The sequence below is a fragment of the Theropithecus gelada genome, chromosome 3 (genome assembly GCF_003255815.1).
Source record: "Theropithecus gelada isolate Dixy chromosome 3, Tgel_1.0, whole genome shotgun sequence".
In the NCBI taxonomy this organism is placed as follows: Eukaryota; Metazoa; Chordata; class Mammalia; order Primates; family Cercopithecidae; genus Theropithecus; species Theropithecus gelada.
In genome coordinates this window covers 43,908,748-44,052,926 of record NC_037670.1, presented here as the reverse complement: position 1 = coordinate 44,052,926, position 144,179 = coordinate 43,908,748, and positions in this window count along the sequence as shown.

The following is a 144,179-nucleotide window of genomic DNA, read 5'->3' as shown; positions in this document are numbered from 1 at the left end:
ATTGACTATGAGTTGCGTTTCCTGTGATTATGTATAAAGATATATACATTTTAGTTACAGCTATATTACATAATTTGACAACACTGCCATTTTGATTGATGCATTGATGGATTTTTTTTATCACAAGTTACAAAATAATTATTTTATTTTAGAAGCACAATTCCAATCTCTCTAGCTTTGTCATATACTAGTTACACAGTTCAAATGTGTGGTTTTGATGTACTTATCTTGTACAGTGTATCACATTCTGTGCATATTCTATTTCACTGGTGTATTTCCATAGGACTCTGTACAGCATTTTGCATAACCATTTAAATAATTCTTTTCTCTGGTTGTTGATCTAATATCTGTAATCCTCAGAATTCTCCAGGTTTCATGCAGGAAACAAGTCTCCTGTTTTATGCTGGATCTAAGCACTCAACATAGAGGCTGGCACACAAGAGAGGTCAATACATTTTAATGAATGAAAGAATGAATAATGAGCCAAAAATTTACTGTTTATATTACTTGTTAATTATATAACCAAAGTCCAATGGCTCTATTATCATTATTGCCTTTAGATTTACAGTGCATAAGCATTGCATTTTGTGTAAAGTCATAGGCAAGTGGGTATACACAGCTAAATAAAAGTATCTATCATGTCCATGACTTGCTACTGTTTATAGATATGACACAATACATAATATATGGGCGAACTGACTGGATGGAAGAAAAAATGTAAACTTATCTTGAAATTAACATTTTTAGCAAAGAAGGGAGAGAACCAATAAACCAAAGTAAGAGACTAATAGAGATCAAAAGTGAACAGCATGTTTTCTTCCAGTTTTCTCCCATGAAGGCTAGAAGTTTTAAGTAGAGTTCATAATCAACTTTGCATCAAGCAATTAGCTGAATAGATATCATAGACAGGTGCTTTGTATGATGCTTAGAGATGATATTAGTCCATTTTCTCACTATTATTAAGATGCTACCTGAGCCTGGGTAAAAAGAAGTTTAATTGACTTACAGTTCCGCATGGCTGGAGAGGCCTCAGGTAACTTACAATCATGGTGGAAGACAAAGGGGAAGCAGGTACCTTCTTCAGAAGGTGACAGGAGAGAGACAGCAAGAGAGAAAGAAAGTGGCACACTTTAAAACCATCATCTCTCCTGAGAACTCACTCACTATTGCAAGAACAGCATGGGAGAAACTGCCACCATGATTCAATCACCTCCCACCAGGTCCCTCCCTTGACACGTGGAGATTACAATTTGAGGTGAGATTTGGGTGGGGACACAGAGCCCAATCATATGAGAGACTATTTATTTATTCAGTATAAAGCATCAACTATGTAGCCAGCATTTTTCCAATTGCTTTGCTTCCAGCAGTAAACAAACAAATAAATTTTCCATTCTCAAGATTACTTTTTAGCGGGATTAAATTCCATGAATCTTAAAACTTTTTAAAGGAAATATACAGAAGAATGAGACTAGTAGAGAAAAAATGGAATGGGAGATATTTTATAAAGGGTCATCAAAAAAGCATCACTGATAAGATACAATTTGAGCAGAGAGCTCAGGAGGTAAAGCATTGAAATAGGCAGACATCTAAGGAAAAAAACCCAGACAGAAAAAATAACAAACGCTGAGGTGAAAGTATGCTTAGCACGTTCAAGAAATAGTGACAGAGTCCTAGAGCCTGTATGACTTGTACAGAGTGAGGCAAGGGGAGAATATTAGAATGTGAGATCACAGATATAATGGTGAATCTAATCATCAAGGCCTTATAGGTCGTGGTTGGAAATTCAGGTTTGACTCTGAGTGAGTGAGATGAAAGCTGTTGGTTGGTTTTGAACAGAGGAGTGATATGTTCTGATAGACAATTTAATAGGATAATTTTGCCTGCTCTCTGGAAAGTAGGCTTTCTGAGGGCAAAGGTGGAAGGGGGACCATCCAACACGCTATTGCAATAATCCAGTGGAGAAATTATTATGTTTGGGCTAGGATGGTAGTAGACCAAAGGTGGAAATGCGTTAGACTCTGGACATATTTTAAAGATAAAATGAAGAGTATTTGCTGATAGATTGGATGTGAGACGTGAGGGAAAAAGTAGAGACAAAAATAAGTCATGGTTCTAGGTCTAAAAAAATGAAAGACGAAGTGTCCATTAACTCATGAGGAAAAAGTAGTAAGTGTGAGGGCCATAACACACAACTTAAATTCGTTTTCATTACTGCTGAATTTGAGATGCTCATATATTTAAGTCAAAATGCCAAAGGAGTATTTTTCCATGTTTTATCAAATAATGAGAGGAACAAGGATAGAAGGGTGGAATTTGGAGTTTGAGTTTGGTTTTGGATATAGGATCCTGAATTCTGGGAAGTAAGGAAATGTTGATTTTTAAAAAGTTAAAACCACAGTGGCAAATAAAAAAGGTAGCCACAGCTATGCCACACTTCTTCACCCAACATAAATTGATGAAGGGCGGTCATAGGATGTAAGTGTTCTGTCATGCAGTCATTTATCCAAGAACTGATTGTGGATTTACAAATCTATCATCCATTGTTTTTACTTTTCTTTCTTTTTTTATGGGGGATGACTGTTAATAATTCATGCATTCAGCATACATTCAGGTCCTAATTGCCTGATCATTACTCAACACTCTGAACCTCTGAATGCAGGTGATTTAACAAGACAGATCTATAAAGATTCTTACAAAACTTATAACTTTCTATTGGAGACTATAGACAAATAGTCATTATAAATGGCTGTACATTTTATGATAGGAAAAATAAAGTATTAGGAAATAATCCATAGCATCCATGTACTCCATCTAGGAAAAAAAATCTTCCAGAACAAGGAGCTCTTAAATTAAAACTTACCCTCTGATTCCCATATGATTTTTAAAACTTCTACTGTCTCTTTTCTTACCCCTTCCAAGCTTATCAAAATTTGAGAATGTAAGAAATCTTATTATCTAAATTAAATTTAAAAGAAATTACAAATGCATCTTTATTACGTTTTTTACTTGCAAACAAAATGTCGACATTGTGTTATCTTGTTCAGTGAGAATTTTCTTACGTTGTTATGGACTGAATGTTTGTGATCTCTTCCGCAATTGCGTATGTTGAAACTCTGCCCTTCAATGTGATGGTAATAGGATGTGGGGCCTACAGGGAGTAAAAAGTAGCTTTATTGTTGATATGGAAAATTAGTTTTAGGTGTCTGGATAGGAGATTAAACCAGCCACAACGTTCCCATAAACTCAAACCTAATCTGGAGCAAGACCCTAACTCTCTTCAATTCTGTGAGTTCCAGAGAGGTGAGAAAGCTTCAGAAGCAAGGTTGGAAGCTAGCAGAGACAGGTTCTTAAATTTTAAGAAAATAATGATTTCTATAACATAAAGTATAAGATGAATTAGCAAATGCTGGTATCGAAGCTCTACAGCAAGTTATCCAGGCAATCTAGCTAAGATCTTTGATGATGGCAACTACACTAAACAACAGATATTTAATGTGGACAAAACAGCCTCTACGGGAAGAAGACGCCATCTGGACTTTCTAGCTGAAGAAGGTAAGTCCATGCCTGGATTTAATGCTTAAAAAAACAAGCTGACTCTTTAGTTAGGGGCTAATGCAGCTAATGCTCATTTACCATTCTGAAAAATCCTAGGGCCCTTAGGAATTATGCTAAAATATACTCTGCCTGTGTTTATTAAATAGAACAAAGCCTGATGGCAGTACATTTGTTTACAACATGATTTACTAATTATTTTAAGCCCATTGTTGAGGCCTACTGCTCAGAAAAAAATTTCCCTTTCAAAATATTACTGCTCACTGACAATGTACCTGGTCACTCAAAAACTCTGATGGAGATGTACAAGGAGATTAATTTTGTTTTCATGCCTACTAATAAAACCTCCATTCTACAGCCCATGGATTAAGAAACAATGTCAGATTTCAAGTCTTTAAGTATAAAACTGTTTACAACTTAATTTTTTAAAATTCTTTTAACTTTTATTTTAAGTTCAGGGATATAAGTACAGATTTGTGACATACGTAAACTTATGTCATAGGAGTTTGCTGTACAGATTATTTCATCACCCAGGTATTAAGCCTAGTACCCATTAGTTATTTTTCCTGATCCTCTTCCACCTCCCAGCTTCCACCCTCTGAAGGACCCCAGTGTGTGTTGTTCCCCTCTATGTGTCCATGTGTTCTCATCATTTAGCTCCCACTTATAAATAAGAACATGCGGTATTTGGTTTTTCATTCCTTTGTTAGTTTGCTAAGGATAATGGTTTCCAGCTCCATCCATGTCCCTGCAAAGGACATGATCTCATTCTTTTTTATGGCTATGTAGTATTCCACGGTGTATATGTCTTATTATTTAAAGAACACATTTTGTAACGCTATAGCTGCCATAGACAGTGATTCTTTTAATGAATGTGAGCAAAGTAAATTTAAAGCCTTCTGGAAAAAATTCACCATTCTAGGTGCTATTAATAACATTCATGATTCATGAAAGGAGGTCCAAATATCAACATTAATAGGAATTTGGAAGAAGTTGATTCCAAACCTCATGAATGACTTTGAAGAGTTCAAGACTTTAGAGGAGGAAACGACTGCAGATGTGGTAAAAATAGCACGAGAACTAGAATTAAACGTAGAAGCTGGGCTGGCACAGTTGCTCATGCCTGTAATCCCAGCACTTTGGGAGATGGAGATGGGCAGATCACTTGAGGTCAGGAGTTCAAGACTAGCCTGGGCAACATAGCAAGACAAAAAATATAAAAATTATCCACACATGGTGGCACACGTAATTCCATCTACTCAGGGGGACTGAGGTGGGAGAATCACTTGAACCCGGGAGGCAGAGGTTGCAGTGACCAGAGATTGCACCATTGCACTCCAGCCTGGGCAAATAAGTTTGGCATGATGTTGAGGCATCTTAAGTAACAGTGAATATTGATCACGTCAATACATTTTAACGTCAATACATTTTAAAAATATTTCCACCAGTAGCAATGTGAAAGATGAACTAAGAATGGAGAAGGAGATGTAATCAGGAGCTGAAAGCCCGGAATGGAGAGATCAATAGGAAGGTCGATATAGTAATTCCAGCAAGAAATCATATAATCTTAACCAAAGCAATGGCATTGGAGAAGGAAAACTAAAAAGATCAGAAATATTTAAAAAGGAGAATACAAAAAAAAAGGGTTACTACAATGAAATAAATATAGGAAATAAGCCAGGAAAAGTAAAAGCCACATGACTTGTCAAGTCATAAAATCAATTTACCAGATTTCAAAGTTGTGTGTAATAATATGAAGTACAATTTGAATGTGTCCCTTTTTTTCCCCTATTTTTTTATCCAGCTAAATCTCATTCACAATTTGGCTCTTAGTGCAAACATTACATCTAAATGGAAGTTTTGTTTAAATGCAATGGCTTATGTTAGGTCCACATTTGTTTGTTTCCATATTACCTTTCTCCAACTATAATCATAGTATTATATATATTTTTCAATTTTATTGTTCTTCACTGGAATATAAGTTCCATGAATAAAGGGTCTTTGTCTATATCAGTTCACTTAGATCCCCTAGTTGCTAACATGGCAATTTAAGCAGTATAATCACGATAAATATTTATAAAAGAAATAACTAATAAACTAAGAAATTAGAAAAAAAAATCCTGAATATTGTAGATGTATAAATACTATAAATTATGCTTTTAAATGTAAGAGGCAAAATCTACATTTCCTGTGACTTAAATCTGAATAATAAATTCCTGCAATTTATACTTTGGGGGCAATCCTAAAAGGACATTTTGGACGGCTATGCCCATGATATATGTGATTTCTTTAATCATGTCTCCCCTGTGAGTTATATTACTTGCCTTAAAGAGTGTGGGGGCAGCCATTTTGCTTCTCAGAGCAGTCAAGTGTTAGTTTTGATATGTAGCTTAGTCCTTAGCTATCTTTAAGATCATTTTTCTTCACATATGCAGCTATAACCTTTGAGAATTTCGAGTGTTTCTAATCTAATATTCCTTGAATTAGAGAGCTGAGAGCTGAATGAGAAGTATTCAAGGAGAAAGATGCTTACCATAATATGATTCTTAGTTGAAAAATTCATTCATCCATAGCTTTAAAAGACCCAAGACACTGACCTTCAGGTCAGGGGAGCAAGTCACATTTTATTGAGAAGGACGATTTGAGCCTATAAAAATGTCCTGTAGTTTATCATTTCTCTTTAAAGAAATAATAGCTTTAAAACGTAGTAACTGTGGACCCAAAGGAAATATTTTTTTTTTTGGATCATTTTACCATAACATTTTTTAAAAGGCCCAGAGAGTAATGGAAAGTAGATAACCCCCTCCTCCCCATATCTGTCTATTGAATAGACAGGCAAAACTGCCTCCTTCTTTATGTAGCAAATCATTATAAGTCTGATCAGCTTTCACTGGTATAATTGCTAAGAAATATGGTCTATTTCTTTCTTTGTAGCTTTGAAGCCACAAAGGAATTTATTTCTTGATCAATTTTAACTATGCTAATAAGACAAAATAAGCAAAGTAACAAGGTTATAAATTTATTTTGAAAGTGTTAAGTAAGATATCCAGATATTTAGATATTTAAAAGCACCTGGATTAAAAACAAACAAAAAACATTACGTGTGTTATTTTCATGGGAATGTACAGAATTTGCATTTGAAAGACATGGCCCTAATCCTGATTTTGTTTGTTCCTGGCTGTTAAGTGGGTAAAATAAAATCAGTCCCACTTTTTTACTTTGTATAATAAGAGAAATTTATTTGTTGTGTCTAGTCAATCAATTTCTTAGTCATAAGAAACGAAACCTATTCTAGTTTGTTAACAAAAAAAGAAAAATATTGAAGGATATTATGTAATATATGTTATCACCATGAAGTCATGAGAATTATAGAGCCTCACTAGCTGGGAGTAATACCCCATTACCACTACAGGAGCATCATTGCTATTGAGAACCAAATGGCACCATTTCTGTCTCTGCCACTGCTGTGTCTGAAAGAGGCGTGTCGGCTGGGCAGTGGTTCATGGCTGTAATCCCAGCACTTTGGGAGGCTAAGGTGAGAGGACGGCTTAAGCCCAGGAGTTCAAGACCAGCCAGGGTAACATAGCGAGATTCTGTCTCTACAAAATAATAATTTTTTAAAACGAAAAAAGAAGGGTCTCTGCCACTTTTACCAGAATGAGCTCCACTGTTGCTTCTGCCTCAAAATCTCACTCACTCACGAGATTAAAGAAGCCAGTTCACACACCTATGAACTACGTAAAGTAATTTTCTGGCCTATGCTTTGGGAAGGCATGGACTCAGGTGGCTATTTCTACAAATATATAAATGGTGTTAGAAAGTTTTGGTGGCTACAAAACGCAAAGTCAAGCTTCACCGTACACCTTTAGTCCTAAAATTATGGGTATCTATTAATACATAAGGGATGTAATTTACATGTAATTAAAATTTTCACTTTGAATGGAGCTGTTTTGACATCATAGAAATGCAATTTTGATCAACTACACTAGCTAGGACTTGGACATATAAAGAGGTTTTTGTGCTACCCAATACATTTTGCTACCTCAAGTTATGACAGTGCCAATGCACTCAATTGAATGGAAAAGCTGTCAACCAGTTCTTCTGTCAAATGCTTCCTCCAGCCAATTTAAGTAAAAGACAAAGGCAGATAGTTATCTATTAAATGATAAAGACAGTAATTTTAATTAGACTTAAAGCTAGGAGTAAAAAATTTTGATAAATATCCAGAACCCCAGAGCTGCATAAAGAATCACAAAATAAAATTCCTTTTTAGATTTTGATAGTTTCTAGTTTGTTTTTTAATTTTTGCACATTTTTGCATGTCAGGTAATCTATAAACATTTTTATGTTTTTTTTAACTAGGATACTTTAATTAGTATAGTGAATAAAATGTAAAATTATGAGATTAATTTGAGTCTAGTTGGTAAAATTAGATTTTTTTCCTATTCTATGGAAATATTTAAAATTGTTCTAAAACTACAAAGTAAATTTTATTTAGAATTTTCCTGTGCATATCAGCTGCATTTTTGCTAGAGTTGTGTGTTGCTCAGTTGGTATCAATTTGGGTCCTTGTGGGTGCCCAGCTGTTCTTCTCTTGTTGTACATCTTGCAGAGTGTATCTGAGCATGGAACTTCTTTGCAGCTAAGGTAAATCTCATGCTAGGACCAGTTCAAAGGTGTGTGTACTTCTTTCCCTCCTCTCTACATCACACCACTCTTATGCCTATACTTTTATTTTATATTAATTTCCAGAAATATTCCTGGCACAAAAATAAAGCCCATTAAGGCCTATATATGTAGTCTTTTAGTCAATTTAAAAATGTATCATTTTAAAGAATATCTAGCTCAAAATTTAATATTACAGATTGAGTTTGCAAATAAACTTTAAAATTATTCATACACACACACATATAAATACATATATATTTCAGATAAAAGAAATAACTACATCATTGGTTATATTCATAATTTAAAAAAAATTTTTTAATGGAGATCAGGGTCTTGCTATGTTGCCCAACCTGGTCTCAAACTTCTGGCCTTAAGCAATCCTCCCACCTCAGCCTCCCAAAGTGCTGGTATTCCAGACATGAGCCACCCACACCTGACCTGTATTCATACTTTGCCATACTCCTTTTATGTATTTATATTGCAGGTAAATGAAATAATTGCATTGTTGGTCATGTTCATACTTTATCATATTACTTTTATATATTTATATTTAAAATAAATTGAATAATTAAATCACTGCTCATATTCAATCTTTGTCTTACTTCTCATTTCAGCAATTATGCTGAATTCAATTGTCATTAAACATGAATCTTGGGTCCCAATTCTGACAGCCCCACCAAGATCATAAGAATAAGGAAGCTTAAGTAATGCTTAACTGACCGGGTGCGGTGACTCACGCCTGTAATCCCAGCACTTTGGGAGACTGAGGCGGGCAGATCATGAGGTCAGGAGATCAAGACCGTCCTGACTAACACAGTGAAATCGCGTCTCTACTAAAAATACAAAAAATTAGCCGGGCGTGGTGGCGGCGCCTGTAGTCCCAGCTACTCGGGAGGCTGAGGCAGGAGAATGGCGGGAACCCGGGAGGCGGAGCTTGCAGTGAGCCGAGATCGCGGCACTGTACTCCAGCCTGGGCAACAGAGCGAGGCTCTGTCTCAAAAAAAAAAAAAAGTAATGCTTAACCAAATAGGCAAACAAACAGAAACAATATCCACTGTGTAATTTCTTTAGATATCCTTTCTTTATTTAATTGTTGCCTTCTTTCTTTTTATTTTTCTTGAACTCCTGACCTCAGGTGATAGCACCTCGGCCTCCTAAAATGCTGGGATAACAGGTGTGAGCCACTGCGCCCGGCTGCCTTCTTTATATCTTTGTAGTAATCAGTGAAAAACCTTTGATTTTTTTTTTTTTTTCAGGACGTGAGAGAGATTGTACCCTAGCAATGTAGTAAATTTTGAAGAGATTGGAGCCCTAAGAAAAGGGACAAAATGAGGTAGGCCTGCAAAGGAGATGAAAACAGGTAGCGTCCTTGGATCTGTAAAGGAAATGGAATGAAAAGAAGTATTACAAGATATCATCCCGAGATACAGGAATGAAACCAGACGAAAACCAGCACACCAAGTTAGCTTTGTAAGAGGCTTAGTCTACTTCCAAATGTTTCCAAGCACGTAAAATTATTATTGTTATGAAATCTCTTCAAAAAGTGCTTGTATACACAATAAAAGGTGGCCAAATATGCCTGCAAAAATATACCGTTTTGGTATAAGAAATATTTTGAACTAAAGACATTTGAAAAACAACAGCTGCAAGAAGGACATTCTAATTTTCCTCATTGCTTCTTGAAAACAGATGAAATCTCCCATGTGGAAGATGCGCTTCCTGTATTAGGAGAACACATTCTTCAAGGGGAAGTCATAGTCAAGAGACTTCGGCACAATAAGACTTTGTTAAAATGATTCCTCTTTTCCTTTATCCTCCCCACATAATTTAGTTACTTTTCAACAGTTACCTCTCTTTACTCCACATAATATAAAAGCTTTTGGGTTTTGCCACTTCTTTGGAACTTCATTTCCTTTTGAGTGATTCCATGTCATGTAAACTTGTATATTAAATGTGGATGTTTTTCTCCTCTTATCTATCTTACATGTCGATTTAATTCTCAGGCCTGGCCAAGAACTTTAAGAGAGTAAGTGTCAGTGTGTTATAGACTCAGTTGATGATTTTCCATTCCTTCCTTTAAGCATGCTAAGTTTAGCCTACACCTGCCTCCTTACATATTTTAAGTCTGGCTTGAAGGTTTCTCTGTACTTAGTGAACTGTAACTTAACTGGATGTATAAACAGATTGTAACTTTCTCTTGGGCCAATCACCATGTTTCAGCTGATCAGAGGCTCAAATTGTCTTCCAACAAGGCAAAGGCTGAGCAGTAAGCAGTCTGGCTGTTTCTGTTTTGTGTATGTCAGTTTTCTTTTTCTATTCATAATTCTTCAACCATGTGGAAACCCTGGAGTCTCTTTGAACCTATTCTGGATAAGGGCCTGCTCAATTCTCCAATCATTTTTTGCTCAGTTAAATACTGTGAAACCTGATTTGTCTAAGGTTTTTCTTTTAAAAAACTTAAATTTAGTTTTCCTGGTTTGAAATTGAGTGTAGAGAAAATATTTTTGGGTGTCTGCACAGTCATGGCTTTTCCAAAACATTTTCCTGAAAAAGTGGAATCCTGGTCTTATAGCAAGACTTGCAAGTTAATTCGCAGCTGTATTCATAGTGAAATAACTCCATGGAAATTTACTTAACTCCAAAGATATTTGTTTATATTTCAAGGACAAATGAGGCCCATTACCTTGGAGACAAATCTGGCTGGAGATACTGGACTTACTAGCCCTTTGGAAAATCTATTTTCTTACCAAGGACTGGAGTAAGGACCTATTCTCTGCACGTTTCCAAGAAGCACTCTCAGCAAATAAGGAGGTAGAATAGTCTTTTTGTCTTCAAAAAGCAAAGAACAATTCATTTTTTATTCTTTGTCCCTTGTGTAAGAAGGATCTGACCACTTGCATAAGAGATTTTTTCATTTGGTTTTCCTCATATCATACTACAGATAAAAATTAAGGCAAAAAGGATCAATAGTTATTAAAATGTAAATAATAATAATCTGTGTCTAGCCCAGAACACTTATGTTGACATTCACTGTAACATTAATATTGATGAATATTAATAACCCAATGTTTTGGGAAGAGGAGTGTCAGAAATGGTTGCTACATTAAAAATTTTCAGCTGTAGGACAGTTCTTATCAATAGAGGATTTAATAAAAGTTGCAATGGAATAAATTGTTTTGGACAGTAAAGCAAAAAAATAAATAAAGGTAGAGGAAGCAAACTATTATCATGTAAATTAAGAATTTATTTCTTTATCGTATTAGAAGTTAATATCCAGAAATGAACAAGGTTTAGAAAGGTTGGGGAAGAAACTAGAGGGTGAATTCAGTCAGATGGAGACAGATCATGTGTGCACTAATAAATGCTTCAAATTTTTAAGATAATAAGGGCTAATATATAATAAAGATAATAATAATAATAAATAGTAAATAATGTTAGTGGCAGGAGGTAATCAAATGCCTAGACAGATAGAGGTGGGTCCCTGGTGAAACTCCACCTTCAAGCCAAAGACAGTTTAAAGTCTGAAAACCAAGCCATGAATCTTGGATGAATCTCTAAACTACATTGGGAACCTCTCTTCCAGTTTGGCATGCTTTCCTCAGTTTGATCCCCATCCTTCACCTATTTTACATATACTACCTGTCTCTAATTGGTTTTTAACACTGTCATGCCCACCTTTGAGTGGTGTCTTTCTTGGATACTCGCAGAACAATTAACACACACTCCCCCATTATGAGTCCATAAAAGCCTCAGACTCAGCCATACTTGGAGGGAGACTAGGTGCCTTTGGTCAAGGGACCACCTGCTTCGAGTCTCTTCTCCACTGTGAGCTGTTCTGTCACTCAATAAAACTCTTCTCTGCCCTTCTCACCTTTCAATTGTCAGTGTAACCTCATTCTTTTTGGACACAGGACAAGAACTCGAGGCCCATCGAGTGCAGGTACAAAAAAGGCTGTAACACTGTGGCTCTCTGTCCTCTGCCAGAACCCAGCAGCCACCCCACATGATGGGAAGCAGCAGTGGTGCCAGGCCAGCCCTGGAGTCATGGGCGAGAGTGGGGCAGTGGGACTGAAAGGGCTGTTAGCATTCTGTAACACCCACTTTGGGGCTTCGAGGTCACTGGCATCCCTGTTCAGTTGCCACTGTGTTCCCCTTGTCTGGATGCCAGAGTCCCCCATGGGAGTTGCTTGTGACATGCCTGATCCAGTCACAAGTCCTGCACAGAGCCCACTCCTATGCCAGAGCTTGGAGTGGCCGGCTGGACCCTGCACTCACATGCTCACACACCCACTCCCACCGCAGGCTGAGCACACAGTCATAGTGGCCACGGGATCCATGCTGGAGTGCAAGGTGGGCACAGTCTGGGGGGCCGAGTCAGCAGGGTACCTCTGTGGCAAGCCACGGCCTGAGCAAGTCCTGAGTGGACACATTGCCAGTCGCACTGGCCTCCAGCTGGCAAAGCAGCACCAAAAAAAATCCTGCATCAATAACAAACATACTAAGGACTTTTTTAAAAAAGTTTTGAGTTAATATTTATGATTCCAATATATGGAACTAATAATAAATAAACACTAACATATTTTTATATCAGTTTTCAAAAAGGTAGTAAAGTGAAAATTCTGCCATTTTTCAGAGAACAAAAATGTTAAATATACAGATTTATTTCCTAATCCATCAACTTCCTTCCCCCGTCTGCTTACAAAACTACTAGTCTAAGTCTGATGTTTGTATTTCCTATGCATTTCACTAACTGTACTAAATATATGGGTCAAAACCAATATAGAGTATAGGTTTTAAATGTAAAATTAGCTGGTGGTATTTTATGGAAAATTTCTTTTGTAATTTGCTTTTCTACTCAAAGTAGACTTTTGGTTTGTTTTGTTTGGTCAAATATGGAAATGATCTAAGTTCCTATTTATTTATTCCATCTTTTTTATTTTATTAATGTGTCTCTGATGAATGTTGGACCAAAGGGAGTAAACAGAACCCAAGACACCTAACAGGATGTTCCCAAGAATTAAGATGAACACCAAAGAGAACAGATAACTTTATGGAAACTCTGTTGGTGGGATCCACTTCCAGCTGTGTGGTAAAAGTAAAATAGAAATCAATTTGTATTTCAACATAAAAATGGAAGTCAATATTGAATAATAACAATTACCTGAGTAGCTGGGGATTTTGCTCTTTTCTATATTCATTTTTATTTAAAAAATTAGGATTATTGTAGAGCTAACATGTAGAAGTTATAAGAAGTTATAAGAAGTAATACTGAGAGAATACCCTTTACCCAATATTCCTCAATGGTAACATCCTGTAAAACTGTAGTAGAGTATCACATCCAGGACATTAGCATTTAATAGTCGAGGTGCATAACAATAGAGTTACATGAAAATACATATAAAGCAAATTATGCTTCCTTTAGACTTATTTTGCTCTTTTTGTTTTCTAGGCACTTGTCATGGTACCTTATATTTTGAATTGGAGACTTTTATTCTAATATATGCATAGATTTTCCTCTCTTTGTTGCTTTAGCTTTATTCAACACATGTTAATGTTTTATTTTCATTTATATTCACTTTAATGTAATTTTCAGAAATTTTATCTAAGATTTTTTTTCTTTAACCCTTGGATTATTTATTTCTAACGCTGTCACAAAGATGAACTCAGAGTATCTTCTCATAGCCTTGTAAGGGTAAAATTGTAGGTGACCCACTTGATTGTTTTTTCAAGGATGGAAGTTGGGCCATAGATATTTTTTGTGTTGTTTACCTGGGTAAAGATGTTATTCTCTAAAAGTTGTCTCTCCTGCTATGCTACCTGTTTCTTGGCCCTTTTGCTTCAAAAAAGGAGGCTTTTTGGGGGGATATTTCTCTGTTTTCATTGATGTTTACAGATTGCTGGTTTCTTCAATTTCAGGATTTTCATATATGATGAAAAAAAAAAACAAATCCAGTGGGCTCATCACTGTGTCATTCCTTTAGATCCAAGTTTCTAGTGGGTCCAGCTTCTCTCCACATTTCAGAGTCATAAGTGTCTTTTAAATTATTATTTATTTATATATAAATTAATTAAATAATTAAAAGACATTTAAGAAGACTTTGAATTTATTTATTATTTTTAAGCTCCAGTGTTTTTAGCTGTACATAACAGAGGGAGTAAGAAAGATTACATCTACTTCATTGTCCCAGAGGGTGAATCATAAAGTTGCTCTTAGTATTGCTTTAAAATTTCAAAGAAACAACTGTCTCTTTTTGTTGTACTTTACCATACACATCTATTATTCTGGTTTTTTTTCTCCCATCTTTACCCAAGGCTTAGAATTACATTTTACTTATGCTTTTCACAATTCAGTGAAGGTAAATTCTAAATCACGCATAGTCATTAAAATGCCTCCTTGCTGTTACATGTTATTTTTCCCTTTTCCAATATGGAACAATATTAGTGTAAATTAGACATTAGTTTATTTCTTCCATAGTAAGATGTTTCTATAATTTTTATTATCTTATTTTGATCATTTATTGAAATATTATTTATGTCTGAGTAGGAAACGGAAAGAAATTTCTGAAACTTCTAATGACCCATACTTTGACTACAAATATTATCTTTAAATATTGCTGTCAATGTTTTATACACACAAACTACACAAGAAAAATATGAAAGACATTGATTTTGGAACCATTAGCAGGGTACCCGGCATATGGATGTTACAATATATTTAAAATACATTGTTACATTATCGCAAATGCAGAGGAAAAAAATGAGAAACTTCTACTTGCTTATTGAGAACTACTTCTAATGTTTATACAATTTGCTCTAAATTTACTACATTTGGTAGTAAATTATTTTGAGGACCCAATGTAAGGAAACTATGTTAACCTATTTTAAATATAAAGTTACAAAATATCCTAATAGTAAGTTTTCTGAACTACACTTTTGAATATAACTCAATGTACTATAAATATAAACTATTACTGGAAAAATTATCCTAAGATTAGATTGAACCTCTTGTGAACATATGTAAGTGTACTAATGGCAAGCGTAGATTTCCATTTATTTCTATGTTTCAGTGGTAGATAGACAAATTTAAGATGTAATACCTGTTTTTATCTTATTATTTCAAGTAATTTTTAGATGCAAAATGTCCTATTTTTAATACTTGTGGTTGAAAATAGTATTCCATCAAAGACACAAATCACAGTTTTCTGTGTCTCAAACTTGAGTAAAGGGTTGTTATAGTAAATCAACCAAATATACTTTTTTTTCTATAAATATATGGAGTGGTCCTAGAAATAAAAGCATCATGGTGCTGGATAATATAGCTGGCCAAGTATATACATTTTAAGGTGTATGTATGTTGGATTTCTATGAAAGATAGATGAATTGATAATAATAGGAAATAGAGGTAAACATTATTTTGAGTAAATTTGCATTTATTCAAAATCATAAAGTTAATTAACAATTATGAAATTCTTTTTCAAAAATATGTATTCAATTCCTGTTTGTAGTGAAGATTGTGACTTCATTTCTAGAATTCCCAAATAATTGTTGGAAAGAACCACAGTAAACATAAACATAAGTCAAATTATGATGAGTTATGAAGGAAAGATACAGATGGCTTTGAAAATATGTTCAAGGAGCATCTGCCATCCATGAGTAGATAATTAAAAAAGGCTTTCTTAAGATAACTAGAAACAGCATAACATAGTGATTAAAACATTAACAAAGCTGGAGTGGCTCATTTGGTACTCTGTGGTTCCTTACCATGGCAGCAGGCTAGGTTTCTTCATGTCACGGCCTAAGGGTTTTAGCGAGCAGGAGGATGACCTGTATTTGAATTCTAATTTTTTTTTTCTTTTTTTCAGTTCGAGACCTTAGGGAGGGTATGAAATCCCTTCGTGCTTCCATTTTTATAATCTCTGAAAATAGAGGCAATAATCCCTGGTTATTAGGATTGCATGGTGTAATATTTGTAAAACATTTAGAAATGTACCTCACACATAGAAAATATCTTTTAAGTTCTGGATTAAAAAATAAAGCTGATCAGGACTTAAATCTAAGACCTGAAACTGTAAAAATTCTAGAAGATAACATTGTTAAAACCCTTCTAGATGTTGGCTTAGGCACGGATTTCATGACCAAGAACCACCCCCCTACCAAGAAAATGCAATTAAAAAAAAGATAAATAGCTGGGACTTAATTAAACTGAAGAGCTTTTACACAGCAAAAGGAACAGTCAGCAGAGTAAAAGACAACCCACAAAGTGGGAGAAAATCTTCACAATCTATACATATGACAAAGGACTAATATCCAGAATCTACAATGAACTCAAACAGATTAGCAAAAAAAAAAAAAAAAAAGAACCCAAAACTTCCATCAAAAAGTGGGCTAACACATGAATAGACAATTCTCAAAAGAAGACGTACAAATGGTCAACAAACATTTGAAAAATTGCTCAATATCACTAATGATCAGGGAAATGTAAACCAAAACTATAAGGCAATACCACTTTACTCCTGCCAGAATGGCCGTAATAAAAAAAAAAAAAATCAAAAAATAATAATGCTGGCATGGGTGTGATGAACAGGGAACACTTTTACACAGCTGGTGGGAATGTAAACTAGTACAACCACTATGGAAAACAGTATGAAGTTCCTTAAAGAACTAAAAGTAGAACTATCATTTGATCCAGCAATCTCACTATTGGGTATCTACACGGAGGAAAAGAAGGCATTATATGTAAAAGATACTTCTTCACACATGTTTATATCAGCACAATTCACAATTGCAAAAACATGGAACCAACTCAAATGCTGATCAATCAATGAGTGGATAAAGAAACTCTCTGTAAAAATTGTAATGAATTGCATTATTTATTACTTTCTAATATGATTGCTTTTTGTCTTACAATGTTATAAATATTTTTCTAAATGAATAATATTAAGAAGATAAACAATATCCAAATCATTTTCTTATTTGTACTTCAATATGTCATTATAATAAATGTAATAAAAACAAAATAACATAAGGTTCTGTTGTAGTAATTTTCTTGCTGCTACAAAAAGGCATATGTTCCCATTCACTGAATAAATACTAATAATAGTACTGGAAGACCTATATTTCATTTCTGGAAAATAACAGTAAATATAGGTACTAAAGTACCTTTTAAAAAGGTCTCATTATTGCAAATTATATGGCATTTTTTAATACATTTTACTTCTAAGATCTGGAAGATGTGGAATGGTAAATAATAGTTAACTGTATCTATGTAATATATCCATTTTTATAATACTTTTTACTATGTTATTTACTTCATCAGCTGGATTTTGCTGTATAATCAACTATCCAAAATGTAGTGGCTTAAAAGACCAGTCATTTTAGATAGATTCTGATACTTTGGGCTGACTGGGCTATGGTCTGTGTTTAATTTCCACTGAGTTCTTTTACGTGTGTGTCTGTGGTCAGCTAGCAGGTCAGTCTGTGGCTGCGTGATCTGCATAAATGTCTTCATATGTCTTGTAGTTGGCAGGTTGTTTGGTCTAGGGACCTCAGCTGGGGTGACTGATTTGCAATCTGTGGTTTCTAACCATGCGTTAAGTTAGGCTTGGTTGTTTCACATCATGGCCAAAGTGTTCCAAGAGCAGCAAGAGAAGTTTGGGTCCAACATAAAAGTTATTTTCAAGTCTGTGCGTATGTGACATGTATTACTGTCCTGTTGGCCAAAACAAGTCTTGTGGCAATGCAGCAGAGCATTGTGGATGAGGACAGTATCCAACAGCAGAAATATAGGGAAGAAGACTGTTACATGCACTTTTTAAAACAATAATCCTCATGGTTATTAACTTTTGCTCTAAAATGTACTACATAAGAAAATATATAATATCAAAACATATCTGCCTGAGCCTTATCTATACTTTTAAATTAAGATCAGAGATGAGGGTGTGGGAAATGTAGCATGGAAAAAGCCACATCAGGAATTATATAGTTGATATGGTCTGGATATTTGTCCCCAAGGATGAAGGTGGGGCCTGGTTGGAGGTGGTTTGGTAATGAGGGCAGACCCCTCACAGCTTGATACTGACCTTGTAATAGTGAGTGAGTTCTCATGAGATCTAGTCATTTAAAAGTGTGTGGCACCTTCCCCCACTCTCTTTCTCTCTTGCTACTTCTTTTGCCACGTGAAGTGCTTCTTCTTGCTTTGCCTTTCTCCATGATTGTGAGCTTCCCAAGGCCTCTCCAGAAACCTAGGAGATGCCAGCACCCACCATGCTTCCTATAAAGCTTGTATAACTGTGGGTCAATTAAACCTCTTTCTTTATCTATTACCCAGTCCCAGGTAGTCCTTTATAGCAATGCAAGAATGGACTAACTGAAAAAATTGGTACAGAAGGCTGGGGCTTTGCTATAAAAATACCTAAAAATATGGAAGCAACTTTCGTACTGGGTAACAGGCAGAGGTAGGAAGAGTTTGGAAAGCTCGGAAGAAGACAGGAAGATGAAAGAAGTTTGAAACTTCCTGGAAACTAGTTGAATGGTTGTGACCAAAATATTGATAGTGATACGGACAGTGAAGTCCATGCTGCTGAAGCCTCAGATGGAAATGAGGAACTTATTGGGAGCTAGAGTGAAGGTTACACATGCCATGCCTTAGCAAAAAGCTTTCTGCTTTCTGCTAATGCCCTAAGGATTTGGGAAGTTTGAACTTGAGAGTGATAATTTAGGGTATGTGGCTGAAGATATTTCTAAGCAGCAAAGCATCAAGAGGTAGCCTGGCTGCTTCTAAGAACCTAAGCTCACATGTGGGAGCAAGAAAATAACTCAAATTAGAAATTTATATTTAAAAGTAAAGCAAAGCATAAAAATTTGGAAAAATTTGCAGCCTTGCAAGTGGCAGAGAAATAAAAAACTTTTTAGCAAAAGGAATTCAAGCAGGGCGTGAAGCAACTATTTGCTAAAGAAATTTGCATGAGTAAAAGGGAGCCAAATGCTGACAGCCAAAACAAGGAAGAAAAGGCTGGGAAGGTATTTGAGAAACCTTCACAGCAACCCCTCCCATCACATTCTCTAAGGCCTAGGAGGGAAGAATAGTTTCCTGGGCTGGACGGAGGGCCCCTCTGGCCTGCACAGCTTTGGAACACTGCTTCCCTTATCCCAGTTGCTTGGGTTCAGCCTGGTCTCAAATGGCCCCAGATGCTGCTTGTGCCACTGCTTTGGAGAGCACGAGCTACCTTAAGCCCTGACGACTTACATTTGGTTTTAAGCCTGTTGGTACACAGAGTGCAAGAATAAATGAGACCAAGCACCCTCTGCCTAGATTTCAGGAGCTATATGGAAAAGCCTTGGTGCCCAGGCATGAACCTGCATCGGGGGAGACCCTTCACAGAGAATCTTACTAGGGCAGTGTGAAGGGAATTTGGGGGGTTGGAGATCCCATGCAGAGCTTCCAATGGAGCACTGTCTAGTGGAACTGTGATAAGGGGACTAATGTGATTTGGCTCTGTGACCCTATGCAAATCTCATCTGGAATTGTACTCCCGTAATTCCTACATGTTGCAGGAGGGACCCCGTGGGAGATAATTGAATCACGGGGTCAGTTTCCTCTGTACTGTTTGCATGGTAATAAATAAGTCCCATGAGATCTGTCGGTTTTATCAGGGGTTTCTGCTTTTGTATCTTCCTCATTTCTCTCTTTGCCTGCTGCCATCCATGTAAGATGGGATGTGCTCCTCCCTTTCTTCCACCATAATTGTGAGGCTTCCCCAGCCCCTTGAAACTGTATTAAACTTCTGACTTTTGTAAATTGCCCACTCTCGGGTATGTCTTTATCAACGGTGTGAAAATGGACTAATTCAGTAAATTGGTACCAGTAGAGTGTGGCGCTGCTGAGAAGATACCCAAAAATGTAGCAGCAAATTTTGAACTGGGTAACAAGTAGAGGGTGGAACAGTTTGGAGAGCTCAGAAGACGGGAAAATGTGGGACAGTTTGGAACTTTCTAGAGACTTGTTGAATGGCTTTAGCTAAAATGCTGATTGCAATATGGACAATAAGGTTCAGACTGAGATGGTCTCAGATGGAGATGAAGAACTTGTTGGAAACTGGAGCAAAAGTGACTCTTGTTATGTTTTAGCAAAGAGACTGACAGCATTTTGCCCCTGCCCTGGAGATTTGTGCAACTTTGAACTTGAGATAGATAATTTAAGGTATCTGGTAGAAGAAATTTCTAAGCAGCAAAACATTCAAGAGGTGACTTGGGTGCTATTAAACGACCTAAGTTTTAAAAGGAAAGCAGAGTATAAAAGTTTGAAAAAGTTGCAACCTGACAATGTGATAGTAAAGAAAACCCCATTTTCTGAGGAGAAATTCAAACAGACTGCACAAATTTGCCTAAGAAACAAGGAGCCAAAGGTCAATCCTCAGACAATGGGTAAAATGTCTCCAGGGCATGTCAGAGGTCCTCAGCCAGCCCCTCCCATCACAGGCTCAGAGGCCTAGGAGAAAAAGTGATCTTGTGGGCTGGGCCCAGGGTCCCTGTGCTAAGTGCAGCCTAGGTGATTGGTGCCCTGCATCCCAGTCACTCCAGCAGTGCGATGAAAGCGGCCAATGTAGAGCTTGGGCTGTGGCTTCAGATGGTGCAAGCCCCAAGTGTTGGCAGCTTCCACGTGGTGTTGAGCCTGTGGGTACACAGAAGTAAAGGATTGAGGTTTGGGAACCTCCACCTAGATTTCAGAAGATGTATAGAAACACCTGGATGCCCAGACAGAAGTTTGCTGCAGGGCTGGAGTTCTCATGGAGAATCTCTGTTCAGGCAGTACAGAAAGGAAATGTGGGGTTGGAGCCCCCATACGGAGTCCCTACTGGGACACTACCTAGTGGAGCTATGAGAAGAGGGCCACCATCCTCCAGACCCAAGAATGGTAGATCCACCAACAGCTTGCACTTTGCACCTGGAAATGCCGCAGACACTCAACACCAGCCCATGAAAGTGACCAGGAGGGAGGCTGTACCTTGCAAAACCACAGGGGCAGAGCTGCCCGAGACCATGGGAACCCATCACTTGCATCAGCGTGACCTGAATGTGAGACATGGAGTCACAGGAGATCATTTTGGAGTTTTAAGATGTGACTTCCTCACTGGATTTCAGACTTGCATGGGTCCTATAGCCTCTCTGTTTCGGCCAATGTCTCCCATGTGAAATGTTGTATTTAACCAATATCTGTACTCCCATTGTATCTAGGAGATAACTAGCTTGCTTTTGATTGTACAGCCTCATAGGCAGAAAAGATTTGCCTTATCTCAGATGAGACTTTGGACTGTAGACTTTTGAGTTGATTCTGAAATGAGTTAAGAGTTTGGGGTACTGTTGGGAAGGCATGATTGGTTTTGAAATGTAAGGACATGAGATTTGGCAGGATCCGGGTGGAATGATATGATTTGACTCTGTGTCCCCATCCGAATCTCATATTGTGGGAATTGTACTCCCACAATCCCACATGTTGTGGCAGGGACCTGGTGGGAGAAAATTGAATCATGGGGGCAGTTTCCTCCATATTGTTCTTATGGTAGTAAATAAGTCTCATGAAATCTGATGGTTTTATCAGGGATTTCTGCTTTTGTGTCTTCCTCATTTCTCTTTGCCTGCTGCCATCCATGTAAGATAGGACATGCTCCTCCTTGCCTCCTGCCATGATTGTGAGGCTTCCCCTGCCACGTGGAACTGTAAGTCCTATTAAATCTCTTTTCTTTTTTTGTAAATTGCCCTGTGTCCAGTATGTCTATCAGCAATATGATAAAACTAATACAGGGACCACCATAATTCAGACTCTAGAATAGGAGATCCACCAGCTGCCTGCACTCTGTACCTGAAAAGCCACAGGCATTCAGGCATTCAACTCCACACATGAGAGCAGGCCTGGGGTTGAACCCTGCAAAGCCACAGGGGTGGAGCTGTTTAAAGCCTTGGGGGCCCACCCTTTGACCAGTGTCCCTGGGATGTGGGACATGGAGTCAAAGGATAAAGCTGCCATTGCAAAATTGTAACTGAGACGGTAAAGGAGATCTCACTTATCCAACTCCATCTTGTTTCTAACCTCCAAGCAGTCCTTGCTCATTCCTAGGCATAGGCCAAACTAACTTTGGAAGAACTTAGTTTACAGTTTAAAGCAAGTAACAACTCTTTCCCAAAACAAACCTCTTTCTTGCCTGGGGACTAAACTACCTTTGTAAAACTAACAAATTAGCCGCCAGATTAGAAATTATAGTATAGGAGTTACTCAGCTGGAGGTGACAAGATTCTGACAGTCCCTAAACCGGTCCTAAGATCAGTGCTTGAGCTATTTTGCAGACCCTGTACTTGATGGATCAGCTGGCACCACCCAGATTAATCAACTGGCTCATCTGATCTTGTGACCCCCACCCAGGAACGATTTAGCACAAGAGGACAGCTTTGATTTCCTATGATTTCATCTCTGACCCAACCAACCAGCACTCCCAACTCACTGGCCTTCCTCCAGCCACCAAATTATTGTTAAAAACTCTAAACCATGAATGCTTTGGAAGGCTGGTTTGCGTAATAATAAAACTCTTGTCTCCTGCACAGCGGGCTCTGTGTGAATTACTCTTTCTCTATTGCAATTCCTCTGTCTTGATAAATCAGCTCTGTCTAGACAGAGGGCAAGGTGAACCCACCGGGCAGTTACAAGGAGATTATTTTGAGGCTTTAAGATTTAATGGCTGCTCTGTTGAGCTTTGAACTTGTATGCAGCTTATAGCCCCATACTTTGACCGATTTCTCCCTTTTGGAATGGGAATGTTTATCTAATGCCTATACACCCGTTGTATCTTGGAAGTAGGTAATTTTTTTTTTTTTAATTTTACGGAGTGATAAGTATAAGGGACTTGTTTTGTCTCAGATAAATCTTTGGACTGTGGAATTTTGAGTTAATGCTGAAATGAGTTAAGACTTTGGGGACTGTTGGGAAGGCATGACTGTATTTTGCAATGTGAGAAAGACATAAGATTTGGGAGGGTCCAGGGGTGGAATTACATAGTTCAGATATTGGTGCCCATCCAAATCTCATGTTGAATTGTAATCTGCTGTGCTGGTGGTGGGGCCTGATGGGAGATGTTTGGGTTATGGAGGCTGTATTATTCTGTTCTCACATTGATATAAAGAAATAAGTGAGACTGGGTAATTTATAAAGAGAAGAGATTTAATTGACTCATGGTTCTGAATGCTGTACAGAAAGCATAGTGACTTCTGCTGTGGGGGAGGCCTCAGGAAGCTTCTCATCATGGCAGAAGGCAAGGGGGAGCAAAGCATCTTTCATGGCAGGAAGAGGAACAAGAAAGAGAGAGAGGGAAGAGGTGCCACACACTTTTAAACAACCATATGTGGTGAGAACTCAGTCATTCATTATCACAAGGACAGTACCAAAGGAATGGTGTTAAACCATTCATGAGAAATATACTCCCATAGTCCAATCACCTCACACCAGACCACACTTCCAACATTGGGGATTACAGTTCAACATAAGATTTGAGTGGTAACACGAATCATATCAGGGTTGGATCCCTCAGGGCTTGGTGCTGACTTCAAAGACAGTGAATGACAAAGGATAAATGCTTGATGAAGTGGATACCCTATTTTCCATGATGTGCTTATATCATATTGCATGCTTGTATCAAAACATTACAGGTACCCCATGAATATATACAGCTACTATTGTACTCACAAAAACTAAACATTAGAAAAAGAAGAAGAAAAAAAAGATAGTGATTTCTCATATAACAGTGTGTGGCACCTCCTGCCCGCAACTTCCTCTCTCTTTCTCCTGCTTCCTTAGTGTGACATGCCTGCTCTTGCTTCACCTTCCAGCATGATAGTAATCTTCCTGGGGACTCCCAAGTAGCTGAACAAATGCCAATACCATTATTCCTGGAAAGCCTACCAAACTGTGAGCCAATTAAATCTTTTTTCTTTGTAAATTAACCAGTATCAGGTATTTATGCAATGCAAGAATAGCCTATTACAATAATTATTTTATAAAATCTTCTTTGTTGTAGGATCTATCAAATAGGCTAATAAAGCCTGTAGATACTTCTGGCCTGGTTGTCATAAATGTTAGCAATGTCATTATCAGTATATTCTTTGTTATCAAATCAACAGGCATATCTCAGGAGATATCAGAATAAAGGTAAGAAACAGAAATGGGCTGAAGTGTTCCTCCCAGGAGAATATTACAATGTGTCAAAATAAACATAATGATATTCTGAAATAAGGGTCCCATTCCAGCTTCAGCTGCAGATGCTAACCTTTCTAGGGACATGTTCTAAACATTCCTACTCCAAATAAAGCAGAGAGATGTGAAGAGAATTTTTTTTTTTTCCAGATAGAAAAAACATACTATCATGTAGCCATTTGTGCTCACCAGCTCCAAATCAGACCTCTCTGACACTGGTAATGAGGGCTCAGATAAAGAGACAGACATGAAGAACTGAGTGATTCATGCTACACTACTGATGGTAGTAAGCCTTGTGGCAAAGAAGCAGTATCCAGAATTTGGGAAATATAAAATTTGGAAAAATAGAATCCATCAGTTCATCCTTTCAAACCACACTGGTTCTGTTTCTGAGTAACTGCTCTAGCAAAGAAGATTTCAGAATTAAATATAATACTGCTGAAATCCTAATTTTATTTATTTTATTTTATTTATTTTTTGATATGGAGTCTTGCCCTGTTGCCCAGGCTGGAGTGCAGTGGCACGGTCTCAGCTCACTGCAACCTCCACCTCCCAGGTTCAAGTGATTCTCCTGCCTCAGCCTCCTGAGTATCTGGGATTACACATGCCTGCCACCACGCCTGGCTAGTTTTTTGTATTTTTAGTAGCGATGGGGTTTCACCATGTTGGCCAGGCTGGTCTCGAACTCCTGACCTCGTAATCTGCTTGCCTCAGCCTCCCAAAGTGCTGGGATTATAGGTGTGAACCACTCACTGTGCCCGGCCAACATCCCAATTTTATTCTGCCTCAACACAAAGTAATTTGCTCCCATATGTTCTTTTCTGTACTATTATTCTCTTGCCAATGTGTAGGTTTTTACTACTGAAGTCACCTTTCTATTCTCCTACTCTTCCCTCCAACTAAAAAACTCCTCAGTTAGTTCAGGCTCGTCTCCTAAAATTTCTTCTCCTGTCTTAATTTAAATTTGATAATAATCTAGTAATAAAGTGTTTCCTGTTAAGTTTTGGCTAAAGGCTGCTTTTCATTCTATTTTATAAGGAATTCAATATTGAAAGACATTTCAGTTTACTTGCTTTAAAATGTCCCCATTACTTCAATAATTAAAACAAAACTATGCACAAACAGTATATCCTTTGAGATTCTTGTGTCCAGCTTCATCTTAATTTGCCCTCACCTCACTTTACCTATCTGCTCACCAAAGTGTCTCAATTGTTTATTATTTTGCCTCCTAACTTATACACTATGATGTTACTCTTGTCATTGTTAGAGATACAGTCACCATTCAACAGAGTCACTGTATTAGTCAGTTTTCTCGCTGTTAACAAAGACATACCCAAGACTGGACAATTTACAAAAGAAAGAGGTTTAATTGGACTTACAGTTCCACATGGCTGGGAAAGCCTCACAATCATAGCAGAAGGCAAGGAGGAGCAAGTCACGTCTTAACATGGATGACAGCAGACAAAGAGAGAGCTTGTGTAGGGGAATTCCTCTTTTTAAAACCATCAGATCTCATGAGACTTACAGTCATGAGAACAGCACGGGAAAGATTTTGCCTTCATGATTTAGCTACCTCCGACTGGGTCCCTCCCACAACACATGAGAATTCAAGATGAAATTTGGGTGGGCCTCTAAAGACTGTTTCCTTCGTAGTTTCTCCTTAATAAATAAAATTTTATATTTTTAAAATACCAGACTAAAACTTTGAAGTCATCTTAGATTCTCCTGTTACTTTCACACTACACATGCAATTTCCCAGCAAATGATGCCGGTTTTGCCTTCAATAATATATCTACAATACAGCCAGTACTTATCTTGAATATGCTAGTTGAAATCACCATGATCTTACACTTAGATTATTGCATTAGGTCCCTTACTGGGGTTTTTTTGTTTTTTGTTTTTTGGTTTTTTTGCTTCCACCCTACAGTTTAGTGTATCTCAAAAGAGGTATCAAAATACTTTCTTTAAAATAAATATCACATTATGTCACTTCTCTGATCAAGACCTACCAAGGACTTCCTATTCATTGAAAGGAAAGTCTAAATTTTGTAAAATACCTACTAGCTTTTACATAATTTACATAAATACATACACACTTTATGATCTGGCCTCAAGGCTGTCATATGCAGAATATAAATTGTACACAATACAAAAGGAACCAGCAGACAGAACCCTTATAACCATGCACGGCAATCCTATATCTCATTATGTTCTTTTCCCTATCTTTTTTTAAAGTTCAGCCATGCATGCCCTCTTGATTCTCCTCAAAATCATCGGAACTTCCTCTTCAAGTGATTTACATTTTGTTCCTTCTGCTAAAAAATGAATGCTCTTACTTAAGTTAACTATATGACTTGCCCATTTGGTTCCTCATATCTTTGCTCAAATGCTACCTTATTACACAATCCTTTCTTGACCACTATGAATAAAATGACAACACTAACTGGCGCACTCGACCCCCTGAATCAATTCTGGAATTGCTTGCATTAGGATTCTCTTTTGTTCTGAAGTTTATGCCTAGAAAGCTGATGCCTGCAGGCTCTGTTTTCCTGATTCCTGGGCTAGCTGGGTTCAGTTGAGTTTGTTTCATGAGAGGGACCAATAGGATTTTTGGAGACCAGAAAAATGAGAGAGGCCAAGTTAATCTTTTTCTCTGCCTTTATCATAGTGAGTCTTTCTAGCAGACAGTGAATTCCCTGTGTGGCTGTCTTAGTCCACTTTGTGTTGCTGTTAAGAAATACCTGATTGCAGAGAGCCAAGATGGCACCACTGCACTCCAGCCTGGGGGAAAGAGCGAGACTTAATCTCAAAAAGAAAAAAAAAAACAAAAAAACAAAAACAAAAAAACACCTGAGGTGGCATAATTTATAGAGAAAAGAGGTTTATTTGGCTCATGGTTCAGTATGCTGTACAGGAAGCATGACACCAGCTTCTGCTTCTGGGGAGGCCCACAGGAAGCTTTCACTCATGGCAGAAAGCAAAAGGGAAAAGGGATCACACGTTGAGAGGAAGGAATCAAAGATGTGGGTAAGAGGTGCCAGGCTCTTTTTAGCTGCCTCTAACAATCAGTTCTTGTGGGAACTAATAGAGCAAGGAGAACTCACTCATTCTCAGGTACAAAGCCATTCATAAGGGATCCACCTCTACAACCCAAACACTATTCACTAAGCTCCACCTCCAACATTAGGAATCAAATTTCACCATAAGATTCGGAAGAAACAAATATCCAAATGATATTAATGGTTTTTAGCCAGATCCAACCATGGGTTTATTTTTCACTGGGTGTAAAGTCTTTTTTTTTTTTTTTCCTGTGTTGAATGTTTATTTTTATTTTATTTTTTATTTTTTTTTTATTTTTTTTATTTTTTTTTAATTAATTTATTATTATTATACTTTAAGTTGTAACGTGCAGGTTTGTTACATATGTATACTTGTGCCATGTTGGTCTACTGCACCCATCAACTCGTCATTTACATCAGGTATAACTCCCAATGCAATCCCTCCCCCCTCCCCCCTCCCCATGATAGGCCCCGGTGTGTGATGTTCCCCTTCCTGAGTAGGCTCCAGGTTATTATTTCGGGTCATTATTAAGACTTTACACACTGGGTGTAAAGAGTCTTACTCTGTTGCCCAAGCTGGAGTTCAGTAGTGCTATCTCAGCTCACTGCAAACCTCCACCTCCCTCCTGCCTCAGCCTCCTGAATAGCTGGGATTACAGGAACATGCCACCATACCTAGCTGATTTTTCTGTGTTTTTAGTAGAGACAGGGTTTCATCACATTGGCCAGGCTGGTTTCAAAGTCCTAACCTCAGGCTACCTGCTGTCTAGGCCTCCCAAAATGTTGGGATTACAGGCATAAGTTACCATCCTTGGTCAACAAATTCGAATGCTATTCAACTTTCAAAAGATGCTAAAATTAGGAGATTCACTATCCGAAAAGCATGCTTGAAAGGAAAATTCAAGGACGTGACCAAACAACTTTTGAATAGTGCTGCACAGTATTAAAAGATCACCATATACATTCACACAGAGGGCTCTTTAGAGATATTAAGAATATGATTGGTGAGTCCTTTCAACTATCTTAGGAGAAACCAGAAATAAAGATGGTATTATCCAGGAAATATCTTGGGAGGACACTCCTGTTTAATGAAATAAATCCACATGACTTACACAGGAGATCCACAAGTTACTTGAGATGTTATGTTGGCAGAGACACTGCCAGTTAGTCCTGAAAAAAATAAAGAAAGGAAAAAAAAAATAAAGAAAGAAAGGCAGGCTGTCAGACTCCCAAATTTCCATAAGCAGGAAAGAGGGATAAAACTTCTCAGCAGTAAACATGTGCACCTTTCAAGGGAAAAGGAGGATAATTCATGAGCAGAGTCTCCAGACCAGAGGGTGGATCCTGGAACCAGAGAATGCAGCTGTGGGTCGAGAATGGAGCCAAAATTCACAGAGGTTTGCTGCCAGGTGTTGAAACCTAATACACTCTACTAAACAGTAGGATTTCAAAATTACTTAGGACTGGAGTCTCCTTTCTTCTTTTAGTTTTCTGTCATTTATAATGGGGATGTCTATAACTATTGTCTTATGCCTGTTTCTCCATTGTATTTTAGGGGCACATTATTTGCTTTCTCGTTTCCCAAGTCTACAAATGGGTAAAGGATTTTGCTCTAGGATAGATGACTTAGATGAGAGCTAGGACGATTGAGGTAATAACATTTACGTAAGGTTTTGGACCTGAATGATAATGTAATAGGTTAAGATATTTGGTGATTTTGGGATGGGGTGAACACATTGTGAATGTGAAATAAACAGTAATATTTGGACACTAAAGGGAAGACTATGGTAGAATGAAAAATGGCTACTCAAAATAATTCAGGTCTTAATTCCTGGAACCTGTAAATGTCAACAATATGGCAGGACTTTGCACATGAAACTAAGGTAATAATCTTGAGACAAAGAGATCATTTGCAATTATTTGGATGGGCCCTAAATCACAAGTGTCCTTGTAGGAGAGAGGCTGAGTGGATATTTTTCCACAGAAGAGGGAAACAATGTCACAACTGAAGCAAGATGCTAGCTGAGGTTTTGAAGGTGGAGGAAGGGATTGCCAGTCAAAAATGTAGCTCTAGAAACTGGAAGAGGCAAGACTATAAACTTTCTCTTAGAACCCCTGGAAGGAGTATGGCACTGCCATACCTTGATTTAGATCTAATGAAACTGATTTGAGACTTATTACTCCAGAATCGTAAAATAATAAATGTTTGTTGAATTAAGCCAGTAAGTTTTCCTTAATTTATTACAGCCAAACGTGTGAACAAATACATTGAGTAAACTTGACCCTTCTGCTGTGATAATTCCCCCTGCTCCTTTTGTCTCTATGGCCTTGCTGCTATAAAAACTCTTAGTGGCGTCTCAGTCTTCTATTTAGACTCTCATCCCTTCCACTAGTTGTGTTATCAATTCCCTACATTAAATTCCCTCTTTTAAAAAATAATTAGATTTTTTTCTTCTAGTTTACATCCTGCATGATATACTTCTTCCCTTACTTTATTATTTTCTATAGCACTTATTTATTCGATATGTCACGAAGTGGAATGAGCTACCTAAATGAATATCGAAATGACTTGGAATGGTCATTAGAGTGAGAGTAAGTCAGAAGATCCTAAAGTGGTCACATCATTTGAGACCACAGACAGGGGTCCAGTATCAGATATAAGTAGAAAGGAAATAGATTGAGAGCATGCATCATTTGTGAGATAATTTAAATACACGTGGTAAAAGAATAAAGTCTTGACATGATAGGGGAGGAAAGGAGAGTACCTAATCTCAGTCGATGACTCCTTCTCCCTAGTACAAAGGAATAGTTTAATGGGCACCTAGAATGTGGTGGAGGGGAACCAGGATAAAAATAGTATAGTCAAAATAAGTAGACTTCATTTAAGGCTGTTATTTGAAGTTCTCTGAAATAGTTGTGAGTGTTGACTTACAATACAAAGAGAGCTTAGCAAGCACTCTGGATAACATTGGCAAGTAGGAAGACAATGAAAATCTCAGTTTGAAAATGTTTTAGGATGTTTTTAAAAATATCTTTTTCAAAGACATAAATTATATGAATGTTGAAAGTTAAAAGCTAATATCTAAGGATGATTTTATTCCAAGCTAAATTATTGTTTCATTTATATCATCTCAATGATTTCATTATGCATTAAGAAGTAAATATTGTTATTATCCCCATATTGCAGTGTGAAAATTGAGGTAAGAGAGTGAGTTAACTTGTCCAGGATGACAGGTTGTAAGTGGAGTGGACTTACCAGTGCAGTCAGATATTTTACATTTTCTTTTTTTCCTTAGAGATAACCTTCACAACCACACTAATGTATTGTCCCCTCACTTGTCCCTTCTATCTATATCCATATAAAGGTTCATAACATCTTGAGGACCTTCATAGGAATTTAATAAATGTTTGTTATTTATGAATGTTTTAGTTCCTTTGATGAAGAGACCACATAAACACATGAAAGTTATTAACAACAAAATATTGATGTAAGCATTATAATACCATCAGAGCCACTCACAAGGAACAAACATAATTATGAGAATTATTTGATATTCCTTCAGAGGTCTAGTGATTCCTTATGCTTATTTATTGTGTTTATTTTACCATAATGTGATTTAAAATGCAACAATAGTGCTGCTATAATGTCTCTGTTCAGCCACGCTTCTAGAAACTCTCCTTGCACTTCTCATCTATTTTATTTGCCAAGCAGTAAGCAGTTTATGTAATGCATGGAGGCACCTGACCTGCAAAACGATTAACATTTACTCTTTGGATGACCAATTCAGGTACAGTAATTAGAAAAGTAACAAGGTCAAAAGGAAATCCATTTATTGTTTCCTTATTTGCACTTTGTAAAATGCTTCAAATGATATATATTACTTGAAGCATATACATAATCACACTAAAATTTATTTTTATAAGCAATGTCTGCACATGAACATGTATGAAATAAAATAATAAGTGTTCTTAATTCTGCAAAAGGAGAGGCCACAGTTAGTGAATAACTTTCTATTACCCAATATCTTCCCAGTCAAGTAGCTCAATTTTAAACAAAAACTTCCGTAATTTTAGATGCCTTCAGAAGACGATTGTATTTTATGTCGCAGAACATACATAAAGACTAGTTAGAATACATATGTAGAGTATTTATGAAACAACTATTTCTCTTTCAATATTTGTTATAAAAGTTAAGCTTCTCATGAATCCATTTTGTATCCAAAATAACTGAAATACCTTAGGGCTAGCAGGAATCCTGAAATAAAGTTTGTTACAACAAACAGCTATCGGGACCATTAACAACAACAAAGTTAATGACAAAATGCACTAAAGTTCTGAGGCTTAATTTAGTTTAAATTTATAATACATTAATTTAAATATACAAGATGCTTCTTGACTTATGATGGAATTACATCTTGATTAATCTATTATAAGTTGAAAATGTTGTAAGTTGAAAATGCACTTAATGTACCTAACCCACTGAACACCAAAGTGTAGCCTAGCTTGTCATAATTGTACTCAGAATGCTTACATTAGCCTACAGCTGGCAAAATCGCCTGGTAACACAGTACACGGTAGAATATTATTGTGAGGCTGACTAGAGCTTTGGCTCACCACCACTGCCCAGCATTGGTAGAGTATCAGATCACTTTATACTGAAGACTTATCACTTTTGCAACCATTATGAAGTTGAAAATTTTTGAGTCAAAGCATTGTAAGTTGAGGACAAAGTATAGGTGACAAAACAATATGATATTTTAAACAACTTCAATGCTAGAAACAATAGCGATAATATCCTATGCAGCTTTAATGTTAGAAGATTTTCTTGCCTCAATATAGGTGTCATGTGAAAATGTGTTTGTCTAAAACAACTTAGTCGAATATGGAATACTTTTACAATAAATTTTAATATGTACATTAAAAACGAGTAAAAGTTAAATATTATGTTTAATGGTTAATTTTATATCAATTTCCTAGATTATTTTACCCAGTTATTTAATCAAACAATAATTTGTGAAAGTATTTTATAGATGCGGTTAACATATACAATCTGTTGACTTTAAGTAAATGAGATTACTCTTGATCATATGAGTGGGACTCATTCAATCATTACAGGATACTACAAGAAAAATTGAGCTTTCCCTGAGAAGAAAAAATATACTGCTTTAACACTGTATCATCAACTATTGCCTGAGTTGATGGAATGCTGGCTTGCTCAGCAACCCAATTTGTCAGCCCCGACAATTGTGTGAGCCAATTTCTTAAAATAAATTTCTTTATATCAATCTATATCCATATTCAAATATAAATCTATACATTTATTTCTAATTGTTTCTGTGGAGCCCCATAACTGATACTGATTTTGGTACCAGGAAGTGGGGTGCTGCTAAAACAGATACCTAATATTATGCAAATGGTCTTGGAATTCACTAATGGGTAAAGGCTGGAGGAGTTTTTAGAAGTATGATTAAGAAGCCTAGGTTGCCTCAAAGAGGCTGATAGAAATTCAAATAAGGTGATTCTAGTAAGGACTTAAAAAAAGAAGTGAATAAAGTTGTAGAGAAAGCTTCTATCATCTTCAAGAATACATATATCATCATGGACAGAATATTGGTAGAAAAATAAATGTTAATGGTGTTTCTGGTGAAGTCTTACATAGAAATGAAGAGAATATTAATAAACACTTGAAGAAAGTGATCCTTGTTAATGAGTAGTGGAAAAATTGACTAGATTGTGTTCCAATATTGGATGTAAGAAATGAGTTTTTATGTTTAGTGGAGGTGATTTCCATGCAAATTATAGAAGGTGTGTCTTAGATTCTGCTTGCTTCTTATATTAAAATGCGAGGTGAAAGAAATAAACTAAGAAGAAAATGCTAAGCAAAAAGTAACCAGAACGTGATCATTTGAAAAATTCTCAGCCTGTATTGTAAAAGGTGTTACAGTGTGCTCTTGAGGAAACACCTACCGATGGTGGAGAAACGTCTACTGGGGAGATTAGGTGTGTGACTTATGTGCAGTGGTTCAGATGTGCTATGTTTGCCCTCAGCAAAACTCATATTGAGATTTGATTTTTAATGTGGTGGTATTGAGAGGTGAAGCCTATTGGGAGGCATTTGGGTTATTGGGGCAGATCCCTAATGAATGCCTTGCTTCTGTTTTTGCAGTAATTAGTTCTCACTCTCACGAGACTAGATTAGTTTTCACAGGCATGGATTTGTTCCCACAAGAGTAAGTTATTATAAAGCCAGGACGTCCTTTAGGTTTTCCTTTGTTAAGTGTTCACTTCCCCTTTGACCTCTTTCATGTGGTGACGCAGTACAGAAACTCTTGGCAGAAGCCAGGTACATGACCTTCAATAGTTTAGCCTGAAGAACTGTGAGCTAAATAAACCTCTTTTCTTTATAAATCACCCAGTGACAGGTATTCTTTTATAGCAACACAACACAAACTAGGACACTCGTGTATTCAATAAGCAATCTCATCAGAAGCTAGGAGTATAGTTGAGGTCATCCAGGAAGGATCTATGGAGAATCTTTGTGTCTGATAACATGGATCCCCTTGACACATAGAGATGGCCCGCAGGGTTTTAAGAATGTTATACCAATTAAAAAAAACTGCCAAATTGGACTAAAGAAGACAGATATTGAATAAAATGAAAGAAAGACTCTCAGACTCTGAGGGTTCTACTGGTAGAAAATGGACTGACAGGGCTACTCGGTTTTGAACATATGTTCCCATTTTAGGGGATGTTGGGGTGGGGTGAAGGTATTTTGCACAAGGGACAGAGACGAATTTTGGAAAAAGCATATTGTACTGGAATGCATAGTGTCCCTCAAATTTAATATGGTCCCCCAAATATCTACCCAAAGCCTCAGAATGTGACCTTATTTAAAAATCAGGTCACTACAGATGTAATTGGTTAAGATGAGGCTATACTGGATTAGAGCAGGCCCTGAATCTACTCAGGCAATCTTATAAGGAAGGGGAGCTTAGGAAACACACAGATGCACAGAGGAAGGCCATGTGAATGTGGAGGCAGAGACTGGAATGATCTACAAGTCAAGGAATTCCAAAGATTGCTGAAAATCACTAGAAGTTAGAAGAGAGGCATGGAACTGATTATCCCTCAGAGTTTCCAGAAGAAACTACCTCTACTGACACCTTGATTTCATAGTTTTGACTTCCTGAACTATGAGAGAGAAAAATCTGTGTTGTTTTAAGTCACCCAGTTGGTGATATTTTATTACAGCAGCCTTAAGAAACTAATAGATCATGATAAAATTATTTTAAATTAGAGCCCATAATCAGTACATTCATCATAAGATGCTTTCTTAGGTAAAAGGAAAATGAAAATAAATGTCTTGTATTTTCTAAATCTTGTGCCTGAGAAAGATTAAAAAGCATGAATAACAAAAATTAAGATTGTTAGTATTTTCACATTCAGTGAAAACAAATATATTAAAATAATAAAATAGTGGTAAATGATCATGTCAATTTATTACATTTTGATAAAAACACCTGTTTACTTTGAATAGAAGTAAGTCAACACGATGTCTTTAAACATTTCCACCTAAGCTGCTTTTTACCTATAATCAATCTTTTAAAATGTAAATATGTTTTGATTTTAGATCTTATCAGTTTGCTTGAGGCACAGATGTCAAAATGAGATATTTTTTAAATGAATGATCATGAGGAATTTTAGCTGTATTTTTCAAAAAGCATAATTTGAGTCTAGCAATAACCTTAATTAGAATAGCTATTATACTAGTGATAGAAATAATTACTGATAGCAGAATGTAATATATTCAATAGGATATAAGGTCCTCTTAGTGTTTTGATAGCTAAAGAAGCATTGAGGCCACATTTTCTATTAAAATAAATGCAACTTATTAAATATATGATTCAAAACATTTTGCATTTGTCTCTTGGTAAGAAAAAGAGGCACATTTCATTATCAAACGTTCTTTTTATCTTTTCCAATTACCCTGCAGCATTAAGAAAACACATTTTCCCACATTTAATTAACGTTACACATGATCGGCTTTAACTGGTAAGCACAAATAAACCTTTGTAACTTCTATGCTATTCAGTTCATCTACAAATATCCAGTCTCTAAAGTATCTTGTTGCTGATAATAGGCTGTTAAAATCAATTACTGCAATCTGTGAGGTGAACTAGACTAATTTTTTCTTAATATATATATGTACTAAATTCAACATGTAATAATTCCACCCAACGTAACAACATTTTACATTTTTTATGCATCACTTTCTAAAATAGAAGAGGCACACTTTGACCTTAAAATTTAATTCTATGTTGTGGAATTTTTAAAATATAAATTGCAGAGCTTACTCTCATATTCACTGTTAAGAAAATACTAACTTATTAACCATTTACTACACCCCACACTCTGTTTTGTGCACATAATTTAAGTAATATAAATCCACACTCAAAAAAACCAGTATAAAAGATAGTCATGCCTGTTACATTACAAATGAGATAAATATATGTATGACATAACGTTTTGAAAGCTGTTAAGAGTTAGAAATGTACCAGATGAGTTAGAAATAATTACATAGAAGAGGGATTGAATTAAAATATTTGACGTCAAAAGAATGGATTCCAGACAATGACTACGGCCTTAACATAAACAAGAGATGAGGACAGCTTGGACCAGTGTAGGTGAGAAAAACAGGTTTGATTCTGGATATACTCTGAAGGTTGAACTAACAGGAAATGCTGGTAGAACACACATGGATTTCTGTAAGAATGTTTTTTATTTTTTTGCTTTAAAATATTTTGACCTCTACTGAAAGTGGTCATGCCTTGGAAGAGATGGGAATGGGGAAATCTTTGTGTACATATTCAATTTTGAATACTTATTCGTCATCCAGGTTGAGACAAAGAATAGACAGTACATTCATGCGTCTGAATTCAAGAAAGACTTAAATATAGGAATCATCAGCTCTTTTTGTTTGTTTGTTTTTGTGACGGAGTCTCCCTCTGTCACCCAGGCTGGAGTGCAGTGGCATGACCTCGGCTCACTGCAAGCTCCGCCTCCCAGGTTCAAGCAATTCTTCTGCCTCGGCCTCCTGAGTAACTGGGATTACAGGCATGCACCTCCAAGCCTGGCTGATTTTTGTATTTTTAGTAAAGATGGGGTTTTGCCATGTTGGCCAGGCTGGTCTTGAACTCCTGACCTCAGGTGATCCGCCTGCCTTGGCATCCCAAAGTACTAGGGTTACAGGTGTGAGCCACCGTGCCCAGGCCATCAGTTTTTAAGTAATATTTAAAGCCATGGAAGTAAAGGAGATCACCAAAAAATGATTCTGGATCATAATTTTGCAATGTTGGCAATGTCGCTATGGAAGGGTGGATAATTCTTGGTTTTAGAAGACTGTCTTTTGCATCGTGTGATGTTGAGCAGCATCCCAGGCCTCTACCCACGATGCTAGCAGTGGTAACCCAAAATGTCACCAGACATTGCCAAATGTCCCATGGGAGCACAGTCATCTCCAGTTGAGACCACTGACTGCTCTAGAATATAAAAAAGAAGCTCCAGGACTAACTTTTAGGATTCTCCAACGTTTAGAAGTTAAGGAAAACAGCTGGGCTTGGTGTCTCACGCCTGTAATCCCAGGGCTTTGGGAGGTGGAGGCGGGCGGGGCACGAGGTCAGGCGATTGCGACCATCCTGGCTAACACGATGAAACCCCCTCTCTACTAAAAATACAAAAAATTAGCCGGGCGTGGTGGCGGCGCCTGTAGTCCCAGCCACTCGGGAGGCTGAGGCAGGAGAATGGCGGGAACCCGGGAGGCGCAGCTTGCAGTGAGCCGAGATCCGGCCACTGCACTCCAGCCTGGGCGGCAGAGCGAGACTCCGTCTCAAAAAAAAAGAAAAAGAAAAAGAAAAATGTTAAGGAGAACTGAAGAACCTAGCACTACCTCTGCAGGGAGGTCAGAGAGGGAAACAAAGAATCAAATAAGCATAGAGCTCTGAAAGCAAAAAGAAGAATTTGTTACCAGAAAAAAGCAGAAATAATCTGTGCCAAAAGTCATGGTTTGGTTAAATAGCAGCTGAGATATGACTTGACCATTGTTTTACTAACATCAAGATGACAGGAAACCTTATCAAGAAACACTTTTGGTGGAGTAGTGTGGGGACCTGGATATTTACACTATGCTAAATTATACCCCACAGATTACATGGAGATTGCAGAATAAACAGTTCAAATTGCAATTTGAATAGCTGACTGTCCCCTCTTGAACCAGCAATTAGTCTTAGAATCTTTTAACATGGAATAAGCAGATAGCATATTCCTCATGATTTGATGAAATGTAAAGTATACAGTGTCAGGTGTAAAGTATTATGTAATATTCTATCTATAATGTTGAACTCAAATATGATCAAGCCTCTACAGGTAACCTGCAATTTACAAATAATGGAATTAAAGAGATAAGTCAAATGACACTACAACCAAACAATGAGAAAAATTTATAAAATGTGACATTCTACAACATCTGACATCAGCAACAATTTCATGACATGAGTATAAAAGACAGAGGAAGATGCAAGAATAAAACAGTCTTACAAAACATTAAAATGCAATTTGTAGACCTTGTGGAACTCTGACTGTTTAACAAATCAAATGTAAAGAAGAAAGAGATAACTGGAAAGATTTGAGTATACACTGACTATTAGATGACATAGAGTTAATGCTGTTGTCTGACAAAAGAGTATGGTTGTATTATGGAATGAAGTATTTAGAATATAGAACAGCCTGACTCTACTTTTTGATGTTTGATTGCTCATGTCTTACAAACTTCACTGTTCCCTTCTCTTCTTAGGCCTCACTATTAAGCAGCTTGACAAGAAAGTCTGAGTATTCCTCTTTCAGNGACTGTTACTCCAAGGCTGCAGAGGAAGTTTAAGTATTATTAAAATGCTGGTGGAGAGGAGTATCAACTACTGCTCTTCTTCAGTTTCTTGACAGACTTTACTGTTACAGCATTCCCTACTTTTCCATTTCTGTTCTCACTACACATACTGGGCAAGCCCAAGCATATACTGCTATGTCCTTGTTACCTTTGAAGTTAGAATACTATACGTTCTAAAAAAAAAAAAATCACAGATGTATTCCAATGCCTAGGTCCTGTAAGTATACCCCTGGCCTAACTGCTATCCTGAGTCATGACCATTCCTGCAGGGTATAATCAAGTTCTACCCTCTAACTTTAAATCCACATACTCTTCTTGTCTCTAACTCTGGTTTCTCAGGTGGCTGTGAAGCACTTTGAAAGGGTTCCCTTCCTGCATTTCCATTCAAGGGGATAGAATCATCCTCCTTTACACTGGAATGCTCACGTTTGCCCACAGGTCTGTGTGTCACTGCCACAGTCACAGAAGATTAAGAGTCATTCAGTTCATTGTTTCCCCTTTCACTGGGCTTTTCCACAGGCTCAAAAAGATCTGTAAGTGCTTTCCCAGCCTTGTAGAATGCTGAGTCTTGTTTTGTGCTTTATGGTACCACTTTGCAATTTGAGTTTGCCAAATGTTGGTTATTGCCTTTCCCAATTCTCAAACCATTACAAAAATGTCTTTCCATTTGGTCCTAGGTTGCAACACAATGAGAATTACTACTGATATGGTTTGGCTGTGTCCCCACCCAAGTCTCACCTTGAATTGTAATAATCCCCGTGTGTCAAGGGTGGGGCTAGGTGGATATAATTGAATCATGGGATTGGTTCCTCCATACTGTTCTAGTGACAGTGAATACATCTCACCAGATCTGATGGTCTTGCCTGCCACCAAGTAAGACATGACTGTGCTTCTCCTTTGCCTTCCACCATAACTGTGAGGCCTCCCCAGCCATGTGAAACTCTGAGTCCATCGAATCTCTTTCCTTTATAAATTACCCAGTCTCAGGTATGTCTTTATTAGCAGCATGAGAACAGACTAATACAACCACAAATTAAAAATACATCTGAAGACCGGCCTCATGACTCACCCATGTAACCCCAACACTTTGGGAGGCCAAGGCAGGTGGATCACATGAGATCAGAAGTTCAAGACCACCCTGGCCAACATGGTGAAACCCTGCCTCTACTGAAAATACTAAAATTAGCCAGGTCTCGTGGCACATGCCTGTAATCCCAGCTAGTTTGGAGGCTGAGGCATGAGAATCGCTTGAACTGGGGAGACGAAGGCTGCAGTGAGCCAAGATTGTGCCACTGCACTCCAGCCTGGGTGACAGAGCAAGGCTCTGTCTCAGACAGAAAAAGGAAACAAAATACAGCTGATCTGATTTCAAATCTATTCTATCGCATGGACTTCTAGGCAATCACATTCTGCAACTACAGTAAAATCCTAGATGTTCACCAAACTTGACATTATTCATGTAAATTAACCAGTAAATAAACTTAACTGTATGTCTAATAGGATAATATTTTATTTTTTTACTCATACATGTATTAATTCATTGATATTATGTAAGAAAATAATTATATATCATTCACTATTTAGGTATCATCAAAAAGTTTTGAAGCTATAAAATAAAATACAACACTTCTTTCTTCCTTCAAAGAGATCACAATTGACAGTGAAAATAGATAATTTTGGATAACTATGAAAATAGACATATCCATATGGCTTTGTGGGAATGCTGAATATTTGTAACTAACCCAGCAGAGAGGAGTTAAATGGATCTTGACCTTGTCTTGAAAGGACTTTGGCCAGTTAGTCTAAATCTGCTCCTGGCTCTCCAGATCATGCATGGTAGGAAAAATTCCACAGGAGAGGACCACAAGGGAATGTGCTCTCAGTTGAGGACCAAGTGCTGGTCAAAGCAAGCAGGTAACAGAAAATTATGGTAAAAAGGAGAAAGTAGTTAAGTTTATTTCCAATGGTACAAGGGTTCCATAAAGCAGAGGAAAGGACTGAAGGGGAATCCATTTAGGAGCTTCCAGGAAATGGAAGTTTTTGTGCTCTAAGAAGATAAGAAAATAAGAGGGCATAACATTTAGACAAGATTGGGAAGAATGGCTTTCAAAGGAATGAAAGGATGAGAGTAATGTTTAGAAATGACTGAATTCAAATATTTTATTTCTGGCAGAAATACTATGGGGACAGAATGAACAAGGGTTGTTCTCAAATAATACTTGGCCTATGAAGCTTGTACAATGGGTGACAGTAGCCATGTCCTTAAATACAGATGCCCTATTCTCATGAAAGCAATTTAGAAACAAATTAGACAGAACTCTTTCTGTGTAAAGAATGTTTCATGGTGTTCAGAAGAGTAGAGAGAGTATGTCTCCAAGTGGCAGACCCTGTTAAAACTTGGGAGAACAGGTAAAATCCTGTCCTAGGATATGGGTTAATGACTTGTTTTGATTAAGAACCATATTCTGAGAATTCTAGTTACTTGAGAAGGTAAATATCATCTACCAGAGATTATAATTTTAAAAATGAATACTAAGACAATTTAAAACATAAATATCTAATGAAAGGTAATAGTGTTCATAAATATAAAATTTCAATATTACATAAATTCAATTTCTATCAGTTTTAATATGTTTTTTTACTGTATATTCATCAGAGTTCTCTGGAGAACAGGACAAATGGGATATTTTTTAATTTACTGATTTACTTTAAGGAATTGGCTTACATGATTATGGAAGTTTGCAAGTATAAAATTCTCAGGATGGGCTGGCAGGCTGGAAACAGGAGAGAAGCTGATACTGAAGTTCAGGTCCAAATGCCATCTGCCGAAGAGTTCCCTTTTGCTGGCAAGAGGTCATTCTTCTGTTCTATTCAGGCCTTCAACTGATTGGAGGAGGCCCACTCACATTATGGAGGGCTATCTGCTTTACTTAAAATCCATCACTTTAAATGCTGATCTCATCCAAAAATATCCTCATAGAAACATCCAGAATAATGTTTGAACATAGGCACCAGCCAAGTGGATACCTAAATTTAATCAGGCTACAGTGGAATTAGCCTACTATCATTGATCATTGTTTAATGTTATAGTTTGCGTGTCTAAGATCTGAAAAATGCCATTTTTTAAACATTTGTGTAGCAATGTATACGTTATCAATTGCTGTAACACAGATAATTCCAGTTTATCCTCAAAACTACGGTCTGAAGGGAAAGAGAACTAAAAATTTATAGGGTCCATTATAAGAATTGCCAGTAGAAATATTACTTTTACAGGTTTGGAGATAATGAGCCCTACGTGGTTTAAACAAATGGGCAAGATAAAACAGCCAGTAAATTAGTGCAAATAAGACTTGAATGTCAGCCTTCTGACTACAAGCCTAAAACTTTTACCACCATAGCTGTGCTTTAAAGAGAAATGTGTCTATAGTTGGAATCAATTTGTAGGATCAGAGCACTGCGTCCCTTTAAATTTAGGCAGAGCATCATTCTTCATTAGAGGGCCAGCATGTGGTAGGAAACTGATTAACTTAAAGCTCTTTTAAAGGTACCCACAGGTATTCATGTCAGCAATGTACTATTTACCAGTCACTAATCTACAGGTGATCTTAATATGGAAGTCCTTAATTTGAAAGTAAGGACGATTTCATATTACATTCCAAAGACCGTAATTGTCTTTAAATTGCCCTTCTTTACTCTGAAGATTTGATCTCTGAAGCCTGAAATGAAACTTTAACATTTTCAATTAAATTCAAGCCTTCAAGGTTTGGTTGAAACTAAGAAAATGATTTGTGAACCTCTTTTTAAACTCCCTCTGAAATCAGCTTCGAGCTAGTAAAGTTCTAATTCTTCACATTTAGTCGAGTTAATAAAAGAGAAGTTCCTCAATGCTAAACTTTAGTCATAAAGTTCAAGCTATGCCAAAAAAAAAAAAAATAAAGTATTTTTTCCAATTAATCATTGGCTTTTATTTCAATATCTAAAACGTTTTTATTTTTTTAAAAAAGAACACAGCTTATTGTTTGCATGCATTGTTTAAGAGGTGAAGGCAGTAAAACAAAGCAAAGTTAAATAAACAAAATTATCTTGCCTTCTATTATGTGGCATCTAAGAGTTACATATCTGGCAATTATAATACACAGTATATATTTTTAAGGTTCTCCCAAATTCTGTGAAATATTTTGGGATGTTTCATTTAAACATCTCAGAAAACTTCACTCCCTTGCATCTTCAATTTACTCTTTCGAAAGTGATAACATGCTTTTGCTCCTTTGAGGAATAAACTGTTATTGTGATGTATTTTTTCAAGATGTTCAGAATGTGAGACTATCATGTAATGACGTTCATAACTTCTGTTATCTGCCCGATTGTAATAGGAAATCGGCCATGAAAAGTGATCATGGAATCCCCCAAGATGTTGCCTTCAGTCTTCATGCTACAATATATTAGCATATTCCTCTCTTAGTTCCTCCCTCTTTGACTTTATCATTCATTAGAAATCCTACTCTCCTATTTTTATAAGACTTTTAGAGAACTGCAGAATACTTCTGAAAGTGCGACACAATTTCGAAGCTCCTCAATTAATTTTTTTCATTTCTCATCTATTGGCTTATTTGTTTTTTTGTTTGTTTTTGTTTGTTTGTTTTGAGACAGAGTCTCACTCTGTCACCCAGGCTGGAGTGCAGTGGCGCGATCTCGGCTCACTGCAAGCTCCGCCTCCCGGGTTCAAGCGATTCTCCTGCCTCAGCCTCCAGAGCAGCTGGGACAACAGGCGCCGCCACCACGCCCGACTAGTTTTTGTATATTTAATAGAGATGGGGTTTCACCATGTTGGTCAGGCTGGTCTCAAACTCCTGACCTGGTGATCTGCCTGCCTCAGCCTCCCAAAGTATTGGCTTATTTAATACCTCTGCAATGATAGATTTTGATTTTTGATCATTCTATAAGATTGCAGAGTGTTGTGTTATAACATAGGTACAAATTCGTGAATTACATGCAACAGATGTTAAAGGAGAATTCAAAGAAGTGTATTTTATCACTATATCCAAATATACCGCTAGGATTTACACCTGGCCTTCCTTGTCAAGTGTTGGACTTTTCATAGGCTGTCTTGCATCTTGAATCTATGTAACATACAGGAATAAGGATGAATATGAAAATATTATAAGACCCAGTGGGTTCATGTTGCAATGAAATCGAAAATGATTTGCCCTCTTAAATACCTTTGTAAAACCAAAAGTGAGCTAGTAAAAGCTTAAGTAAAGATAAGCGCCATTTGTTTTCTGGTGTGAGATATTAATAGAAAAAAAGGCACAAAATTTGCTCCTAAATATAAATAGCCAATAATTTTTATGTAAACTGAACAGCTGTGAAAACACCAAATATAAATTTCCAAGTTCATCTTAATTTATAGACTGGAGTATTATGTATTAGGTATAGGTGCTATTTTGACACATTTTCTTCTGTAATTCTAGAAATTTCTTATATTTACCTCCAATAAAAATCTCACAAATACCTAGATTTAATTTTGAAGACATAAATAAATGAATGTGATTACACAGGCTTTAAACTCCAGTGGCAATTTAGGTATCAAAATTAAAGCCCTTGTATTCATTTATTATAACATTTAAAGAATAGTCATGTATAAAAGTGTCAAAATATTCTAAAATAACAGGTACCACAAATTATTCTTTTATATTTTGGCTACCATCACCCTACACTAGTTTGTCACATACTAGCAGAATTAACCTTAGAAAGTCAAATCGCAAATATTACTGGTTTTATTTAAAATATCAAGGAGAGATGACCTTGTACTTCTTACTAGCTTATACAAAATCAACCTGATAATGGATGTATGCTGTTTCTAAATAAGGTGTTTGATATTCAAATATTTTCAGCGACTGGAATAAATCACCCATTTCATATCTTACTCTAGAACCAAATGCATGACCATTCATTCCGTGCTAAATATAATCCTACTAGAGGTGCAATAATTTAGCATTTTAAATAGTCTGGTCATGTTAGTATGTATTTAAAGAAAAATTCTATTCCATATTCTCACACATTCCACATATCATGACTTTGAATTGGTGAGGGCTTTTGTGCACTCAGAGTTTAGGTCAAAGCAATAAATGGTAAGATTCAAAGTTGTGGAAACTCCATATTTTCAAAGTAAGAAAAACTTAGCAGTGTAAACTTCTAAACTTTAATATTTATATTGTCTCATATAATTGATGTTGTGTATAAGTTAGCATATATAACAATGTCCTTATTTATGCTAATTTATGGTCTCTTCAAAAATAACACAAACGCACCACAAGTCACACATAAACTGTTATAGCACTGTGAAGAATAAAGAAGGTCATCAGAATTTGTTTCTCAATAGAAAAGTTAATTGTAATAAGAATCTGAAATGAAAATAGGCACTTAAAAATGGGGTATTTGCATAAAATATAAACACTTTGCAAAATCAGAAAAGCTGAAAAAGAAGAAGAAAAGAGTAAAAAAGGAAAACAATTAGAAAATGAGTATTAAAGAAAGAAGAAAAAAGGAAAATGACAATGGATTATTATACCTGCTTTGGTTTAAAAATTCATAAAATTTCAGAGGAGAAATTATTTGGCAATAGAATTCTAGCAGTCACTGACCCACGCATTCTGACATGTGTCCTATTTTCTTAATTTTACTTATTCTTATAGGTATCCTATTTTCATGGGAACATTTTTGTTTATCTCTATTGTCTCAGTTTAATTATAAGTTGCTCTCCCAATAGCTCTCAAAATAGCAAAAAACACAACAAATTGTAAATTACATTCCCCAAAAAATGTGTCACTGAATAGTCAGGAACAGTGCTTCCGAGGTGTTTCTTCAATAAATACAAAAACATAGTCTTTAAATGACTTCTGTTTAAAAAATACAAGAAAAAATATCATGTGATGTGAAGGCATTTGATATAGTTTGGATGTGTGCCCCTGCCCAAATCTCACATTGAAGTGTAATCCCCAGTGTTAGAGGTGGGGCCTGGTGGGAAAAGTATGGCACCTACCCAATGCTTTCTTGTTCCTGCTTTCATTATGTGACCTGCCTGTTCCCCTTCCACCTTCTGCCATGGTTGTCAACTCCCTGAGGCCTCTCCAGAAGCAGATTCCACTATGCTTTCTGTACAGCCTGCAAAGCTGTGAACCAATTAAATCTCTTTTCTTATAAATTACCCAGTCTCAGATAGATACATCTTTATAGCAATGCAAGAATGATCTAATACAGCATGTCAAAGCTAAACATTCAAATTATGTTGGTTTGGTTTTACCCTCATTCAGATCTTTATGATCTCTTATCTGGATTATTGGAATCTATTTAATGTTACCCTTATTCTTTATTACACCAATTTATCTACCACATTCAATCATGCAAGCCTGATTGTGTCAATTCTCTTTTTTCACTAGAGCAATGACGCCTTCTTATTTGTATTTTTAATAGACCTAATAGTCTTATATATTTATGGAATACAATGTGATATTTTTTATAAATATACATGTGGAATGATTAAATCAAGAAAATTACACATTTATCACTTCATATACTTATTATTTTTATGGTAAGGAAACTGAACTTTGAAATATACATTATTATTGACTATAGTCACCATGCTGTGGAATAGATCTTAAATCCTTATTCTTCCTGTTTAACTGAAACTTTGTACTTTATGACTATCGTCTCTTTCTCAAAATAGCAAAAAGCACAATGAATTATAAGGTCACTCTCAACAAATATGTCACTGAATAGGGACAGTGTCTCCAATGTGTTTCTTCAACAAATACAAAAGCAATTATGATATACACTATATTTTTGAGATGTATCTCTCCATTCCACCCTACATCTTCCATCCCTCCATTCCCTAGTAACCACCTTTCTGCTTTCTGCTTCTATGAGTTTGATTTATCTAGATTACAGTGATAAGAAATTATGTTATAGTATTTATCTTTATGTGACTGGCTTATTTCACTTAGCATAGTGTTCTTCAGGTTCATCTATGTTGACTCAGATGACAAATTTAGTTTGAAAGCCTGAATAGTACTTCATTGCTATCATTTGAATGTGTTCCTCCAAGTTCATGCATTGGAAACCTTATTATCAATGCAGGGGCGTTGGGAGATGGCACTTAATGGAAGAGGTTTGGGTCATGGGGGCATCCTTCTCATTAATGGATTAATACCACTATCTCAGGATTAGATTCCTAAGAAAAGGGTGACCTCAGCCTTCTCTCTGTGTCTCTCTCTCTTTCTCTTGCTCTTCTGCTTTTCACCATAAGACAATGCAACAAGAAGGCCCTTGTCAGATTCTGGTCCCTCAATCTTGAGTTTCCAGCACCAGGAATTGTGAGCCACTATACGTCTGTTCACTGTAAATTACCTGGTCTCTGATACTCTGTTACAAAAGCACAAAATAGACTAAGCCATTGATTGTGCATAAACGCCACATTTTCTTTTTCCATTCATCACTTGATAGATATTTAGGTTGATTCCATATCCTGACTATTGTGAATATTGCTGCAATGATGATAGGAAGGCAGCTATCTCTTTGACCTACAAATTTCAATTCCTTTTGGAATACAGAAGTGGATCATATGAGAGTTCTATTTTTTGCTTTTTGAAGAACCTCAATACAGTTTGCTACAGTGTCTATTCTAATTGACATCCCACCAATAGTGTGTAAGAAATTCCTTTTCTTTGTATACTTTCCAACACTTATTATCTTTTGTCTTTTTGATAATAGCTGTTTTAATAAGTGTGAGGTTAAAAAAGAGGAAGAGAGAAAAATATAAAAAATAAACAATTTAAAAATTGATTTACAACATCTAAATCTAAAACTTTAAAGTGAAAATCATTAACAAATTACATCGCCCATCCCAGGCACTCTATCTACCATGACCTCTCCACCCTCGCCACCTTCTACTATCCTTGCTTCTCTGAATATATTGTATAATATCTCAATTTAACCTTTTAGACAGACAAATACTACAGACTAGAGTGTTCTTATCCCATGGAACTCTCACTGCCACACAAACACATCAGCTTCTTATGTATCTACCTGCTATAATATTTTTCCATCTTCAAGGATTATCTCAAATTTGACCTCCCAAAACTACAAATGGAATTAATCATTGTTTCCTCTGTGCATCAATGTTCAAACAAGCATTCACCAATTGTGATTCATTCCCAAACTGATAATCACTTTAAATATTATTAACAAAATATATAATGAATAATTCAATATAAAAAATCTGATAAAAAGATATTCATAAACATAAATGAATGGAGAAAGAGAACAAAAATAGTTTTTAAAATGGAAAATGAATATAAGTTTTTGGTGTTTATCTTTTAAAAACAACAATGAATTAAACAAAGCAGAAGCTAAATACAGCTGCACTACAGAAATTTATATATATTTAAAAGGAAAAAATAGCTAAAAATACTCAGCAGACATAAAATAAAATTTTAAGTATAACCTCCATTAATCAAGGGAGCACTAGCTGACTAACAGATAAATTAGCATCTTAAGAAAATCAAAATATATTTTCTGCTCATGAGCAGTCCAAAGTAGCTCTTCCTGACATGAAAACAGCTCTCCTCCAGTTGGCAGTTTAAAAACTCAAACACCTTTCGTCTTGTAGCTCCATGAACTTCAGTGAGTGGCTTTCAAGGAGAATAAACATGGGGAAATAATATGTGTGACTTTTTATATGAGGCGTGTCTAAACATAGCATTCATCCGCTTGGTGTATTGATTTCATCGACTAGAACCAATGTAATTGCAGGCAAATTTGAGAAGTATAGCCTAATGATAATGTTTGAAGTAAAAGGAAATTCAGTTAAAAATTAGCTATATTGTATCACATCATACAATTTTACATGTTATAAAATTGAAACTATTACTTAAAATTAAAATATAAATTAAAAAGCAGAGACGTTTTATACATTTTTAGATAAATAAACTCATCTGTCATAAGACCCATACATCTGTGATTCCAAATACAGGTTCTATGCTGCCAAGCATCAACCCTTCTCCTTTAATCGCACATTAACTCGGTGAGGTTGAACTTTAACAGTAAAGAAAAGATAATTCTTCTACCAAAAGTAAACCATGTGTTTCAAGAACCACAGCAGTCATATATGACCAAAGTGGTAATCTATTTGACAGCATGGCACCATTAAAAACACACAGATTTTGTGGCTTGTTGTGGTGGATGTTATAATGCACTTGCCATAAGCATATCCCTTCAAGGCTAAAGAATTTGTTTTTCTAGTTGTTGCCATGTACCTGGATGATAGCCCTCAACTGACAACTCTCTATGGAAAGTGCCTTGGCTATAGAGAGCTACCATGGGTATTGACAAGGCACTTACAAGGGGCAGCCTTCATTCAAAGATTGTGATACAGTGGTATAAAAATTCCACTTCTTGCCTCATTTTAAAATAACTCTCAAGGGCCATTCTTGTTTGGCTGACATCTTCTTTGAGGTTGCAGCGCATCCTAAATTGCCCTTTGACCTAATACTACATCTTTTTCTTGTCCCACAAGAAAGCATTCTCTGTCCAAACTTTCATATGCTAATCTTCTCTGGGTCTGCATTGTATGGAACTTTACCTTCAATAGTTGGTACAAGAAGTGGGAGAAAAAAAGTAGAATATTAATTGGAATTTTCTAGCTGGGTCATATATTGACCAGATAACAATAGGAAGTCTATCGCTAGTAGTAATTGGAGCATGGATGTATTCGGACACATAGCAGTAGTGTAATTGTTTAAATTTTCACAGGCACAGGTCTTATATCCTATATACGAGTTAAAGTTAAATTATCAGGGCTTTGTAATATAGGTAAGGAGTAATATTTATAAGGATAATAGAATTGTATGCTTTTGCAGGGGGTAATCAATGTTTTGAGCAAAGATAATGAAAGCCTGAGTGTGATTATCAGCTAAAGTCTGGGTGCGAAATCTAGAAAGGCTCCCTCACAGCATATAAAGAGACTCATCTTGTGCAGTCAGAAGGCAAATAAAGCTGAGGAGCAGGTCTGAGGTTTAATAAGAAGAACAGCAGAGCTTGGGAGAAAGTTGATCTTTCCATCTAGGGTGCGCTGAGATCCTAAGATTAGGGCCTCAGGTAGTGTTATATGTGAAAATCTGCACTTTCTATATTCTCCAGTACCTGCTGAAATGACCAACTTCTCTCTTTTAAAGGCAGGCACCTTCCTCTGCTCCATGAAAATGTGCATGATGAGATAATATTTACATCCCTTCAAGGATCAGGTACTACATAGATTCCTGTATACCAGACCATAAAATAGGATTAATTGACAACATAATGCCTTTTTAAGGTAAATTTCACCAATTAAGAAAGACAAAGTATCATGAAGAAGCTTCAGGACCTAAACAACATGTACTGCAGGACCTAAACAACATGCAGGAAATGGAAGAGTATCTATCTCTAGTATCTATCTATCTACCTATCTATCTATCTGTCTATCTATCTATCTATCTATCTATCTATCTATCTATCTATCTGTCTATCTATCATAAGATATTAAGATTCTAGATCAAGGGAGGCAGAATACATAGTTTAATACGGCATAGTTAATTAATGTATATTTGAAGCATATTCCTAGAATGCAACGTTTAACATTCTGATACCTTCCCTAGACATGTTGCTTTCCTATTGCTACTGTAGATTTCAGAACCTTGGGCAGAGTGAGGGTCTATTATGAGAATTGCCGAAACTGCAATGTTATATGATAAAAGAATAAATGAAAAGTTTCAGAATAATTGGCAAGCTAGAGAGAATATACAATGTGAGGCCAGAAAACTCAACAAAGGACTCTTTACTGTAGGAGGGCCTAAATTTACCAAAGCAATAAAAACAATGTGCTTAAAACAGTAAAATAAGCACCCATAAGAAGTTCAGTGTTGGATCTTCTCTGCAGATAGGAGCTAACTTTAGAAAAGTCTGTTGTAGAATTGGACTCACTGACAGCAATGGAGACAATGATAGAATTCCAACATCGTAGAAGTCAGCTGGCAGTAGATTACTGTCTGAAGCAAGACAGTAGAAATTATAATATGAGTCAAGTTTGGAGGGAAAGCCAGGAAGCTTAACACAGAGAGTTGTGGGGAGGGTTAGAGAGCAGCGTCCTTAAGGGAAAAATAGATGGGCAACCACTCTAATATTTACAATTTCTTTATCAATTTTTAGACCTGAGCCAGTTTTCCAACCTGATTATCACTGACAGAGGAAGAGGTTTTGTCTCTAAAAGGACAGATCCTGCAATACTAGAGTATATATATGATAATTCCGCAGTCCTTCCCCTAGGAAATCTGTAGCCATTTGCTCAGGTAATTGTACAGTGAAAAAAGAAACCCCTCCAAGTTTTGAGAACTATTGAACACAGGATCCAAGCTAACATTTATACTGTTCATGTGAAGCATTAACATGGATCCCTTATTAGAATGGGTTGTATGAGAGCCAAATAATAAACAAGAGTCCTGACCCAGGTCTGGCTCACAGTGGATCCACTTGTTTGATGCATTCACCTGGTGATCCTTTTTTGGGTTCCAACTGTAAATCAAAACGGATATAGAGTTGGCAGTTTGCAAAATCTCTCTATTAGTTCCTTAGTCAATGAGGTTACACTATGGCAGTGGGGAAAACCAAGTTGAATTCTTTGAAATTCCCCCACTTATCATCTGAGACAGGAAATAATATTTACCATAATAAATATGAATCAATCAGAGACACCTGCAAAAAAATAAGATAGGAGAGTAGTGGTTACCCTCATATTTCAATTTATTTCGTGAAATTTGCCACTACAGGCTCATTAAAGATGGATTGTCAAGAATGATGGTACACTCCCACAAACTCAGCCAAGTGGAAAACATCCTTGCAGTTGCAGAGCAGGATGTGCTTTCTGTGCATTGTTTCAGATACATGATAAATGGCCGTTTATCCAAAAAATATGTTCTTTACATTCATAGGAAAAAGATAGATCAGAAATAATTCGCGTTTATTGTTCCAGAGGGCAGGGGAGAAGCCCTGTGAAGTCTCAGACCTGTAGCCTCAATGATATTTTCGAGGCTAATGATCTGAAACTTTTGAGCACATGTCCTTTCAAGCTCCAGTTTTGACTGGGAGGAAGGGAGATTTTGTGCCCGAGTGTATATTTGACAATATCTAGGGGCATTTTTTGGTTGTTGTAAGTAGGGAAGCATACTATTAGTATTTACCAAGTAGAGTCCAGGAATCCCATAATGCATAGAGCAGACCCTCAAAAAAAAAAAAAAAAAAAAAAAAAACTTGCCTGGCACAAACTGTTGATAGTTAAAGGTTGCAAAGCCCTGCTCTGAACTAAAGGACAATTTTTTTTTTTTTTTTTTTTTTTTTTTTGAGACGGAGTCTTGCTTTGTCGCCCGGGCTGGAGTGCAATGGTGTGATCTCGGCTCACTGCAACCTCCACCTCCTGGGTTCAAGTGATTCTCCTGCCTCAGCCCCCGAGTAGCTGGGATTACAGATGCTCACCACCACGCCCAGCTAATTTGTGTATTTTTAGTAGAGATGGGGTCTTCCCATGTTGGTTGGGCTGGTCTCAAACTCCTTACCTCAGGTGATCCACCTGTTTCAGCGTCCCAAAATTCTGGGATCACAGGCATGAGCCACCACACCCAGCCAGTAAGGGGCAATTTATTCTATTGCACACTTTGCAACATGAAGGGTTACTACTTTTGGAAGACTTCACGTTCTCTCAGAGCAATTCTAAACAGCTATGTCTGTTTTAGAAATGTCCATGGGATTGGTCACAGCCTTTGTTAAGCCTGCATGACAGCCGTGCTTCTCCCTCAACCCACTACCTTCACATCCCCAACAGGACCTGATTTCAAAAACACACCCTAAAAAATTTCTGCTTGTTAACCTCTATCTCAGACTCTTCTTCTAAGGAAACCCAACCTGCAAGAACAAATAAGAACTTTAATTTCTGATTTAGCTTCTCAGTAGCTAAATTACCCTGGGTATTTCAATTAGTATTTCTGAGAATCAGGTTTGTCATCAATAAAATGAAAATAATAATAATCTTATCACAATATTATTTAATGAGATGATATATTATGCAACAATGAGTTAACAAGCTATAGTACTAGACTTGTATCATCTAACTGAAATATTTTGGTTAAGAAAGGGAAAGGAATAAAACTTTTAGCATTTAAAGGTAATAAAGAGTAGGTTTACTACAATAGCATATGTAGTAAATTCACATCGAAATACATTGTAATTCTAATGGATATTAACATTCTGGTTCCTTTAAATTAGCTAATAATTTTTTTTTTAAATCTTGTAAATGTCTTTGGATTTCTCTGGCAATTCCTTGTTTTCCACTTTTTGTTTCTAGAATGAAAGCTCCAATTTAGTTATTTAATCCAAAAATAACGCTGTGTTGTGTTTTTTACCCACAAAATAATTATTTTAAATATAATTATTTATAAAAAATAATTCAAGTAATACAATCGAAACTCTATGTCAATCCCTAACTTGCCAGACAGTTCGTAAAGGTTTTGAAAGATACCTGAACATGAAATTGTATTGGTTTCAAGACCTATCTAAATTACAAATTACACCTAGAATTTTAAAATGTTCATATTGGTAAAAACTGTAAATTTTCTAAACATTGCTGTGTCACTATTTGCTTTTACATACAACCAAGAAAGTACATAATTAAATCCCATTAAAATTAATGGTAGCAAAATGAGAAAAATAAACACAAATGAATCCTATCAACAGCAATTGCCAAATTAAATTTAAAATTTTATTTAAATAAAAACCAAAAACATTGCTTTACCAAAAAATTAAAAATAATGTAATAATAAAGAGCATGAGTTTTAATTACTTCATGCCATATAATAAATGTAATTTTTAATATTTCAAATAAAGATGCCATTGTATTATATGAAACTGATAATAAAATGGCCTTAGTACAAATAAATAAAATAAAAAAATCTTTAATTTTGGCCAAACTGTTCACAAAAATTATTTATTCTAGTAAAAAAAAAAAGAGATTTGACAAATATTTAAAGGTATAATTAAAGTGTGAATTGTTGACAATCAGTGAAGGTGCCTCATAGGAATGTAAAAGTAATGTAGAATAATAATAAGAATAACTAAGCCAAAATGTTTGTGATAATTAGAAATTAAGTGAAAATTCTAATCATAAAATATAATGATTGAAACCTATGTTTTCATTTTATTATTACTATTTTTTTCAACTTTTTATGTCAAATATACCGATTATATCGGCATGTATACTTTTTAAATAAAGCTGAATAATGAAATTTAATGGGCAGGAAGAGGATGAGGGCAGAAATGCCAATGATGTTGATCTGAGTATGAGACAACTACAGTCACAATAATGTTGACTTTTACTCTTTGGTCTATACAGAGTCATAGACTCTAAAGTTAAGTTATGATATTGGCTGAGAATTTCATTAAAAGCAAGGAGAGAATGAATTGAACACTTACTGAGTAACGAATATTACTTACCAGATACCTAACTTATTATTTTCTTATTTAATACCAATAGCCATTAGTAATAATCACAAAAGTATTATTTTCATTTTTCATTTCATACATGAAAAAAATTGAGGTTGAGTGAGATTAAATAATATGCTCAATGTCAACAGATAGATATTTTTAGAATTGAGAGTCAAACAGGCTTGTTGAATTGAACAGTCCCTGCTTTCTTTATTAACTAAGATTTTCCTGTTTACCGTCTTCCTAGTTTTCTTGTAAAGATATTAAATTATTTTCAAAAGCTACCTACAGCTGACACACTGTAAGGGAAAAAGGTGACAATACAGTGTATCATCCATCCACTGCATGATGCAAAACAGGAGCTGTATAGGGGGTAACCATGTTAATATTACTGTTCTCTCCTGACTTTGAACAGTAGCTGCAGCTTGAGCCTTAAATAACACAGAGCACAAGAAGGCCCAGGACATTGTACTTTGGTTATACGTAGCTAAATTTTGCTGTCACTGTTCTGGTAAAGATCTAAAACCTTGTGTTCTCATCCGCACACCCTCGGGCTGAGACACATTTTCTGATTAATTGACATTTCTCCCTCTCCTGAGTTCTTGTCACATTTAGACGTTAAATACTCTTATTATACTTTGCCTTTTCTCCAGCCATCGGTTTAGATAACATGTTTCATACCTAAGTTAAAGTTCTTTGAGGATAGGTAGAGATTGAGCTTTTTACTCTTTTGTATCTCTTGCAAAATCCAGGCATGCCTTGAGCACAATGGGAACCTAACTCATTGTTGATAGCTAAATTAATTGAAACTACCTGTTTTTGTTTGCTTTCAGCCACCGATCCTCATAATATATAATGTCATTTATTTTGGGCAGATGATACATTAGAAAATAACAATGCATAATAATGTAAGTCCCATTATTTAGTGCTTTGTTGATACAATCTTGATGATGTTAATAAAAATGTTGTATTATCAGGAAGACGGCTTTTGAGTTGAAATATAACCCTTTGTCATTTAGTTATTGAATGTAATTTGAACTGTTTTCCACAAGCTCATAACCAGTATCAGCTTTTAACATTCAGCAGTAAAACAGAAGAAGCAATAAAGATAAAACTTAATATTTTATTCAAGATGTTATCATCAAATTATGATTCTTGCATAAGACTGGAGAAGACTTGGTTTCTTTTAAAATTATTTTCTTCAATTACCTCAAAAAATTGTTTCTCAATGATTTATTAATTTTTAGACATATGTAATTAAATTAATGTCTCAGAAATTTTAATTTATTATATAAGTTTTGCCTAAATATTCATATAATACAGACATTTTTTTCCTGTTTCGTAGTATTTACATTTAAATGAAAGAAATGCAAAAAACATATAATGGAATTAACATGGACTTTTGGAGTTAGAAGATCTGTTTTAGAGTAGTTTCTTCCCTTACATAAAAATGAATTCTTAGCTAAGTATTTTTTGTTTCCTTCAAAATTTAATACATCATTTACCTGGGATTGTTTCTGGAAGTTAAGAAATGTAGATGAGGTGAAAGTGATTTGCATGCTGCAAAAATTTACGTATCAATTATTTAATTTTGGATATCAGGTATTTGACTATTGAGACTTAGGAAACAGCATAATTTTAGTTGTTTATAACATTTAATAGTGTTGAATCTTTCTTTTTTTGGTAGAGTTTTGTTGCCGTATTTTTTCCACTATTTTTAAATATGGTAAAATAGATGCAACATAAAATTTACCATCTTATCATTTTTAAGCATAGAGTTCAATGGGATTAAATACATTCATAATATTGTGCAAATATCACCAAGATCCATCTTCATAACATTTTTCATTTTTGGAAATCTGAAACTTTATACCCACTAAACGATGACTCTACATTTTCTCAGCCACTGCCAATGGCCGTTCTACTTTGTGACTCTATGATTTGACTACTCTATGTATCTCATGTAAGTGGACTCATGAAACACTGGCTTTTTGTGACTTACTTGTTTTACTGAACATAATGTCCTCCACGATTATGTATGTTGTAACATGTCAGAATGTCTTCTCTTTTTAAGGTTAAATAGTTTACCTGCATAGACTACATTTACTACCTTTTGTCCATTCATTCATTAATTGGTTGATGTTTGAGTTGCTTCTACATTTTAGCTATTGTATATAATGCTGCTATGAACTGTTCTTTAGGGTATGTACCCAGAATTGGAAGTGCTGAATTATATGACAATTCTGTTTTTAATTTTGGAAGTAACATCTGTACCATTTTATATTCCCACCAACAGCGCACAAGAGTTCCAATGTTTTCATGTCCTTGCCAATACTCATTTTCTGTTTTTCTTTTATTTTTTAAAGTCGTCATCCTGATGGATAGTAGGTAGTATCTAATTGTAGCTTTTATTTGCATTTTCCTAATGTTTAGTGATGTTGAACATTTTTTCATGTGCTTATTGACCATTTGTCCTTCATCTTCTTTGGAGAAATGTTTATTCAAGTCCTTTGCCCATTTCTGAATTTTGTTGCTTGATTTATGTGATTGAGTTTTGAGAGTTCTCTACATATTCTGTATATTAACCCATTATCAGATATATGATATGTAAATATTTTCTCCCATTCTACGGGTTACCATTTTACTCTATTGGTAGTGTCTGTTGAAGTGCAAACTTATTAATTTTCATAATGTCCAATTGTCTATTTTTTGTTTTGTTGCCTGTGCATTTGGAGTCATATTTTAAAAGTCAATGCCAAATTCAATGTTGGGAAGCTTTGCACTACATTTTCTCCTAGAAAGTTTTAGAGTTTCAGTCTTACATTTTAGTCTTTGACCATTTCAGTTAATGTTTATATATGGTGCTACGAAAGGGTCCAACTTATCATTTTGCAAGTAAATGTCCAGGTTTTCCCTGTCCCATTTGTTGAAAACACTATTGTAGCTTTCATTGAATAGTGTTGTTACTTTCATCAATAATTATTTGACTGTATATGTAAATGTTTATTTCCAGGATCTCTACCTGTTTCATTGGTCTATGTGTCTGCCTTTATGCCAGTACCATAACATTTTGATTATTGTAGATTCGTAGTGAATTTTGAAATCAGGAAATATGAATCCTCCAGCTTTGTTCTTTTTCAACATTATTTTGACTATTCAGTTTCTTGAGACTATTTATGCAAAATAGATCATTGGTATTTTGATAGGGATTGTATTAAATCTGCAGATCACTTTGGGTAGTATAAACAGCTTAATATGAAATCTTTCAATCGATAAATACAAAACATGTTTTTACTTATTTATATCTTCTTCAATTTATTTTGGCATTCTCTTCCAGTTTTTATTGTACAAAACTTTCACCCCTTGGTTAATACCTAAGTATTGTATTCTTTACAGGCTAGTATACATTGAATTGTTTTTATAATTTTCTTTTAAGAATGTGCATTACTTTTATGTAAAAATGAAACTTTTTTATTGGTAATTTTGTATCTTGCTGATTGGCTGAATTCATGTATTACTTCTAACAGTTTTTTTTGTGGACTGTTCAGAGTTTTCTAGAGATAAGATCATATCATGTGCAAACAGAGATAATTTTATTTCATTATTTCCAACTGGATGCCTTCATTTATTTTTCTTGTGTGATTGATTACTCTGACTAGAAGTTCCTGTACTATGCTGAATAGAAGGGATAAAACTAGTCATGCTTGTCTTGTTCCTGATTTTAGCGGAAAGCTTTCAGTCTTTCACCATTATGATGATCACTGTGGGTTTTAAAAAAATATATGACTTTTATTATGTTGAGGTAGTTTTCTTCTATTCATGGTTTATTGTTTTTCTCATAAAAAGTGTCAATTATGTCAAATACTTTTTCTGCATCAGTTGAGATGGTCGTGTGTGTGTTTTTTCATATGTGGAATGTAGTGTATTACATTAATTATATTTGATGAGTCATTATTGCATTCCAGAAACAAATCTCAAATTGTACAGTACTTTGAATTTGAGTTTTAGTACTTTCTTAAATTGTACAGTACTTTGAATGAATGTGGTGCTAAGTTTGGTTGCCAGTATTTTTACATCAGTGTTCACATTAAACATTGGTCTATAGTTTTCTTATAACGTCTTTGTCGGGTTTTAATAGCAGGCTAACGTGATTTCTTCTTTTATTTATTGATTGTTTAAGAATGTGTAGTTTATTTATTATTTTATATCTGACAATCTCTGCTTCTAAATTAGCATGTTCAGACTATCTGCATTTAAAATGATTATGACTATAGATAGATTAATATCTAACAAATGTGTTAATGCCCTTAACAAATTAACAGTAGTTATTTTAAATGTCCTGCCTGATAATCCCAAAGTGTGTGTTTTATCTAAGTTTGGTTCTTAAGCTTACTTTTTTTAAAAAAAGAAATTAATATGCCTGCATTAGTCCATTCTCACATTGCTATAAGAACTGCCCGAGACTGGGTAATTTATAAAGCAAACAGGTTTAATTGACTTACAGTTCTGTATGACTATGGAGGCCTCAGGAAGCTTACAATCATGGCAGAAGGGAAGAAGAGCAGGCACCTTCCTCACAAGGAGACAGGAGAGAGGATGACCAAAGGAGTAACTTATCAAACACTTATAAACCATCAGGTCTTGTGAGAACTCACTCACTATTATGAGAACAGTATAGAGAAACCTCCCCCATGATCCAGTTACCTCCACCTGGTCTCTTCCTTGACACATAGAAATTATGGGAATTACAATTCAAGATGAGATTTGGGTGGGGACACAAAGCCTAACCATATCAATACCTAATAATGTTTACTTGAAAACTGGACATGATGTATTAGGTAACAATAACTGAGCGAAATGGGCTTTAATGGACAGTTTTATGTTAGCCTGGCTTGGAGCTGGGCTGTATTTAATGTTGGGGCTGTATGTACCACAGATTTCGAATTCTTCTGGTGATCTTATTTTTGTCTCCCTTGTTGATTTTGGGGTCCCTTAAGTATTACTCTCATAAAGTCTGTGTCTTGCAGCTATTTCAGCTGTAATCCACTGTTTTTCTACTGAGTCTTTACTGGCCTGGTGGTAAATTGTGGGGTAGAGGAAACAGTGTGTAATCTTATTATTAAATCTCATTCTTTTAATGTGCCTATTTTCCTGTGCTGTGACTTTCACAAGTGTTTCTTAGCTTTTCTTCTTCCCTTAGGTGAAACAGAAAGTCTAGAGGATTTTAGAATGGAGAAATTACATTTTCCTAAGGTGGAATAAGGCTCTAGTTAAATGGTTTCTCTGCAGAGTAGGCCTTTGTTATGTAGAAGACTTTGGGTGAATTTCAGAACTATTTCTTTTCCCCTCTCTTTGCCAGAACAAATAGGAGATTATTCTCAAATATTTACTAGGGATTCTTGGAGAGATTGCCCATATATATTCCACCCACCTGAAAACTGCAGCCCCTAGTTTATCATTCTTACACTAGTCCACACTTTGCATCTCATAATTTGTTAATTTGTTCAAATTATCAGAAGTGTTTGAACCACAGGAATTCCATTTTGCACAGCGGCTGGATAAAATGAGGCTGACACCCACTTGACTGCATTCCCAGAAGGTTAGGCATTCTAAGTCACAGGATGAGATAAGAGGTTGACACAAGATACAGGTCATTAAAGAGGCCCACAAAACCCGCCAAAACAAAGATGGCGATGAAAGTGACCTCTGGTTGTCCTCACTGCTCATTATATGCTAATTGTAAGGCATTTGGATGCTAAAAGACCTTCCCACCAGCACCATTACAGTTTACAAATGCTATGGCAATGTCAGGAAGTTACTCTATGTTCTCTAAAAATGGGATGAACCCTCAGTTCTGGGAATTCCCTACCCCTTTCCCAGAAATCTCATGAATAATCCAGCCCTTGCTTAGCATATAATCAAGACATAACTATAAGTATAATTAGTTGAGCAGCCCACAAGACTGCTCTGCCTATGGAGTGGCCATTCCTTTATTCCTTTACATTATTAATAAACTTGCTTTAACTTTATGGACTCACCTCCAATTCTTTCTTGCACTGGGTCCAAGAACTCTCTCTTGGGGTCTTGATTGGGACCCATTTCTGGTGAAAAAGTTACCATTCATGTTTTCCTATCAGTGTAAGAAGACAGGGAGAGTCTCCAGGAACTTTAAGAATGTAATCAACTTGAGCAATCACCCTGTTTTACGGCCTTGCAGCCTGTTTTTGTAACCCCTCAATGAGTACTTGCCCACTGCTCAGATGGAGCCAATTTATGAAGACATGGGAATTGCCATAGAGAAAGAGTTTAATTCACACAGAGCCAGCTAAATGGAAGACCAGAGTTTTATTACTCAATCTATCTCTCCCAAAATTTGAAGATGGCGTTTTTTAAGGATAATTTGGTGAGCAGTGGGCCAGGGAGTTGGGAGTGCTGATTGGTCAGGCTGGTGACAAAATTGGGGGGGTCAAAGTGGGTACTTTTTGCTGTCTTCTGTTCCTGGGTGGATTCACAGAACTGGCTGAGCCAGTTTACAGGTCTGGGTGGTGCCAGCGGGTGCCTCAGAATGCGGGATCTAGAAAGTATCTTGAGCACCAATCTTAGATTTTACAGCAGTGATATTATTCCTGAGAACACCTGGGGATGTTCTGAATCTAGTGGTCTCTGGCTGTGTGACTCCTAAACCATAATTTCTTACATTGTGGCTAATGTGTTAGTCTTACAAAGGTAATCTGTTCACAAGCAAGAAGAGGGCTTGTTTGGGAAAGGGCTGTTAGAGTCTTTGTTTCAAAGTTAAACTATAAACGAAGTTCCTCCCAAAGTTAGTTCAGCCTCTGCTCAGGATAACAAGGCAGGTTGAGGGTTAGAGGTAAGATGGAGTCAGTTAGGTTAAATCTCTTTCACTGTCATAATTTTCTCACTGTAATAATTTTTTTTTAAAAGGTGGTTTCATTTTTCCCCAAACTCTGTGTAGAATGTGCTCACCTAATTGGCTGGAACAAGCTCCTAACAGACCCCAGCAAATGACAGATTAACCCAGGTAAACTTTTCTTATTATCATGCTAAAATCTCTACCCTATGAAGAGTAACGGCTTCATCGTCATAACATGCAACCTGTGTGTGAGCATATGGACTTACTGCCTCTGCCTCACTGGGACCTCTCCTCTACATGCAATGATGGACCTTCTCCCCTCTCCACCGCCCCATGAAACCCTACTGCTACTTTCCTTCAGGGAGACACTGCCTTGGGGAATATACCCCATGCACTCCTTCCTTGTGGAAAGTAGTAAAACTCCTAATGATCAAAACCTGCATTCTTGTGGAGAGTTATTTGTTACTCCAGGTAAATGAACCCCCTTTTTTTTGGTAACATTCATTTAAGGCTCTATGAGGTTGTTCTCCTGGTAAGCGGATCTCAGCTCTGATTCTCTGCATGGGTCCTTTTTTAAGGATTTCCAGATTTCAAGGTAGCAATTTGCCCAGCAACCTCACTTCTTTAAGAACCATCATTGATTTTCAGTTTGTACAACCATTTCTTGTTAGAAGAATATAAGTGATGACTATTAAGCTCTTTAAAATTGCAGCTGAGGTTGGAAATCCACTAATACCGATTGGTTAAGTGTTAGCTTTTATCTTTTATAAAATTTGCTTCTGCCTCTGTGCATTTAATTTTTGTCTATGTGACATTTTATCTTTCTTCTATTAATTTTTCAGTTACTTGACAAAAGCTCTTGTAATTTAATTCCTTTTCACATCCACTTGTTGGCATTTGAAACATCCTTACGTTAAATTCTCATGCTACCCCTCTTTCTCTTGCCAAGTGAGAGTCAGCTCAGCTTACACTTGTCAGGAAGATTCCATTTCCACATTTAACCAATTTAACCATCTATGCTCTGCATTTCTCTCTCTATTGAGCAGGTGCACTTCTGTGAGTTCCTTAATCCCACATTTCACTGTCTTGCTTAGTGGGGCTCAAGGGTCTGAGCTCCTGCCATGGTGCCTGGCACCTAGTAATACAGTTGATGTTCAGCTGTTACAACATGAATAATCATCATCTAGCAGTAATTATTCACAAAAGTTTGTTTAAATAACTTTATTATAATATGACTATTTTCCAAATGTTTTTTGAGAATGCAGACGACAGGGAAAGGCACGTGTTAACCTAAATATATAGGCCATTTAAAAGTCTCTTGTTTTTCTGGTGTCAAGAAGTTCAATGTTCACACTGTGCCTTTGAACTATAAACCTGAGTAAAGTACAAGAAACATCTCATTCAATTCTCTCAATTTTGAGCTCACTCATTTTAGAGATAGAAAAGTGAGCCCCAAACGAATAAAGCGAGTAGCAGAGACTGCACAATCCCAGGATTTATAAACCAGTCCTCTTTCATCCTATCGCCTTGCCTTCTGACACCTCTGAATAATTTGCTAGTTCTAGACAGATAAATGGAGGCTATGGATTGCTACAATTTTTAGTCAAGGCAGACTGAACCAATAACGTTACCAACAGCATCCCCCACAGAATTATTTATTACAACTATTCCCTGTTTTGTTCTGCATCAGCAGGTCCATCTGGCGGTAAAGGATTGACCAGGTGTTCTGGGAAAAGTTGGCACACAAATGCCTTGAACACTGTGATGTGAGCAGGAGGGGGAGATATTTTCAATGAGAGAAAATTAAATTATTCTTGGTATGTATAAAGGTGCAAGGCATTTTTAGGTGATAGCAATTATGAAACATCTTTTTGCTTTATTTGTAGAGGTTTTTTGGCTTGGTTTATAAAATCAGAATGAAGTATAAATATTCAAGGGAACTAGAGTGTCGTTCCTATTAGTGTAGAGAATAAACAAAAATCTAGGTAGACATTCTTGAAAATTTGCAGTAAAATAAAAAAGGCATACCTCATCAAAACCATTTGTTATTCTAAAGAAAATAATAACAACAAAATCTCTCTTTTGATTAGTCTTGATTAGCTGGTACCTGACTCAGGGTTTTCAATCAGATGCTCAGAATAGAGTTTAAAAGTGACCTTTCCCTTACTAAATTGAATTTTGTGGCCTGAATTAGTTAATCTTTTTCCCAAAGTGAGCAATTTCCTGTGTATTTTAGCTTATCAAAGACAATGAATGTATTAAGAGGGCAGAATTCATTCTAATACTGCAGAACTTAGACTGAATAACAAATGTAGTACAAGTCCACTGAGGTTTCAAGCAGCCACTAAGAAGCTGTCACCAGGCAAAGAGAATGTTGCTTTGTGTAGTGAATCTGTACGCATTAATGAGAAACCTCCACTGCTGGTAACAGCACTCTGCAATGCCCTTGACTTTCATTATGTAAGAATTAATTCCATGGCAAAGGGCTTTTATCAAGCTTGAATGTGCATACAGGGGTCCTGCGTTATTTGTGGGACATATGATTTTAGGCCCCCAGTGGATGCCTGAAACTACAGATGGTGCCGAATCCTATATCCACTATGTTTTCTCCTATATATACAAACCTATGATAAAGTTTAATGTATGTTAGGCACAGTAAGATATTAAAACAATAATAATAAATTAGAACAATTATAACAACATGCTGTAAAAAAGGTTTTTTTGTTCTTTCCCTATTAAATCAAGAATTTTCACCCTTTCACTTAAAGGAAGAGATTTACAGCTTCTCTTTGGCATATCCGAATTACCAGCATCATTGTTCTTGCTCTTTGGGGCCATTGTTAAGTAAAATAAGAGCTATTTGAACACAAGTGCTGTGATACCTCAACAATGGATCTGATAACTGAGAGGACTACCAATTAACTAAGGGGCAGGTGGGCAGGCAGCTTAGAGAGGGTGGAGCTGCTGGACAAAGGAATATGAATCTTATCGTTTCGGGGTAGGACATAGTTGGATGGTGTAAGATAGTATCACACTGCACAAAACAACATGCAACTTAAAACTTATGGATTGTTTATTTCTGGAATTTTCCATTTAATATTTTTGAACTGAGGTTAACCCAAACCATGTGTAACTGAAACTGTAGAAATTGAAGTCATGATAAGGAGGAACTAATACTGTATGATATATTGTAAAATATCCAACCACACAATATTTCTATACTGCTTTAAGACAGAAAAAATATTAATTTTCTATGATTTGGTTAATTTTTATTTAACATGTATATTTATGTATTTTAACCTTTTCATCATAATCGCCTGCAATTTCTTTAACCTGTTTCATTTTGAACATTACTTAGTGATTTCAGAAAAAACAACTAAAATGTTAAATCAAACTTGACGAATCTACTATTTAGAAACAACATTGACATGTATACCTTTCTTTTATATATGAACACCTGTTCCTTCACATCTTTTCTAAATATGAATTTTATTATAACTGTTTTCTAACCTTTCTCCGACAAATTATTTGCTGTTTTTTTTAACTTTATTAATGGATGAAGATCTTAAACAGTAAGTATCTTAAAAAACAAGAAAATATAAATTCAATTTAGAAAGCACCCAAGTTACACTTATATATATTTCAATATAAAATAATTTAACAATTCCTTGGAATGAAAGATGTCAAGCTCTTAGCATCCATATTTCTTCAGCATCTCTGTTGACCTGCTAATTTTGTTGCCCAGACTATTTTAAGTTTGATAGCAATCATAACACTATATTGTCCAGTTATATTCCCACCCGGATTTATTCTTGTCTTTATGTTTAAATAAATTGAATAGTCATTACCAATACATTACCAAGTCTTCTCCATCCTGAAGTTCTTTGTATTATTTTTTAGACTCTTGAATTTAATTACCAAGAATTTTTCTTCAGAATTACTCATTTTATGTTTTCTGACTCTTTTATATTTCAGAATGTCAGCCAGTTGCTTTAATTCTTTTATGACGATTGAGATGGGTGTCACATTCTTGGATCACACTTCATTTTTTTCATGACTTGGCAATCACTGCTTTACTGATTTTCTGGCAAAGAATGTTTCTGTAGAGAAATCTAAAAGCTAGCCTGATTTTACCCTTATAGCTGATGTTTTCTTACTACTTATGATCTAAAAAATTATTTACTTTAAAGTTCATTGGTTTTGTTGTATATAGTAAGAATCTCAATTTTGTCTTATCTTTATCACCTTCCTTAGAATGTGGTATATCCTGAATTCTTAAAAAATTGTTCAGTATATTTTTCCTGTGAATTCAGTTTCTATATAATTAAAATTTTTTTTTTCCTGAGGTATCTCTCTGAATATCATTTGTATTGTTTACTTCAGAGACATCAATTATCTTGTATTGCATCATTTTTGTTTTTATATAAATAATATTCTGTATATTCATTTAATATTTTGACTTTCCTTCTATGTTCACTATGATTTCTGAAGCCTTTTCCTCATAACAGCAACTTGATTTTCAATTGCACTCATTCTGCTTCTTTCAGTTTGTATCTTTGTGTGTTTCAGTTTGTTGACTTCTGTTACTATCTTTACATTACACATCTTTTAGGTAGTTATTTTGTGCTGTCATTTTATATAAATAATTTTATTATTGATTTCTTTAATAACTCAATGATTTTAAGGAAGTTATCTGTTGTTTGCTGTTTGTTTTGTTTTTGCTTCTGCTATTTTATGTAATGCATTTACTCATATTTTGTGATATTCCTTGTTTTTATAATCATGGATAGCACAAACAGCATTCTGTAGGTCCAATTTGCTTTATCATAGAGCAATCAAATTGTCTTTGACACACATCCTAATTTAACTGATATTTCCAGTAGCTTGAGGATGTGTGGTTAGAGAGGTTAAAAGGTTGGCAAGCATTCCTGGGGGCTCTTTTCTGTACTCTAAGGTGCCACTGGCTGTTCTCTTTTAAAGCTCTATCCATTCTGCCAGGTTTCTGTCACTCCCTTCATGAGGTGTCTCTTGTACTCTTTCTCAATCCAGTGACAGATTAAGTTAAATGACCAATGTACAAATTGGAACTCCCTGAAAAAATAAATGAATAAAGATGCTTTAGAACTTGAAGTTAGAGTACAATGTATCTCGGACATAAGAAATTGGGAAATGCAAGTATATTAAAATTAAAGCCTTTTGTATATCCAAGACACTTTAATAAAAATGAAACCTGGCAGAAGTTATTTGTATTACGAATAACTAAGAGGATTCATATAGTTTTATAAAGACCTCAGAATTCAAAAAGAAAAATGCTAAATATATGAATAGACTACGGGGAGTGTAAATGAGCACATTCTTTACAGAATAGTCGATGCACGTGACTAACATACATACGAAGAGATGTCCAAAGTCATTGACAGTGAAGGAAGCTGGAAGTAGGACTCTAATGAGATGTCATTTTATACCCATTCCATTGGCAAATAAGAAGCCTGAAATGCAAAATGTCATCGCAGATAAAGATTGATTCATTCTCTCGCGCACTTAGGGGGAATAGAAAATAGGAACAAAAAATGAACAATCTCTTTGAGTGTAAAATACAGCATTATTCTCTAGGGCTGGTAAATTCATATAATCTTTGTGACAGAGATATAGTACAATGACTGTATTTTGATGTAATAGGCCCTCAGTTAGGGACTGTACATCCAACCCTCACTGTGTTAGGGAAAGCCATGTGACTCGTTTACACTATTGGAATAAGAGCAACAGTGAATATACTAGCTTGCTAGTGATGGCACAAAATGCCACAGACTGGGTGTCTTAAGCACGAAAAATTTGTTTTCTTATAGTTTTGGAGGTTAGAATTCTAAGATCAAGGCATCCCTAGGTTCAGTTTCTCTTGATACCTGTTTCCTTGATTTACAGATGCTACTTTGTCACTCTGTCTTGACACAGCCATTCTTCTCTATGTGTGCATGTCTGCTGTCTCTTGCACTTTATTATAAAGACTTCATTCAAATTGGATTAAGACCCCATCTTCATGACCTTATTTTTATCTCCAAATATAGTTACTTTCTGAAATACTAAGGTTTGGGACATCAATCAGTGTGTTAATTTTATGGAAATATAATTCAGTTTATCCAAGTGGGGTACACCATTATTGAGCCAAGGTTTCTGGGAGATAGATGTGCTACCTTCATGTTCTCTTTGAACTTCTGACAATCATATATATATACACATATATATACACACACACACACGTATATACACACACACACACAATTATGTGTTACAAGAGGAAAGAAACCTTGATTTCTGAATTACTGAATGGAGATCAGGCACCTGCTTTGAACTGATACATAAGCAAGAAAGACAGTTTTAATATATTTGAGTCATTTACATATATTTTTGTCCATTTGTTAAGTCAGCTTAACCTATAATGAATATAACTTAAGCCTCATAAATATCACTTATGCACAAAATCAACTTTTGCACTTAGTAACAGCAGATATAAAGAAGAATGTTCAGGCCGGGTGCAGTGGCTCACGCCTGTAATCCCAGCACTTTGGGAGGCTGAGGCAGGCAGACCCCAAGGTTAGGAGTTCCAGACTGGCCTGACCACATAGTGAAACCCGCCTCTACTAAAAATACAAAAACTAGCCAGGAGTGGTGGCATGCACTTGTAATCACAGCTACTCAGGAGGCTGAGGCAGGAGAATCACTTGAACCGAGGAGGAGAGGTTGCAGTGAGCTGAGATCACGCCACTGCACTCCGGCCTGGGTGACAGAGCGAGACTCCGTCTCAAAATAAAAAAATAAAAAAAAAAGAATGTTCAGAGCAATATTACTCATGAGGGGAAAAATACTAGAAACAGCCTAAATTCTCAGCAATTTGAGAATGAATAAATAAATTGTGGCTCATTAAAATGATGAAATATTACACAGTACTAAAAATACCAAATATATATACTTCAATCATGATGAATTCTAGAAATATAAAATTGAGAGAAAAATTTCACAGAAGACTGCATACAATTTTCTACTGTTTTTATAAACGTAAAATAAATAAAACATCTTAAGTATGCATATATATTTATATGTCATGAAATGATAAAGAATCTTGAGGGCATGATAAAAACATCAGCATGGTCATCTGCTCTTCAAAAGAGGGAGGAGGGCCTGCTCAGGAAGTTGTATGGAGTGCTTATAATATATTGGTAATACTCTGTTTATTGTGTTTTGTAATAGGTTCTCTTTTATTCTTTCCAAGTTACATATGTGAAATACATATATACAATATTTATTATAATATTAGGTATTAAGTATTTTATTTGAATAATTTTAAACATCCCCCAAATAATCATTTTGTCCCTTTTAAACATTGTAATAGTAAATTACAGTTGGCATGGTCGTATTTGTTTAAGGTCTAATAAAAATTTATTAAAAATCAAGTCATCACTACAGGTTACTCAGTAAGATATCATATAATTTTGGAAATAATTTAACCAGGCGCAGTGGCTCACGCCTGTAATCCCAGCACTTTGAGAGGCCAAGGCGGGCAGATCACGAGGTCAGGATATCGAGACCGTCCTGGCTAACACGGTGAAACCCCGTCTCTACTAAAAATACAAAAAAATTAACCGGGTGTGGTGGCGGCGCCTGCAGTCCCAGCTACTCAGGAGGCTGAGGCAGGAGAATGGCGGGAACCCGGGAGACGGAGCTTGCAGTGAGCCGAGATCGCGCCACTGCACTCCAGCCTGGGCAACAGAGTGAGGCTCAGTCTCAAAAAAGAAAAAAAAAAATTAAGAAAATAATTTTGATGAATATAATTTTGATCAAAATTAAGTTGCCAAAAATAACATTCAACTTCATCTTTATCTATAGACCAAGGACTTTGAATTTAGGGTGGGATTCAAAAGTGGTAAGTAGTTAAAATCATTTTAGGTGAAAATAAGTTGATAATTAAAAATACTACATGATTGCATAGAGACTAGTTGTCTTTGCCAAGGACATCAGTTAACTATCAGATAAAGCTAAAATTCTTGTCCTTGTGATTTACTGATTTTACAGGGAATGTTTATTGATTGAATAATAGTTAACAGGTTAAATGTTTATTATTCCTGACTTTCTAATAATTATAAAATCAGTTGCATATGGTGCATAATCCTAGAAGGGAAAACAATAAATACTAAATAATATACATATCTAACTGGCATTTCTATCTCTACTAGAGCTAAAAAGTATTAATGTGTTCAATAATATTTCTGTATTCCATTAATAAATCATGATACATATATACTTCTCCAAAGGATTAAAAATCAATTCATGTGTAGAAAGGATCCTGTGATAACTGGGATTGAATTGCAAAGAATATCCTTATGATTTTATCTTGAAAGATTTTTCTACAAGAGTAGTGATGTGCACCTTTATTAGTTCAATTATCTTGAAATCTTAAAGACAGAAGAATTTTTAAAGTTAGTCAAAATATAAGAGTTAAATATAGTCATTATTTTTCAATTCTTCTTAAGGAGGTATGAAGGACATTCAGAAAATAAATGTTTATAATGAGGACTGGCTTAAGAATGCTGGACCTCAGAACAGCACTTCCATTATCCTTCAAGAAAAGTGTCTACATTTCAAGATTAGATACTCTGATTAATTTAACATTTAATTTAGAATATTTAGGGGTATATTTCCTAAGGAATTGATGAAAGAAGTTTCATTATTTCTTACAATTTTTAAAATATTTTTGCATATTTCTTAGTGTTTGTAGTCTCTAAAATGTACTCTTCAACATTGATATTTCTTGAACATTCTACCCTATTTTTCATCTGTTTTTAATTTTCTCTGCTTTTCTTTAGACTCATTTTGCCTTACGTTCTCCATTTGATCTGCCTTTTCTAAAATGCTGAAATAAAGAAAGAGGGAGAAACAGCTTTGTTGGGGCCATCGCTGCTATTTTATTTTTGATGGCAGGCTTTGTATCTTAGTGGAAATTGTGCAGTCTTTGATAAAACATACATGCACTTATGGAATTGGGTATGTTTTATACACATTTCAATTCAACTTCTTCATCTGTAAAACAGGGTAAATAATATTGAATTTGAATTATTAAGATAATAGAAAGAATATATTTAAAGCTCCTGGAACATATTCGATATTCAGTTAGTGGTAGCTATTATTGATTATATCACTGGTCTTGGTATCACTATGGAGTATAGGAGACAAAATATATTGTTAAATGTAGAATTAGAAGTTAGAGGTAAAAATATGAGTGACATTCAGCATTGAGAGATTTTTATAATTTGGTAGTGGTAGTGATAGTGATAGTAAGCAGAGAAATTCCTGGGCAGACAGGGATGGGTGCCTGGTGAAACTCAACTTTCAAGCCGATGACTGTCTGAAGTGTAATACCAAACTACCAGTCCTGGATAGAGTCCATGGACCAGAGTGGGAACTTCCATTTCCATTTGGTGCAATCAGCCCCTGATTGGTTCTGGGTCAGGAACCTGGACCAAGCCTTCACTTCAGCTCTCTATTGGTTCTTTACACTATTGTACCTCTTTCTGAATGGTGATGTTTCTAAGCCTACGCACAATCCAATCAGCATAAATTTCCCCATTCTAAGCCCATAAAAACCCTGGACTCCGCCTCGCAACCAACAACTCACTTTCAAGTTCCCTGTTGCTGCTGAGAGCTTTCTTTCTGTCACTCAACAAAATTCTCCTCTGTCTTACTCACTCTCCAGTGTCTGCACACCTCATTCCTCTTGGTCATGAGACAAGAACTCAGAACTTGCTGAAATACAGGAGTGAAAGAACTGTATCACTCCATCCTGTTGAACTATGAGAGTGCGGAAGCCACAGTAGGACTTTACCAGAAGCGGGGATTGGAGAACAGAATATTTCCAAAAGGTAAGATTACCAGTGTCTCATTCCTAGAGAAGCTTTTAAATGAAATTACCTGATCTTGAAGCAAGAACATAGACTGAGTTGAACAAGAGGGAGGATCGGTTGTGAAATCTCACACACTGCTGGGGCACCCAGGCTCAATGTTGGTATGCAGTGTCTGGTCATCATGAAGCGTATGTGTTGGGTTAGAAGAGAAACCAGCAGCTGGAGTCACTGACTACTAATGTAATTTCTCTTTTCAGAAAGGATTTTAGAACTGAGTCAGTTTCAGAAGCCCATCATTAATCACATTCAGGAAGAAGAGAAGAGAAAAGTTAAAAAAGGTAGACTGGTTCTAACTTAAATCACATGAAACCATAACTAATTTCTTATTCTGATTAAGATTTCTTAATAGTTTTTGAATTTATGTCTACCTGCATTTAATCTACCTAAACTTCAGATTTCACCCTCCAACTGATTGAAACATACGTGTACTAAATTTAGTATTAACATAGATAAGAACGAGTCTGTCTAAAGGCACAAGTTATTTATAGTGTTTACTTTTACCAACTACTCTGATACAAAAGGAGATTGGAGGAGTTAATTATGTTTCATAGAAATAGAACAACCTAGTTCATAATATTTCACACACATCTACAGGAGAGTGAGACCTGTCTTTGAGAATAGAAAATATTATGATATTATTTCCATAATTATTTTCTAAATAAACTAAAGCTAAGATGTAGAAATTTAGAGAATACAAATTTTGACAGTACTTTCAAATTTTAGATACATAAAAGTATACAGATATGTTTTGAGACATAATTAAACATACTCTTAAATACAAATTATATTCACCATGTAAACATAAAAATCACTAACAGAAATAGTGCACAAAATATAAAAATCTAGATACTAATGTAATTTAGTAACTGAATGACCTTGAAAAGTAGAATAGTCATTAATTTAAACTAATTTGAATGATATTTTTTTCTCCAATTATGAAGCCAATACATGCACATTGAATAGAAAGAGAGTAACAGAATTCAAAAGATACGCTGTTTTTTTCCTGCCAGTTTTATTCCTATATTTTTAAATTTTATGTTTAATTTATAATTATTATGGATACATAATAACTGTATGCACTTATGGGGTACATGTGACATTTTGATACAAGTGTGCCATGTGTAATGACCAAACTATGGTAACTGGGATATCTATCACCTCAAGCAGTTATTATTTCTTGGTGTTAGAAACATTCCAACTCCACTATTTTAGTTATTTTGAAAGATATGATAAATTATTGTTAACTATTAGTTTCCCTATTTTGCTACTGAACAGTGGATCTTATTAATTTTAGCCGTATTTTTGTACCCATTAACGAACGCTTCTCTATCTCCTCCCACAACGATACACTTCCAAGCCTCTGGTAACCATTATTCTACTCTTTATCTCTAAAAGTACAACTTTTAAAAAGTGTTTGTTACATGAAATAAGCCAGGCACAGATAGACAAATATTACATATTCTCGCTGATGTATGGGAATAGAAAATTATTTTTTTAACAATGAAATATTTCAGAATGTAAATAGGTTTCGAGAAAAGTATTACTGTACCCCAAGTGCCTCTGTGAAGCTGAAGAAACAAATCTAACAAAAATGATTGAAGTCTTTTTTCTCCTCTCCCAAATCTCTCCCCTTCTCCCACATAGTTAAACACTAAACAAAATTTGGCTTTTATTGTTTTAGTACCTTTTCTGTACTTTTACTGTGTAATATATGATTGTGCTAAAACTATTTGCAACCTATTTTTTATCCTTAACATTGTATTTGAGATTTATCCAAGTCAACATTTATTACTCTAGATTTTCTTTCAACTGTTGTATCACATTTTATTATATAAATATATTACAATTTATCTATGCAAATATTAATTTGAATCTCTTTTTATTTAAAATTTCAATTTCAAATGTTAATAGGAATTCTTCACAATTAGCACAGTAATGGTTATTTAATATTTAACAATGTGTACATATATTATAAGATGCCTAATGATTCTTCATTATTAGATACTTGGATTAAGGTACTGTCTCCACTTCTCCCAAGAATTTAGAATATTGTGTAGTTCATAATAGACGCTTAGTAAAAACATTTTTTTGAAGAATAACGTTCTAGGTTTTCATTGTTATAATTAATAATTCAAATAAATTATACATTACTTTTCATGTGATTATCTGACAATTTTTATGTTATATTAGAAAGAAGGTTGCTGTAGGAAAAAAATATACAATTTTGTCATTTTCTTTCCTGTTCTTATACTTTAGAGGTAGAATTTGGGAACAGCCCAAAACTTTGGAAAGGAGAAATTGGCTGCTGACTGTTGGCCTACCTCATCCTTTAACAAATGCTTGATAAACAACCCTTGCTCAAAGATGTCACTCTGTCATTCGAAAGAGCACATGTGAGATTAAATTTCCAGTGGGAAAGATGAAAGCTCTTTGCCACATTTACAATGGGTTCAGAGTTTTCTACTTTAGCAGGAAAAAACCAAGTGCCAAACTATGTTGGCTTTTAAAAAATAAATCAAATAATATTCAAATCTAATTTGTAAGAACACTTCCCTTCGCCCGTGGGGCTTAATAAAAACACTTTTGTTTTCGCCTAGGGTGGTGGGAAGGGTTGTTGCAAATAAATAATTTTATTTATCCTGAATTGATTCTTGTAAGGAATAGAAGTCACTTGCAAAGGAAACAGTTAAGAGCCATTATTGTCCAGATGAGCCCAACATCTTACAATGTGGACAGTTTTCAAGCAAGAATTACCAATGCGAATTTGCCTGGAGCAACCTGCATCTCTCTCGCCACAGCCCCCACCCCTCATATTTATTTCTTACAATAAGTAACACGTGGCTGAGTGTAGCAGCTATTTAGGCAAAGTAAGATAACTCAAATGAAGAAAACGTTTGTCTATTGTCAGTCTTCTGTTTTAAATAACTTTCATCCCAGCCGTTATCTTATTTGACCTTAGGACACTGTGACCTCATTGGATTCCTTCTCTATTTTTCAATATATAAAAAGAATAGGTCAAATATTTTCTATACTTGATTATCACAATTCCATCTTTGTCAAGTAGACCTTGAAATGTCCCCAGTAATTCCCACCATCTGGTGTTCACTTCCTGTATTATCTTCTCCCCTTGAATATTAATTGTTTCTCATCAATGAGATATGGTAAAGATGAAGAAATTTTGGAGATGTCATGAAGATCCCAAATAAGTTGCTTTTGAATTAATCAAAAGGGAGATTCATCTAGGTGGGCCCTGGTTTTACCGATAAAATAACTCAAAGAGAAAATGGATCATCCCTGAAGTAAGAGTTTCTCTCTCTCCCTCTCTCTATCCCTTTCTCTCTCTCTCTATTGCTAATTTTGAAGAAGCTTCCATGTTGTGAGAGAGCATATGGAGGGGGCCACGTGGCAAGGAACTGTAGTGGCCACTGAGTGCTGAGAGTGCTAAGTACTGAACGTAGAACCACAGGGCAACAGTTGCAAAGACATGAATTCCACCAACAGCACGAAGATCTTGGAAATGGATTATTCTCTAGTCCAGGCTGTGATCACCACAGTCCCAGCCAACACCTGAATTTCAGCCTTGTGAGACCCTGGAGTAGAGAACTCAGCTAGGATATGCCTGACTTCTGCCCTACAGAAACAAAGAAATTATCAATGTGTGCTATTTTAAGCTGCAAGTTTGTGATAAGTTGCTACACAGTATAGAAGACTAATATAATATCACTTTTCTTTCTACAACATATGTTTCCATTAGTCAAATTTCCATCTTGATTCAACAGATATTTTTTGAATTCTTATGCCAAGTGCTGTTAAGAATTTATCTCACAATCACATAGGTCAGTAAATAGCAGCGACCAGATGGGAGTTCAGGCCCTTTTAGTCATTGCTCAGTGACCATTCCCTTATAATAAACATCTGTGGATGTGTTAATTCAAATGTCAACTCTGTGACTGCCACAAATATTTAGTTATAAGATGTTAGAAATGTTTCATATATATGTGCCAAATTTGGAACTGTGTTGATACTTACGGAATGCTATGCTAGGAAAAGAGATTAACGAGCCATTCTTTTTGTAAATGGTCATCAATATTTACAGAATACCTATGTTCAATTTTTGTTTTGCTTGAAGGTCCAAAAAAGAAGTGAGGATCATATGGGAAATAAACCTTCTTAACTGAAAAAGACACTTAATGATCTCCATTCACAAAACTACTAATATATCTATGAGCTCTGCTTCATAATATTTCTAGATTTTATAACTTAAACTTTGCTATGAATTTTCTATGTTATTTTTGTGAATTCTCTGAGATTTATTTCAAATTTGGATGGGGAAGCTTAAATAAGTTGGTTTTTCAGTCACAATTATAATACAGCTGGGAAATAATTTGAACTATATTAATGGAGCCTCAATAAAATTAATTGAAAATTTTATGGACAATAAAAGCATAAGTGGAAATTTAAAACTAGATTTTGTTTTAATATAATAGCTTTTTAGAAATCTATAATGTTATAATAAAATTGTGGAAAATGAATGATTTGGACACAATTTCCTACTCGATAGGATCTAAAACTTGTGTGGAGTTGAATAAAAAAGTACATTATAGATTTCCTTTGCTTTAATTTCATTGAGAACTACATTTTAGACTGCAATAAAACAAAGGTCAGACTCAGAGAAAATTGCATCTTACTAGTGGTAGCAGCAAAAATATGAACCTGAATTTACTACAGTTTTATGAGTTTTTATTAATATCAATGATAGCACTGAGAAACAATGATACTAATTGAATTACTTATTTTTGCTATACTTGAAGTTTTTGAATAAATGGGATTATTCGAGGAGTTTAGGTTTTTATTTATTTTGCTGAAGATAGTAAAATCTGTTTCATTAATTAATAAATTAGCCTACATGTTCTGTTATTAAAGATGTTGGTAGCTGAAATATTTTGTTTATTGATAGATATATGTTTTATAATGACTTCTGCAAAACAAAGCAAATGCATCACTTATGTTCCATTTTCACCATGTAGATTGCATTGTAATTTAACGTCAGCATTGCTATTTAAACACTTAATCGGTCACAAGACCTGAGTAAACTGGGAAAATAATGGTATTTTCATGAGGTTGTTTTTGAGGCTGTTCTAATATAGTGAAAGCAAGCAAAAATTTAAGTAAAACTGTCAATCAGTAGTTTTCTTTAAAATGCCTTTGCTGCATGACTTTATAAATAGAATGAACCAGGTTTCAACAACCTTTGTTTCTCTAACAGCATGTAATTTTTTATCATTATCATTTTGTAGTTGATGTTTTTGGGATTAAAAAGTCCACATATTTTTAGAATTAAGTGCTATGTATCTTAAATCTTGTAATTATTTTGAGAATAGGAGACAAAAAATTGAAGAAATTCTATCACTGATAATAGTGAGTAAAACTGGTAAGCTTATACAAGGAAGATCGTTTGTTATGCAATAGACAATTTTTTTTTAGTTGCTTGCTAATTTTTTCCCATCTGTATAAGCCTCTTGAGGTCAGAACTACAGTTTATTGCTCTTTATCTTTTTGGCAATTAGGGAACTATCTGACTTGAATTTTGATTAGAATTGAACCAGGTTTTCTGTTTTTGTTTTATAAGAGACAAGTTCTTGCTCTGTTGCCCAGGCTGGAGTACAGTGGTATGGTCATAGCTCACTGTAACCCTAAACTCTTAGGCTAAGTTTTTAAATTTTTTAAATGCATGCTAAGTTTTTAATTTTTTGTAGACATGGGGTCTTGCTATTTGTCCCAGGCTCACCTTGGACTCTTTGTCTCAAGTAATCCTCCCACCTAGGCGACCCAAACTACTGGGAATATAGGTCTGAGCAACTGCTCCCAGTTTAAACCAGATTCTTTAAAAAATTCCTGAAAAAAATGAATTAAATTTTCATCAGGACAGTGAAATTAACATATTTCTCATAATCTGTGCCAAATTAAAAATAGTAGGACTTATACTGGGGGCCAAGGTCATCTACTTGGTAGTACTTAAGTAGTTTTTGTGCTTATGGCTTCTCCATGTATGGAAGAAGCATATTTTCTTAAATTTATTAAGTTCTTCTCTATGGTACATAACAATCTTCACTTATTCTAAAGTTTTATTTTTCTGAATCCTAAAGATTGAGTCTCCTAAACAAATCAACTATTTGCATATTTACCCAACCGAGGAGATCTGAGCTGCCAACTCAGTAGTAACATGTTCTCTAGGCTCCAGTGAGCAGGATCCAACGGTAATGGCAGAGTCATCTAAATTTCAGATTTGGCAGATGAGATACATACATTAACCCTTTAAACAACTGACAAGGTAATGGGCAAAGCTATGATCCATGCCAGCCTCTACCATTTCTAAAATGGTACAACAAAACTGTACCTACCCAAGTGTTTTATGAAAAATAAAATAAGATACTGGTCATAACATTGTAAGAAATTTAAACTGTATTGTTTAACTTAGTAATATTTTATTATGATGCTGATTAGCAATGGGAATGAAATATGCATATAAGCAATTAAGAATCAATTATAGAGTTAACAATTATGTGATTATGATGTTAACCTATATCAATTAGGAAGTCCATTTAAAAACATATTTGTAGGTTTTCACATATTTTACTGAACCTTAAAAGTCATGGTTAGAGATAATTTCCTGAAATTGTTGAATTATCTGGTCAATGTGATATTCTCCAATATTTGGTAGAAAAAAATACTACCGGGGGTCTTCAGGGTTTAGTTATCTTCTTCTTTCCTTGAATTTTAAAGGTATAATTAGTCATATAAATAAAATGTTTTGATTCTCTTTTGTATACATAAGCAGTGACTGTAGACTATCAAAGGCAGGTATGTAAAACAATTGTTAATATTTCCTAATATTACAAATATTGATTATGATGTCACTACTATAGGGTTTTACTTCATTGGAAATTAATGGATTGTGAAATATAAAGATTACTTATTGTTCTGAATTCAGTATGCATCAGAACGATTGTTTTAGTAGGACATTCTTTTAAAATAAATCAGAAGGTGAATCTTTTGGTGGCGTTGAAGAAAACTAATTTAATTATACTTGTTAAAGCACAGAAAGGAAGATTTTATTCAGGACCATCATGATAGATATAGGCACCATTGCAATGGGATTTTGCAGTCAGGGAGAGATTGGGCTCAACTCTGAATACGGCATGAGAGAATGAGAATTTATAGCCAAGGAGCAGGGTGGGGATTAGTGAATAGAAAATTACTAGGAGAAAACATCAGGGATATGATGGAGTGTAACTAAACCGACCTAATAGTATTTTTGCTGCAGACAGGCCAGAACGATCAGATATCAACTGGGGAATTGAAGAGAATGAGGAACCCAGTCAGATAATGAGGGTGATCAGATATTAAAGGTGAGGGGTGATGCCTGTTAAACTGACTTGTAGTTTTGCTAATACTAGATTGTGCAAGAAAGTGCATAGATGGTGCTAAGAGATGGCTCTGCAGCATGACTAAAGTTTGGTCACACACAGTCTTTGTTAGTGGCAAACACTCAGAGAAATATGTTTAGCGTTACTGTTATTTGAAAAGGGTGATGGCTAAAAGGCTTGTTAGATGAGGCAATTTTCCATGGTCCTTGAGCATCCCAGCATGTTCTTACTGACTGTGTTACACTGCAGGGTTTGTCTGTCTCCTGAGACTGAACAGTCTCTGCAGTTAGTCATATAGGTAACGAAGTATTCAAAGCGACCAAAGTATAAATACCTTATAATTGCTCTTCCCTTTGTACTGGCTTGCTTGTTGCTTGTGAAAATATTTGTTGCTTGCTATCATGCTTGGTCCTTGCTCAAAAAGTGCTAGGCCTTGGGACTGCATTTCTCACCTGCAGCACAGCCCACTGTATGCCTAATATCCATCTGGGCTGGTGGTATCTCTTCGGAGACATGGAGGTAGGGTCTTTGCTTATGCTCCTGATGTACACAGTGCTTTGAATAATAAAGCACTGGCCTTGGTCCATTGAGTTTCACTGTCCACTTTCCATGGAATAACCATGCTCTTATGGCAAGTCAACCTGCTTTCATGCCTAATTATCTGCTTTGTAGTTTTGTTGTGCTTTACCATCTTCCAGGAGATTGGGTTCCTTCCTTGACAACTCTTCTGGATATTTTTTCTCTTCTGTGAAAAATTTTATTTATTTTTTATTATCTTTATTTATTTATTTTTTTTTATTTTTATTTTTTTTTTTTTTGAGACGGAGTCTCGCTTTGTCACCGGGGCTGGAGTGCAGTGGCCGGATTTCAGCTCACTGCAAGCTCCGCCTCCCGGGTTTACGCCATTCTCCTGCCTCAGCCTCCCGAGTGGCTGGGACTACAGGCGCCCGCCACCTCGCCCGGCTAGTTTTTTGTATTTTTAGTAGAGACGGGGTTTCACGGTATTAGCCAGGATGGTCTCGATCTCCTGACCTCGTGATCCGCCCGTCTCGGCCTCCCAAAGTGCTGGGATTACAGGCTTGAGCCACCGCGCCCGGCTATTTTTTATTATCTTTAAATCTTAATTACTATTTAGTAATTAAATGTAGTTATCTTGCATCACATATGTTCCATTTCAAAATTAATTTTATAAAAAATCTTTAAAACAAAATGGTGACAATTTGGCTTGTTATCCCCGTTAACATTGATTTTTACATTTAATTTAATTTACTTTAAAAATTTTTTTCCATTTTAACTTTTATTTTAGATCATGGGGTACATGTGCAGGTTTGTTATAAAGGTTTATTGCATAATGCTGAGGTTTGGGGTGCGGTTGAACCTGTCACCAAGTGTATTAGTCCATTTTCACACTGCTATGAAGAACTACCTGAGACTGGGTCATTTACAAAGAAAAGAGGTTTAATTGACTCACATTTCTACATTTCTGCATTGCTGGGAGGCCTCAGGAAACTTACAATCATGGTGGAAGGCAACGGGGAAGCACATCTTACATGGCAGTGGGAGAGAGAGAGAGTGAAGGGGGAAGTGCCACACTTTTAAACCATCAGATCTTACAAGAAGAACTCACTCACTATCATGAGATCAGCATGGGGAAAATCTGCTCCCATGATCTCGTCACCTCCCACCAGGTCTCTCTCCTGACATGTGGGGATTACAATTTAACGTGAGTTTCGGGTGGGGACACAGAACCAAACCATATCATCCAGGTAGTGAGCATAGTACCTAATAGGTAGTTTTTCAGTCCTTGTCACCCTCCCTCCATCCCTAGACTATTAGTCCCCTGTGTCTGTTGTTCCTGTGTTTACGTACATGAGTATCCAATGTTTATCTCCCACTTGTAAGTGAGAACACGTGGTACATGTATTCTGCATTAGTTCGCTTAGGATAATGGCCTCCAAATGCATCCATGTTGCTGCAAAAGACATAATTTTGTGTATTTGTATGGCCACATAGTGTATGTACCACATTTTCTTTATCCAGTCCACCATTGATGGACACCTGAGTTGATTCCGTCATTTTGCTGTTTTACATAATGCTGAGATGAACATATGGATGCAAATGTCCTTTTGGTAGAACAATTTATTCTCCTATGGGTATAAACTTAGTAATGGGATTACTGGGTCAAATGGTCATCTACCATTTTTTGAGAAATCTCCAAACTGGTATCCTCAATGGCTGGAATAATTCACATTTCCACCGATAGTGTATAAGTGTCCCATTTTATCTGCAGCTTTGCCAATATCTGTTTTTTGTTTGTTTGTTTGTTTGTTTTTTATTTTTTTTACTTTTTAACAAACACTCTTCTGACTGGTGTGAGATGGTATCCCATTGTGGTTTTGATTTGCATTTCTCTGATGATTAGTGATAATCAGCAGTGTTTTGTGTTTGTTGGCCACTTATATGTCTTCTTTTGAGAATTGTCTTTTCATATTCTTTACCCACTTTTTGATAAGGTTATTTGGTTTTTGTTCATTAATTTGTTTAAGTTCTCTATAGATTCTGTATTTTAGACCTTTGTTGGATGCATAGTTGGTGAATATTTCCTCCAATTTGGTAGGTTGTCTGCATACTTCCTTGATATTTTTTCTTGATGTGAAAAAGCTCTTTAGTTTTATTAGTTCCCATTTATAAATTTTCATTCTGTTGGAATTGCTTTTGAGAACTCAGCCATAAATTCTTTGCAAAGGCCAATATCAAGAAGACTGTTTCCTAGGTTTTCTTCTTTTACAGTTTGGGGTTTTAAGTCTCTAATCCATCTTGAGTTAATTTTTGTACATGGTGATAAGTAGAAATCCAATTTCCTTCTTCCTCATATGGCTAGTAAGTTATCCCAGTACCATTTATTTAGTAGGGAAGCTTTTCCCTTTTGCCTATTTTTGTCAAGATTTTCAAAGATCAGATGGTTGTAGGTGTATGGCTTCATTTCTAGGTCCTCTATTCTGTTCCATTGGTCTATGTGTCTATTTTTATACTAGTACCATGCTGTTTTTGTTGCTGTATCCTTGTAGTATAGTTTGAAGTCGTGTATTGTGTTGCCTCCACAACATTGATTTTAATACTCAAGTAATGTTGTCAGACAAGCCGCTATCCTTTAAGTTAGAGAAAAAAGAAATAATGATTCTATAAACCATAGCATAAAATGTGGAAATTTGTGTTTTAGCCACTAACTAGGACTGGAATTCTGTAACACTCTGCAAATTTAAATTTTTCTTGATCTTAGTTTTCTCAAGAGATTGTTTACAGCCTTCAAGCTTTAAAATGACACCTGCCATGTGTCAGGTGCTGTGTTTATACATTGCACTGTGAGCCTCAGAATGAGTAGGGCTCAGTGCAAAATTCACTATTTTTAGAATCTATAGAATCTCTAAGAGATGCCAATTTAATAATTTTAAACTATAAATATCATCGACTTATAATCTGTTGTGTGTTATTTGTTTCTCCTACTGATATTAATCAAATGCTGATTATGTGCTGGGCAGTGTGCAAGATGCTTAGGATCCAGTTGTCACTGATATCAACACAGTGCTTCAACTCATAGAGCTTCCTGTTTAATGGAAAAGGACATTTTAAGACAAACACACACCAGTATACTTCAAGAAATGGAAGAACAGAGGGATTTAGAAACATACTGGGGATGGCCAAATATTTGGATTTTCAATTTATTAAAAGTGTTTCTTATGTACCCATAGAATCTGTTCCTTTTGAGTTCACCTTCTGTCTTGAACAGATGCTTTTGCTATAATTTCACAAAATAATGATTTGCTACAATCAATTGATATGCAGATGTTGCTCCTTTTAAAAGATTGCTATTTTGATTTTACTCTTTTCATTTTACTTTTCTCTGATAATATCTTCAAAAGGGTTAAAAAGTTGGTATCACAAGGAGACAATTATCCATGGGTTTCTTACATTTTTGTATGTCTTATAAGCAAAATAACTAACTGCTTTGTTCTGATCTATCTTTTCAAGGATGTCTGTATAGAAACAGCCTTGGATGATCTAGCGTCCACCTTGACCCCGCCCCACCTCGCGTCAGAGCAAACCCTGTTTTTTTACAATGTTGAAGGATAAAGTGTCTCTCTCTGGAGCAAATGGCACGCATGCATTGCTCTCTCTGGGGCTAGTGTGGCAAGATGTGCATCCCAAAATACACCATTTTGGTATAGAGATTATTTTGAGCTTTAGCACTTGAGAAACAGCAGATACAAAAAAGACATTGTAATTTCTTTCATCATAAAAACCTGAGATAAAAATTCCTCATGTATATGGTGTCCTCCCTATACCAGAAAGAAGCAATATTCTTCAATGAGAAATCAGAGCCAAGAAAATTCTGTGTAAACAGACTGTTAAAGTAATTACCATATTCCTTTTTAGCCTGTTGTGGAAAATTTAGTTACTTATTCACAATTCTCCCTTTTGTTCAACGTAATATAAAAGTATTTAGGTTTTGCTACTTCTTTGAGTCTTTATTTCATTATGATGGTTCCCATGTCATATAAACTTGTGTTTGATTTGTATGCTTTTCTTCTGTTAATCTATCCTATGTCAGTTTAATTTTTAGGCTCAGTCAGGATCCCAAGAACTTAAAAGTAAAATTTACCTCCCCTATCTATGCATACTACCCAGCATTAAAAATGTGGATTTTGTAAACTTAGTGTTTCTCTTCTATAATGAAATCCACTTTGTGGGCAGGTGTCACTTGTTCTTTTTGCCTCAGCTGGTGAAAACTGAAATTTGAGGAAGGAATCAATGCAAATGCTAATATTCTGGTTATTGGTATTGCAGTGAGTAATAAACTATTATTTGTTTCTAGTAAAGATTGTATATATCTGAAACTATGGCAAGCTAACTTATTAATTTGTAAATAGGGTAAAACATTTAGATACTTTACAGTTTTGAGTATCATATCAGAACCATTGGGCATTGTAAACACACATGGGACATTTTTACACGTGATATTATCAGTCATGTTGATCAAAGGAATAGAGAGGAATAACCAGGTTAAGCAATGCTGATCTAGAAGTTTTAAATATAAGTCAGAATTTACTTCCATTTTCTTGAAAATGCTAAGAAGAGATAAATATGCATTAGAATTTAAGATTCTAAAACATTTTTTTTCCAATTTTATTTGGCCTTACGGTCTGCCTTCACTTTCACATGTCCATTGTGCTTTTTATTTTTTATTTATTTTTTTTGAAATGGAGTCTCACTTTGTCACCCATTGCCCAGACTGGAGAGCAATGGCACAGTCATAACTCACTGCGGCCTTGAACTGCTGAGCTCAAGTGAGCCTCCTGCCTCAGCATCCTGAGTAGCTGGTAGTACAGGACACGCATGTGTCACCATGTGGAGCATCTCATGCTTTCTTTTCCTTCACGGAGACAAGGACACTCATACGCCTGGACCTCACTGGAGGAGTGTATGTCTGTGTCTGGCCATGAGGGTGAATCCATATCCTTATACATTTTAACCAGCTATTTTTTTTTACAAATATAAATGGTTAAACATACTTTGAGTTTTCATACTTCTCTGCCAAGCCATTGGGTCTCTTGTATCTGCATAAGGGCCCATTGAGGATGGAGCCCAGGAGAATAGATTACACCACTTTCATGCAAACTTTAACCACAGTAACTTTGCCTTTCTTCATGTCACATGTTGTATTTTTAAAAGCACAAGAAAAAAGCTCTTCAGATAATGGAAATTTAGAAACCACTGTTCCTTCACAATTCAAAAGCTCACTTTATTGAGTGAAGCCAACATGTTTATAAGACTTTATCTATTATTAATCTGATGACACTAGTAATCCCATATATATGTATTCATTTCTTAAATTTAGAGAATATTCCAATAAAATTTTCACCAAGCAGATAACAGGATTACTTCTATTTAAAAACCTGTCATTCTAAATTACAGCAGTCTCCTTTGGAGACAAATAAACTGTAGAAAGGATAAAATAATATCTCAGTGTCTTATTTCTGTACTTTTAAATATTAGTATTTTAGAACTAACAGTGAAACTCCATTGAATGGAAAGCATTTTGGTGGGGCACAAATGCTCAAAAAAAATTCAATGAGGTTAATCTTGGAAGCAGAGAAAAAATAAACTGCATGATTGTCTTACTCATACTGATAAGGTTGATCCACTTTGAAAGCTTATCAGTACCTAGTATTGTCAAAGACATTCATAATTAAAGTTCAAAAATGTAGGTTTTATAATGTTCACAGCAGTTGCTTTTGTTTGTCTCATTGCTATCTTTTTTCCTGCTTCATTATGAATACATTTGTCTAATATATTTTAATTTCGTTAAGTAGTTTCTTTCCTAAGAATGTAAAAGTCCCATACCAACATTCACTGTTGTAAAAAAAGTTTTAAGTTCAAGGATACATGTGCAGGTTTGTTACATAGGTAAACATTGCCTTTGAAACTCCACACTTTTATTAGGTTTATGATCACGTTGGAATGTTTACCAGCTGTTCCTTTTGCCATAATAATTATTCAAACCTGATTTTCATGTGCATGACAAAGGTAGGCGATTTCTATAATATTTTAACCAATTATAAATGAATGAATAATTTCTCATTATTCACTAGAACCATAGATTTTACTGTATAGTTATTACTTTTTCAATCATCAAGCTTTTTAAAAGTATAGTAAATATAAAATATTCCAGACTTTCTTAAAGCATGGAATTTGACCAAACCCATTAAGATTTATTATTAACTTTGATAATAAATACAAATTAAATATATAGAAATGAAGACAAAAATACATTAAAATGACTTAATGGTCAAAAGTCCAACATGCCAAAAGCTGTTCACATAAGAAACAAGTGAAATGATAGGTAAAATCAGCTATGGTTATCTGATTTCTACTAATAAACACATATAACATCTGAAATCCACAGAAGGCTCTCAAATGTTGAGATAGGGGTATTATGTTTAAAAATTACATTGATTTTTAAAAAAATGTTGTTACCTTTTAGCCTAGGTTGTTCTGGAACACTTTGGCTACTTTTGATGTTTCTAGACACACATATTCCAATTTTCTCTTTTTAAAAATATAGAAATTCATATAGATTTATTTAGTACCATCCAACTAATTAGTGATACGGCCAAGACCAGAATCCAAGACTTTTACATTTATTTCAATATTTTTGGATGCTTTTCCAGCTATAGAGTAGTCATTTTTGCATGACAAGTTATTGTCATCAAATCAGCATTGGTTGTAAACAAGCCCCTAACAGTTCATCTCAACATTTTATCAGTACTCTCCCTTCTAGGGAGGGTGTACACAGCAAGACCAGTGAATTTCATGATAGTTAAGTCCATTCCCTTGCTGCTTCAGTTGTAAAACAGTTCATTGGTAAGGAGCAGTGATGTGTGAATACCATGATGTTAAATAAGTGTGAAACAAAACCAATTAAAGTCATGCTAAAAAAATAATTCTGGGCAACTTAAAAGCACCCATGATATAATATCTTATAGATGTTTTTAGTGATTCACTGAATCACTATTTCAGTGAAGATGGATTATTGCCTGTATCCTTCTCCATAAGGTGATGAGAGGAATTTAATATAATATAATGGCCATTGGGTGTCAGACTGGTCCTCCTGGGAAATGGTAGTTTTGAATATGAGTCACTCAGCTGGATATGCCTTACTTAAGGGAAGATCTTGTTGTTGACCTCATGTGTAACATTCATCCCTTCTGAGTTTCCACAGGTTTTATCTCCCACCATTTAACATATAGATCTTACAAATACATCTAGAGGTTATTTGCTGTATCTTGCTCACCAGATGCAAGTTTTGTGATATTATCGAGATAATAAGATAATGTGTTCTGAAGGATGGTGACACAGTTGAGATGAGCAAGTGTACTATGTTATGACACAAAAAGTGACCCAGTGCACTATTCTATGAAACAGAACAGAGACGACATATTCCTGAGGTAATACAGAGAAGATGGGCTGCCTTCCACACAGTATGAAACCAAACTTTGTGGTGGTCGTTCCTAATACACAGATGCAAGCAGTTGCCAATCAACCATTTCTTTTGTTGTTGTTGTTGTTTGTTTGTTTTTTTGGGATGCAGTCTCACCCTGACACCCAGGCTGGAGTGCAGTGGCACGACCTCAGCTCACTGCAACCTCTACCTGCCGGATTCAAGCAATTCTCCTGCCTCAGCCTCCTGAGTAGCTGGGACTACCGGCACCTGCCACCATGCCTGGCTAATTTTTTGTATTTTTAGTAGAGGCGGGGTTTCACCATGCTGGTCAGGCTGGTCTCGAACTCCTGACTTCATGATCCACCTACCTCAGCCTCCCAAAGTGCTGGGATTACAGGTGTGAGCCACTGCACCTGACCCAGATCAATAGTTTTATACCAGCTACTGAGCTTCATGCTATCTGCTCCAATATATATACAACATTTGAAACAACAGCTGCAATTGGAGGCAATTGCTAATTAAGCTTGCAATAGCTCCTTTTAGTCTACAGCATCAATATTTCTTCACAAGTCCAAGTGGCATCTTAAGTGAAAATAAAGTAGAACTCACTTTTCTTGTATCTTTGATGGTGGCATAATTCCTTGCGATTGTACTACAGATGACATATGACTTTTTTTTCCCCCACTATTCACATAAAATGAGATCAAAGACCTCTACTTTTTTATTGTACCATAAGAGCATTTTCACCATGGGCCAAGCAACCAGTGTGGGGATTCTGCTAGCTATGGAGTATGAATATTTCAACTATGCATTCAGAGCTTGGGAAGGTAACTACAGAATGGTTTTGCAGATTTACTATGCCCACTTACAGATGGATTCAAGCCAACATTCCATTTCTCAAATGACCTCCATAAGCCCCTACTCGGAGTCATGGACAGCAGCGACCTGTTGAAGTATGAAAAATTTATGTCAGCTCAGAGCCAGTGTATTGAGTAATACTTAAAAGGTCTGGATACTTTTTTTTTCTTCAAAGCATTTTACTTTGGAAAATGTTCACAGGCTTCTTTGGGGAAAGTTGGAAAGACTCTTTCCATTACTTATTTGTAGGTTTATTTCTAGGGTCTACCTTCAGGGGAAACCCAGTTTCTACTTCATTCCAAGAGCTCTAGAATCTGTCTTTTGAATCACATCTGGGAAGGAGGTTAGAGATCCTTGATTCTTTAACTTGGCGATTCCCTCAAGTATCTTCAGCCCACTTACATTTGTCTTAGCCTGATTGTGGATCTATAGCAAAATACCAGAGATAGGGTAATATATAATGAACAGAAATTCATTTCTCATGATTCTGGATGTTAGGGAATCCAAGTTCAGAGTGCCAGTGGGATTGATGTTGGGTGAGGGCTGCTCCCTGCTTCCAAGATGGACCTTATTGCTGCATCCTCCAGCTGGGAGAAGCATGGAAGAAGGAATGAAAAGGCAACTTTGAGACCTTTTATAGGAGTGCTAATCCCATTCAAGAGAGTGGAGCCATTATGATTTAATCACACCCTCAAGGCACACCTCTTAATACCGTCATATTGGGTATTCAATTTTAACATGAATTTTGAAGGAGGTGTTATTTTTCAAACTATAGAAAATTTGTTTTTAATCTATGTTTTCCGTTTTACTTACTAATAAATAATTGATTTGATTTCCTTCTGTTTCAGTTAAGGTTCACTCAGAGGAGCAGAACCAGTAGGACATTTATTATGGGAAATGATTTATGGGAAATGGAAATTGACTAAGTAGTCTTTGCAAGGACATTTCTGTATCAAATGCTAGAGGCCAAAGTCCACAGACAGACAGGCAGGGAGAAAAGATAGCAAGAAGTCTGGAACCACAGGCGGACAGACTCAAAGCCATGTTTCTTCTTGTTACCGCTGACATTAGTGATGAGGGCATCCTCGAAAACAGAGTCCTTTGCCATAGAGATGGCCTAAGGTGACAAAAAGTCCTTTGTCATAGAGGTGATATGTATTACATGTGGCCTAAGATTCAGAGAAAATAAATGAAGGTATAGCGAGAAGACCTAGCTGCTGCTGTATGCCAGTGAGGTGAGTTAACAGACTATCCATATCCTACAAAATGGTTTCTTCCTGCCTTTTTGGCACCCGTATCAGAGCATATAAAAAGGGAATTCTGGGAAATACTCTTCAGCTTAGCCAAGTGAACACATAACAAAGTCATCACATCTATTGTTCTCATTCCCAGGAACACCTCGAATACTCACTTCGTCAAGTCTCTGCAGACCAAAACATTGTGATTACTGCGAACTATACCCACCTTAAAAACAGAGGTAAAAGTTATCAGTTGTTGGCCTATGCTGCTCCACAATCCCATTACCACTACTTAAATTAAGAGGTAACACCTGTAGTCATGGACTGGACAAAGACAGCCATTTTAGGGCTATCCTTTCCAAGCATGTTGGTACTCTTCTCATCATTGTAACTTCTCAAGTCACTTATAAATGGACTATCTTTTGGATTCTTCTCAATTCACTGGTGAAGGAAATATTCTCTGAGCTTTTCTTGGAAACATGATTAGCTTGGATAACTGAATAATCCATGCTGAATCTTCTTTTCCTAAGCACTTTCATTTTTACCCCTGCCAGTTAAGTTCTAGTATCTCAATTCTATTTAACGTAGGACAACATAGTATCCAGATTTCAGTTATTCATCAAGTAAACTACTAGAGATACTCATTGTTGCTGAAGCTGTAACCCATATTAATAATTAAATCCCATCTAATGTTATAATATTTTTTCCTCATAAAATAGCACATTTAGAATTTTTCCCCACATGCATTTCCAGGTTTCAGTTGATATGAATTGAGAAAAATCAGGCAAATCTTTTACCTTTTATTCTATCTCCTTTCAGGTCATGATTTATCCTTATTCTTTTGAGAATATGCTGGTTATTTAATTCTGAGTCAGGAAGACATGAGGGATGGTACCTGTGAGTCTTAAATACAGTCAGCATCCCCTTGAAAGTCATCTGCCTCAAACAAAGTTATTAGAATTTTAAAGCAAAGGAATGTTAATATTCTTAGTCAGGGGAAGAGCTTTTTCTTCTTAAAAGCAAAGTAAAAGAAGATGGGGGGAGGGAGAGTGTAAGTAATCATCTCTATAAGAATGCGTATGAATTCTCTCATTCTATATTCAGGGTTTTTCACATTTTTCTAATAAACATTCTCACATTCATGTAAAAACCCCAGAGAGTTTCCTCATTTCATTTGCATGATACATCTTTACTTGCAAAGTAAAAATTTGGTCTTTTTTATATCAATCCCATGGCTACAGAAGGTAAAATATTCTTTTAAGTCATCATGGGAGTTCATACAATCATATGTTTCCCTTATGTAAAAAATACCTCCTTCTATCTTTTCCTCCCATGCATGCCTTTGTTCTCTCATACTCTTTCCACATCAATTTTCGATTTTTTTTTATGGATTTCCAAGCGGGATACACATTTAATACAATGTAGGAGAAAATTTGAAAGAAAAGTAATCAAACAAATGATAATATCAGAAAATACAATGAGATGGGGATAGAGGATACCATGTTTTACTTTGTTCATATATGTTGAATAGTGTATATATATATTTATATATTTATATATATATATATTTGAAGTGTATTGACTATCATTGTAACATAATAATAATTGTAAAATGACCCCAAGATTTCCAACCTTTGTTCCACATGACTTATATAATTTCCTCATCTTGAGTGTACTCACAACGTGCAAGTTTGATGCAATAATACTCTCATGATTATGCCATATTACATGAAAAAGGAGATTCTGTAGATGTACTAAGGTCACTAATTAGTTGACTTTAAATAAATAAAATAAGAGATAACATATATTGGCCTGACCTACATGAGTCCTTTGTGTATAGGTCTAGAAGACAGAGTAAAGGAAATTCAGGTTAAAAGCAACAAAGGTGTTTTCTTTCTGGCCTTGAAGGAAAACTGCCATGTTGTGGAGAGGGCAGAAAATAGCAGGCAATCTCCCAGCGCTGCGAATGGCCTCGTCTTCCCAACAGCCAGCAGGAAGGCTGGAATCTCACTCCTACAACCAAAAGAAACTCTATTGTAACAAGCCGAATCAGTCTGGAAGAAGACCTTAAGCTTCAGGTGAGGCACCTTGCTTTCAGACTATTAGCAAAAATGTACCCACTATGTGCAAACTACTTTCAAGAAAAGCTGGACTAATTTACATTCCCAACAATAGTATATAAGCAGTTTTTTTCTCTACAATTTTGCCAGCATGTTTTGTCTTTCCAATAATAGCCATTCTGACTGGTCAGTGATGTTGAGTATTTTCTCATATGTCTGTTGGTCATTTGTATATCTTTTTAAAAGGGTCTGTTTAAGCCTTTTGACACTATTTAATGGAGTTGTTTTTCACTTGTAAAGTTATTTAATTTTCTTATAGATTAGAAAGAAATATTTTAGAATATTAGACCTTTGTCAGATGCATAGTTTGAAAATATTTTCCCCATTCTGTGGGTTGTCTGTTTACTCTGTTGATAGTTTACTTTGCTGTGTAGAAGTTCTTTAGTTTAATTAATTGTCATTTGTCAATTTTTGTTTTTCTGCAATTGCTTTTGAGGATTTAGTCATAGGTTATTTGCCAAGGTCAATGACCAGAAATATATTTCCTTGGTTTTCTTCTGGAATTTGTATAGTATGAGGTCTTAAATTTAAATATTTAATCCAGACTGAGTTAATTTTTGGATATGGTGAAAGATAGGGTTCAGTTTTATTCTGCCTATGGCTAGCCAGTTATCTCAGCACCACTAATTAAATACGGAGTCTTTTTACCACTGTTCATTTTTATTGACTTTGTCGAGGATCAGATGGTTGTATGTATGTTACTTTATTTCCAGGCTTTCTAACCTGTTCCATTGGCCTACGTGTCTTTTTTGTACCAATACCATGCCATTTTGATTACTGTAGCCTTACAGTATAGTTTGAAGGCAGGTAATATGATGCCTCCAGCTTTGTTCTTTTAACTTATGATCGCTTTGGTAATCTGGGCTCTTTTTTAGTTCAACGTGAATTTTAGAATTTTTTTTTGAATTTTATGAAAAAGGATTTTGGTAGTTTGATAGAAATAGGATTGAATTTGTAGACTGCTTTGGGCAGTATAGCCATTTTAATAATATTAATTCTTCCAATCCATGAGTATAAGATGTTTCCATTTCTGTTATCCCTTATTTCTTTCAGCAGTGTTTTGTTGTTCTCCTTGCAGAGATCTTTCACCTCCTTGGTTAGATGTATTCCTTGATATGTTATTTTATTGAATTGTAACTATTGTAAATAGTATTTAGTTCCTGATATGAATCTCAGCTTACATGTTATCAGTGTATAGCAATGTTAATCATTTTTTTCCATTGATTTTTATATCCTTAAAATTTTACTTAAGTCATTTTTTCAGGTCTAGGAGCCTTTTGGTGAAGTCTTAAGAGTTTTCTAGGTGTAGAACCATATCATCAGCAAAGGAAGAGAATGGAACTTCTTTTCTGCCAGGCATGGTGGCTCACACTTACAATCCCAACACTTTGGGAGGCTGAGGCAGGCAAATCACCTGAGGTCAGGAGTTTGAGACTATCTTGGCCAACATGGTGAAACTCCATCTCTACTAAAAATACAAAAATCAGCCAGGTGTGGTGGCGGAGGGACCTGTAATCCCAGCTACTCAGAAGACTGAGGCAGGAGAATTGCTTGAACCTGGGAGGTGGAAGTTGCAGTGAGTCTGGGTCATGCCAATGCACGCCAGCCTGGGACACAGAGTGAGACCTCCTCTCAAAAAGAAAAAAAGAGAGAGAGAGAGAGAGACAGAGAGAATGGAACTTCTTTTCTGATCTGCATGCCTTTTATTTCTTTCTGTTGCCTGATTGTTCTGGGTAGGTCTTTCACTACTATATTGAATAGGAGTGGTGAGAGTGGGCATCCTTATCTTTTTCCTCTTTTAAAGGGAATGCGTCCAGCTTTTGCCTGTTCAGTATGATGTTGGCTCTGGGTTTGTTATAGATGGCTTTAATTATTTTCAGGTATATTCCTTTGATGCACAGTTTGTTGAGAGTTTTTAACATGCAAGGAAAATGGACTTTATGAAAACCTTTCTCTACATTTGCTGAAATAATCATATGGTTTTGTTATAAATTCTGCTTATGTGAAGATCACATTCATTGATTTGCATATATTGAACCAAACTTGCATCCCAGGAATAAACCCTACTTGATTGTGTTGTAGTACCTTTTTGATGTGCTGCTGGATTCAGTTTGCTACAACTTTGTTGAGGATTTTCAAATCTATGTTCATCAGGGACATTGGCCTGTAGTTTTCAATTTTTCTTGTGTCTTTGCCAGGTGTTGATATCAGTGTAATGCTGGTTTTGTTGAGTAAGTTAAGGATGGGTTCATCCTCCTCAAATTCTTGGAGTACTTTTAGTATAATTAGTAGCAGCTCTCCTCTGAGTGTCTGGTCTAATTCAGGTGTGAATCCATCGCATACAGGATTTTTTTTTTTTTGGTTGGTTGTCTTTCTTGACTGACTCAGTTGTGGAACTCTATTGTTCTGTTCAGGACTTCAATTTCTGCTTGATTCAATATTTGGAGCTTAGTGTTTCCATAAATTTATTCATTTCCCCTATAGTTTCTAGTTTGTGTGCATAGAGGTGTTCATAACAGTGTGAGAATCTTTTGTACTTCTGTGTGATCAGTTGTAATATCACCTTTGTCATTTCTGTTTGTGCTTATTTGATTCTCTCTTTTATGTAACCTAGTTAGCAGTTTATCATTGTTGTTTATCCTTTAAAAATCAACTTTTAATGCACTCATCCTTTGTATGCGTTTTTGGGTCTTGTTTTAGTTCAGTTTTGCTCTCTTATTTATATCTGTTTTCCTGGTAGCTTTGGGGTTATTTTAGTTTTATTTTTCTAATTCCTTTAGGTGTGATGTTAGATTGTTAATTTGAGATCTTTCTAAATTTTTGACAGACGCATTTAGAACTATAAACCATCCTGTTAACATTTTGCTACATCCCAGAGATTTTGGTATATTTCTGTATCTGTTTTCATTTGTTTCCATTTTTAAAAGATTTCTACCTTAGTTTTGTTGTTTACCCAGAAGTCATTCAGGAGTATTTTGTTAAATTTCCACCTAACTGTGTGGTTTTGAGAGATCTTCTTAGAACTCATTTCTATTTTTATTCCACTGTCATTTGAGAGTATGGTTGCTATGATTTCAATTTTAAATTTTCATTAAGATTTTATATTCCAGAATGTGGCCAATGTTGTAATATGTACTCTATACAGATGAGAAGAATGTGTATTCTTGGTTGTGTATATATGTGTATGTGTGTGTATATATGGCTGATGGGTGGAATATTCCATAGCTGTCTATTAGGTCAAATTGTTTATATGTTGAGTTTAAGTTTAAAATCCATGTTGGTTTTCTCTCTCGATGATTCCTCTAATGCTGTCAGTGGAATATTGAAGTCCTCATTATTATTGTGTGGCTAAGTATTTTCATAGGTCCAGAAGCATTTGTTTTATAAATCTGGGGTCTCTAATGTTGGGTACATATATATTTAGGACTCTTAAAACTTCAATCTTTCTCCACCCCTTTTCTTTGAGCCTATAAATGTTGTTACATATGGGATGGGTCTCTTGAAGACAACAGACAGTTGGGTCTTTTATTAAATCTAATTTGCCACTCTGTTCCTTTTAAGTGTGGCAATGAGACTGTCTACCTTCAAAGTTAATATTGGATATGTGAGGCCAGGCATGGTGGCTCATGCCTGTAATCTCAGCACTTTGGGAGGCCAAGGCGGGTGGATCACCTGAGGTCAGGAGTTGGAAACCAGCCTGGTCAACATGGCGAAACCCCATGTCTTTACTAACAATACAAAAAATTAGCTGGGTGTAGTGGCAGGTGCCTGTAATCACAGCAACTTGGTAGGCTGAGGCAGGAAAATCGCTTGAACCTGGCAGGTGGAGTTTGCAGTGAGCTGAGATCACACCATTGCACTCCAGCCTGGGCAACAAGAGCGAAACTCCATCTCAAAAAAAAAAAAAGATATGTGAGGTTTTGATCACCTTACGGATTTGTTAGCAGGTTGCTTTTCAGTTTATATTGTGTGGTTGCTTTATACAGTTTGTGGATTATGTACTTACATGTGGGGAGTTTTTTGGTAGCAGGTATTGTTCTTTTGTTTCCACATTTATAACTTCCTTGAAGATGACTTATAAGGTTGGTTTAATGGTAAAAAAAAAAAATCCTTTTGCAATTGTTTGTTGGAAAAGATTTTATTTCTTTTTTACTTATGAAGCTTAGTTTGACAGGGTATGAAATTCTTGGTTGGAATTTCTTTTTTTTTTTCTTTTTTTTTAAGAATGTTGAAACTAGGCCCCCATCTCTTCTGGCTTCTCCTAAGAAGTCTGCTGTTAGCCTGACGGGGTCTCCTTTGTATATGACCTGACCTTATTCTCTAACTTCAAGATTTTTTTCTTTAGCATTGATCTTGGAAAGTCTTGGTGACTATATGTGTTGGCGTTGTTTATTTTGTATATTATCTCACTAATGTTCTCTGGATTTATTATATCTGAATGTCTACATCTATAGCAAGACTAGAGGAATTTTTTTATTATTCCCTCAAATAAAATGTGTCTTTCATGTTGTTTACTTTTCCTCCTTTCTCAGGAATGCCAGTGATACATAGTTTTTTTGTTTGTTTGTTTGCATGATCCCATATTTCTCAAACTCCTTGTCCCTTTCTTTAATTATTTTTTAAATTTGTATCTAACCAAATTACTTCCAAAGACAAGTCTTCAAGCACGGAAATCATTTCTTTTGCTTAGTCTTGTATATTGATACAGCTTTCAATTGAATTTTGAAATATCTTAAGTGAATTTTTTAATTCCAGAAGCTCTGATTGATTTATTTCCAGATATTTATCTCTTCCTTAATTTCCTGGATTGCTTTAGAAGTTCTTTTCTGTTGATTTTTAACATTTTCCCGAATCTTATTGAGCTTTCTTGCTTTGAATTCTTTATCTACCATGTCTGAGTTTCTGTTTTGGTATAGGACCATTGCAGGAGAGCTAGTATGATCCTATGGTGGTGTCACAGCATTCAGATTTTACATGGTGCTCGTTCCTTCCCATCTGGAGATGCTGGCACTTCTAAGTTTTGTAACTGTTTTTATGAAGATGTCATTTTACTTCTTTTATTATTTCCCTGTCTTATTATTATTTTTCTACCTCTACCTCTTTCTTATAGGATATGACTGCACAGAATATCGGGTGGGATCTTTTGGCTTTGCTTCTATATCTCTATGCATTTATGTTGCCTGGTTTTATATTGGGCTGTATGGTTCAAACTACAGGCTACTAGATTGAGCTGATGGGTAAGAGCCAACTGTGGCCAGTGCAAATGGGTAAACATATAGTCATTGTTTACTGGGAGAAAGCCTAATGCTGCAGGCAATGAGCTAATCCATGGAGTGCATAGTGGTCTGAGTTCCTTGCTTATCCCTGTAAGGTGGGGACCCATATGGGCAAGGTCAGACCAGCCATGCCCACCTAAGGTGGGCCCCGTTTGATCACAATCTCTGCACAGGAGGGATGGGCAACTTAGGCTGCTGGTTCAGGTGTACACATGTTGTGAATGCCTGGAGCTCTATCTGAGTGTGGAGTGGAGAGGACCTCACTGCACCACAATCTATGGAAAGGAGAGTTAAGGTGGAAAGGAGGGTTAAGCCTGGGCATGGAACGGAGAGGGCCCCACTGCACCAGGTTCTTAGAGAAGCAGGCTGAGACACACAGGAATGTCACACACAGGCTAGTTCCTCCCTGTGTGAGGGAGTGTTTTGATTGCCTGGAGATCTGCCTGGGCATGGAGCAGGGAGGACCTGCCAGTGCAGGAATGGTGGGGTGGCTCAGGCTGCTGATCCTGGAGAGCAAATGCTCTGAATGCCTGAATATGTGTCTAGGTGCAGAAGAGAGAGGGTCCTGCTGCACCCCAATTTATGCACGAGAAGAGTGGGACAGCTTAAGCTTTTAATTCATGTGAAAGGGCACTCTTAGTGTCTGGAGACTCTTAGGGCGTGGAGCAGAGAGGGCCCCACTGAACCAGGTTCCTAGAGAGACAGGCTGAGACAGCCAGGAATGTCACACACAGACTAGTTCCAGGTTGTCCGGTTGGCCTTGGCTACAAATCTCAACACCCAGGAGAAACTATGGCAGCAATGGCTCTCCTACCCCACAAGGGATGAGAGAGAGCACCATTTCAGTGCATACACCTGGAGCACTTTCCACACTTGTCACTTAATTCTGGTTGTGGAAGCTACTACCCAGCTCCATAGCAAGTACTATAATCCCTGGACTAATACTAAAACATCTGCACAGATACATTGCTGGGTTGCCAAAGAATGACTGTGTGTGAGCCCGGATCAAAACTGGCATCCTGCTGTCTGTCACAGGACTGGGAAAATGCCTGCAGCTATTCACAGTGTCTTTCTCTTGGAGTCTCAAAGCCTTTCCCCAAATTAGCTCCAAGACCTGAGAGAAAGAAAAATAAAAAGTGTACTCCTTTGGCCTGCATTGCATGACTCCCCACTGGAAAAGTGAGTCACAGAGAGAGATTAGTTTTTCCATATTTTTTCATGTAGGCACTTAGAGCTATATATTGCTGTATCCCATTGATTTTAGTAAGTTGTGTATCCATTTTCATTTGTTTCATTTGTTTGTCCTTCTTAATATTTTCATTGACCATTGTCTTTCTTAATTTTTTCGCTGGTCATCCAGGAGCAGATTGTTTAATTTCCATGTTTTGTGTAGTTTCCAAAGTTATTATTATTTATTTATTTCTAGTTTTACTTCATTGTAGGTAGAGGAGATACCTGATGTGATTTCTTTTTTTTTTTAAGACTTATTTTTGGGGCTAATATATGGTATCTCCATGAGAATAATGCATGTGCTGAGGAAAATAATGTAGGCATTGAATGAAATTCTCTTTAAATCTCTATTAGGTCCATTTGCTTTATAATGCAGATTCAGTTCAATGTTTCTTTGTTGATTCTCTGTCTGGAAGATCTGTCCAATGTTGAAAGTGGGGCATCAAAGTCTCTAGCTAGTAATGTAGCCTTGACTTTGTATGACATGGCTGACTATATTAGTCTGCTCTTGCATTACTATAAAAATACCTGAGACTGGGTAATTTCTAAAGAAAAGATGTTTAATTGGCTCATGATTCCAAAGGCTCTACAGGAGGCATGATGCTGGCATTTGCTCATCTTGTGGGGAGGCCTTGGAAAACTTTCAATCATGGCAAAAAGTGAAGGGGAAACAGGAATGTCTTACATGGCCAGAGCAGGAGGAAGAGAGACGGGGCCTGTGCTACACACTTTTAAACAACCAGATCTTGTGAGAACTCACCATACAGTATCAAGGTTGGGGGATGGTGCTAGATCATTCATGAAGAATCCACTCCCATGACTCAATCACCTCTCACCAGGCCCCATCTCCAACATTGGTGATTGCGTTAGTTCATTCTTACACAGCTATAAAGACATACCTGAGACTGGGTAATTTATAAAGGAAAGAGGTTTAATCAACGCTCTGTTCTGTGGGTTGTACAGGCTTCTGCTTCTGGGGAGGCCTTAGGAAATTTATCATCATGGTGAAAGGCAAAGGGGAAGCAGACACATCTTCACATGGCTAGCAAGAGAGAGAGAAAGAGTGAAGGGGGAGGTGCTAGATACTTTCCAACAGCCAGATCTCCGGAGAATTCTAGCATGAGACAGCACTGGCGGTGATAAGTTACAGCAGAACTGAGTCCTACCCTTCAAGATAGCAAATTCCCTTCTTGCCTAGGCTATATCTAAAAATGTCATTCGGAAGGTAGGGACTAGAATGAGGACCTCAGAACTCTGCATGGTGCCCTATCCTGCTGTGGCTGAGCTGGTGTCCGAGTTTCAAGAAAAGTCCTGTTTACTCTCTTTTCTCCTCAAGCAACAGGAAGGAGAATGTTCCAGAACTGTGAGCTCTGCCGCCTGGGGGTTGGGGGAGGGGTGACAGAAGCCCTCCCTTAGCTGCCCTTGCTTGTATCTCAGTAGGTCACAGGCACTCCAAGTCTACTGGCTCCAAGCCACCACAGCACCAGAACTTTTCCAATAATTGCACTCCTTGTGTCCTAGATTGCCTTTCATATTTGTTTATTTATTTATTTGAGATGAAGTTTCACTCTGTCGCCAGGCTGGAGTGCAGTGGTCTGACCTCCACTCACTGCAACCTCTGCCTCCCCGGTTCAAGCGATTCTCCTGCCTCAGCCTCCTGGGTAGCTGGGACTACAGGCGTGTACAACTATGCCCAGCTGATTTTTCTATTTTTAGTAGAGACGAGGTTTCACCGTGTTGGCCAGGATGTTCTAGATCTCTTGACATCGTGACCCGCCTGCCTTGGCCTCCCAATGTGCTGGGATTACAGACGTGAGCCCGCGTGCCCGGCTGCCTTTTGTATTTATTTAGGATCCAGAGTGCTTTAGCACATGGTGTTGGGGCTTGCCAGAACTGAGGTTTCAACCACTAACGTGGACAGTTTGCCTCTGGCTAGTGCTGGTTTAAATGTTGCCTCTGTGGGCTCTGACTGCATTCTGCCCAGTGTTGCTTTCCAGTATGTCAGGCAGCTGTGAGTTTCAATGCAAAGTCCTGCAATCTCTGCACTTTCTACCCCAGCTCACAGATTCTCTGCTTGTGTCATATGGCCATTGCCGGGGGATGAACGAGGGTTGCTGTTCGCAATTCAAGACTGTCTTTGCTACCGTCTTTAGTGCCTCTTTTCATGATGTTAAAACCGGGTACTGTGGTCACTCATTTGATTTTTGGTTCTTATGAAGGTGGCTTTCTTGTGAATAACTGTTCAGTTTGGTGTTGCTGTAAAGGGGGATGGTCTTTAGAGGGAGTCTACTTAGTCGTCTTTCTCTGCCTCCTCTCCAGAATCTTTTTGTTAATCAAATGCAGTAACTTCCTACATTTCTCTGCTGTATCCAGTCTTATCTCCCATGAATCTGTTTATATGGTAACAGAGAAAGTGACCTACCTTTTAAAAAACCTGACCATGTTGCTGTCACCAAAACATTCTATTGTTTTTTAGCTCCTCCTTAGGTACAAATTCTCAAACTTCTTAATAATTTTCTTTCATAACTTTGTGCTTACTGATCTATGTCAACTTTTTTTTTAATCCTAGCTTTGCACTTTATATTTAACCACACAGAACTCTTGTGAGACTGAGCCCTTAGCCTGTGAAATCTGCCGCTATCTCTGGATAGATACTCGTATTGCTTCACCAATACTATGATGTTTCTTGTCATAATTATTTATTCTGTGTTCTTTTCTTCCTGAAATGTCCTAGGGTTTTCTTTAATCAACTTCTCTTTATCTTTTCTGTATCATATCTAGTACCACTTCATGGCCCATTCCACATTTCATGTCCTCTCTGTAATAACATCCCAAGCATTTTTCTAACACTGAAATTTGTTTCGTAATAGTTACCTATGTGACTATACTTCTTGAATAAAGAGACTGCCTCATCTCTGATTCTCCATTGCTTTATGCAGTTTGTGTTCATGGTATAAAGATAACAAATATTTATTAACTAAATGAGTACAGTGTAAGCAGTGAGTATATTTTCAAAATAGAGTTAAATTACTTGAGAAACAGAGTTGCTGATAATCTTTATGATCCTTATTTTCTTTTAATTATTTTATCAAGTTTTGTCTCTTAATGCAGAGCTAATGAATACATGTAAATTCAACTCTGGGTAGGAGACTTGAGATAAATTAAGAGTATGTTCTATTGCCAATTTTGCCTAAATAGTATATTATTCAGTTTCCAAACTTACTTTTTACTTCACTTCCAAAAATGTATCTTAAACATCGTATCAGGTAGCTGTGGTTTGCTTATCCTTCATATTCAATAATTGACCATGATTGCTTTTACCTCCTAAGAGATTAAACATCTAAATCTTCTCTGCAATATTGTAAATTTATATAGTTCATTTCCAAATTATCAAATATCATCCTACTTCTTCAGTGTCTATCAGAAATGTCATCTCTGCTTTTAGATTTACTAACTCGAATTCATCATCCACATGATTTTATTCTTATCTCTTTAAATGAAATTTAATGCTGTATGATATTTCCTTTATTGAGCTTGGTTTCCAGAGATCTGTAGGACTCTGGTGAGAGTGTGTTGGATGTGAAGATCGAAGGTTGACTTTTTCCAATGAGTCTGGATTCGAAACAAGAAATGAGCTACTTCTTCATTGCCAGGATGGTTGGAAGTCAAACAATATCTGAGAGCAGAAAGCCCTCTTCTATTTATCTAACTCAGTAGCAGTGAGAGTCTATCTTTCATCTGTAGCCTCCCAGGGAAGCAGTCCCATGTACCTCAAAGATCCTGAGGATTCTGGCTATGAAGCATGTGTAAACATTAAAATTTAAGTCTAGATTCATTGGCATAATGAAATTGCAGCTTTTCTGATAGGCCTCAGGAGGAAGAGAGAGAAAAATAAGACAGAAAATTTGAAACACACGGCAAGGGAAAAAAGCTGCTGAAAGAGACAGATGGACACCTGATTTGTTTTAAGCATTTAGGAAGATGCACTCAGAAATTAGATTAAATGAGAGACAATTAAGACCAACGTTAATGACTTAACAGGTTTAGGAAAATTTTGAGGAAAAGAATAGGGGCTTCAAAGGGAGCAGAGGGGCCAGATGGAGGATCAGAAATAACAAAACAATTGATTGAAGAAAATTTGAGCTAAGTGAAGAACTGTGTTTTCATATTGAGAATACCCACTGCGTCAGTCTTAGGCTACACTAATGAGAAAGAATTTCTAACTGGGCAAAGCCTGATAAAATTAATGATAATGATAAAGAAACAATTTTAATTGTATATGTAAGGATAAGTCATCAGTAAATAAATATATTTACATTACCAGTGGTTACAAAATATCACTTATTTACTCAAGATATTATTTGCATCTCAGATGCCGAAAGGTATTTGAAGATATGTAATAATTCAAAAGTGTATTACATAAGTATCCCATCCATGTAATTATCTATCTATCTATCTATCTATCTGTCTATCTCCGCCCCCAGTTGCTGGCACAGAACTTCAAAAACTCTTGTAGTTGATATTTCCTGGATGATAAGGGCATCTTTTGCTCAAATGAGATGACCCTTGGTGGACTCCTGAATGGAGACCAGTCACCAAAACACCAACCTGTGATACACTCAGAGCTTTCAGTCACACTTTCCATTGTTTAGAGTGGGGAGAGGGACCAGAAATGGAGTTAACAACCAATCATGCCTTCATGACAAAGCCTCTACAGGAATCCCTGAACTATGGGGCTTTGGAGAGATTCAGGGTGAACGGCCGCATTCATGTGCCAGAAAAGTGGCATGCTCCAACTCCATAGAAACAGAAGCTCCTGCGCTTGTAACCCTTCCAGACTTCACCCTATGTAGTTCTTTATCTGCCTCTTCATCCATATCTTTTATTATCTCCTTTATTAATAATCCAGTAAACATAAAAAAGTGTTTTCCTGAGTTCTGGGAGATGCTCTAGCAAATTATCCCCCAAAGGGGATTATGGGAACCCTGATGTATAGCCAGTTAGGTAGAAGCACAAATCACAACCTATGACTTGTGATTAATATCTATAGCGGGGGGCACTCTTGTGGGACTGAGCCCTTAGCCTATAAGACCTGTCGCTATCTCTGAATCCATAGTGTCAGAATGGAATTGAATTAAAGGACATCCAGCTGGTACTGGAGAATTACTAGGTCAGTGTTGGGGGACAACTCACTACATCTCGGTGACTAGAGATGAATGAAATATTCTGTGTTGAGTGTGTAAGAGTAGAGAAAACACTTTGGTTTTTCCTATCTCTATTATTACCTAAGCAAATAAAAAGGAACAGCAACAAACCAAAACTGAGACCTCAAAATGTGGCAATGAAGAGAAGACGGAATAATAGTATAAATATTGATATAAATAAATTGAAAGATGTAGCTACAGATGTAGACAAATAAATTGTGTGTCTGTATTATATACATATTGTAGAGTAAACTATTAGTCGTTAAGTGCATACTTTCTGGTCTGGTTTGAGTATTACATAAGATTCACAATAACTAGATGTACCATATGACCCAGCCATCCCATTACTGGGGATATACCCAAAGGATTATAAACTATGCTGCTATAAAGACACATGCACACGTATGTTTATTGCAGCACTATTCACAATAGCAAAGACTTGGAAGCAACCCAAATGTCCATCAGTGACAGATTGGATTAAGAAAATGTGGCACATATACACCATGGAATACTATGCAGCCATAAAAAAGGATGAGTTTGCGTCCTTTGTAGGGACATGGATGCAGCTGGAAACCATCATTCTTAGCAAACTATCACAAGAACAGAAAACCAAACACCGCATGTTCTCACTCATAGGTGGGAACTGAACAATGAGATCACCTGGACTCAGGAAGGGGAACATCACACACCGGGGCCTATCATGGGGAGGGGGGAGGGGGGAGGGATTGCATTGGGAGTTATACCTGATGTAAATGACGAGTTGATGGGTGCAGCAGACCAACATGGCACAAGTATACCTATGTAACAAACCTGCACGTTATGCACATGTACCCTACAACTTAAAGTATGATAATAATAAATAAATTAAAAAAAAAAAAAAAAAAAGATTCACAGAAAGCACACGTTGTCAGGATAATGCTAATAAAAACTACACTATTTCAGCCAAGATTCAAGGTAGGCAAAATTCAAGAAAATTATGTGTATTGATACCTGAATAACTTAAAGAAGGTAGATTGTTTGTAACTCAAAGGATAAATGTTTGGGGGAATTGATACTCTATTCTCCATGATGTGCTTATTTCACATTGCATGCCGGTATCAAAACATCTCATCTATCCCATAAATATCTACACTTACTATGTACATACCACAACATTTAAAAAATATATTAAACAAATTTTTAAATGAAACAGCTGAATTTATAGTTTGATAACATCCATTTATGGCAATTTTAGCATCCTCTTCAATAAATGGATGTATTCAGTTAAGGAAAGAATTTATTCTACATTAAAGCAGATAGGAAGTAGAGATCCAAGTCAGGTATTTCAGGTGTTGAGTAAATAAAAACAGATACATACTACAAAATATGTGAACCTAGGAAAATCAGATGAGCAAAAAAATGAGAGTTATAGGAATACAATAGCTTATTTTGATAAATTATAACACACAAAGATAAGATCACCCACTTTATAGTTACAAAGTCAGAAACTAGTACACCTATATGGAAATGGAGTATAGAAATATTGATCTTAATAGGTGGCTTAAAAACTCCAGCAGTATAGGAATTATTATTCCTATTATATTAGCATAAGAATGAGTATCTGAGTTATCAAAAATATGTTGGAGGCACTTATTGGCATTGTTCACAGTGATTTGAAACCTGTTAACTTTCTAATCAGTTAATGGGGTGCACAAAAACCAATTGATCTGGGGATTACAAGCCATGTAATTCTCTTGGGATCTGTAACCAACAAAAAATCTGGTTTGTTACAGACACAAGAGTAAAGATTTGCTGTATCTGTAACCAACCAGACACAACAAATATTTTTTAAGATTCTTAGACTGTCACAGTTAAGTATTGACCACCAGAAGCAATAGAAACTCCATCTTCCTCAAGAAAATAAAATCAAATAAATATCAAACCCAAGACCCAAAACTGATGTTTGGTCCTTAGGATGCATTCTCTATTAATGACTTATGGAGAAATGCCATTTCAGCATGCAAAAACATATTCAGATTTCTAAACCCTCTGCCATAATTTCCACTAATAATAACATTGAATTTCCTGGTATTCTAGATAAATTTAAGATGTGTTGAAGTATGGTTTAGTAAAGGATTCTACACATGATATATCAATTTCGGAACTCGTGGTGCATTGTCTGTTCAATGTCAAACCCACCCAGGTAGTCAGATGGATAAGAAAACAACTTAGAAATAAATATATCCTGGATCAACTTGTTGGTCTAAATTCTCCCAACAATAATTTTAAAAGCTGTTAGAACTTTATATTAGTGTGATAATGGTGAAAGTTATGATTTTTCTTCATCATCCAAACCTTTTAAAAAACATGTTAGTAATTATTTGCAGCTACTCATCATAACCTGTTATATAACACCTATAAAATCCTGGATTCTTGCAATCTTGATTCTGTTTGAAAATCTACACTTGAAGATAATTTTACTATGAGATGTTGTTTCCACATATAATTGTCAATAAAAAATCTTCAGAAATAGCAGTCACTAATAGCACCATATGTATCAAATTGTAGAATTGTTTCTTTTCTGTTTTAAACTTTATTGTAAATCTAATGTTTCCGATATGATTCCTCCCTGGAATACTGGGTGGAAAATGGATACATGTTTGAAAAATATATGTAATTAAAGATTTGTAGCATAAAATGTCGTTAAAATATTTAAACCAAAAAATATAGGAAGGAAGAAATAAGGAAGGTAAAAAAAAAGGAAGGAAGGAAAGGAAAAGAATAAGAATAAGAAAGCAAGGACTCAATTGACCCAACAACAGATAAAGACTCTCTTACTGGATTAAAATCTAACACCCTATAATGTAATATTCAAAAAACAACCTCAAAGCAAAGTTTTTTTTTCAGTTAGAAAGAAAGAAATCAATGAACAACAAGGACCTTCAAAACAATGACTTACGGAGTAGGAAAAAATAATAAAAGGCAACACTGAAGATTATAAATCAACAAAAATGGTAAAGAGAAGCATCATATATTAATAAAAATGTAGCAGGCATGAAGATTTTGTGATCATAATTATATTTATGTGAAATATGATAACATTGAAAAAAGAAATAGAGAAAGAGTTCAATATGACTTGTTAACACTTAGATTTTACAAGAAAAATAACGGCAAATATTTATTGAGCAATGCAATCAATACACACGATTTAATAAATAATAGTTTCATAGAACAATAAATCTATATGCACCAATTGTAAGCAATTATATGTTTTCATATGTCCATATAACATTTGTATTCTCCAACTGTCATCCTCCACTCAAAGCAACATTTTTAAAACAAATTGAAGATGGATTACTAGTTTATAAGATTACATTAGACAAAAAGTGTTTTATGTTTAAATTAGCTTCAAGAGTATTTGTACACATTTTATATCCTCTCGGAATTGCTCTGTATGTATGTGTGTGTGTAAATATACAAAATATGATTTTATACATTCAATTTATATGTTTAATGTACATTTTGTGTACACATATTTAATGTATATATAGTGTGTGTACATTCTTTGCTATTTTCTTTTTTTTTTTTTTTTTGAGACAGAGTCTCGCTCCGTCACCCAGGCTGGAGTGCAGTGGCGCGATCTCGGCTCACTGCAAGCTCCGCCTCCCGGGTTCCCACCATTCTCCTGCCTCAGCCTCCCGAGTAGCTGGGACCACAGGCGCCGCCACCACGCCCGGCCAATTTTTTGTATTTTTAGTAGAGACGGGATTTCACCGTGTTAGTCAGGATGGTCTCGATCTCCTGACCTTGTGATCCGCCCGCCTCGGCCTCCCAAAGTGCTGGGATTACAGGCGTGAGCCACTGCACCTGGCCTTCTATTTCATAATGGTTAAGACATCGAATTTCTTATCTTAGGCTACTTAGTCTCTCTCCTTATACTCATCCTCTTTCCCAGAATTTTTTAACTCTTCTAACTACTACTCATGAGTTTTGAGATATAAAAGTTAGTGAGTGTAGATCAATGAAAATCTGTCATCTATTCCAGAAAATCAATTATAAATCATGCCAATAAAAACAGTTTAACAATTCAAATGTTCTCTACTGTACAGAAAGCGATCCTGTAACTTTATATTTAAATGTATATATAGTAAATTTTAGCATATTTCTAAGAAAATACACCATTACAACCAACTGAGGTATCCAGCACCATATTTAACAGATATTTTTCTTTTCTTTTTTTCTTTGAAACAGAGCCTCCCTCTGGTGCCCAGGCTGGAGTGCAATGGCGTGATCTTGGCTCACTACTCTCCACCTCCCGGGTTCAGGCAGTTCTCATGTCTCAGCCTCCAGAGTAGTTGAGATTACAGGTGTGCACCACCATGCCAGCCTAATTTTTTAGTATATATTTTTAGCAGAGATGGGGTTTCACCATGCAGGTCAGGCTGGTCTGGAAATCCTGACTTCAAATGATCCGCCTTCCTTGGCCTCCCAAAGTGCTGGGATTACAGGCGTGAGCCACCACACCTGGCCTATTTTTCTTGAATTTCAATTCTACAAATGTTGGCATTACTCTTCAGGTGCTGATTTATTTTGTGGTTAATCTGAACTGAATAAATCCCAGTATTTTCTAGTTTATGTCAGAGGCTGAAGAGTATAGAGATAAGCTGGCAGATAGTAAGATAATTGAAGATCTCATACTCCTTTCTCTTTATGTTTTTCTTCTTCCAAAGTGCCAGTGCTCTCAATTTATCCAAACCTGCCTGCAAAATCTATATCCATTTGAAATTTTCTTCTTTCTGGAATTAGCTGGTATGAAAAGAGAAACATAAATATTCAAATTAACTAATGTTTTATAAAGGAAAGTCCCGTGAGGGGTACAGATTAATGAGCAGAAGGCATTTCAGTTATCATCATCAATGAGGTCAATCATATCCTTCTATGTCCAATTCTACTCTTTCTTCTGTCTTATAAAATGATTCTAAGAAAATGTCTTTATTTTATTGTTGCCTGTCTTTATTAAAAACCTCCATGATAGTGAATGCCACATTGTCCTCCTCTCCTCCAGTTACTGCATTACTTATTTTTCAAAAAAGAAAAATTGAATCTCCTAACTTCTTCTTCTTCTTTTTTTTTTTTTTTTTTTTGAGACAGTCTTACCTTGTCACCCAGGCTGGAGTGCAGTGGCGTGATCTTGGCTCACTGCAACCTCAACCTCCTGGTTCAAGCGATTCTCCTGCCTCAGCTTCCAGAGGAACTGGGACTATAGGCACCCGCCACCACAGCTGGCTAATTTTTGTATTTTTAGTAGAGGCGGGGTTTCACTATGTTGGCCAGGCTGGTCTCGAACTCTTGACCTCAGATGGTCCACCTGCCTCAGCCTCCCAAAGTGCTGGGATTACAGGCGTGAATCACTGCGTCTGGCCCTAACTTGTTTAATGTCAGGGCTGTAAAGAATGAAAAGATCTGCCCATAGGTTGGAGGTTGTGTTTTGGTTAGCTGTACCTCTCAGGGTACCCACAGAATCACCACCTGCTTTAATGAATACTTGATATTCAGCCCCCACAATTAGCATCATGACCTTTATGATACTGACCAACTCAGTGATCCATGCCTTGCCCCCAAAAGGTGAAGATCTGCAATTTAAATAGTGATCTCTAGATTTTCTATTTAGGGCTTCTACCCACAATATTCTGCCTCTAATAGGACACTGTTCACATCCTGAACACTGACATTTGATGACACAAGAAATGGCTTGATAAATAAAAAAAATCACACAGAGATGCAGAGACTTTTGAAATGAAATTTTAGAATTCCCCCAAAATTTCCAACTCATGAAACAACAGATTTGTGATTATTTTTATCACTCCTTCTACCATAAAATGGAAACTCTATTGGGTGTAAAGAACCAGCCCAAAATGCAGTCTTTTGAAATATGTTAAAATTTCCCAATCAACCAGATTTTAGAATAGTGAATAATGCTATATTTTCAGTGCTTACTGAAACCCTACTTAAATTTGCATAAAATGCATCTGAGTCAAACATTCACACAGATTATTTTTTATTCATTGACTATATATGAAATCCAATATCACTAGTATCACCATCTCAAAAAAGATACATGTGGCATCTAAGTTTATCAAATACGACAGAATTTATTTAGTCTCTTCTCTTTCTGGACTGAAAAAAAATTCATGTTATCATTTACCAGACTCAGTTTCTGAAGTGTTCATATATAAAGTCCCATTTTCTGTAATATCTTGATTTTCCTAAATAATACAAATTTCTATATAACTGTTATTGCCAATAGGCTGTTTTCTAAAATGTTATTGCTGTACATATTTGGGGGAAATGTGGAATATTAATAACATGATATATAATTAATTATATTTATAAAGCAATAAACTCCTTTTAATGTTCAAATTCTTTGCAAATTTAGCTTTCAAATCTTTCATCCTGACCCTAAGACAATCATTAGGTAACCAATGTCAAGCTGAGTTTCATTCAGGTCTGTTTTCCATACTCAATAAAGAAATAAATGATGTTACAATAAGCTCAAATTCATTTGTTGCTTCTATAACAATAACCTAGTGTGCATTCTACCTTTGTAAAACAAAATTATATAAAAATGAATGAATAGATAAATAGGTAAATACTATGAGCCCTGTCAGTGACAATTTTCAACAAGTTTAGAGGTAGTACATTTACATCACTAAAAAATATTTTAAGAACTTATCAAACATCTATTTAGATACCCAAAGTGACTATTTTATTAAGACTTTTTTCTCATAAAAATAAAAGAGAGATTTCTCACGATAGCCATCACAAGTCACACATCTTAATTAGAAGTTCCTGGATGGGCTGTGCATGTGTGTATATGTTTGTGCACTAAGGCAGGCCATGAAGCCATGTGTGTATGCCAGAAACTAGAACTTTCTCTGGGGAGAGAGTTCCAGTTTAATTGAGACAGGGCCTTGTTATCACCTAATACCTTAGCACGACTATTTTCAGCACCCTCTTCACTTTCGTAACAGTTGTGAGTTGGAAGATAAATTATAGAATCATCCTACAAGCAGGGAACAAAATAAAGGTTAACAGCATTGATGAAGTGAGCAGGGTAGAATTTCTAGAGAAATCAGTGGTGCAATAACAGACATATATTAAAGCCAAGGAGCCATCAGATGAAATACCATTATATTCCACACTATTAAGAATGACAGAATGCTGTGAATTAATTTCTGATACATTATCCATTTTAATAAAGCAACCTAGTTTCAGAGACACTCAGTAGTGAAAAGAATGTGTGTCTTATAATCAAATATAATGTATAAATTTAGCTTAAGATGAATTACAATTTGAAGTAATTAGTTTAGACTGAATGTATTTTTGAAATGATTGAAAATATGTATCTTAAGAGAAGTATGTATCAAAGAAACTCTTCAATAAATATTAGTGTCCTCTCTTTGCAGCTGAAATGAGATTACACATAAAAATAACAGCAAATGTACAATTTATAAATGTATACATAAACCCTATTTATTATGTTTCATTAAATCTCTGTGCATTCTGTGCATTGAGACATTATACAAATGTTTGTGTTGTATGTTTTTTTCCTACCTCTGAAGTACTGTCTGTTTTCTGGATTCTATCAATTTAAAGTTAACAGTGGGATTTCTTTGAATAATTAAAGAGAAGTGTCTCTGTCACGCTAGCCCGAGCGTCTCACAGAGTAGTGCCCTCGGAATGCAACATTTCATTCTGTCCGTCCTTTACTCATCATGAGGTCAAAGGATTGTTCTTCAGTGCACTAAGTGCAGTCAAATAGCCTTACGAGTAAACATCCTTTACAAGTCGAACCTCTAGACAGACCATAACTTTTCTACTTTGTTGAACTCACCTGACAGGGCAAGAAAAATTGCTCTGAAAAGGTGTAGCCAGCAGCACTTTACATTCATGGCCAGACTTCCACTTCACTTCCCAGAAGCAATCAGACTTCTTCAATCAGATACCTTCTCCTTCTAGGGTCTTTTTTATTCTGAACTGTAAGAACAGAGTGAAATAGATATTTTGTGAACAGACACGCGTTGATAAGAAATAGATTACGAATGACATAAAGAATTATTGCAAAGTAAATGATAGTAACCAAAATGATACTTTAACTTATCTGAAAGATAATATAGACTTAAATAAAATCAACCAAAAACAATGAGACTGCTTTTTTGTTTACCTCAGTTTTTATATTCTAAAAGTACAAAATAATTTTTATTTTTAATTTGGGAAGTCACTCTTCTTTTAAAATTTATTCTGTCTAACTATAATTTTCCAATTATAAAAACACGATCCTCATACAATATAGAGTAAATACATGACAAAGATTTATTGAACTCATTAACTAATGAGAGCACCAGTTAGATGGGAAGACTGATTCCAAGAACATCTGAGGAACAAGTGTTTTCATAGTCTATTAGCAAAGGCATTTAAGTGGAATATTAGAATAAGATCACTAGATTAAATGTAACACAGGTTCATATTCCAAGTGGGTAATAAAACCATAATCTTTGGGGATACCTTTTCTACTAGGCCGATATCTACAAGTAGACATGTAACTTCCCAGTGACTAGGCACCAATTAATTGGTACACAAAGTAAAAAAACAAAACAAAACATTCTTCTAGAAAACTAACTAATCCTTGGGTGATTGCTATAATAGGGCCTGCTGAGAGTGCAGTGGCACTGAAAGGACTTACATATATCCTCTTGCATTATTTCCTAGATTTTGATCATATTTTTTCTTACAGTTCCTACTACTTGTAGGTGATCACCGGAATGCCATTCAAAAATTATACTTCGCCTTAATGGTGGAGGTGTTAAGATGTTTGAAGATGGTTTGTAAAGGAAAAGCATTCACTTAATACAATTTTAGTATGTCTGCCAAGATCTTAAAAAAGTTATAGGTTGCATCTGCCAATTATTTTGAAATTTCTAGAACACTGAGTTCTGTTTATTTCAGATGATACAATTTACATCTCAAAAGGAACAAAATGTCCTCAAGTAATTATAAGATTATTTTGTCCAATCTTGAAAATGTCTTAATATACTAGGAAAGGGGACTGAATACTTCACTGACGACGACTGATTGGCCATGTTAGTGAATTATGAAATACATGAGAATCTATAATTTGAACTTCATGTTTTAAACTTCAACAGTGGACTAATCAATAAAACATATTCTAATGAGATGAAAAGTGTTTTTTATACATCATATTTCTCTTGTAGTAGTTATGTCTTTATAAAATTTACTTTTTTATAACGTTGTATTATAATTATAAAATTTCATGAGAATATATATGGGCAATAAAATTCTAGTAATTGCTTTCTTTCTATTTCTACAAAAATTGTATTCTAATTAATGGATGCTTTTTTTCTGGTAAGGTATTATGACAACAACTTTGTATTAAATAATAATGCTGCAACACTTATTTACAAAGTAGAGAGGTATTGTCTAAGTTAAAAAACAGTATGTAAGCATAATATATTATAACTTATTAAAATTATATCCCCACATGAAAATATTTTTATGATATAATATGTTTTCCAGTATCATTTTTAAACATTATTATTAGCCTTGATTACTTCCATGGAAGTTATTTTGTTTTGCAAATCCAAGAATAGTGCATTATGTGTGTGTGCATTTAGTATTTGATAATTCTAGAGGAAACAACTGAAAATAAGATTGAAAAATGCTATACTAATAAATAGGGTGATTCTGTATAATCTTTCCACTTTTTTTTTCTTTTTTTTTTTAAACAGAGTCTTGCTCTGTTGCCCTGACTGTAGTATAGTGGTGCGATCTCGGCTCACTGCAACCTCCGCCTCCTGAGTTCAAGTGATTTTCCTGTCTCAGCCTCCTGAGTAGCTGGGACTACAGGTGCATGCCACCACGCCCGGCTAATTTTTGTAATTGGTACAGACAGGGTTTCACCATGTTGGCCAGGCTGGTCTCAAACTCCTGACCTCAATTATCTGCCTACCTCGGCCTCCTAAAGTGCTGGGATTACAGGTGTGAGCCACCATGCCAGGTTGTTTACTTTTATGTATTTGTTCTTTTATTTTTTTTTAATGTTTGCTTCCGTATACTTTCACATAGAGGATAAAAGGAAAAAGTAATTAACTTAAAGCATCTCACAAAAAGGGAAATGTTAAACTCAACATCTGGTTTTGTTTTACTCAAGCCGGCAAGTAGGATCAAACAAATGTCACAGTTAAGGCTTTAACGCACATTGAGCTGTATGTTCTATTTTCACAGCTTTTGAGAATTAGTGATTTGCATTAACTAAAGTTGCTAGGATACAGTTTAATAAACAATAGTAACAATTTACTTAACTGGGCAAAAGTCATTTCAGGTTAGAATATCAACACAATATCATTTGGTTTTACACAATTGTTGTTGCTTTAAAGGTCAACATAAGTTAGATACTTTTTGGAGTATGTAACAAGTAGCTAGAAAAAATAATCTATCTTTCCTCCCAAAGGCTATCCTTGATTTTCTTTAAATCAAGTGGGGTTATAAAATATTTCTCTATAACTTTATTTTTTATGTAAGAATTACACATTAAGATAATATATGTCATGCTAAAATATCCCTTTGAGCTGTTTTTTAAACAATAATATCAGTAAGTTAATAACCATAATAATACTAATGACAAGAGTACATATTCTACGACAGTGATTGGGCTCCATGTGTTTTATAGATTGTTCCTTGGCTCACAATAACTTCTTAAGGCAGGTACTAGTGGCCACATTTTCAGAGAACAGAACAGAATATTGGGGGGGGGTAAATCATCTGCCAAAGTACCCAGCTGGTAAGCAGTTTATCCAAAAACAAAACCTATATTTGTCTAACTCTAAAACCTATGTTCCTTTTACTTAATCGTATATACAAGTTTAAGTCTAGACTCCTAATGTACTTTTTTATCACTCTAGCATATGCTATATCTGGGTAACCTGACCTCTTTAATGGACAATTCGTTCTCGTATGAGTGATATTTCCATTTATAGTTGGACTAAAGGTGAACTATCTTGTAATTTGCCATTGGTAGGAACTTTCAAAAAGATTGTTTAATCAAGTTTGTATCACTCTCTGGGATACTCTTTAACTTGTTCATGACAAGCATAAGAATGTAGGATTTGGGGCAGAGTTATCACAGTTTGTCATTTACATGAGTTTTGAGTACTCTTTCATTGTTTTCCTCTAAAAGTAGCATCAGATTAAAGTTTCCTGGTTTAATAAGAAAAATGATAGAAATAATAATAACTAATTTGTCTTAGTATCAGATCTTTCCAAATTACATTTCATGTATGCAGATTAAGAGCTTATGGTCCTAGGGCCAGGCACGGTGGCTCATGCCTGTAATCCCAGCACTTTGGGAGGCCGAGGCGGGTGGATCGCAAGGTCAGGAGATCGAGACAGTCCTGGCTAACATGGTGAAACTCCATCTCTACTAAAAATACAAAAAAAATTAGCTGGGCATGGTGGCGGGTGCCTATAGTCCCAGCTACTTGGAAGGATGAGGCAGGAGAATGGCATGAACCCAGGAGGCGGAGCTTGCAGTGAGCTGAGATTGTGCCACTGCACTCCAGCCTGGGCGACAGAGCGAGACTTCGTCTCAAACTAACTAACTAAATAAATAAAAATGAACAAAAATTAAAAAAGAGAGTATGATCCTTTCCTCTTTTCATTCTCAGGAAAGCAGAACATAAACGGAAGTGATTTTTAAATAAAATATTATGCAAGGCAGAGAGAGATTTTTCCACATTAAAAATAAGCAAACAAACAAACAAACAAAATGCTCCCATGTAGGCCAAACTGCACTTGCAAGTTTGTGCATTTTCAATATGCACAACTTCTTACAAGTCAAATGATAAATTGGCCCAAAGACAGGGAATTATTTGAAGCCTCCTTGTCAAAATATGGCTGAGTTAGTGTTTTGAATCATGATTTACACTGAAGATGGGAGGTGACCCTGCGGTATATATTTCATGCTCTAATTACTCCTGCCTCTGCCTTGTCAGTTAATATGATTGTTGAACTTAAAAGGGCTTCTTCAAAATAAACCTATAATGAAAACTGGACTGATGGAAGTAAGATTTGTAATATAACTTTGAAAAGTTTGACAGTAAAATGAATGTGATGTTCTCTCTAAAAAAGAGAAGTCAACCAAAAGTGAATTTAAAAAAATGTGGAGAAGAAAAATATGCAAACAAAAATAGATTTAAATTTAAATCTATAGTGCCTTGTAGAATGACTGGTACATATCAGATTTTAATAAATGTTTGCGTAATGGACAAATAAAGTCAGCACAATAATGTATAGGACTGATCCTTTCTCTGAGGGAAAGTCAGACAACGTAGTAAGAGGGGTAAGCATGCAAACTTACAATTGCCAAGCTCTGAATTTCTTCTCCAATAAGATTCCCACTCTACTCATAACTTTTTCAATACTTTTGAAGACATTCTTGGCAAAGGGTACAGGATAAGCTGAGGAGGTTATAAAAGTTTCAAACATCAAAGCACATCTGCTTTATGATCATCCATAAAAATATAAGCTGACTTGTGACCTGCTACTTGTGACTTGCCTTTTCCAGTTGAATGTGTCAGTAGTGATGGATTCACTTCTAAGACTTCAGGAGGACGTTTGCATGTCTTTGCCTTGCTTCTCTGTGAGCTGCTGAAACCATGTCTAGGTTAACCTGTTGAAGAGAGGTGACAAACCAACTGTAGAGAAGCTGAGCCATCCAAAAGCAGCTGACAGCCAGTCTATCCACATCACATGACAGAGCAGGGCCACATCCTTAACCCAGAGATTACTGCAAACATAACACTGCCAGCCTGGACCCCAAAGAACCATCCAACTGAACTGCAGACTTGTGAATAGTAATCAGTACTATTGCTTCTCTTAGTTTGGGCTTCCAAGAAGCAAAGCCTAAGACTTGTTTTCCTGATCAAGTAAGTATTGAGGGAATTCTGTCACATAAAGAGAAGTAAAGGAAGCTGAATAGGGCTGAAGAATGAAGCTAAGCAGAAGTGTCTCTCAGCTGGGGACTACATGCATTCTGATCCAAAGGGGAAGCTGAAACACAAATAGCACCACAGAGTGAATCCTGCAGTGAGGAAAGGGAGTGGTTATTTTCTGCCCTAGTTTAAGTCAGTTATTGGCAGACAGCTTTTCTCCAAGGCAAATGAGATTGGGAAAAGGGTATGGGGAGTAGTAGGCTTTAGGGCCCACCCCCTTTTGGCTAATCACCATAGAAAAGGCAGCTGTGAATGATCAGCTAAAATGCACAGCAGCTGGAGATTGGGCACACCTAGCAGCAAAGGAAACTATGTTGGGGCACCAGCAGTATCCACTACACTGTTTTAAGCAACTAAGTTAAGCAGGGATAACTAATACAATAACCATTATAGTTTCATCATTGTCTAGTCACTGCTGAAGCTAAAAATGTACATGTTTAACCATTTTATGATCACTTAATATTAGAGAAAGGAGTTTAGATTGTTTTTACTATAGACAACAGGAAGTTAACAGAAACCTGTTTTGCAGAGGAATATAATATGACCAATTTATTTTCTGGAGGGACCTCTTTAGTGACATTTTGATAGATGAACTGGACTAGAAAGATTTAGATAACAGAGAGATCAATGAGAAGGATACAGCAGAAGTTGAATTAGTAATTGAGAGACCTTGAATTAATCTGCATTAAGTAGATCTCTAAGAAAAAATAATAAAGACATGGTTTCTTACTCTTCTCAGATTGCTATAACAAAAAATCATGGCTGATGGCTTAAACAAACTTATTTCTCATAGTTCTAGGGGCTGGGAAGTCCAACACCAAGGTGCTGGCTAATGTGACTCCTAGTGAGGGCTCTCTTCCTGGCTAGCAATGGCTTCCTTCTCACTGTGCTTTCACATGGTGGACAGAGAGCAGTATCTTGCTCTTCCTCTTATAAGGACCCTAATCCCATTATGAGAGTCCCACCCTCATTATCTCACGTATGCTAAATTCCCTCCTAAAATTATCTCCAAATATAGTCACATACAGGGTTACGACTTCAACACATGATTTTTTTAAGGAAAGCACAATTCAGTCCATAGACAATGGTAACCAATTTGATACAAAAGGCTTGGAAGCAGAAAGTAGTGGAAAGAAATCAGAGCTTACATTTTCTGATTCCTTCTAGATATCAATATATTAATAATTAGGATGACTGAAGAGAGAGTTAATTTGAGGGAGAAAATTATGAAGACAGATTTGGAGCTGCTGAATTTGGACGCTTTAGAATATTCAGGCAGCACTAAATTACAGGCATTTGAAACATGGTTGTTAAGCTTGGATGATTTAGAAATAATTAATATCTTAGAGCTTTAAAACGGAAACTTTTCACTTTAGGGTGATCATTTTGAAGTGGCAGGTACCAAGGATAGAGTTCTGAAATCTTAGGATCATGCAGAACAGGAAAAGGCAATAAATAATACTCTTCATTAGTGAAAAGTATTTTAAATGTGCTAAATTATATGTAAATATTTCAAGTTGACTTTTATTAATCCTCCCAAAAACCTATTAGGTAAGGTCTAATATTTCCACATTAAATGGGAAAAAAATGATTGTAATAGTTATTTATTAGTCCAGATTTTCAGAGGTATTAATTGAATAAGCCATGATTTGAACTCAAGCCATTTGACCCCAAAGCCTACCTTATTAATCTAGAAAAAATCCTTGTTATTTTTCTTTTGTTAACAGATGTGTTATCTACAATGTTATTCCTTATATCTGCTCACTCTCTCACCAAATGCATGAATTCACAAAATTCACCATGATATTTGATCATTTTACAACCTGGCAAATGGGCAACTGAGTGTTTTCTTTGTAAACTGTCTTTGCAATAAATAATTTATTAGGATGTTTTTACTTACTGTACTGGTAATAATTACTAAATTGAAAATTAATAAAATATGTACAACTTAAGCAGTGCATTAGATATTGATTTTAAGGCTTAATTTATGGGCTTATATTAAATAGCTTATAGACTGATACAACCTCTTTAAGTACTCATACATTCAGCCTTAAGACTAATGAAATAAATTAGAATTTATCAAGTTAAAGAATTTTTATTTCTTTCAGAGTAAACGGACTAACAAAAAATTCCATGAGGATCTTTTCTGAATTATCAAAAGAGGAAAAGACTCACTGGTAAAAGAAATATAAAAGTATATACTTAATATTTTAAACTAAAATATAAAAGTCTAATCCTCTACTCTAAATTTATTTCTAAATATAAGCTATCACATTTCAAACAATTATCTTCATTTCCAACTATTATCTTTTTTACACAAAATTTAATAGAGTATAATTACATAAATTCCTATTACTAGTGAATATAATTATTATGCTTTTTTCATTCTATTTGACTAGTTTGTTCATGTATATTTTATTTCACTAATATATTTTTTCATTATCATCTACAGAGGGCAATATATAGCTTTGCTATTCAAAAAGTGTATTAAATCTAGATGTAAGCTTCCATTCTTCCTATAAGCATGGCTTAACACATATCTCATTAACTGTGCAATATCAAAAGGGGTCAAAAGACATGACCTTTTAGTTGGACTTTTGCTTATCTTTTCAATTACAAATATTTCTGAATGTGCCTTTTCTCATTCTCATGTATATAAGACAATTAAATTGCTTTAGCTACGCCATGTATAGTTAAACATTTTTTTAAGAAAAATATAGATATCTCCTAAAAGAATAATAATATATCGTAAGCTATAAAAATAATGTGGATGGTATGTGTGAATCGTTTTTAAAGTAGTAATTCTGACTATGGAAGTTACTTTACTTGTGCCAGAGAAGAAATAGTCAGTTCTGCATTTTAATTGACTGCTGCTTGTATGAGTTAAAAAAACAAAATAAGACAAACAAAAGTTTGCAACAGGCTTAACAGAGATAACCATTTCCTACCTGAGATAAGATATCAGGGAACTTCTTGACATGAAAGAATAATACTTAAGTGAGTCTCAAGTTAAAAAGAAGCCGACAGGGATAATGCGATATTGGCTTCTACTTATCTAAATTGAGCCCTACATTCATCTTAAATGAAATGGAAGATAAATCCTCATTTGGAAATAATGGCATACTTGAAAAAAAGTAAATGCTTCAATTCAATATCTCCAGATATATATTTTACTTTCATTTCTGTAATATTTCACTCCATGAATTTCTGCAATGTTCTTCACTGGGGATTCCTCTTATCTCCAAAACTTCATATCCAATAAGATTCATTCTCCTGCTTCTCATTTCCTTCCAACTCATGGATTGACATCCTTGAGTAAAAACTTCCATTATTTAAGCTAATGTCACATGTCTATATCACCTTCCAGTCTGAAAAATTCTTTAGGCCAGGCACAGTGGTTCACACTTGTAATCCCAGCAGTTTGGGAGGCCGAGGTGGGCGGGTCACTACTAAAAATACAAAATGAGCCAGGCTTGGTGGTGCGTGCCTGTAATCCCACCTACTCAGGAGGCTGAGGCAGGAGAATTGCTTGAACCTGGGAGGTGGAGGTTGCAGTGAGCTGGATTCGCACCATTGAACTTCAGCCGGGGCAATGAGAGAGAAACTCCATCTCAAACAAACAAACAAACAAACAAACAAAATATTGTTTAACCCCTATTTACAGGTCACTTTTTTATCTTACCAAGAACTTTAGAACCTTCTTCATCTTAGCACCAACTGTAATAATCAGACACTTAAATGGCTGTTTTGTCTTTCCTTAATATCCCACAATACTTCAAATATTTTGTTATATATGTATGAATATTTACTTTAATTCTATTTATGTGTGAAATATGAAAAGAAAAGAGTTAAATAATATTTTGAACCTCTGTTTTAGGAAAATATGTGAAGAAATTAATCAAGCACTCATTAAGTAGACATGAGTACAAATTAGAGGGCATGAATGAGGCCATGGCTAAGCTTGAGATCTCTGGGAAAAGACCTACTGATAAGATAGTTTGCACTATTTACTTTTAATGTGATTATTGTTGGAAAAACGAGCCCCACACCACCCAACGGGTACCCCGAGTCCAGTGGAGACAAAGGAGTTAGAAAGAGACAGAATAAGTGTTTAAAAGGCGGGTCCAGGGGACTGGAGCATTGGAGCCTTGCTCAGGGCCCAGAGCTCTTTGGCTCCGCCTAATTTATTGGTTTACAAGCTCTTTGTTCTTAGGGCAGATGGGAGGGGTAGGAAGGGATGAGGAAAAGGATTAACCAGTGAAGGAGAACTCATGAATCATTCAATAAGATGTATAGCAGTGGCATTTTCTGTGAATTTCCTTCAGCAAAGGTGTGTGTCTAAATTACTTAAGATCTTTAACTTCTCAGGACTGAAATGGGTGGGAGTGGGTTTCAGGAGGAGCCAAGATGTTTGATGATACTCCACTGCTTCAAGCGAGTGTTATGTCCCCGAGCAACCTGTGGCATGCCGCTGAGCGGGTATGGCATAAAGACATGAAGGCAATAAGGAGACTCATCAGAGGCCGCCCATGACTCCCCATGGGTGTCTCACACAGGGGAGACCAACTCATCTGGCACCCCAGAAACTCTTTTTCCCACAATTATTGATATGATTTCATTTAAGTTGATGATCTTAATATTTATTTTATATTTGCCCCATCTGGTATTTTTTATTTTTTTCTTTTCCATTTTTCTGCCTTATCTTGTATTGATTATTTGAAGTAATTTTATCTCTTTTTTTGGCTTCTTAGCTGTTACGCTATTTTGATGATTGTCTTAGTATTTATAGGAAACATCTGTGATGTTTAATTTTGAATGTCAACTTGACTGGATTCAGAGATACCTGGATAGTGGTCATTCATTCTTTCTGTGTGTATCTTTGAATTGGTGGACTGAGTGGAGAATATGTGTCTTCAATGTGGGCAGATGCCAAACTGTTGGCTGGGACTCAGACAGAACAAAAAGGCAGAGGAAAAACAAATTTCCCCTCTCACTCCTGGAGATGGGACACTTTTCTTCTGCTTTTGGACATCAGAAATCCAAATTCTCTGGCCTTTGGACTTTGGGACTTGTACAGGCAGCCTCCTGGGTTCCCTGACCTTTAGCCTCAAACTGAATGTTACACCATCAGCTTCCGTTGTTCTGAGGGCTTCAGACTTGTACAGCCACACTGCTAGCTTTCCTGATTCTTCAGCTTGTCGATGGTCTGTCATGGGACTTTTCTCAGTCTCCATAAATACCTGAGCCAATTCCCCAAGTGAACTGCCTCATATCATCTATCTATCTATCTATCTATCTATCTATCTATCTATCTATCACCTATCCAATCTGTCTACCTCCTATTAGTCTGTCCCTCTGAAGAACATTGACTAGTGCAACATCTTTAATATATCGCAGTTTAATTTCAAGTTATTTCATACCACTTCGTACATTACATAAAACCCTTACAGCATTTCTCCCTTCTCAGTGTTTATGGCTAGTAATTTTTTACTGGGTGACAGACACTAATTTTTATATTGCTAAGTGATTACTATTTTTTATATTCTTAAAAATATTTTTAAGTGTTGATCTGGGTAAAGTTAAGTTCAATATTGGAAAAATATTGATTCTTTTGAGGATAGTTATCTTCTAATTCGTCTACCTGTTGCCCCATAAATTGCACGATTTTCCACTCTGTGTGAGTTCTTGACATGGCTCTCTAATTCTTTCTGATAGTCACTTTTCTGGACTTGGGTAGATTACTCAGAAGTACTCCCTAATCACTACTCAGATGAAAACCTGTGAGGCTTCTCTGCAGATCTGTACAGCTGTCCTTTGAGTGAGCCATCTCCTCTCCAGAACCCTGCTTTGTAAATTATAGCTTTTTTATCCCTCCAAGATTCCCAGCTCCACTTCAATTCAGGGAATCCACCAGGTTCCACATAAATTACCCTGCCTGGTGCTGTAGCCTAGAAACTCTCTCAGACATTCAGTTGGGCAAATTGCAAGTCTTATTTCATTTGTTGCTTTTCTCTTAGAGATCATTAAACTGTATTGCTTGATGTCCAACATCTTGAAACAATTATTTTGTGTATCTTGTCTGATTTTATATTTGTTTAGGTGGAAGGATGAATCCAATTCCTATTATATCATTTTGCCCAGTAAAGAAAACTAACACAAGAACAGAAAACCGAACATCGCATGTTCTCATTCATAAGTGGGAGTTGAACAATGAGAACACTTGGCCCCCGGGACGGTGGGCATCACACACCGGGGCCTGTCAGGGGGTGGGGGACTTGGGAAGGGATAGCATTAGGAGAAATACCTAATGTATATGATGGGTTGATGGGTGCAGCAAACCACCATGTACTTGTATACCTATGGAACAAACCTGCACGTTCTGCACATATACCCTAGAACTTAAAGTAGATATAAAAAAAGAAAGTACAACTTTTATATTTTTAGCATTGCTTTTGTAAGCATGTGTTTTATATACTTTATGCTATGCAGACATTAATCAATGTTTTTATCAACTTCCAGAAAATACATGAGAGTGTACTTTTGAAGCTAAAATACATGGCTTCAATTATGTTTTGAAATGAAAGACTTTTGTTGTAAAATTGTTGAATTCTTTATTAAATGACTTGGGTTTTAAGACAGCTGTAATAATAACTAACATTACTAATGTGATTATGATCTTCCTGTGTATTACAAACTATATTTCATGCTGCGTGATGGGACTTAGGGCTTACTGTGAGATGATTCTAGCTTCACAGCCCAGATTGCTGGTTATTAGACTCCAGCTCATACAGCATCACTCTTTCTTATTCCTAGCAGGAACATGGACAAGTTTTCATTTTCAGTGTATCTTCCTCACCCTACAGAATGGTTGAGAGGTTGTATCTTAGGCCTGTTAAAATCATGGTTGCTTTCAGTCGGGCCAGTGGCTCATGCCTGTAATCCCACCACCTTGAAAGGCCGAGGCGGGCGGATCACGAGGTCAGGAGATCGAGACCATCCTGGCTAACACGATGAAACCTCATCTCTACTAAAAAATACAAAAAATCAGCCGGGCGTGGTGGCGGGCACCTGTAGTCCCAGCTACTCTGGAGGCTGAGGCAGGAGAATGGCGTCAACCCAGGAGGGAGAGCTTGCAGTGAGCCAAGATCGCGCCACTGCACTCCAGCCTGGGTGACACAGCAAGACTCCGTCTCAAAAAAAAAAAAAAAAAAGAAAAGAAAAATTCATGGTTGCTTTCAGAAAATGTCAACATTAAGATTACATCTACATAAAAACTTGGTTACAGCAGGACATACCTCCTCCAAAAGGAAGTATGTTGTGATACTTCTTGCTTTGTGTAGGCATATCTGTGCAGATATATTTCTGTATATTTTTATATTAAAAAAGTAATAGACCTTAAATATGTCTCCTTGTATTTTCTGTACATTACCATATTTTTATAACACTTAAGCATTTTGCACTTAAGAATAACACAGATATAAAATTTGTAAAAAAATTAAAATATATCATGTTTAGTATAAATAGTTCAAATGCAAAAGTTAAAATGAAAAATTATCTTCCAGCATCTCCCTGAACTGTGAAACAGATTTTATAGAAAATAAATCTACTAGAGGGCTTGAAAAAAGCAAGTATGCAAACTACATGACTGAAATGTGGAAAAATTTGATACTAAGTGAATGCAAATTAGCCTTGATGGGAAAAAATCAATAAAAGATTATCCTGGATTGCTCTTCCCTTTACTAAAGCAGATGTTGGCAGAAATATCACAATACCCACTATGTTGACAAGCTACAACCCACAAATGACATTACTCTTTTGAACAGAGGAAAAGTTCATAGCTTAAAGCTTTTCACCAACAATAATATTGTGCTCAATATTAAAATAAAATTCATATTTTATAGATAATGATGGAAAATTTTATGAATGAAATAATAATGAAACCTTCTACTAACACTCAGAAAGAAAACACAGATATGGCTGTGCTAAGAAATTCAATGATAATATTAAAAACAGCTAACAATCATATTTCAGGCCATGTTCAAATTTCTTATGCATATAAACTTTATGCATATAATGCATTTAAGATGCAACATATCAACCATTCTCTAGGGTGAGGAAGGTTTGCTGAATATGAAAACTTGTCCATGTGCTTGCTAGAAATGAACAACAACAACAAAAAGCCAATGAAACTGCATGAGCTGAGGTTAACATCCAGCAATTCAGAATATTAAGCTAAAGCCATCTCACAGTAAGCCCTAAGTTCCATCACCCAGCATGAAATATAGTTTGTAATACACAGGAAGATTATAATCACATTGGTAATGTTAGTTATTATTACAGCTGTATTAAAACCCTAGTCATTCAATAAAGAACTCAACAATTTTACGACAAAAGTTCTTTGTTTCAAAACATAATGGAAGCCATGTATTTTAGCTTCAAAGTACACTCTCCTCATGTATTTTCTGAAAGTTAAAAAAAAAAAAACAACACTGACTAGTGTCTGCATAGTGTAAGTCTATAAAACACACGCTTACAAAAGAAATATCTAAAAATATTATCAAATAACCCTATGGAGCAGGTATCATTATTATTATTGGAGTCAGACTCAATCAGAAATTTGATTTCCAAGCATCTCGTCAGATATTGGGCCTGCCTTTTTCATGGGAATCTATGTGAATGACCCCAGTGGTTCAGTCAGAAATGAATCTATTTGCATAGTTGATGGCTTTTAAGAGGAGTGATTTTTAATTTAACAGTATGTAGTTTTCCATGTGACAGACCAAACATGTAGACTACTTGCAAAAGGAGGAGAGTCACAGTTCTACCTTCTGAACAGAGTGACCTCATCTACTTTTGGTTCTGCAGGGCTAGAACTGAAGCTGAATTGTTGCAGCATCCTAATAGACATCTAGTTGTAGCTTCATCTAACCATCAGTGATCCAGGCCCAGGTGTTTAGGGGAACCTCTGCTTCCTAATCATGTGCCCCTTTGAGTGGACAACTTTGCTTCAGTACGTGGCGTGGGGCATAAACTCCCCATACAACCCCAATGGATAGCACCCAATTATTCATGTAAAGCCAAAATGCCACTGGGGCAAAGCAGGTGTGGTCTTCAATATACGAATTCCATTTTGGAAGCTTTCACGTCTCGTTAATCATGGCATACTAGTAGACTAAGCACAAAATGGAAATTCAGGCTGGGAAGTCACATGACCTCTCTGAGTCAGGCCTTCATTTTCAACAAGAGATTAGTGGCAAGCAAATAGCAGCTTCTAAAAGAAGGTGTACTTGGTAGCTGTGTTAGGGAAACCTCTAAGTCCAAATCTCCAAGGATCATCTCTGGGTGGACATTGCTTCCCCTTCCCGTTCTAGTCAACAAAATTATCAGTCACCGAGACTTGTTCTGTCTCCATGCACAAAGTGATGAACAAAGTGCTAGGCCTTCGTTTTGTTGGTAGGAGTCTGAAAAGACAGCAGTTTTTCCTAAACTGCTGGATGGATGACATGAACCTGTCCATGTAATCCTCCAAAACTTTATTTGGCCCATGAGTTTTGTTGTTGGGTTTTCTCAGTCACCCCTGCCAATATAGGTATGTTAACATTACAAGAAGGACAGCTGAGACTGCTGCTTCTAACCTATCAAATCCCGAGGATGTCATCTATATAATGAAAGCGTTAATTATGAGATGGTGGAGGTCCTCGTCCTAATCCTGCCCCACCAACTGATGATAAATGACAAGGAAGACTCTCTCACTAGTCTCTCTCTCTCTCTCTCTCTCTCTCTCTCTCTCAGTTCTTCCTCAATCAGGTTGACTCTATGACATTTATGGGATGAAGAAGTTCAAACATACAACCCATCAATTCCTGTTATGCATTCAAGTGTAAAAGCAACAAAAAAGAGTGCATTGAATTGGCGCAAAGAGCCCCACATACAAGGTCGTGTTTGTTTTGTTTCCTTCCATTGTGAACCTTGCTTGAATCTATGAGTAGAATCCAAGTGTCCTCTCGTTTTTCAAGTCTTGGACATCTGTATCCAAAGAGCCATAAAAATGTAATTACCTCTGTATTAGTCAGGGTTCTCTAGAGGGACAGAACTAAGAGGATATATATATATATGTATAGGAGTTTATTATGGAGTATTAAGTCACACAATCATGAGGTGAGGTCTCACAAGAGGCCATCTGCAAGCTGAAGAACACAGAAGCCAGTCTGAGAGTCTGAGTCCTAAAGCTGAAGAACTCAGAGTCTGATGTTCGAGGGCAGGAAGCATCCAGCATCGGAGAAAGATGTAGTTGTAGGCTGGACGGCTAAGCCAGTCTAATCTTTCCATGTTCTTCTGCCTGTTTTTTCTGGCCACACTGGCAGCTGATTAGATAGATTGTGTCCACCCAGATTGAGGGTGGGGCTGCCTTTCCCAGTCCACTGACTGAAATGTTCATCTCCTTTGGCAACACCCTCACAGACACACCCAGGATCAATACTTTGCATCTTTCAATCCAATCAAGTCAACATTCAATATTAAGCATCACACCCTCCATTCCCCAAAGTTCCTCAGAATATTTAGCCTTTTTCTTATTTTTCTTTTTTGCGTATCTATAGTTGGAATTTTATCCACCTGTAAAAGCAAATGAAGTACTAATGCATGCTAAAATTTAGAGACAAAAAATATGGACCTAGGTGAAAGAAACCAGACACAAAGGTCACACATTGTATGATCACGTTTATATGAAACTTTCAGAAGCTGGAAATGCAGAGACAGAAAGCAGGTTGATGGTTGTCAGGGACTGGCATGAGGAGGGAGTGGAAAGTGATTGCTCTGTGGAACCCAGTTTCTTGTTGGCATGATGAGAGTCCTTTGGACTAGACAGAGGTGGTTGTTGCAACACTGAAAATGTACGAAATGCCACCGAATAAAACAGGGATTCCCCAAGCCCCAGACCACTGACCAGTACCAGTCTGTGGTCTGTTAGGAACTGGGTTGCTCAGCAGGAGGTGAGGAAGGGGCAAACAAGCATTACCACCTCAGCTCTGCCTGCTGTCATATCAGTGGTGGCCTTAGATTCTCATAGGAGTGGAAACCCTACTGTGAACTACACATGAGAGCGATCTAGGATGCATGCTCCTTATGAAAATCTAATGCCTGATGATCTATCACTGTCTCCCATTACCCCCAGATGGGACTGTCTAATTGCAGGAAAACAAGCTCAGGGCTCCCACTGATTCTACATGATGGTGAGTTATATAATTATTGTATTATATATCACAATGAACAATAATATAAATAAAGTATATAATAAATGTAGTGTGATTGAATCATCTATTCCCAAACCACCCCCAACCCTGTCCACGGGAAAACTGTCTTCCATGAAACCAGTCTCTGGTGGCAAAAAGTTGTGGATTGGTGCTTTAAAATGCTCAACTTTATGTTATCAGGATTTTACCTTAATAAAAGAAATGCAAGGAACAGAGACATGGTTCTATACAGATTTCTTTTACCTTAAGAAGTTGAACCATAATCCAGTGCTTTTGATGATTGGGGTAATTTCTAGTAGGTGAGAGATGTCCTAAGTACCATGGTTTTCAGGCATTAAACTACACCTCTTACTTTTATCTTTTTTAAAGAGGTTCAACTTTTATTATAGAGTAAAGGTTACACGTGACTTTTTCTTAAAGCAGTTGAGTTGGGGGCAAACAGGGAACAAGAGATCAGGGAGCATGGAGAAGGGGAGCACCTCCTTACCAATATGCCTGTCACATTTGTTTTTTACTTGATGCAGAGAGATGACTCAAACTTTTTTTAATTTTCAGTTTAGCCCTCTACCAGTTTTTGGCTCCTTTAGCATCTATTATACCTCCTTCCTAGAAAAGTAAATAATAAGAAAAACGTTCATTCATGTGACTTGTTTCAATCATCCTACTCCTCAGCATTACTAAAACTCAAGACAGTGGGGGTGGCCCTTACCTATATGCCACTCCCTTTGACCGCAACTGGGGCTCCAGGGAATATTCTCATATCCCATAACTTGGTCCACATAGGGCCCTTGTTCTTTCCTCTTGCAGGAAAGCTTTGTCTCTGTCATAATTCCATCCTCCAATCATCTCAAAAATTGCCAAGGTTTGTCAACAATCTAAGATTTTTCTCTACTGGCAAGCTAACACATTCGGCTGCCACAATTTCATGGAAACTGGCAGAAGACATGAGACCCCTGGGTCAGAGACAAAGAGCTTTATTAATTATGGCACAGCAGCAGTATGAGCTCCAGATTTGCTTCAGTCCCATTGTCCCACAAATCCCACAGGGAAGGTGCAGAGGTGGGCCCAGGTGAATACTGAACACTGTGGGTTTGTGTCGTAGCTAAGGAACTCTGATCTTAGAAAACCACCAATTTTATAAAGAAGACTGCAACCAAAACTACTGAATCTCTGCCCAGTAGCAGACTCATCTTTGATGTTCTACTCAGGAAATAATTCTACCTTTTCTTCTATCTTCTAAGGGATTTTTTCTTTAGGAACAAGGTTTTGTTTTCCAAGATTTTTGTTATAAAAACATCCTTGAAAAAACAGGCTTGAACAAAATCAGTCATAAGATGTAGAAAAACACCATAAAGAATTGTCCTCCAGAAAAATATTTTTTCATTCCCTTTTCCTAATAAATGCCCTCAAGAATGAGAAGGCAATATAGTAAAAATAACACTATACAATTATTGATTGCAGGAAAAAAGAAAATAATTTTTGTTAAGTCCATAAAAGATGGTCTTTGCTATAATCTGTATTTTGATGTTATGCATTTATTTATACTTTAGGCATTTGTGTTCCCCATAGTTCTAATGTCATTTGTATCTTACTCTGTACTGATAAAAATAATAAAAAGCAAATTTAAAGACACAAGAAGATTTATTGCATATTTGATAATGATAGTATTGTAGGTAAATGTAAAAATACCAGTGTGAAAATGAAATACAAATATCTGACTATTTCATGAACATTATAACATATTATATGCAGGATATATGGAGGATAAAAGATAGAAAGATTTAGCATGAAAAAAGAAAGAAAAAAATCTGATATTTACTATATCTATAAATCTCCAGAAGTTGGATGATTAGCAAAGATGAAAAAGTCTGATAAATATATATGGAGAAAACGTTTTTTCTTTTTTTGTGTGTCTTTTTTTTTTTTTTTTTGAGATGGAGTCTTGCTCTGTCACCCAGGATGGAGTGCAGTGGCATGATCTTGGCTCACTGCAACCTTTGCCTCCCCAGTTCAAGTGGTCCTTGTGCCTCAGCCTCCCAAGTAACAGGGATTACAGTCATGTGCCACCACACCTGTCTAATTTTTTGTAGAAAATATATATTTCAAACAAGGCATGCCTTCTCCTCTCTCATTGTATAAAATAAGTAATGCTAATTGTGGAAATTATAGTATGAATGTGAACAGAATACAGCCAGACAATAAAAGAAGAAAGAAAGAAAGAAAGAAAGAAAGAAAGAAAGAAAGAAAGAAAGAAAGAAAGAAAGAAAGAGAGAAAAGAAAGAAAGAAAGAAGGAAGGAAGGAAGGAAAGAAAGAAAGAAAGAGAGAGAGAGAAAGGAGGAAAGAAAGAAAAGAAAGAAAGGAGGAAAGAAAGAAAGAGAAAGAAAGGGAGAGAGAAAGAAAGAAAAAGAAAGAGAAAGAAAGACAGAAAGAAAGAAAGAGAAAGAAACAAAGGGAGAGAGAAAGAAAGAAAAAGAAAGAGAAAGAAAGAAACAAAGAAAAAGGAAAGAAAGAAAGAAGGAAAGAAAGAAAGAAAAGAAAGAAAACAACATTGAAGAATCACATGGGGCATTGAAAAATTAAGTAAAACATTTACGATATGAACTGACCTCTTTCTCCTCACTGTAAGAACCTATGGCATTCACTGGTGTTTTTGCCTTCAAAGCTACCAGAGACTCAAGCACCAAGGAAAACTCTGTCACCTTTGATGCTCAAGATGTGAATATAGAGGTCTTTTAACCTTTGGCAACTTTGATGTCTGCTTTATAATAAAATCTCAAAGGCTGATAAAGGAAACAAAAGTATGTTTGGACTTTGTGCTTGACAGACTCCTGACTGAGAAAATATATTTTGTACTCCGACTAAGATTGCTTGATATACTTACATGCTGAAGTCAACCCCTTCCCCAATTCATCCCGAGTCAAGCAATACTGTTAGCAAATTTTACCTCAGTGCCAAAAACATATCATGAAATGGAGGATTTATCTTCTCTTCTTTTTTCCATCAAGTAATTATCTTGCCTTTGTTTTTGTACCCTCTTCTCTTTCTATATTCTAATAGAATGTGAAAGATTAAAGTACCAGCAACAAAGATACTAGTAATTTTTCTTTTCCTGGAGTGGAGAGTGGGGATTAGCATGCCCGTGGGTTTTACTCATCTCATGTACCTCTGAATATAAATGTTAATCCTTGCCTGTGATCTTTCTACAACAATATAAAGCATTTCAAACATTGTTTAATTACAGTGAGAATTCTATGTCTCAGCAATAGATTTTGAAGATAATTAAACTAATTCAAAATGTAACTTTATTTAAATATCAGAGAAAATATAATCATTCCTCCAGTTGCTCTAGGAAGGTAAAATAGTCAGTAGACAGTTAGTATTTATTCAGAGCTTATTTTGTAACAGATAATGTTCTAACAGATACTGTTCAGCAGTATAACAATGGACAAAGGAGAGGTTCTGCCTTGAGGAGTTAACATTTGGATAAATTAAGATAATATTTATGATAATATATGACGCTAAGTAGGTGTTGAACACACGCTTTATAATTTTCCTGATATGTGGCAAATAATGAAAATTTAGTAACTGAATGTTACATTGTCAAATTAAACAGTCTTATGATTGCACACAATCAATCTTAATTTTAAATAATTCAAATGAATTTTAGGACACTGATTTACTTGTGTTCTAAGAACAATTGGAGGATTAGAAAGAGCAGTTACATGTTTGACAGTATTATATACTGCAAAATTCATTTTAACTAACCGTACCATCTAATAAATATATAAGGGAACAATAAACCACACAATCAGAATTATTTTTCACATTAATGGAAACATAAATGTGTGCTAATTGTAATCAGAAATTTCAGCCATGAGTCACTCTCCTTAAAACATCTTTATTGAGATGTAGTTTGCATACTATAAGGCTTACTAATTTATGGCATGTAATTCAATGATTATTAGCCTGTTTACAGAATTGCACAACTATCACCATAATGTAATTTTAGAATATTTTCATCACCCCAAAGAAAAACCCAAACTCATTAGCAGCGATAAAAGAAAAACTTCAGCCAAACTGAATTTAATTGAGCAATGAACAGCTCGTGAATTGGGCAGCCTTCTGAGCCAGGACAGGCTCAGAGACTCCAGCGCAGTCACGTGGTGGAAGACTTATGGACAGAAAAAGGAAAGTAACCTACAGAGCACAGAAGTGAGGTGCAGTAACAGCTGAATTGGTTACAGCTTGGTGTTTGCCTTTTTGAACACGGTTTGAACAGTTGGGTACATTTGATTTGCCAAAACTTGGTGTTTGGCACAAGTGTAGGCTAGGACTGTTTCGACCTCCTCTTGTTATAGCTCACAATGTACAGAAAATTTTTAGGCTGAACTTAAAATATGTAAGCAGGAAGCTTTAGGTTAAACTTGATTTAACAGCCGTTACACCCCATCCCCTCCATTTTCCCTACTATGTTGGCAACCACTACGTCTCAATGGATTTACCTAATCAATATTTCACAGAAATGGAGTAAATACTATATATGGTCTTTTGTCACTGGTTTCTTTCACTTGTACATAATTCTTTTTCTTTTTTTTTCTTTTTTTTTGTAATTATACATTAAGTTCTAGGGTACATGTGCACAACATGCGAGTTTGTTACATATGTGTACATGTGCCATGTTGGTGTGCTGCACCCATTAACTCGTCATTTACATTAGGTGTATCTCCTAATGCTATCCCTCCCCCCTCCCCCCTCCCCACAATAGGCCCCAGTGTGTGATGTTCCCCTTCCTGTGCCCAAGTGATCTCATTGTTCAGTTCCCACCTATGCGTGAGAACATGCAGTGTTTGGTTTTCTGTTCTTGCAATAGTTTGCTGAGCATGATGATTTCCAGCTGCATCCATGTCCCTAAAAAGGACACGAACTCATCCTTTTTTATGGCTGCATAGTATTCCGTGGTGTATGTGTGCCACATTTTCTTAATCCAGTCTGTCACTGATGGACATTTGGGTTGATTCCAAGTCTTTGCTATTGTGAATAGTGCCTCAATAAACATACGTGTGCATGTGTCTTTATAGCAGCATGACTTATAATCCTTTGGGTATATCCCCAGTAATGGGATGGCTGGGTCAAATGGTATTTCTAGTTCTAGAACCTTGAGGAATCATCATACTGTTTTCCACAATGGTTGAACTAGTTTACAGTCCCACCAACAGTGTAAAAGTGTTCCTATTTCTCCACATCTTCTCCGACACCTGTTGTTTCCTGACTTTTTAATGATTGCCATTCTAATTAGTGTGAGATGGTATCTCATTGTGGTTTTGATTTGCATTTCTCTGATGGCAAGTGATAATGAGCATTTTTTCATGTGTCTGTTGGCTGTATAAATATCTTCTTTTGAGAAGTGTCTATTCATATCCTTTGCCCACTTTTTGATGGGGTTGTTTGTTTTTTTCTTGTAAATTGGTTTGAGCTCTCTGTAGGTTCTGGATATTAGCCCTTTGTCAGATGAGTAGATTGCAAAAATTTTCTCCCATTCTGTAGGTTGCCTGTTCACTCTGATGGTAGTTTCTTTTGCTGTGCAGAAGCTCTTTAGTGTAATTAGATCCCATTTGCCAATTTTGACTTTTGTTGCCATTGCTTTTGGTGTTTTAGACATGAAGTCCTTGCCCATGCCTATGTCCTGAATGGTATTACCTAGGTTTTCTTCTAGGGTTTTTATGGTTTTAGGTCTAACATTTAAGTCTCTAATCCATCTTGAATTAATTTTCATATAAGGAGTAAGGAAGGGATCCAGTTTCAGCTTTCTACTTATGGCTAGCCAATGTTCCCAGCACCTATTAAATAGGGAATCCTTTCCCCATTTCTTGTTTTTGTCAGGTTTGTCAAAGATCAGATGGCTATGTGAGGTATTATTTCTGAGGGCTCTGTTCTGTTCCATTGGTCTATATCTCTGTTTTGGTACCAGTACCATGCTGTTTTGGTTACTGTAGCCTTGTAATATAGTTTGAAGTCAGGTAGCGTGATGCCTCCAGCTTTGTTCTTTTTTTTTTTTTTTTTTTTTGAGACGGAGTCTGGCTCTGTCGCCCAGGCTGGAGTGCAGTGGCGCGATCTCGGCTCACTGCAAGCTCCGCCTCCCGGGCTTACGCCATTCTCCTGCCTCAGCCTCCCGAGTAGCTGGGACCACAGGCGCCCGCCATCTCGCCCGGCTAGTTTTTTGTATTTTTTAGTAGAGACGGGGTTTCACCGTGTTCGCCAGGATGGTCTCGATCTCCTGACCTCGTGATCCGCCCGTCTCGGCCTCCCAAAGTGCTGGGATTACAGGCTTGAGCCACCGCGCCCGGCCTCAGCTTTGTTCTTTTGGCTTAGGATTGTCTTGGCAATACAGGGTCTTTTTTGGTTCCATATGAACTTTAAAGCAGTTTTTTCCAATTCTGTGAAGAAAACCATTGGTAGCTTAATGGGGATGGCATTGGATCTGTAAATTACCTTGGGCAGTATGGCCATTTTCACGATATTAATTCTTCCTATCCATGAGCATGGTATGTTCTTCCATTTGTTTGTGTCCTCTTTTATTTCACTAAGCAGTGGTTTGTAGTTGTCCTTGAAGAGGTCCTTCACATCCCTTGTAAGTTGGATTCCTAGGTATTTTATTCTCTTTGAAGCAATTGTGAATGGGAGTTCACTCATGATTTGGTTCTCTGTTTGTCTATTATTGGTGTATAAGAATGCTTGTGATTTTTGCACATTGATTTTATATCCTGAGACTTTGCTGAAGTTGCTTATCAGCTTAAGGAGATTTTGGGCTGAGACAGTGGGGTTTTCTAAATATACAATCATGTCATCTGCAAACAGGGACAATTTGACTTCTTTTTTTCCCAATTGAATACCCTTTATTTCTTTCTCTTGCCTGATTGCCCTAGCCCACTTGATCATGGTGGATAAGCTTTTTGATGTGCTGCTGGATTCAGTTTGCCAGTATTTGTTGAGGATTTTTGCATTGATGTTCATCAGGGATATTGGTGTAAAATTCCCTTTTTTTGTTGTGCCTCTGCCAGGCTTTGGTATCAGGATGATGTTGGCCTCATAAAATGAGTTAGGGAGGATTCCCTCTTTTTCTACTGATTGGAATAGTTTCAGAAGAATGGTACCAGTTCCTCCTTGTACCTCTGGTAGAATTTGGCTGTGAATTCATCTGGTCCTGGACTTTTTTTGGTTGGTAGGCTATTAATTATTGCCTCAATTTCAGAGTCTGCTATTGGTCTATTCAGGGATTCAACTTCTTCCTGGTTTAGTCTTGGGAGAGTGTATGTGTCCAGGAATTTATACATTTCTTCTAGGTTTTCTAGTTTATTTGCATAGAGGTGTTTATAGTATTCTCTGATGGTAGTTTGTATTTCTGTGGGGTCAGTGGTGATATCTCCTTTATCATTTTTATTGCATCTGTTTGATTCTTCTCTCTTTTCTTCTTTATTAGTCTTGCTAGCAGTCTATCAATTTTGTTGATCTTTTCAAAAAACAAGCTCCTGAATTCATTGATTTTTTGAAGGGTTTTTTGTCGTTCAGTTCTGCTCTTATTTCTTGCCTTCTGCTAACTTTTGAATGTGTTTGCTCTTGCTTCTCTAGTTCTTTTAATTGTGATGTTAGGGTGTCAATTTTAGATCTTTCCTGCTTTCTCTTGTGGGCATTTAGTGCTATAAATCTCCCTCTACACACTGCTTTAAATGTGTCCCAGATATTCTGGTATGTTGTATCTTTGTTCTCATTGGTTTCAAAGAACATCTTTTTTTCTGCCTTCATTTCGTTGTGTACCCAGTAGTCATTCAGGAGCAGGTTGTTCAGTTTCCATGTAGTTGAGCGGTTTTGATTGAGTTTCTTAGTCCTGAGTTTTAGTTTGATTGCACTGTGGTCTGAGAGACAGTTTGTTATAATTTCTGTTCTTTTACATTTGCTAAGGAGTGTTTTACTTCCAACTATGTGGTCAATTTTGGAATAAGTGCTATGTGGTGCTGAGAAGAATGTATATTCTGTTGATTTGGGGGGAGAGTTCTGTAGATGACGATTAGGTCCACTTGGTGCAGAGATGAGCTCAATTCCTGGATATCCTTGTTAACTTTCTGTCTCGTTGATCTGTCTAATGTTGACAGTGGGGTGTTAAAGTCTCCCATTATTATTGTATGGGAGTCTAAGTCTCTTTGTAAGTCTCTAAGGACTTGCTTTATGAATCTGGGTGCTCCTATGTTGGGTGCACATATATTTAGGATATTTAGCTCTTCTTGTTGAATTGATCCCTTTACCATTATGTAATGGCCTTCTTTGTCTATTTTGATGTTTGTTTGTTTAAAGTCTGTTTTATCAGAGACTGGGATTGCAACTCCTGCCTTTTTTGTTGTTTTCCATTGGCTTGTTATATCTTCCTCCATCCCTTTATTTTGAGCCTATGTGTGTCTCTGCGTGTGAGATGGGTCTTGTGAATACAGCAAACTGATAGGTCTTGACTCTTATCCAATATGCCAGTCTGTGTCTTTTAATTGGACCATTTAGTCCATTTACATTTAAGGTTAATATTGTTATGTGTGAACTTGATCCTGTCATTATGATATTAGCTGGTTATTTTGCTCATTTGTTGATGCAGTTTCTTCCTAGCATCGATGGTCTTTACATTTTAGTATGTTTTTACAATGGCTGGTGAAAGCTTTATGAGAATCTACTTCCACTGAATGGATAGGAAATATATTTTACCCTCCTTATAATTGTCTTGGTAACATTTTCTTTTCTCTAGCTTACTTTATTGTAAGAATATAGTATATGGGAAATCTGTAAGAAGTTCATGAAAATGCATATTGTGACAAAACTATTCACGGATTTCAAAACTGTTTTTCATCAAAATAAGCTCATACTAACTTCTTGTAACCTTTCTGACCACTAAAGATAAAACATTAATTGTAAAAAAGCCCCTATCAGAGCAACATGTATTCTGCTAAGTTAAAGCAAGAACAATTATCCAATTTATGGAGAAATTGGGGTGGAAAAGTGGAGAAATCATTGATGCTTTTTGAAAAGTTTATAGGAATAATGTGTCAAGAAATCAACCATTTACAAATGGGTAACTCATTTTAAGAAGGGATGAGATGATGTTGAAAATGAAACATATAGAAGCAGATTATCTACATCGACTTACAAGAACAAGAACAAAAAATCCTGTTCATGCCCTCATTGAAAAGGATGAATAATTAACAGCACAAACAATAGCCAACACCATAGATATCTCAATTGGCTCATCTGACACAATTCTGATGGAAAAATTAAAGATGAGCAAACTTTCCACTTGACTAGTGCCAAAACGGTTGCACCGAGATCAGCTGCAGACAAGAATAGAGCTTTCAATGAAAATTTTAAACAAATGGGATCAAGATCTTCAAGTGTCTCTTCAAAGAATTATAACAGAAGGTGAAATGAGGCTTTTCCAGTCTGATCCTGAAGACAAAACACAATCAAAGTAACGGTGGAAGGGGTCTAATCAGAGCAAAAATGAGCTGATCAAGAGCAAAGGTCAAGACAAGAGATTTTGGGGATGCTCAAGGCATTTTGCTTGTTGATTTCCTGGATGGCCAAAGAACAATAGTGTCTAATTATTATGAGAGTATTTAGAGAAAGTTAACCAAAGTTAGAGCAGAAACATGCCCAGGAAATCCTTGCTGGATAGTCCTTCTTCAATATGACAATCTCCTGCCCCTTCCTTTGATCAAACAAGGGCAATTTTATGAGAATTTCTTTGGGAGGGAAAGCATTAGGCATTCAGCTTTCTATCTTCTTTTAGTTTCAAAATCTTAAAAATTATTTAAAGGACACCCATTTTTCTTCAGTTAATAATGTATAAAAGAATGCATTGACATGGGTATATTCCCAATACCCTCAGTTTTTTATGAATGGACCAAATGGCTGGTATCATCACTTACAAAAGTGTCTCAAACTTGATATGGCTTACGTTAAGAAATAAAGTTTGTACTTTTTATTTTTATCTTTTAATTTCATTTTCCATAAATTTTTTGAAATCTCTTTATAATAATACATATAGCATACGAAATCTGTGTTAATTGTTCATTTGTCGTTAAGGCTTCTGCTATTAGTAATTACGTTTTGGGGAAGTCAAAGTTGTATTCATATTTTTGACTGTGAGGAGGACATTTTAGTGCTGCACACCCTGCATTGTTCAAGGGTCAACTGTATTGTAAAGGAGTTTCCCCTTTAAATTTTTTCCTGAAAAATAAATATATATATGAAAACAATGATGGAGTGTTTATTAACTTTCTACTGCCTAGAGTATCTCTGACATATGAGTAAATGGCTATATGAAAACTGTACATTCCTTATTTCATTTGATAGTCACCAAAATTGATTTTAGATGTATTTGTTAATAAATAAAAGAAACGTGAGTTCCTTATTATCCTAAAGTTGAGATTGAACAAATGTGTTTTCCTCCATTCTCTCTTAAAATATGCATTTTAATGTTTTTATGTGATATGAAGACAAAGAGAATGGGAGAGAAGACCATAACTGAAAGAACAAAACAGATTCCCAAGTGTCTATTTAGAAAATAGAAAGAGGTCTGTTACCTGCTGATTCACATAGCAGAGCAGAGAAAAGCAAAACTTAATTTCCTAAGTGAGAGAAGCTAACAAGAAGAAAGCAGGTTATTACTTTGGAACTTAAAGACTCAAAGGCTAAAGGAAGAATTCACCGGGGAACGCTCAAGACAAATAGGGGAGGATGGCGCCAAAAGCTTTTAAGCAGAAGTGAATGGACGTGTGAGTGAAGAAGTTTGGTTCTTCCCCCCACACATTTAGCCTTGTTATACATTTCCTACACTGGAAGAGGATTGCTGTAAAGGCTCATTCCTGAAAGAGTGAATCACAGAAGCTCTGAAATTGGGGACACTTAGCCAACCAAGGGCAGAGTTTAGGCACTATTTTTGCTTATGAATGAAACTCTATAGATTGTGTAGTAAAATATATTCCATCCCACTTAGGCTCCTAAAAGCTAGCATCCACGTTTCTAAACCCAAAGGAAAAGTTTAGAGTACTGATATTTATAGAAAATGATTGGCTCAAGAGAAAAGATCTACAAACAGGCATCTGTGGTTCTCCAACAAAAGACTTGATTTCTTACCCTATCACCACATAGTGAAGCTTACAAGTATTTAAAATACCTATCTTCCTGGTTTTCAGTGCTTTGTTTTTAAATATAAACAGAGAACTAAGAATCATCACACACATCAGGAAACCTCTATCATAAAATGCAGTTGCAAAAACAAATAAAACAAAAATGAAGAGAAATGGAAAATGCTCAGAGTTCAAAAAAGCCTCAAAAATTGCACTCTGTTTCTATAAAAGAATGCGCTAGAATGCATTACATCAGTAAAACAAAAATGGAAGGCTATAAGTAAAAATAATCCTCATAAATCATAGAATAGTAGGAAAATTTTTTAAATAATATATTTTATTTATGATTTAAATGCTTTAGGGATTTGAGCAGACCCCATTAGAGCTCTGAACCAATAGAACAATTGATACAAAAGAGTAGCACAGCTATGAAAAACAAATATACCTTTATTACTGGCAATGCTTATGTTGAAGAATGTGACATATACTGATGGGCATGTCGCCTTTGTAATGCCAAATGCTAACTGAGACAGAATTACTCTACTCATCACTGTAGCACTGAAAAAAGTAGATTTCTCTGCCCAATGACGGCTGAGTCTTTTCAAAAAACATTTCTGGCATGAAGGAAAAAAAGCATAGCAAAATCCATGCTCTCTTAAAGAAACTCACTGAGAAAAGCAAAGTAAGGGAAAGAGACTGATGAACTGGCCCAGCTTATTCTTCCAAATCACATGATATGATTCCTGCTGTCTTGGACAGGGGACACAGAGGAGCACAGAGTGCCCAAGAATAAGATATTAGTGTGTATCTTTACACAGAAGAACATTACCCAATGCTCCCTTATGTATCCACCTGGGACCACAGGTGGACAGGGTGTATCATTTAGCAGCAGACATTTAACATTTGACAGGAAAGCACATCTACCGCATTACTATTATGCCAAAAATTTACTCCATGTTGCATTTCTCACTGCAAATTATGTCCAGATACATTGACCAACATGTCCTTTATGAAGTTGTGCGAAACAAGCAAATGACATCATAAAGATACTGCAATAATATACTGCTATCAACATAGCGATTCCACAGATTTGGATATAAACCTCCTCTCATTATAAATTTATATGGAAACATGAAGTTCGAAGATTAAATTCCCTGGCAAGTTAATGTCCTAAGTTAGACACAACCCAGGGTATCAAAGATCAAAACCTAATTCTTGTCTTGTTTTTAAGAGACTGATGAAACTGAAGGCCTAGATTCATCCTCCCCATCTCGTCTTCTGTAACGTCTCAGCTAGAATGCGATTGTTGGGTGCTGGTTCTTTCAGCAGCTGTGTCGTCCACAGTGTCACAGTGATTCTTTTAAGGTCTCAGGATTTAAATGGTCTCAACTTGCTCATTGTTTAGAATCCAAGCAGCAAATTAAATTTAAAAAAAGTTAACGTAGCATTAGCCCTACACACACCAGACTTAGAAAACAAGCCAGTATCAACAATTTAAGGTGGTTATTTCTGGGGAAAAAAATGCTCTCCAAAGTCAATACTTCCTGTTGTAAAAGACTGAAGCAGAAACTTGATTTTATCTGAACAAAGGCAGTTTATGAGGAAAGTACTATTTTTTAGCTTGCCAAGAGGCCAGGCTATGCCAGATGATGAAAGTCCACTTAAAATAAAACTCAATTTCCCATCAAGAAATCAAGTTTTTCACTAATATAATGACTGTTGGCAGTACGTGTGGGAGTATCTTTTCACACTGCCTCTTCTCTCAAAGTGACATTTGTGATATTGCTGCTTTCTGCAAAATTTCAAAATGCATGGTGTGGACAGCCCCAATAAGAGGTTTTATTGCAGGAACTTTTGTTTTCCTTTCAGCATCCTCAGAATCTTTTAACCCCTTTTCTATTTGAGCCCATATTTATGGCTACCTCATTACTGTACTGATGGTGGGCTTTGTGTAGTGACATAATTTCCCTTATCTATTTTAATCTAGAGCATTCAGTTCTGGGACACAGTGGCTGGTTTTTTTTTGGGGTTTTTTTGTTTTGTTTTGTTTTGTTTTCTATAGAGTTGTTTAGGGTCTGTAAAAACTGCTTCCAAGGAAAGATTTTTCTCTTCTCCTAACATTTGTTTCAGCTGCAGAATCAGCCCCAGAAACTTCTTGAAGCTGCCATTGATTCAGACCCTAACAGCCTAACAAGAACCAATTACCTTGCTCTGTGCCTCTCAAGATAGCATCTTTATTCAGCTTCAGGATAAAATAAATATTCTGAGTAAAATATCTTGCTGCCTTTTTTTCTCCAGTAGTTGGACCGTTATTGTAATGGTTTATTTTTCTCTTTCAGGAAAGTTCAGCTATATATTTATATTTCAAGTTAGACTGTTTCATCATTTGGTCGATTTTCTCTATATTCTAAATTTTTAAGCATTCATGTTTAAATTCTGTAAAATTGTTATTAAATCTGAATTTCTCTTTTTATTTTCTCATTTCCATTATGATTTCTTCTAATACTTTTCAATACTGATATTTGAGGCTGCCGTAGAATTTACCAGGCAAACATATCCTCTCTATTATCAATTTCCTGAGTTGGATAATTGCATCCAATAAATATGATCCAATCAATATCCAACATAGGACTGCAGTTGCTATATTTCTCCTTTTTTGATTCACCATTTTCATGCCTCCTATTTGGCTTTGACTAAACATTTCATGGTTTAGAAATTTCAAGGAATTCTCAAGCTGACTCTAAATTCCAAACATTTCTCAAGTACATACCATCAAGTTACAGAATTTTACTGTGTGTATTGTTCCACAATATTTGCATCACTTTAAGACTTGCCATTAACTAAATATTTCCCAATTCTTGCACATGTAGATGAGTTCAAAGTTTTTCAATAATGTATTCATTACAAGGGAAAATTAACCTGAGACCTAGTTTGATGTAGTTGAAAATATTAAGGAGTTTAAATTCTTTGTAGAAAACTTTTGTGTTCAATTCAGAGAGAAACACTGAAAATAAAGAAAATGAGAAATACAGTAATTGTTAACTTAGGGAATCCCAGATTTATCCAACAAAATAAACATAGTCATACATTGTTCAGCTATGCAAAATTATGAATAAAAATTCAGTTTTAGGTTTTTTTTTCCCCCTCCACTTCAGCCTTATTTGCACTGATGAAACATTGTAGGTCTGAGATCTATCTTGCCTCTAAAATTTTGAATTCTGTGTTACACTTCTGATCCATAAGTTCTTTCATGACTTCTCACTTCCTTTCTCCCACTTTACAAAATTTCTGACTTCATTAAGACTCAAGTCCATTGACTTCTCCATTTTCTTTGAGTTAATTAATCATTCATATCTTTTCATTATTTGCCTCTCGTCATACTTGACCTAGGATGCATAAGTTCAACAATTATCTTTACTTTTTCGTGAACATCAACTTTTATCTCTTGTCTTTCTTCCACACTCTATCAAAACAACTTCAACCACGAGGTTCTAACTGCTCAGTATTCCTACTCTTACCCTGAGCTCCAGGACACTGCTGGAAGATGAAACAAAACAAAAACACATGAAACTGTGCAGAAATATATTACTAAAAATCTAAGCCGGGCACAGTGGCTCACACCAGTAATCCCGGCACTTTGGGAGGACAAGGTGGGCGGATTGCCTGAGGTCAGGAGTTTGAGACCAGCCTGGCTAACATGGTGAAACCCCATCTCTACTGAAAATACAAAAAAATTAGATGGGTGTTGTGGTGCATGCCTGTATTCCTAGCTACTTGAGAGGCTGAGGCAGGAGAATCGCTTCAACCCGGGCGGTGGAGGTTGCAGTGAGCTGAGATCTCACCATTGCACTCCAGCCTGAGTGACAGAGGGAGACGCCACCAAAAAAAAAAAAAAAAAAAAATATATATATATATATATGTATCTATGTGTGTGTGTGTGTGTATGTCCTATCATCATGTATGTCAAGTTTACCCAATATTCACATGAATTCGCAGTACCTTCTGTGTCCATTTCCTACTATAACTATTTCAGACCTTCAGCACTCTGTCATCCATCCACTGCCAACACAATGAACACAAACTCTTGTCACAATTCCTTTGCATCTACAGACGCAATGCATTAATTTCTTGATTTTACCATTTATATATTATTTCAGGTAAAGACATAGTCCTTCTTTCAGATACCTATTGCCAAATTTGCCAATTCACCTGCCTTCATTCCATTCTGTGACAATAAATACAATGAATGGTGTGTCTGAGCTTCATTTTTTTTTTTTTTTAAACAGTGTGGTGGTGGTGGTATTTATTCTCCTTGTTTTTAATGTAACTTATTGAATTGTAAGTTTTTTATGATGTAATTTTTTTATTAAGATATCATTCACACACTATAAAAGCTATTATTTTAAAGGACGCAATTCAGTCGTTTCTAGTACATTCATCAACTTGTGTAATCATTATTGCTATCTAATTTAAGAACAATGTTATCACCCCCAAAAAAAACTCAATACCCATTAGCAGTCACTTCCCATTTCTTCAATCCCTTCTACTGGCATCCACTGATTTACTTTTTGTCTCTATGAATTTGTCAGTTCTGATCATCCCATATAACCAAAATCATACCAGATGTGGCCTCTTGTGTCTGACTTCTCTTATGTTTCAAGATTCACCCATGTTGCAGCATACATCAGTTCTTTCTTCATTCCTTTTTACAGCCAAATAATATTCTATTCTATGAATATGCCACATTTTATTTATCCATTCATCAGTTGGACATTTCAGTTGTTTACAGTTTTTGGTTTTCATGGAATAATGCTACCGTGAACATTTATGTACAAGTTCTGTGAACCTGTGCCTTCAATGTCTTAGGTATATACCTAGGAATAGAATTGCTGGGTCAGATGGGGACTCTATATTTATCCTTTTAAGGAACTGCCAAACTGCTGTCTGTAGTGGCTGCACCATTTTACATTCCCACCAGCAATGTAGGATGGTTCCAATCTGCTCACATCTTCCCCAATACTTCTTCTTTTTTTCATTGTTAATTATAATTTTTAAATAATGTTAATTTTTAACAAGCAGCTTGCAAAATTGTTCGTGATTAACAATCTATCTAGAGGTGGGTATGAATAAGCTCTAAAACATGCTACATATAGCTTACCGAAGAAAATCCCACCATGTTACTATGTAACAAAGGGCACTGTGATTGACTGGTGATGTCTGCCAAGCCCATAGTTTGTAGGTTACTTTTCACCACCTTTGTCCTTGAGTCTGTATTAGGCTCTGCCAGAGGAGTTGGAATTTAGGAGATCTAAAAGGATTTGGGTTTAGCAGGTACTTCTTATTGAGCATCTCTCATAACTAGCCCCAGCAGTCTCCATTCTGGGAAATGACCATCTCCTCTATTTATGATCTGGAGTCCTTCATATGTTGCCTTCTATATATTTCATTCCTGCCATCATCTCTCTGTCTTATGATAATGATTTTCCGTCTCCACTAGATCACTCTCTGAAGACCACAGATGTGCTGTATACATTTCCATCTTAAAACAACCTGTTCCCCTGTAGTTCCTCTACCCACTTCTGCCCCATCCTCCCTTGATGTTTTGTTCCTCTTCATTTCTCTGCTCCATTACCTTGTCTATTTCTATTCCACTCTTGGCAAATGGAAGATCACAAGCAATATTTAATAATTCGATCTCTCTGCTGATGCAACTCTACAGAAGCTGTTAATAGTATTTTATATGCAGTGACAATATATGCATAAATCCAAATACATTATTTTGAAATATAAATATTAGTACATAGAACTGATGACTCTTGTGGAATAATTATTCCTTAAAAATTAAATCTTAAGAGGCAGAACAAGATGGCCAAATAGAAGCCTCCAATGATCATCTCCCTTGTGGCAACACCAAATTGAACAACTATCCACACACAAAGGCACTTTCATAGGAGCTGAAAATTAGGTGAATGATTTTAACATCCTATTAAAGAATGGAACAGAGGAGAAGGTAGGAAAGATAGCCTTGAATTGCCTACACCACACCTTCCTTATCCCCCAGCAATGGAGATGTTCCAGGGATAGAGGATCTCAGAACTGCTGGCAAGTGGAGCTTCTCCTCTGGCGCACAGCTGATTCTGCAATCTGGACCTGACTGATGCCCCAGCAGCCCCAGCTCCCTGGGGGCCCCATGTGCCTGGAGGCGTGTGCTTGCGTACTACACCACCAGGCCAATTGCTCTGTACTCACTTCATTTGCTGGCCTGCCAGCCTGAGCGGGTGTGTGCATACACTGTGTAGTAAGATATCTCATCTGCTCACACAATTCTCCATTTTTTTTCCATCATGTTTCATGTTATGAGCTGAATTTTCTTTTCTCCAAATTCATATGTTAAAGTTCTAATCTTCAATCCCCCAGAATGTGACTGTCTTTGGAAATCGGGCCTTTGAAAGGGGCATTCAGTTAAAATGAGGTCATATGAGTGGTTCCTATTCCAATCTGACTGGTTTTCTTATAAAAAGAG